Below are 121896 nucleotides of genomic sequence, written 5' to 3' on the forward strand. Positions count from 1 at the left end.
ATGTCTGCTTTGCCTGCCTACCTGCTGTCAATCTTAATCATGCAAGTGTCTATTTCTTACAGGGCTTTAGGTGGGGGTGGTGGTGTATCACTTTCTGGGACTGAACAGGCCCTCTTCATCCCAGTCCCTGAGGGTTCTTTGGGACTATTCAGAGTCTTTGTTTCCTTTGTGAAGCTCAAGGTGTAGGCTGGGTGTGGCTGTATTAGCTGCCTTGAGGCTGCTGGGTGGGGCTGGCTCTTCAGGAGAAAAATGGCTGCTTAGGTTTGGAGGGTCATGAATGTCTCAGTGCCAGATTCCTAGTCATCTCTCCCTGCCCTGTTCTCCTCCACAGCCTCTTCCCAGACTCCACAAATCTGCACCTCTACCTGCGCTGTAGCCTCGGGTTTATAAATAAAAGGTCCTATGAATTGGGTTTAGCGAATAAAAGCAAAAACAAAACAGAGGCAAAACAACCATGCAATTGCAAGTTTCTCTCCCCCTGGCACCATGTGGCTTGGGAAGCTCTTCAGGCCGCCTTTCTAGGCACAGCCTCTGGCAGCTATGGACTTAGATCTAGATTCCCCAGCTGTCAGCAGCCCTGTGGACTTCCTTTCCACAGTCAGATGTTATGCCTGTCTCCAAGGGATGCGGACTTGGTGCAGTGCAGCTTCCTTCTGACCTTCTTGGCTCAGTGGTCGTGCATCTCTCTCCAGCCCAGATCCCTGGTCCTACCATTGTCCAGGCTTCCGCTGCCCTTCCCAGCTGCAAATTGTCTCACCAGCTGTGTCTAATTTGCCAATTCCAGGTGGATGTTATTCAATTTAGTTGCTCCTTCTATCTGCTCCAGAACAAGGCGCAGGACACGTTTGCCTATTCAGCTGCCATTTCCCCCCTCCTGCTTGAACAGTTTTTGATGAAACTGTTTGATTTAGCTTTTTCATTGATTGTGAATCTCATTTAACTTAGATTTGTGTTAACTTCTGGCAATATTTAAAAGGGGAAGATAAAAATTTTCTTCTTCTAGGTTATGTTCTTGGTTAACATGTCCATAAAGATGTTCATTGATTTGTTCCTTTAGCTGAATGGAAAGATCTTTGAACCTCTAGTGTGAAACGTGTCTTGCTTTGGGCACCCAAGTCTCCTCATCGGTGCCATTTTCTTTCTTTCCCACTAGGATATAAATTCCCTAATGGCAAGGGTATTGTCTCATCACTCCATAGCTCTGCATCTAGACTAATTCCTGGCACACAGTGAGTTCTCATATTTGTTAATGGGATTCAGTGATTAGCATCATTTAACTTAAGAAAATAAACCCTGTACAGTAACTGGGGCATGAGCACCAGAAATAGCACATGGGAGATGGTGACTTATTGAAAAGGATGACGCAGTGCATAAGTCTGCTCATACTGCTATGATGACATGTCACAGGCTGGCCACTTAAACAACAGAAATTTATTTTCTCTCTGTTCTAGAGGAAAATTTATTTTCTCACTGTTCAAAGTCAAAATGCTAAAAAAAAAAAAAAATCAGTTTATGGTGGGTCCTCTCTTCCTGGCTTACAGATGGCCACCATCTCCCTACATCCCCATATGGCCTTACCCTGTATGCAGTCATTGGCAGAAACAGCTCTGGTGTCTCTCCCTTTTTAGATACCAGTCCTATCATATTAGGGCCCCATCATAGATCTCATTTAAGTTTACCTCCCTAAAGGCCCTGTCTCTATATAGTTTTTGGTATTAGAGTTTCAACATGTGAATTTGTGAGGGATACAATTCAGTACATAACACACATGTTCATTCTTTTGTGTTTTTTTTTTCCTAGTCTAAAACAATGTAGTCTATAGTGCCTTGGAAAAATTGAACTCTTTGATTGGCTGACTCCTGGACACCCCCCACCGGGGACTGAGCTTTCAACCTGGGCATGTGCCCCCGACCGGAATCAAACCTGGGACCTTTCAGTCCGCAGGCCAACACTTTCCACCGAGCCAAACAGCTAAGGCAAAATTGAATGTTTTTATATATAAAATTAATAATAGTTGTTTAGTATAATCAAATATCTAGACAATATTCAAATTTCTCTAAATATCTTATTAATTGTTTATAATTTTCACTTTTAAATTACATTTGGTTAATATTCTCTAAAGTCCATTTTAATTGACTTTTGCTTTTCTTTTTTTCCCCTTATAATTTACTAGAGGCCCGGTGCATGAATTCGTGCACAGGTGGGATCCGGCCAGCCCGCCCTGATCTGGGCCATTAGGCCTGGGGGAGGGGATGCGGGAGGTTGGCCGGCCAGCCCCTCCCCCTGGTCAAACTCCCAGTCGAGGAGACAATTTGCATATTAGCCTTTTATTATATAGGATTTGTTGAGAAAATCGAGTTGTTTGGTCAGTAGCTTCCCGCATTCTGGATTGCTTTCCCATGGTTGTTTAACATATTTCTCTGTTCTCCTTATTCCCTGTGAACTGTTACTTATGAGTAACAATAACAGGGCTTGAGAGAAATGAGACCTTTAACTTGTAAAATAATTTCCTCTAATTAAGTGTCCTCTCCATTAAGTGTTTATAGAGAAAGCGAAGGTGAAGATGTATTCTCTCAGGGGGTAGAGGGAAATGAAAGGGCTGCTGCAGCCTGTGGGGAGCACCGCTCTGTGGCCCTGTGGCCCTGTGCTGTGTGCTGTGTGCAGCTCAGCTGGGTGTGCACCTGGGGAAGAGCCACTGTGCAGGACAGTGGAGGAAATCCAACCATTTGAAAACTTTGGAAATTCTACTGTTGTCTCATTGCAGGATGCCCTAGAAGCCCAGACATCCTCTTTTCTCTTATACCACTACCCTGTGTGAAAATGCATGCTAAAATAAAGCACAAATACCACAAACTCATATGGGGCTGGATGAGAATTGAGAAAAACTTCAGAGCATCATGGCAAGACTTTCCCATATACACAGGCTGTCCTGATGCCAGTGGAGCTTCCTTACAGTCACACATTTTCTGAAGGGGTTTGAAGTCCCTGCAGAGCTCAGGGATCAGCAAGGAAAGGAAAATGGATATCTCCGGCCACAACTGGAAGTTGTCAAATTAGACATTATCCTGGCAAGAAATCTGCATGGTCAGACACTGGATAATCCAAGTCTGCTCTGGCATGAATGCTGGACCAGCGCTCAGCAACCATCTAAACCAACAGAATTTACTTTTGTATCAGAGTTCTTCTCAGCCTCACAATAACCAAACTCAAAATGGAGAGTGAACTCTACATCATGAACACTGAGCCAGTTTTTGAATCACGGGACATAGGAACCCAAGCTGATTTTTACTTGCAATCCTGGAGTTATAAGGGAAATTCTGACTTCCTAGGCCTGGAAATGTTTGATACACAGACAGGCCTCAACCTCTGATTAGACCACCAGCTCTCCCCTGCCTCTGGGTTGTTTCCTGAAACACTTCAGTTTTTCCATGAGTGCTGATTCACATGATACAGAAACAAAGACGGAATCATCACTGCCAAAGACACACCTCTCCTAGAAAGCAAGTTCAGTTGATGGAAACACAGACAGCACTGGTTTTGAAAACTTGGGGAGTTTGTTCTTCGCCATCAATGGAACACCAGCAATGAATGACTGCTTTTGTCCAACTTGATCTGGATCCCGTTCCCATGTTTGTTCTCTAGAAGCTCAGATATGTGCAACTACATGCAGACTCCAGCTCTCCAGCTTCTAAACGTCAGGTGTACCTACGCAGTGACACTTACAGTTTTCTTCTAAAATGAAAAAATAGAGAACAGGCCAACAGCATTAGCTATATTGAATATAGTTGGTTATGATTTCTTTCATTCTTTGTAGTTATTTGCCTTCTGTACTATAAACATGAAATTTGTATGTAAATGACTGTTATAAAGTATAAGATGCTGATCTATATATTTTTAAAGGTTTCCAATTAGAATAATTCTAGTATCCAATAACTTGTGCCTGAAATTTTCTATTCACTAAGACTAATGAAGCCATGACGACCTTAATGGCAGCAATAAAAAATGCACAACACACACGAAAGGCAGCCACCTAACATTCATTCATTTCGGTTTTCTGTTTAATCGATTTTGAAATGTAGAACAGAATGAAAGTCAAGGCACATCTCAGGTTTTATTCCTAATCTGCACAAATGAGAAGCAATAACATAATCTCAGGAAGCACCCCCACCCCCTGGAGGCTCTGGTTAATGTTTCTAAGAACATTAGCCAGTGTCTGAGGGTAATGCTCTAGAAACAATTACCCTCATTTCAGAAATACACTGGCTTTCTAGTCTATACCAGCTCCCACCAGTTCATTGTGTTCACAAGCAGCAGGTTATCAAAGAGGAAAAATCTTCCCTCCAGCACTCTAACATGCTTTTTCCGAGTGAGAGCCAGATTATCTGAGGTATCTGGAAAGACACTTTCCTGGTTATAGCAAAACCAGTGTGTCCAAAGGTCTTGAATTTAGAGATAAATGAGGCGCCTAACAGAGGCTCTTTGAGAAAGGTTTTCTCACTGGAAGTCCATTAAAAAATGACTTTATTAATGATTTACTCTACAGGCCACTGTTTGTTCAGAAGGTCATAGAATTTCTGTTTTTGCTTTTTTATATACATGTGAATGAAACATAAATCTAAAAGCAACAAATAATTACTAAGAAACACACCTGCATAACATCTCCCAGGTCAAGTAATAGAACATTGCCAGACCCTAGAAGTTTCCAGTGTGTCCCTTCCCTACTATTCTGATTTTTATTATAATTACTGCCTAACTTTTTGTTATACTTTCACCACCTATGTATTTAGGCATCCCTAAAATCCTAATTTAGTGTGACTTAGTTTTGGACTTTATATAAATGCAAGCACACAATATTTATTATTTTGAACATCTTTTGTACATTATACTTTTAAAATCCACATTGCTGCTCATAGTAATTATAATTTTTTTCTGTAGACATTTGGGTTGGTTCCAGCATTGGGTAATTATGAACAATGCTGCTTTGAACATTCATACATATAAATGTCTGGGGAATGAAATTTGCTAGAAGGGAGACTGCTGGGATGCACGCAAGACATATTTCACCTCAACCAGACAATCCATTTTCCAAAGGAATTTGTGCCAATTTACACTTCCCCCAGCAGTGGATAACGTCATGGCTCTACATCCTCCCAACCGTGTTATATAAGACTTTCCAACTTCAGATTTGATTTTTCCAAAGGCTGCCACCTCAACTTTTAATGAAACATAACCTAACAGAACAAACAACTGCATTAGTCCTGTTGCTTCCTTTCGTACAAGTGACAGTGGCCCAGAATTTGGTTTCATTTAATATGGTTTCAAGGCTCTCACAGTGTGGCGCCTTCTCCTGAGCATATATTTCACTCTGTTCAAATCTTTCAGAATTGAACATTGTCTACCCCTAATGATCAGGTGCATGGAGGGAATCAGGTTTAAGAAGAAAGCATTCTGAAGCATCAAAATGACATGTCAAGAGGCCGGCTATTTGCTGTGAGAGCAGAAGCAGAAGCAAGACATGGCACCACCAGTCTTTGCAAGGTGAATGCCATCTGACCACTTAACTATTGTAGGTTTTCCCTTTCCTTCAGATGGACTAGAAAGTAATAGAACTGCTGGTGAGGAAAGCTATAAACACTCAGCACATTGGCCACGTCCGTTGCCTTCACTTAGTGAGGACTTGCTGTGCCTGTCACTCGCCTCATGAAGAAGGGAAGGACCGTCCCCCTTCCCCCTGCCTCCCTTTGAGTGCTGCTCAAAGATTTCAATCAGGGTACGGTCACGGTTCGTTAGAAGATCACATCTAAAATAATGCTGGTGAGCCCTGACCGGTTTGGCTCAGTGGATAGAGCGTAGGCCTGCGGACTGAAGGGTCCCAGGTTCGATTCCGGTCAAGGGCATGTACCTTGGTTGGGGGCACATCCCCAGTAGGGTGTGTGCAGGAGGCAGCTGATTGATGTTTCTCTCTCATTAATGTGATGTTTCTAACTCTCTACCCCTCTCCCTTCCTCTCTCTGTAAAAAAAAATCAATAAAATATTAAAAAAATGTTTAAATTTAAAAAAAATAATAATGCTGGTGAGAGTCAGAAAACCACTTGAGAGTTAACAGGAAACATTCATTTGAAACTGGAAATGCAGATAGAAAAATACATGTATTTCAAGTGTCCTAGAATAAGGAAATTATGACTGTTCATTGAGCACATACAAATGACTTTGTATCAAGCAATTCATATACTAGTACATTGTCATATTGAACCTTCCCAACAATCTGAGACCTGAATACCCTTTCCCCTCCCCATTTCCCCCAAGCCTCTTCAACTTGGGTCACTCCTACTCATGGTTCAGTGCTCCTCTTAAATGTCTTTTTTCCAGGAAACCTCCCCTGACACCCCAAGCCCAGGTTGACTCTAACTCCCATGCATTCCCATTGTCCCTGTGCTTCTCCATCTTAGACGTCACATGCCATATTGAAATCTCCTTTTTTGGGGGGTCTCTGTTTCTCTATCAGATTGTAATTTCCAAGATAATGGAGACTAATTATAGTTTTAACTCAGCATTATCTCAGCCTTTGGTCTAAAGTGGGGGCCAAAAAAATATATGGTGAATAAAGGAATGATTATCCTCATTTTAGAGAGGAAGTAGAAGCTAAGGCAAGATCAGAGTCCTGGGTGGCCAGAACTCCCACTTCTGTGCTCCTAACTGGTGAGCACCTTCTGTGCTGTCAAGGGCTGGGCACTGTGCTGCATGCTTATCACACTGTGTCTCCCTTAACCTGCACACTAACTCTGAGAGGTAGGTCTCCCCCTCCACCCCTTGACAGATGAGGAAACTGAGGTGCAAGGAGTATAATACTTTTAATACCAAGGGCTCACAACCATTGAGTCTGCAGTCAACAGCTGAACTTAAACTATCCCACTCATCCCCTCCTCCACTCCCCTACCAGCATCTCCCTCTGGATGTTGGTTGCACCAAATTTGGCTTTTGCAAAGGATACTAGCGTTCATGGAGTAGAGAGAGAAAATGTGCTTTGGAATAGTGTCTTCAAATTCTTTCTTTTCATTTACTAATACCTCTTAGATTAAATACATGGACGGAGCAATCTCACATGTTACTTAATAATAAATCAGAAACTTGAATGACTCAGATTGGGGCTCTCAAGTCAGCTGGTCTGTGGTCAAACATAAACCTATTCCTCCACAGTGGTGTAACCTGGGCATGTTCCTAACCCTCCCAAGGCTGCTGTTGCTTGTTTCCAATTGAGGAGGACAATGGTGTGTCTGCCTTGGGGTTGTGTGAGGACTGGATGAAGTAATACGCATAAAGCCATAACACAATGCCCGGAGCATACATGGGCTCATTAAATGTGGGTGGAGTCGGTAGGGCGCTTTTGTTGCCAGTACAGAAAAACCTTGACTCAACTAGTTTAAACAACGGAAAGTGCTATGTCAGGTGATCTGACCAAAGCTCAGGTGGCTCCATAGTTAATTCAGGGTTAATTCCTCAAGGCCTCGGTGGCTCCTACCTCCCCAGCCTCCACCTTGACCCCTCCTACCTCATTACTTCCTCACAGAGGTTGAACCCCACTCTTCCCCATACACTGAATAGTTCCGGACCTAGGTCCAGGGTTTGACTGTAGCAGAATTCCTTGTCACTCTAAGACTCAGCACAGACAGATGGCTGAGACAGCTGTAGGTCCCTGTGGGTTCATGCTTCCAGTGACTCAGTCATCCTCACTCCCAGCCCCAAGAGCAGGCACCAGGAAACACGGTAGTGCTATTCCTGCTTCCCTTTCCCTCCTCCTCTACTTCCTTCTCAGATCCTTCTCAGGCCCCACCTGGGAAGTGCTGTCTTCCCGAGAGCAGCCCCTGAACCTGGGGGAATGTGAATTTCCTGTCAGGCCCTACTCTATGCTTTTCTAGATGGAAGTCAGCTTGAAGAAGGAATGCGAGTGTGGGGATTAGTGGCACTTCCCCATGAATTCATGCCATTTGAAATAATTTTCCCCCAAAAAAGTAATAAAGATAGAAATTCCAGACACAGAAAAATCAGTGGGGTGAACCTTTTAGCACTGGTAAATTCAGCTTTTTCTGAAGAGTTTATCTTGTTCTTTCTTGCTCTTGATTTTTAGTTCTGGTTTCCAAAGCAAAACCTCAAACCAGAAAAATGTAAAGATACAGAAAACCAGAAACAGGTAAGCATAAAAGTACCCACAATTCCACATTACTTATAAAACTGTACCATATATATATCTATATCTATATATCTATATATCTATATATCTATATATCTATATATCTATATATCTATATATCTATATATCTATATATCTATATATCTATATCTATATCTATATCTATATCTATATCTATATATATATATATCAGTGTTTTTCGCTATGCAAATACTTTATTTTAAAACAGAGAATCTTAACCTATATCTCAGTTTGGTGACTCCTTTTCTAAGTACTATAGCATGAATATATTTCTATATTAATAGATGTAGGTCCCTGTTGGAAGCTTCCCATTGTCTTCACTAGCAGAGAGGTGTGGACAAGGAACCCGGAAGGCTGGTCAACCTTGAAGCTCTGAAAGGTCAGAGCCAACCACCCACTGTTTAGTTGAGACAAAGGGAGCTAAAGCAACTTCCACCTTTTAATCTTATGTAAATTCTTGCTGATTGGCTATTACTGAATTGCCTGCCTAAAGGCTATGGGTGTATCCCATAGTCTTAATAAAAGGGATAGCAAGGCCTGAGCAGGGTGGAGTCCTTCCCCTTGAGTTGGGCTCCTGCCTGGCCCCCAATATTTCCAAATTAATATTTTCTAGTCTCTTTCATTTGTGTGCAGCCTCCTCTAGAGCCCAAACCCTGAACCTGAAACCCTGAACCACGCAGGACGTGGGGGGTACACTCGCAACTGACAGCCCAACGTGGGCCACTCGCAGGTCCCCAAAATAGATTTCAATGGCTGCTGAGTATTCCATTGTATGGGTGCACCACGATGTATTTTAGAAAGCCAAAGTGGGGCAAGGTTTTGTCATTACAGACAGCATCTTGGTACATGGTTGGGCAGTTGCATCCTTGGGTTTGTTCTCAAATCTCCGTATATAAATGGGTATTTGCACTTCCAACTAACTTTGAGTAAGGAATTTCTTTTCACTGATACCTGTTCTGCCCTGCTCCTCAAAGTTATAGGATTAATAAAGAGAAAGGAAGCTGATATTATATGGATACTCTTGATGCAGCTCTCTTAGAATAAAACGTCAGATGATGAGTCCTTGAGTACCAATCTGCTTTGTGTTAACTTTAAAATTGATTGTGGGTGGTGTCCACTTTATCTGGATAAGTGGGTTTGCTGTGTTTTAAAGGCATCTTAGTCCTGGCCAGTTTAGCTCAGTAGATAGAGCATCAGCCTGTGGACCAAAGGGTCCTGGGTTCGATTCTGATCAAGGGCACGTCCCTGGGTTGCAGGCTCCTCCCCAGCCTGGGCCCTGGTTGGGGTGTGTGTAGGAGGAAACCAATTGATGTTTCTCTCTCACATCGATATTTCTCTCTGTCTCTCCCTCTCCCTTCCACTCTCTCTAAGAATCAATGGAAAAATTTCCTCAGGTGAGGATTATTTAAAAAAATAAATAAAATAAAATAAAGGCATCTTAATCACATGGTTTCTCTCCAGTCTTTCTAGTGTTTCAGGTACAAGAAATCTCATTGTAGGGATCCAGGCTGTGTTCACAGACCAAGCTCATGGCTGAGGCTCCTTTCCTCCAGGAATCTCAGTGTGTGAGCTGACTGGGGTGCCCTGGACTAATATTTAACCTAGCAGTACAAGCCACAAGTCATTGTCAGAGGCTGGGTGGATTGATCTGGAATGTAAAGGTTTATTTATTTACTGGCTCCCTAATGTGCAGGTTATGTTACGAATGGTGTTATCTTGCCATGCAGGAAATGTGCACACGTTTTGAGGCCAAAGCTTAAGTCAGGGCCATAATATTCTGACCCAGTGAATGGTGATTTTCCACAACAGCAAAAAAGCTTTAAAGATACAGTAGTGGCAGGAATCCTGGCTTACTGAACCAGGAGCTAAGGCAGAGCAGAGCCTCAAATGGTACATTTTTTTTAAAATATATGTTTTTGTTGATTTTAGAGAAAGAGAAAGGGAGAGGGACAGAGAGATAGAAACATCGATCAGTTGCCTCCTACATGCCCCCTGCTGGAAATCAAGACTGCAACCCGGACATGTGCTCTGACTGGGAATTAAACCAGTGATCTCTTGGTTCATAGATTGACCCTCAACCACTGAGCCACACCAGTTGGGCTCAAATGGTATATTTTGTCTTCATTCCCTGAGCCTTCTTTCTACACACACACTTGCCAAATCCTTCTTTTTAAGGACCATCTTAAGTCTATCTTTGGTAAACCTTCCCTGATTTTCTCTGCCCTCTCAGATACCCCAGTTTTCTAAATTCTTGCAGCTCTTCACAGTCTATGCCATATGCACTTAATTTTGACCTGTCTATTGTGGAGAGCAGTGACAGCATTTTGACAGGTTCAAGCCTTGGACTAATGAGAGAGCACGGTCCTCTCATGGCAAAGCCACGTGCAAGTCCCACCTTGGAGGGCAAAGCCCTCCCAGCACAATTATAGCCAAAGGCTATGGTTATAAGCTTGACCTTATGGTCCCAGGTGGCTAAGTGAGGTGGGCTGAGGGAGGTGCAGCAAGTGCTGCCAAAACAAAGCTTGATAGATTTCAGGTACATGTAATTGAGTAGGTTCTAAACCAGCCGTGGGCAAACTACAGCCCGCTGTAGTTCGACTGTTCTATCCGGCCCGCGGAGCCGAAAGAGCGGAGGGTTCTCTTGCTCTCCCCTCCGCTCCTTTACTTTGAATTTATATTAGTTCACACAAACACTCCATCCATGCTTTTGTTCCGGCCCTCCGGTCCAGTTTAAGAACCCATTGTGGCCCTCGAGTCAAAAAGTTTGCCCACCCCTGTTCTAAACCCACGAGAACATTGTAAATTTCTTAACCTTACTTGGCCTCATGGGAGCTGGCTATAAAATAAAGACTCAGCTTGTGTCTGTGGCACTGTCTCTCCATCAGAAAGCAGTGTCCCACCTAGCCCCAGCTTTATTCTCTTGTCTGTCTTCTTTAATCCTTCACCATCCCCTCCCCCTCAGGTTCACCCCTGGCCATGCTGAGTGCAGCACAGTCTGTGTCACTGTTTCATGTGCACTGGGTTTGTTTCTGCAAATGAACTCACTGAGGTGAGGGCCAGATGCACTTCTACCTCCACCCTTAGCCAGAATAAAGCACAGAGGCGGTGCTCAGGCAATTGATTCAAACACGACTGGCTTTCTCTTCTTGCTTAAATTTCATTGAACCAGCATTTATGAAGGACTCCTATGCTACACACTCTTGACAAGGCACTTCATAGGCAATCACTTCTGAGTGCCTTGGAGAAAACACCATGGAATATTCACAATGCTAACTGAGCACAGTGAGCATCTGAGTAACATTAAAACAGAAACCTCTCCTGAGACCCACCCTCTCATTTTACAAAGGAAGTTCTGGTTCAGAGAAGTATAATGACCTGCTCAAGGTGATACAAGTATTTTTTTCAGGCATCAAAACTTCAGCCCTTCATGCAAAAAGCTATAAGAGTTTTTGAGTTCCTCAACAATGAGCACTACAAAAAATACATTGCTCAGAAAAATAGTTATATATCAAGATTCCATCATAACAATAGACTCCAAGCATTTAATTCCTTTGGTTTTGTAGAAAATTATAATTAACTAGAGGCCCGGTGCACGAAATTCGTGCACGGGGGTGGGGGGGTGTCCCTCAGCCCAGCCTGCACCCTCTCCAATCTGGGACCCCTCAAGGGATGTCCGACTGCCCATTTAGGACCGATCCTACCAGGATCAGGCCTAAACGGGTAGTTGGACATCCCTCTCACAATCCAGGACTGCTGGCTCCCAACTGCCCTCCCCTGCTGGCCATCTTGTGGCAGCCATCTTATGTCCACATGGGGGCAGGATCTTTGACTACATGGGGGCAGCCATCTTGTGTGTTGGAGTGATGGTCAATTTGCATATTACTTTTTTATTAGATAGGCTTAGAAGTTTGTCAAAGAAATCCTTGGGGAAAGGAACCATAAAAAAAATTCACATCACTTTCTCTGAATGGGCCCAATAGTGGTTGATATGAGAACCAAAGTAATTGCTAAGGCAACACGATACAGCTGAGAAATCTCTCTTCATTAGTGCGCTCCCTATCTGCGGCAGTTAGTGTGTGTTGGAGAACTGCGAGTGTCCTCAGCCTTGGCATGGCAGGTTTGTGTCACCTGTCTGTCTGTGAAAAACAAACTATAACTGCAACAGCGACATAGGCCCATTTCACAGCTGCACTGAGTTATGAATGATGAAATAGTTTCATTTTGCAGAAGTGTGTTTGAGTTATTCATTTAAAATTCCTTTACTGAGCACCTACTATGAGCAAAGCACAATGTTAGCAGATGTGGTGGCAGCCTGCCAGGACAGGGCTCTGTTACAGAAACAGAAGATGGGCTTACACACAGACACTTGCCTAGCTCATGTAATTCAAAGGAAGAGAGTTTCTGGCTTCCGGTGGGGCTTGATCGCAGCTGAGCCACGTCTAAAGGACCGATGTTTTCTCCTTCCTTCTCTCTGTTTTCCACAGGGTTAAGGTTATTGTCAGGCTCCAGAGTTCTCATGACAGCTTCAGATGTTTCCCTGGTGCTGGCCAGTAACTACAGGACTGTTACCTCACACCACACTGTCTAGGGAAGGGAGAGTCTGTGGTAACTTTCTTAGCAGTAACCAGAGGTCTGGCTGAGTAGTTGAGCAGCTGCCCACATTTGAAGCCATCACTAGAGCAGGGAGAACGGGGTTCTCTGCTTAGACGGGTGGAGGGGTGTGTGTGTGTGTGTGTCTGTATTATAGGCCTGTAGCAATTCAAGACTAATTGACCACTTAAGCTGAGCAGAGTACAGCTTGCTTGCAGCTAGGGTGGGGTCAACTCCACCCAAAGCACTTGTCAAAGATGGGGCTAGAGTGGTTTCACCTAGTGACGTCAGACTTCTGTTGTCTAGAGAAGGGGAATGGAAAGTAGGGAAGCAAGCAACAAACATCTCCTGCCAGGCCCACAAGTGAGCTCCGGTTGTCAGGGAGACAACAGTGTAATGACATGAGAGCTTTGAAATGGCAGCTGAATGGCTCAGCTTCTAGTCTGGCCTGTGCTACTAATTCACCAGAGACACTGTCAACACGTGGGCTCTGGAGCCAGTTGGCTCCACTGTTACTAGTTGTGCGGCTTTGGGCAAATAACTTCACCTCTCTGATCCCACATTTTCTCCTCTATAAAATAAGGCTAATAATAATCCTTACAGTTAGTGTGGAATCTCATCACATCTCAGTTTGCTCCCATGTAAACGAATGAATGTTTTACCCAGCAGTTGTCAACTGTCTGGTGGCTATAAGAGAGGTGTGTCATTTCTGTGGAGGAGAAAAACAGTGGGCAGTGAACACGGTTCACTGAACCTCACTCGGTGCAGAGGATTTGGAGATGACCCCAAACCTTCTAATCCCATGAGGAGGTGACCCCAGTCACGCAGCTGTTCCTGGGAGGATGGGACAGGATCCAGGACTGGCAGGAAAACTCAGAGGGTCTCCATATTATCATTTGAAGATTCCTGCTTCAACAATAGCCACTATTTCTACTCTAAGAGGGTAGAAGTCAGAAGCATCAGTCCCCATGTAAAGCAAAACCTTGTCTTGGGAAAGTTTTTCAGACAATTACCACAAGAAATCCTCCCAGGCTCAGTCTCTTTTCCCTGCAGGAGGTGCTGGCTCCAACTGGGAACACACCTACACCTTCAAAACCAAGTCCAGTAGTGCGGCCAGTGCTATAGAACCCTGGTTTGGGTTTTATTTCTGGTTCCACCCTCTCTATGTGAATTTGGACAAGTTATTGAAACTTCGAGCATCTGTTCATTTCCTCATCTGTAGAAGAGGGCGTGGGTACCATCCCTGGCAGGGCTGCTGTGGGGGTCAGTTTGATGAAAAGTACTTGGCTCCATTCCCGGCACAGAGGTCAGGGGTGGGGCTGTATTTCCTGAAGCTCTGGAGGTGAGGTGTCTAGGCCGAGATGTTTGGGTCATACAGAATCACTGCTGGTGTTTGGAATGTGGGCTCTGAAACCTATACTTCCTTTTAAAAAAGAGGTCAAAGTGCCAGCTGGTCAAAGTGCCAGCTGGTCAAAGTGCCCAGGTATTATTTTGAAATATGGCTCGTGGGTTGGTGATCAACAGAATATAAATTCTAATGGAAAACATGGATCAAGGAAGCCATCACAGAGGAGAGAATTCTAAGAGGAGAGAATTCCCAAGGAGACATTTAATGCCCTGTCCATATGCCCCACCTCTACCCAATGCAGCCTACATTGTCTCCATTATTTGCTTTAAAATGGTGTTGTCTGCACATGGTACAATTTGCTAGAGCAGTTCTGGTACCAACAAGATAAGTAATGAAGTGGCATATGGTTTATTTTAAAGATAAACGTAAGAGCCCTACTGCTACTTACTAGTATGAGTTTCGGCCACTTGCTGAAATTCTCTAAGCCTCAGTTCCCTTGTCTATAGAATGCAGATAATAATATTTCTTTAAAAGATTGCTGTGATCTATATATATAAAAGCCTAAGCGACCAAATGACCGAACAACTGGTCGACTGGTTGCTATGATGCACAGGGGGGCAGAGCTGACCAATGGGTGCCAGATGCAGGGCTCATGGCTGGTTGCTGCAGCTGGGATACCACAGTGGAGCGGCAGCGAGCCTACCGAGCAACAGCAGCGGTGGCAGGCACAGCGGGCCGGGATGAGCAGGAGCAGCAGGCAGGAACAGCAGGCACCATTGGAATACTGGTTTTAGCCCCATCCCTGCAGGCCACGTCGAGAGACCCTACATGCACCAGGCCTCTAGTGTTTAAATAAAATCACATTTGTCAGCAGCTTAGTCCATAGGGAGCACTTCATAAACAGCTATTATTCTTTTTATGTGTATGCTTTTTGGCTTTCTACTTTTTCTCTGGTTCTTTTCCAGTGTTGGGTGCATTTGCTCTGTCCCTATATTACCTTTTTTAGATTCACACAACATGAATGATGTGTAACTCATTTCTAGCACTGTCTTGTCCTATTGGTTAATTAATGATTTTAGTTAGTTTGGATGCCAAAGGTTTATGCTCTTCAGGAATCTGAGCCCTGTTCACCCAGATGGAGTTTGAATTCCCCATGCCATTTTACTCGGGAGTATCTAAGATGACTGAGTACTCAACGGTAAACAGTCCTGACCTTGTAATCACTAGACAGTGAGTTTCTTTGCTCTTGGTCTGTCTCCTAAGTAGAGTTCTTTACCATGGACTCTGTCACACAATGCTATTTCCACCTACATTGCTTCTTCCAACTTGGAGGACCCCCAAATCCTTTGCTGGGCTGATCCCTATCTAGGTTTAGTGCTAGCTATGGACAAAATTATATCCCCCCAAATTCAAATATTGAAGCTCTAGCCCCCCTATTGTGATGGTATTTGGAGGTAATTAGGTTTAAAGGAAGTCATGAGGGTGGAACCCTCATGATAAGATTAGTGCCCTTATAAGAAGACACCAGAGAGATTCGCCATGTGAGGAGAGTGAGGAGATAAGCTGTCTGCAAGCCAAGAGGCAGGTTCTCACCAGGGAACCCAAAGAGCTGGCACTTCATCTTGGACTTCCCAACCTCCATGACTGTGAGAAATCAATTCCTGCTGTTTAAGCCACCCAGTCTATGCTATTTCATTACAGCAGCCTGAGCAGACTAGGCCAATGTTTACTGTATTTCTTCCCAAGCTGATTAGACTATGAAAATGGGAAATTAAAACCTAAATACTTCTCTTATATTCAAAAACTTGCTATAGGAATGAAATTTCATTATATGTTGATCTTGCTTCCCTGCAAATAATAGATATTTTCTACATATAAAATATATGTAGCTATGCCTCGTAAAATAAGTGCCAATCATAATGTTAACATAAAAACATTCAAATCTGTAAAGAGTTTTTGTGAGTTTATTTGAGCCAAACTGTCAACAATCACTGGGAAGCAGAATCTCAATGGATTGGGATAATGCTCCAGAGAACGGTGATTTTTCACCTTGTTTTATACAGTACTATCAAAGGAGGAGACGTAAGTGGATTACATGAAATCCACTGGTGATAAATTAGAGAGGCGAGAGAAAGTAAAGCAGGGTGGGGGGCACCTCTGAGATTGGACAAAAAATAAAATGATAGACGCATTACTTAGGTGGGTACAGGATAGTTAACAGTCAACAATTAACATGATAACAATAACAATGAAGGAATTTGTGGTATCTATCCTGGCACCCAGAGCATTTGATTGTGCCCTGAGCGGTCCGGGGGGTGGGGGTGGGGTGGGGGTGGGGGGAAGGGAAGTTACAAGTTACCCTGACATTTCAATGATATGTCATTGTAGATACAAAAAGAGAATAAGCTTAGTTAAGGTAAAAATTGACTTTGTCAGGGAAGATACTGGCCTAGGAGGTGACTACATAACTGCTTTTAGTTAAAGTTTAGTTTCAGACCATCCTTTGTGATTACTTTAGATCTTTGAGTTTGCAAGACTGTCATGCAGGCCTTCCCTGAGTTTGTCAGGTTATCATGTGGCCCCTTTCGTCCACAATTCAAAGATCTAAAAGTTTGGTGTTGGAAACCGGTATGTATGCATGTGAATATAAACATATAGGTGAATATAACAAACATATTAACAGTAGACAATCTAAAGAAGCCACCAGTAATAACAACAATAATGGTGTTAATGATAATATTACTACCAATAATAATGGCTTCCTACCTACCGAATGTCTCTTATGGCTAGATGCTGTGTTAAGTGCTATACAAATGTTGTACTATTCAAATTAATCTGCATATAAATCTGCAGGAAGTATTATATCTCTTATTCTAAAACAAGGAAGCTGAGGGTCAGAGAGGCTGACTAATTTGCCCAAGGTCACACAGCTGGTAGTGGACAGAGATGGGGCATTACTAGGTTGTGAAAAAGGCTATGACAATGATGATAATGAGGAGTCTCCTGGGCCCATAAGCCAGGAGGACCTGGGCAGGAGGATGAGGACAAGGTCTATCAGGTAGCAGTGAATGAGTGCATAGCTAGTGCCAATGCATCCACTTCTCCCTACTCCCACCAGCCCACACTTTCTGCGGCAAGCACAGACCAAGACAGGGGGCTGGGCTGCAGAGACACAGTTGAAAATGTGGGTCCTGTGGGGCTGTAGCCACTGCTTGCTCATGTGACATCATGTGGTGATTCCACCATTGCTCTGAGTGCTTATCAAAGCCTCACTGAAGCACCCAGGGAAAGATGTTTTATTCCCTCTGGCCTCAAGGCATCCTTTTTAAAAATATTTTATTGATTTTTTTTTTACAGAGAGGAAGGGAGAGGGATAGAGAGTTAGAAACATCGATGAGAGAGTAACATCCATCAGCTGCCTTCTGCACATCTCCTTCTGGGGATGTGCCCGAAACCAAGGTACACGCCCTTGATTGAAATCGAACCTGGGATCCTTCAGTCCACAGGCCAATCCTCTATCCACCGAGCCAAACCGGTTAGGGCGCCTCGAGGCATCTTGTTCAATCAGCTGGATTCTGTAACCAAAGAGGAAATAATGACTCCCCCTTCCCTTCTCTGCCTGCCCAAGAGACTGCTCAGCCCAAACTATTGCCACTGCCCAGGAGGTTGGGGAGAGTTCTTTTGGATGCATACTTTGGGCAAAGCAGGACATTGTAGGCTATGCTTGGTCAGTGGTTCTCCACGCCATGCTATTGCCTTACCACTTCCCTTGTCAAAGAATTAAGAGCTTCCCCCCTCTCTGTAACAGAGTCTTTGAGTTCCAATATAGAAGTATGTTCAACTCACTGAAGTCTGAGTTGGTCAAAGTCATGACTCTTAATTTGGAGCATAGCAATTAGGGGACACGTTGCTGCTCCAGCCCCAAATACCCTGGCTATCGCCCTATAGAAGCTGTGACTCAGCACTGCGTTTCCCAGGCCATGACCAACTATCCTGTTCTGTCAGCATGACTCACCGAGGATGCCCACCTTTTGGGTCTCTGGAGCTGTGCCCTGGGAACTCGCCAGGCACATTTTCAGCAGGTTTCTTAGGCCTGGCTCCCTGCCCAGAGTCTCCACTGCAACATTGGCCTGCCTCCTGCAATTTGGCTGGAAGCAGTAAGGACTGAACTTGGCTGACTGGCCCACATCCCGAGTGCCCTCATTTCACAGGACATCCGGCTTTTTGTCTGCCTTCCTGACCAGCCCGTGAAGTTGCTCAAAACTCCACTGCCCACAAAACTTCTATTCCCTTCCCTCCAGTGTCTCTTCCTGTGAGGTAAGGGAGAGAGGACAGCCAGGTTTATCGCACTTTATTAGTATTTAAGGGTATTAATTTTATAGCAACTTTGTCTTCTCGAGATGCAGAGTAAACTGAAAAATCATCAGTTAAAAACCAAAAACACTAGCTGTATCACTGCTAAAGCAAGATCTGAGAAGGCAGCTTGGACCGGCAGCCTAAGTGGCTTCCTCTCCATTTAGTAAGAGATGTCCTCAGCCAGAGCAGCTAGACCAGGACAGGACACACACGTTCCTCTTCCAGGGGCAAGGTCTTCCCTGAGGGGCTTACAGATGGGCAAAGACATATGGAGACTGCAGGGAGGCAGAGAGACAGAAGGGAGGCCCCCTCAGTCCCATCCAACAGGGAGTCATGGACCAAGAGTCTAGTCATTGCTCCTGGGGCCGAGGGAAGGGAGAGGGAAGGAGAAAGAAGGCAGCAACTTTCTTGCTACATCCCAAACTTGTGGGCTGGTGGGAACCCAGGGAGGGGGAACAGCAATCGCCTCCAACCCCATTCTGAACCCCTTCCTTATACACATCCAAGAGTTGTATGCACAAGCACAAACGGGAAGACTTTTGAGGCAAGTGAGAATTAAAGGAAGAAAGAAGAGGCCAGAAAAAAAGTGTAAAGGTGGAAGGAAATATTAGAAATATGAGACATACTCAAGAATAATTCAAAGATTCAAATATCTACTATCTTCTAGACAGTTTTCAAATTACTAAACATTATACACTGTGACCTGAACACACTAAGGTGACAGAAAAAAAGGAAAGGAGAAGAATGGTTGACATTCTCAAGTAAACTATATACTCAAACTCAAAAATATACCTTTCATAAATTTTACTAAGAGTGGAATATTTTTAATGACTAATACTTTTTATTAAAGCAGTTATGAGCCTGATGGAATATAAACTAAGAGTCATATCTTCATTATTCAATTAGTCCAGGATTTAAAAATCACTAAAATAACCAGATTAACTCATTTTTCAGTATGGTACTATTTTCATCTCTTTTGAAAATGCTGGGAGTTTAGAAGTGGCATTGCCAGGTCAAAGGGAAATCTGGCACCTTGGACAAAATAGCCTGTGATCTCATAGCAGAAGCTGCCAACCACTCCCACCAATGGGAGGATTTCCTTCATGCCCAAGGAAGTCACAGGGTTTGTATACTAAGAGAACAGGAGGTGGGAATCAAGCCAGTATTTAACAGTGTGTGTTAGTAGGCCTCCCGAGAGGTGTTCTACGAAGGCCACACAAACTTGGGAGTGAACAGGAACTTGTTTGGTACAGCTGGCTAATGTCCTTGCATTCATCAAGTTGGAACCAACTCGGTAAGAATAGCAGTGCACACTTGACAGAAGTGCCCATCAATACTGTTTTTAAAAATACCTAGGGACTTAACATTTTTTATAAAAATAACTTGGTATGCTTTACATACAAACACGATCCATTAAAAGAGAAATTTATGGCAGCTCTGTTCCTCAGTGATCTCATAAATAGATGAATAGAAAGACATTTGCTTTTGAATACAGGGTAAAAGCTAGCACATCAAAGTGGGAACAGTTTTTTGCAGTTTTCCTCCCAGGATTTAGCATCGCTTCTTGAAAATGTGTTGCACGCAGAAGGACTTTCTTATGATCTTGGAGGAGACAGAGAATGATTCAAGGTTGTTGACTCTTATACAGAAACAAAAGACAAATTACATTTAAGCATATGAATAGACAGTACTTAGGATACTCTTTGTGCATTACAAATCAGATGTATTCAAATGGACCATTGGATGATTACATGTAGATGATTTCATTCCACAGGGGTCTTCCTCTCCTTGGCTGGTTTTAAGGAAGCAAAAAGTCCCATTCCATCTGTCAAGGAATGATGGGAGGTTTCAAGCAGTTGAGGGCAGCCAGCCTCCAGCCTCTAGCCAGGAAGAAAACGGGCCACATTCAAGGAACTGAATTCTGCCCACACCACATGAGCTTGGAAGTGGTTCTATCAATAGTCAAATCTCAGATGAGACCCCAGCCCTGGCTGACACCGTGACTGTAGCCTTGTCAGCCGCTGGAGCAGAGGACCCAGTCACATCATGCCTGGACTCCTAACAGACACACACTGAGAGATAATACATGTGTATTGTTTAATTTATTTTTAGAATATGTTTTTATTGATTTTTACAGAAAGAGGAGGGAGAGGGGTAGAGAGAAACATCAATGAGAGAGGAACATCATTGATTGGCTGCCTACTGCACATACCCCTACTGTGGATCCAGCCCACAACCTGGGCATGTGCCCTGACCAGGAATCGTACCAGTGACCTTTTGGTTCCTGGGTCGATGCTCAGCTGCTGAGCCACACCGGCCAGGCAATGTGTATTGTTTTAATCTGTTAAGTATCTGGAAATGTTGTTAGAGGGCAATAGAAAATGAATATAATCTGTTTCCTACAGTGGAATGACCATTAGTCATTGGTGTCAGAGGACATCTTTAAAAAAGTCCATGAAAGGGCCAAAAGAACAGGTGGTGGTATAAATACCTCGAATTACAGTTAGAATAACTGGAAGATCAGACAAGAAACCGCAATATTCTCCAAGGTTCTGAAATGACCTTGGAGGAAGTTCACTTCCCACATAGTTCCTACTAGACCAAAAAGATACTTTTAAATTTTAACCATAATGCAAATGCAGAAACAGTAGGCACATCTTTCTCATTCCTTAAAGCAAAGAACAGACTTCATATAAAACAGAGGTTCAGAGGTCATTATTTTTCTTCTTTGTTAACAATGTAACATGATGTGGGATGAAGAAACTGAATTAAGAAGATAAGACTGCTCCAAGCAAATTTTCTTCAGCCTATTTTGTCTTCTGCCTCTGGAGCAGGACTTCTTCAGGTTGGTGGTGCTGCCGTCAGAGGTCCTGTGGAGCAGTCAGTGCAGCTGCGAACAGCTCTGAACAGCCGCCCCTGACAACGGGAAAGAGAGGCAGAGGCCCAGAGGGACCCTCATCTCACACTCCCCTGTGAGAGAGCAGACAGCCGAGCTTTCTCCTAACCTGAGGGAAGATATGTTATAAACCCTGATTGCATTCAGTTTCCACAGGGGAGCCAGGACTTCTGATTTGTAAGGAGGCTTCTGCTACAGTGCTTGGAGAAAATCATACTGTATGTGACACGAGGAAGAATGAGTGACCTGACCAGGATGATTCTGAGTCAGAAGTAATGCTAGAGCTCAGGACAAGGACTCCTGGCTCTGCGAAAGTCATGTCACCATTTAGTGCAGGGGTCCTCAAACTACGGCCCGCGGGCCACATGCAGCCTGCCGAGGACATTTATCCAGCCCGCCGGGTGCCGCTGCCTGTCCTGCTTAGCAGCCGACTCATCCCGGGCCCGCAGTGCGCATAGGAATTTGTTCATAGTTTTTTTTTGTTTTTTTTTTAAACTATAGTCCGGCCCTCCAACAGTCTGAGGGACAGTGAACTGGCCCCCTGTTTAAAAAGTTTGAGGACCCCTGATTTAGAGCTTTGGGAAATGGAAGTATGAACTCCAGCCCCCGCACGGCCAATGGGGCTCAGTGTGCCATCCTAGCTTGAACTGATTGGGAAGGGCTGCCTGAGAGCAGACAGAAGGAGCCTGGAGGTGATCCCGCTGGGATGGAAGAGTGATACTTTTTGGCTTGGAAGCCAAAGGAACAGGGCGCCAAGGCGCACAGGTTTCACACACACATCTCTGAGGACACGTGAGGACAAAGCACGAAAGAGGCCCAACAGCAAAGGAACAAACCGCCTCCCAGATTGTAAGCTCCGTTGAAAAATCTTCATTTGTTCAACAAACACTGGCAAGGCTAAAAGTTGACACCTTTCCATGCTAAATAAGGCAAGGTGTTTTGTTTTTGTGTTTTTCATTTTGCTTATTTTGTTTTTACATGTTACCCAGAAGCCCCGGGACTTAGTGGCACTTTTATGAAGAATTCTCTCAGCGTTTAATCCTAAGCAGTACAATTTTCATTAACATCAGTTTAAGTAGCTGTTAAAATTAAATGTCATTTAGAAGCAAAGCCAATGTAGAAAATAGTATACTGTGCTTATCAGAAGGGCTGCACAGTCATTTAGACATATGATTGCAAGTTATTTTCCCAGCACTGGTCCTGGTCTGACCACAAACTTACTTGATTTTCCACCTGCAATATGACTCACAGGCACTTTGCCTTCTACAGTAAGCTTCCAGAACACAGCTGAGCTATCCATAAAAGCATCTCCAAGGTGATGTTAGCCTCACTCTAACAATGCTTTAGTTACCAAAATCTTAGAAGAATGACCCCCTGAGCACCATGCACACCTAACCCTGCAAACCTACCAGCTTCCAATACTGCCCATCGCTTAGTTCCCTTCAGGAGCAGCTGGGAAGGAGTGGCATGTTTTGTTGCCTGTTTTCTTGCGTTCTTTTTCAGTGAAATGTGTTTGGATCTAAAATGGAAGATTCCCATTAGCCCATTTCCCCTTCCCCGCTATTTCAATGTCTATTTCTAAAGAACTACCAACTGCTCAGGCCTGGCTCTTCTGGGAATCTGCACTACAACCCAGGCCTCCAGGGAATGTTTCCATGGTTCACTGGAGCCAGTAAAGAAAAGGAAAGAGATCAGAGATTATACCCAAATCGTGATTCACTTCCTGCAGCATAATTAGGCTTCTGAAGTGCCTAAGGGAGCGGTCTACGGAGGCAGTCCAAGGCCCGGAGAAACAACTCAATGTTCACTGCTTATCCACTCAATAGAATACTATGCAACCACTGAAATGAGGTGGAAGAAGCAGGTTCCACTTCACGGAAAGCTATTCCTGAGGCAGGGCCAATTGCAAGCCTTCCCCTGAAGGTTTGAAGAGCACAGGTAGAGATGAAACGAGAAGTGAGAGGACATGTAAACAGAAGCTGCCACGACTATTTATTTCCAGGTTGAGGTAGAAGGAGACGGTCTTTCTTTCCTTCCTTCTTTCCTCCTTGATTCTTTGTAAATTTTCTCAATAGCCTACAATAGGCATTTATTACTTTAGGCATTTTCCAAAACGTCTGCCGAGTTCTCCGGGCACCACTAAGGAGAAGGTCAGAGCTTGAAGCCCCTTCCTGCTCCTGGCGTTGCCCCCCGGCCGGCAGGGCCCCTGTGACTGGCCACGCTGGCTCAGTAGTGATAATGCAATTTGTAAAGTCAGACCTGCTGGAGTCTCAGCACTGGTACCTGCTATCCAAATGACCTTGGGGAATTTGGTTATTTCATGACCCTCAGTGACCCTTGTCTGTGAGGAACCTAATCCTACCTACGCTCAAGCACTGCGGTCAAATGGGGAATTCATATATTATCAAATGAGACCAAATAAGATATTAAATAGAAAAGTATCTGTGGACTGGAAACAACGTGCAATTGTTAACTCTTATCATCAGTCAAGAGGACCTGAGCCCAGCGTGGCTTTACAAGTGGGTTAGGGGCGGGTGGAGGTGTAATCATTCATTTTTGACAGAGATGCTGTTATCCAAACCAAATCTCCCCAGTCGTCTCAATGGCTTTCTAGTTATTTTCCCCCAACCCAGTATTTTATCAAAAAGTCTTTCAGAAACACTAGCTGTGACACATGAGGAAGTGGCATACAAGTAGAATAGTTCACAAAATGGACTGAATGGAGCCAAGTGTGGTCACTGGCTGCAGTGTCTGAGAATTACAGCACCAGGGCCACAGCACATGAAAAGCCGGATCCTCTCTGGATCCCCATGACTGGTCTTTCTCCTGGGGCAACTGGTCTTCCTCTGTGTGCGACTGGTCTTCCGCCTGGGTCGAGAGAGAAAACAAACTTGTCAGTGACAACTGCAACCCAGAATTGCCTTTGTGGCAGCGACCCCAATGAAGAATAGTTGCACAAATGAATAAACTTCCATGCAAAAGGAAAAGAAAGTAAATGCATCTTTTTTGTGTCTCGCATGTCTACTACCTGCTTTCCCATGATGCAGTGCGACATAGCTAGGTTCTTCTATAAGTAGAAGCTGTTTGGCAGGAGCCCTAAAACACGTGCAATGACAGGTAAGTAGTGTGTCATCTGCTGGAACACACACGAATGCTGACAGCCTGTGGGTTTTATTTTCCACAGGAAAGTTGCAGAAATCGTGCAATGAAAACTCGCAAGTCCACCTGGATTCACCAAATGTTAACGTTTTGCTTCATTTGCTTTATCTCTTCCTATTCATGTCTTTACTGTTGTTGAACCTTTAGCAACTTGTGAATTTTATTTTTCACGGGTCTTCATGAATCTCAGTGCCTGAAATTTATTTCCCAAAAGATAACAATCATTTGGGAGTCTTTAGCTTCATTTGGAACGCCTCCAATTAACTTTTCAAACAGCTGGTGGAAGGCCTCTTTGATACGGTGTTTTTGGGTTCCAAGACTGCCCTGCTCCTTAATACGTACCTGCCCTTTAAAAATGACGTAATCTTTCTCAAACCCACTTTCTTCATCTGTCTGCATCCTGTGTTGCAGTAAGATTAAGACAAATACCATGAAAAACGCTTTGTAAACTGTACATTTTCTGTGTATATACAAAATGTGGTTATTCACAGTCCCAATGAAGTAACACCAGCTCAGGTTCTCCTAATTATGGATTAGCCCTAAGCCCACGTTGAGCCCCTTTAGGTACTTGATGGGCCCCCAGCAGTGCAGGAGCCTCTGTGCGTGTCTAGGACCCAGAACCACCATCTCTTAAAGCGGCGCTTCTCAACGTAAGCGAGCATCAGAGAGCGGCAGGGCTGGCCCAGGATGTGATCCGAGGGTCTGGGCGAACCTGGGAACCTGCATTTCTAGCGGGAGCTGCTGGTTCCAGGACACACCGTGAGAACACACGGCTCTCCAGCCTGGTCAGGCCGGGCAGGTGCGCCCAGGGGCTAAATGTGGGAGAAAGCTAAGCGTATAAATAAGCTTTAGAGCTAACGTGGTGCTTCGCAAACTCGAGCAGGCATACATCCGAGGGACTATGGCCACGGATTTGGTGCCATTGGGTTTGAGGTGGCTCATGGTTGTGTTTCTAGAAGAGCCCAGGTGATGCTTCTGTTGCTGGTCTTCTGACCATACTTTAACAAGCCTGGGACGGTCAGCCCGTGGCCACGCATTTGATTTCTATGAAAAAAAGAGAAGAAGCAAGAAAGAAAAGGCTGTTCCCCATTTACTTCTAAAAACCCCAAGCTTCCTGCTTTCCGCTGCTTGCCTGCTCTTCAATAACTGGGAGCGCGTGTTCAACCCTTCAGGGACCGAGGTATATTGTGCCGTGTTGTCTTTATTATCTTGTTTACAAAAGTACACACCATACAAAAGGTAACTGGAAAACGCTCCGCACCCCTGGCTCTCACCTGCCACAGAGGCAAACGATTCCATGAGAGGAGACAGAGTAGTACTTTTCACGCATCAGTTAAAATGCCTCCGGAAATTAAATCCTCATTCCTCTCTCAACTTCATTATTTTAAAAATGCCATCTCAAGCATTTTTCACTTTTGATTGGTGTGGGACAGAAGCAGAACTATTTTGGAAGCAGAGTTACTAGAATTTGTCAATTAAAAAAAAAATAAGTCAAAAAAGTGGCAAATTTCAAGGATTAATGACCTTGATATGTTATTGTTTTCATTCTGAGAAAGGGGGTATTAGCAAGGGAGGGGGTTTGGGGGAAAGAGAGAGGGAGAGGGGTGGATTAATAAAACTGTGATGATACAGTTTTGGGCTTGGTAAGTTTGGAGCTCCTTGGATTTGTCTAGTAATTGTTTGGAAATGTGGGGGGGGGGAGGGGGGAGGGGGAAGGGGAGTGTCCTGGAAGCCAAGGGAGGGGAGGATTTCAGGGTGCAGGGGTCAGCACTTCCCACCGCCAGATGTGGCTGGTGTGATGGCATGTGGGGATTAAACAGTGGAATCATATTCAAGATAACTAGTAGCCTTCAAAGAGCAGTTTGATCCAACAGTGATGGTAGTGTTCAGTTAAGGAGTGAGACAGCAGTGGCAGTAAGACCCTGGAGGACTGGTTTCCTGCAAGTCACTCTCGACTCTAGAGTCTAGAGATCCTGCGGGAAATGGAAGAGTTAGTAAGGAATTTAATCTCAGACCAACGCTTACCAGCGTCATCTGAGGAGCTTGTTGTAGCACAAGTTGCTAGGCTCCAGCAGAGTGTCTGTAGGTCACACACGGAGCCCAAGAATTTGTATTTCTAATACGTTCCCAGTATTGACACTGCTGAGTTGAGTGCCACTCTTTAGAAATCATTGACTTAGAATTGTTGCCTACTGATCAGGCTTTCTCAACGTTGGCACTGTTGATATTTTGGGCCAGAGAATTTGTTGTTGCTCAGAGCTGTCCCTTGCTTTATAGTATACCAGAGGCCTGGTGCACGAAATTCGTGCACTTGTGGGCAAGTCCCCCAGACTCACCTGTGCCCTCTCAAGGTGTGGAAGCCCGGTGATCGATCACCCCAAAGAGGTAGGCCCTGCCCACCCATCCAGGGCTCCTCGATGGATTGCCCCAAAGAGGTAGGCCGGAGCCGGGGGTCCCGCCTCCGCGCCATGCAGAGTCGTGGAACCCCCGGCCTTGCCACGCAGAGCTGTGGGACCCGCCTCTGTGCCACGCACACAGCGTCAAGCCCCCGCCCACCTGTGTGCGCATGCAGCCCTGCCCACCCGTGCATGCCTGCTGAGCACGCAGCCTCCTGGTGATCGCTCATTGCGGTGTTAAGGCATCACGGCATGAGGGCATGATGACCACATAGGCTTTTATTAATAGGATATATATATATATATATATATATAGAGAGAGAGAGAGAGAGAGAGAGAGAGAGAGAGAGAGAGAGAGAGAGAATATATATATATATATATATATATATATATATATATATAGAGAGAGAGAGAGAGAGAGAGAGAGAGAGAGAGAGAGAGAGAGAGAGAGAAAGAGACTCTACCCAATAGGTGTCAGTAGCACCCTCAAGTTGTGATACCCAGGAATGTTTCTAGCAATACCAGATGTCCCCTGAAGGTCAAATTTGTCCCTATGTGGGAGTCACAGCTTTTAGATCATTCAACATAGTTCAAGAAACTGTCCGGAAGCAGATCCAGAACCCCGAGGGGGACTGGTCTGGAAAATGGAGAAGTGCATCCACCAGTGAATCAGAGCCTGCTGGGTAGCAATCCGTGCTCTTCCCAATGAAATTAGCACTTTATGAGTGCAGGCTCAATATTTAGCTTTTAATGAAGCAACCCAGAAAATCAACTTGGAACTAACCACTGTCATTCCAAGTTGCTCTCAGATCTCTGCACCCTGGATCCTTGAAAAGCATTTCTAGTAAATTACCCCTCGTTCATGAATGTCCCTTTGTCCTCTAGACTCCCTGGGCCACTGCCTCGCACTTATATTTAAGTGTCTTCAATTATGACTTCCTTATTGATGAAACCCTGCCACTTGTTAGACAAAGCAATGTTCTGTACCAGGCTAGCAAGTTTAAATATTTCATATTCAAAAGTTTTCTTTTCTTATTTGTGTCTTGTAAGCAGCATATAGTTGAGTCTTGCTTTTTTACCCTGTCTGACAATCTCTTTCTTGTAACTGGGGTGTTTAGACCATTTAAAAATACTGTTAGAGTTTGGCTTAAATCCACCAACTTGCTCTTTGCTTTCTATTTGTTTCATCTGTTTATTGTTCTCTTTCTCCTCTTTTCTGCTACATTACTTAACAATGTTATTAAGATGAAAGGCACCTGACAAATGACCAGTTTTGAAGAGAATAATTCAGTGGCATCTACTATACTTAAAACGTTGTGCAACCCCTACCTCTATGTTAAGTTCCAAAACATTTTAGTCTCCCAAATAAACCCCTAACCATAAAGCAGTCACTCTCCATTCCCACTCTGGCAACTACCAGTCCACTTTCTGTTTCCATTGATTTACCTGTTTTGGATATTTCATATAAATGGAATAACAGAATATGTGACCTTTTGTGTCTGACTCCTTTCACTTAACATAATGTTTTTGAGGTTCACCCACATAGTAGCATGGAACAGTGTTCCATTTCCTGGCTGAATAATACTCCATTTATGGATGCAGCATGATTGGCTTCTCCATCTGTTAATGAACGTTGTGATTATTTCCACCCTTTGTCCATTGTAAGTGAGGTTGCTCTGATATTTGTGTACAAGTATTTATTTAAGTAGCTGTTTTCAATACTTTGGATATATACCTAGGAGTGGGATTTCTGGGTCGAAGGGTAATTGTAAGTTTAACTTTCTGAGAACATGCCAAACTGTTTTCCACAATGGCTGCACCATTTTATATTTGCACTGGCAATATCCAAGTTTTCTACATCCTCATCTATACTTGTTGCTGTTTTCTTGATTATTACCATCTTAGTGGGTATGGAGTGATGTCACATTGTGGTTTTAATTTGCATTTTCCTAATGACTTACTATGCTAAACATTTTAATGTGTTTATTGGCCATTTGTATAGGTTTTTTGTGGTTTTTTTTTTTTTTTTTGAGAAATCTCTATTCAGATCCTTTACTCATTTTTGCTTGGGTTTGTCTTATTGAATTGTAAAAGTTTTGTACATATTCTGGATACTAAATCCTTATGAAGTATACAATTTGCATATATTTTCTCCCATTTCATGGATTGTCTTTACACTTTCTTGATTGTCCTTTGCTCAAAATGTTTTAATTTTCATAAAGTTGACTTTACCTGCCCCATTTTTTTGTTTCTTAGGTTTTTGGTATCATAGCTAATAATCCATTGCCAAATCTGAAAGCCATGAAAATTTACTTGAATATTTTTTGTCCAAGTTTTATAGTTTTAGCTCTTATATTTATGTTATTGATCAATTTTGAGTTAATTTTCATATATGGTATGAGTATCTGTCCAACTTCATTCTTTTGCATGTGGATATTGAGTTCTCCCAGCACCATTTGTTGAAGAGTCTATCCTTTATTCATTGAATGGTTTTGAAACCATTCATCATGGTCAAAAAGCAATTAACCATCTGTATGAGTTTATTTCTGGGCCCAATGTTATTCTAGTGGCCCATTTGTCTCTCCTTATGCCAGTGCCACTCTGTGTTGATTACTGTTACTTTGTAGCAAGTTTTGAAAATGGGAAGTATGAATCCCCAGTGTTGTTCTTCTAGTTCAGGATTATTTTGCCTACTTGAGGCTCCTTGAAATTTCTTATCAATTTGAGAATTGGTACTCCAATATCTTCAAAAAGGGTCATTGGAATTTTGATCAGGATTGCACTAAATAGGTAGATCACTTTTGGTAGTATTGACATCTTAACCATATATCTCTTAATCCTTAAATACAGGATGTCTTTTCATTTATTTAGGTTTTCTTAACATTCTTTCAGTAATGTTTTATAGTTTACAATATTGTAAATGAAATTGTTATCTCCGTTTTTTTTGTTGTTTTTTTTTGTTGTTTGCTTGTTTTTGTATTGTTCATTTGCTAGTGCATAGAAAAATAACTGAGTGTTTTTTTTTTAATTGAGGTATAATTGACATGACATTATATTGGTTTTGGGTGTACAACATAATTCAATATTTGGATACTAGAGGCCCGGTGCACAAAATTCATGCACAAGGGGGTGGGGGTGTCCCTCAGCCCAGCCTGCACCCTCTCCAATCTGGGACATCCCTCTCACACTCCAGGTCTGCTAGATCCCAACCACTCGCCTGCCTGCCTTCCTGATTTCCCCTAACCGCTTCTGCCTGCCAGCCTGATCACCCCCTAACCACTCCCCTGCCAACCTGGTCACCCCTAACTGCCCTCCCCTACCGGCCCGATTGCCCCTAACTGCCCTAACTGTCCTCCCCTGCTGGCCTGGTCACCCCTAACTTCCCTCCCTTGCCAGCCTGGTTGCCCCTAACTGCCCTCCCCTGCCAGCCTGGTCGCCTCTAACTGCCCTCCCCTGCTAGCCAGGTCACCCATAACTGCCCTCCCTTGCCAGCCTGGTTGCCCCCAACTGTCCTCTCCTGTAGGCCTGGTCCCCCCCAACTGCCCTCCCCTGCAGGCCTGGTCCCTCCCAACTGCCTTCAGTGGGTGTGGTAAATCCTCAGGCTGACTGGATGTGAGGCTGGCCAAAGCTGCAGCAGATGAGCTGTTGCATGGGGGTCTGACCTGTGGAGTAGGACTTGCTTTAGTGGGGCTCCGGTGCCAGCCAAAGCTACCCTGTAGGTGTGTTGTATGTGGAGCTGGTTCAGTGGGGCTCAGGTACGGTTTGAGGCTGGCCACCAAGTATATTGTGTTTGGAGCCTCTTGGAAGGGGCTCTGGTAAAGGCCAAGGTCAGTTGCCACTTGTGCTGGGCTTGGGGCTGCTTGGAAGGAGCTACAAAGTGATCTAAGGTTGTTTGCTGCTTGGGAGAGGCTACGCTCTGAAGCAAGGCCAACTGCCCCTTGCGCCAAGCTTTGGACACTTTGGTGGTACTATGATGCAAGCTGAGGATAGCTGCCGGGCTTGTGGCTGCTTAGTTGGAGCTATGTAACAGGCCAAGACTGGTCACTGCTTATGCCAGGCCTGGGTCCACCTGGTGGGATTTACAATGCAGGTTGAGTCTGGGTGTTGCTTGTGCTGGGATTGGGACCACTTGGCAATGAAATATGGGGTGCAGGGAGCAGATCTCGCCCTTGCAGTTCTTGCCTAATGAAGTTTGAAGAATAAAATTCACAGACAAAAAGGACTTGCTAGTAAGAGGGTGGAAATTTATTGGAAGCAAATACAGACTCCCAAGGGGGTAATCCACTAAGCCCCTTTTTTCCAAGGTTTATAAAGGCTGTAGTTCTTTGTCTCTTCATGCTCCCTTCTAATTGGACCCCTTCCCCATTTTATGACCCTGTGCTTTTCTAATTAGTCACTCTTTTTGTAGAATATCAGCTTCAAAGCCCCAAATCCACGTGGTGCCCCCCTCTTTCTCTCACCCTTATCTTGCAACATTCCTTTATCTCCTGCAAACATGTGTTTCCCTCCTTCCAGCATCTGTCAACATTTCTTTATCCTCTGTGAAAGTATGCTTCCTTTTCCCCCATAGTCTAGCTTTCCTTGATTCTCTGTGAATGTATGTCTTCCTCTCCCCTTATCCTATGGCACCTTTCTATTATCTGTGAATGCATGCCTTCTGGCATCTCCAAGCCCTCACCTATGCATTCCTCCCCCATGGACCCTCTTTATTCCAAAGACTCCCTAAACCTGCCTGTCTTATCCATAGAATTCCTTTCAGCAGGAACGACAATGCAGGCCAAGGCTGACCACTGCTTGTGTAGTGTTTATGGACCTTTGAGGGAGTTTTTAGTGAGATCCAAGTGTGGCCACCACTTGTATTGGATTTGCAGATTTTTGAGAAAGTCTTCAGCATGAGTCGAACCACTTTTATGAGGTTTACAGATTTGGGGAAATGTCTGCAGTAGAAGCCAAGGTAGGCCTCTTGTGTGGAGGATCTGATGGAAGAGGCTCTGGCCAGGCAAGCAAGTTGGCTGGGGCAGGTTCTCAGGGAATCACCAGGATGGGGTGAACAGTGTTAGCCAGGTTAATTGAAAGCACAGATTTGGTGCCCACCTTCTGGATGTGAGGAGAGTTCCACAAAGGAACAATGGCTCCTGCCAGTGCTTCTTTCCCAGGAGAAAGTTCCCGACCCACATCCCTCCAGCCCTCGCCCTAAAGTCAGTTTAGTTTCTCAATTTAGTTTCTCTCCATATGTTTCAGGCTGCTGCCTCTGCACTGGAGCTTAGAGCGAGTGATTTGTGAGGAAGTGAATCTTTGTGCAGGCCTTTTAAGAGTAGCACCTTTGTGTCTAACAGCACTTTGTCTTTCTCAGACACAATCTCCACTGGTTTTCATAGCCAGATGTTAGGGGGACTCCTCTTCTTCACACTGGTACCCCTGGGCTGGGGAGCTTATTGGGGGGCTATGACCTTCCACTTCACAGCGGAGACCTCTGCAGCTGAGATACCCGTTCTGTTTCTTAATTGCCACACCGTGGATGTTGGACCTGCTTGTTCAGTGTCTCCACTTCTCCTTCCAGTGTTGATGTGGTTTCTTTATATCCTTCGTTATAGAACTTCTGTTCTATTGGTTTCAGGTGGTTTTCAGTGATAGTAGTTCTATAAATTAATTGTAATTTTGATGTAATCATGACAGGTTGCAAGTTTAGAGTTTACCAACTCTTTCATCTTGAGCCTCTTGGTAGTTCTATTTTTAAATTTTTAAGGAACCCCCATACTGTTTTCCATAGTGGCTGTACCAATTTACATTCCCACCAACAGTGCACAAAAGTTCCCCTTTCTCTCTATCCTAGCCAAACGCTTGCTGCTTATGTCTCTTTTATTATAGCCATTCTAACAGGTAGGTTTCATTTGCATTTCCCTGATAAAAACAACTGACTTTTTAATGTTAATCTTGTGACCTACAACTTTGTTCAATTTATTTACTAGTTCTAATAGCTTTTCTGTGGATTCATTGGGAGATATAGGATCATGTCATTTGCAAATAGTAGTTTTACTTCTTCCTTACCAATACATTTTATTTCTTTTTCTTGCCTAATTGCTTTACCTAGAATATCCTATAAACTATTAAATGATGGATTTTCTTATTTTTAAAAAAATTTATCTTTATTGTTGAAAGACGGTGGGGGTAAGGGGGAGATCAACCAAAGGACTTATATGCATGCATATAAGCCTAATCAATGGACATAGACAACAGGGGGGTGGGGGCATGAATGGGGGGTGGGAAGTAATGGGGGAATAAGGACACATATGTAATACCTTAATCAATAAAGAAATTAAAAGAAAAAGAAAGTATTATTATTTCCAACTCTGCATTCCTGGCATAAATCTGTCATGATGTATAACTTTTAAAATTCTTTATTATATTCAATTTACTAGTATTTTGTTAAGGAACTTGCACCCATATTGATAGTGGATATTGGTCTATTCAGTGGTTGGCAAACTCATTAGTCAACAGAGCCAAATATCAACAGTACAATGATTGAAATTTCTTTTGAGAGCCAAATTTTTTTAAACTTAAACTTCTTCTAACGCCACTTCTTCAAAATAGACTCACCCAGGCCGTGGTATTTTGTGGAAGAGACACACTCGAGGGGCCGAAGAGTCGCATGTGGCTCGCGAGCCGCAGTTTGCCGACCACGGGTCTATATTGTCTTTTCTTATGTCTTTATCTAGCTTTGGTATCAGAATATTTCTGGTCACATAAAATGTATGAGGAAGTATTCCTTCAACTTTTACTTCTTCATCCTCACTTGAGGACATTTTTCCATTGATTTTTTTTTTCTTTTCTGAGAGAGTGGAAGGAGGAGAGACAGAGAGAGAAACATTGATGAAACACATAAATTAGTTGCTTCCCACATGCGGATCGAGCCTGCAACCAAGGTACATGCCCTTGACTGGAATTGGACCCGTGACCCTTTAATCCACAGGCTGATGCTCTATCCACTGAGCCAAACCAGTTAGGGCCCTCAACTTCTATTTCTTGGGAGACTTTGAGGAGGATTGATGTTAATTCTTCAAATTTTTGTAGCCTTCACCAGTGAAGACATCTGGACCTGGACTTTTGTTGGGATAGTTTGATTATTGCTGTCTCTTGTCATAGGTCTGTTGGAATTTTCTATTTCTTTTTGAGTATTTGGGTAATTTGTTTGTAGGAATTTGTCCATTTCATCTAGTTTATCTAATTTGTTGGCATATAGCTGTTCATAGTATTCTCTTGTCTTTTTTATCTCTGTAGGGTTAGTGGTAACATCCCTACTTCCACTTCTGACATTATTTATATTTTCTCTCTTTGTTAGTCTGGCCAAAGATTTTTAAATTGTTTATCCTGTAAAAAAAAAAACACAACAATTTTATTTGTTAATTATCCATTGTTTTAATTTTGCTTACTTTTATTTAACTTGCTCTTCTTTGTCTAGTTTTATATGGTTTAAAGTTTAGATTACTAATTTAAGATTTCTTTTTTAATTTGACATTTACAAATACAATTTCCTTATAAACAATGCTTTATCTGTACTCCAGAAGTTTGGGCATGTTGTTCTTATTTTTATTATTCGCAAAATATTTCTCTTTTCCTTTGATTTCTTTTTCCCATTGGTTATTTGTAAGCAAGTTGTTTAATTTCTATATATTTGTGAATTTCCCCCAATATTCCTATTATTGATTTTTAATTTTATTTCATGTAAGAACATATTTTGTATAATTTCAATTTTAAATTTACTGTGATTTGTTTTATGGCCAAATTTATAGTCTGTCAACATCTCCACATACTTGAAAAAAATATGTATCCCCGTGTTGTCGAGTGTTTTTAGATGCATGTTATGCCTGGTTGTTTTATAGAATTTTTTAAGTCTATTTCCGTGTTGATCTTTATTGTTTTATCCTTATTGAAGCTTTATCTTTCTGTTCCTCAAACTAGATAATCTCAAGTGACATATCTTTAAGTTGAGTGAGTCTCCTTACTAAATTTTTCATTTTTATGATGGTACTTATTATATCCAGACCTTCTGTTCTTTTAAAATAATATTTGTCTATTTTTATATTCTCTAGTTGTTGAGACTCTACAGTTTTTTGGGTAAAAGAAATACACCAGAACTTAGTGAATTTTTGTGGAAGCATGGTCTTGGAAGCATGGATTTTTAGGTCTCCCAACAGTGAATGTTAACAGCGATAAAGGCCCAGGGCCCTCGATGTACAATTCGGCCTTGTTACTTACTGGTTAGTTGGGGCTCAGGACCAGCAGCAGGGGCATCGCATGGAGCTGGTTAGAAATGTAGAATTTAATCCCCACCCAGATCCACCAAATCAAAAGCTGCTTTTTCACATGATCTCCAGATGATTTCTATGCACATTAAAGTTTGAAAAGCAATAGGTAAAGGGCATGGAATCCACACTTTCAGAGCCTCAAGGTACCACACACCATTATTTTCAGAATAGCCATTTGGCATTTACTTATATGACTTTGGTAAATGCCCATCTTCTTCCCTAAATTGAAACCCCACAAAAGAAAGTCTGCTTTCTGTTGTATCCCAGAGACAACTACAGTAAGTACTCTAAAATCTGTCCAAAAATAGTATTAATAAAATAAAATGAACTGGACCCTGGAATCTCATTATCTGCTGCCTTCAATCCCCAACTTCAAATAGGTTTCAAAAGAGGTTTAATTTATTTTAATTTTTTGTCAATTAGTTTATTTTCAATATTATTTTATATTGGTTTCAGGTATACAGCACAGTGGTTAGACCAGGGGTGGGCAAACTTTTTGACTCGAGGGCCACAATGGGTTCTTAAACTGGACTGGAGGGCCAGAACAAAAGCATGGATGGAGTGTTTGTGTGAACTAATATAAATTCAAAGTAAAGGAGCGGAGGGGAGAGCAAGAGAACCGGATAGAACAGCCGGATCCGGCCCGCGGGCCGTAGTTTGCCCAAGGCTGGGTTAGACAGTCATATACTTTATAAAGTGTTCTCCCCAATATTCCCAGTACCCTCCTGGCACCATACATAGCTATCATAATATTATTTTTAAATTAACATATTCAAAAAACATAAGCTTTCTCAGATCTCCTAAGAATAAGAAGGATCTCTGAGATAAGGGAACTTTAGTTTTTCTTTACCTTTTGCTTAAAGTTTGTGTTTATTCAAAACTTAAGTGTCCTAACTGCTAGTATTGGAAAGAAAGAAGCCATTTAACCATATTCTCTATAATTTTGTAGGAGAACAGACTTTTAATCTTGCATCTCATTAATTTTTTCTTTATAGTTTTCTCCATTAGAAAAGGTTGTTGGGAATATGAATGTCATAAATTAATAAAATCAACACTAGTATAAAGGCTTTTCATATAATTTACATATATTTATATATTTATTTATAGCTTATACCACTTTTCCATAAAAAAAAATTGAGGCAAATGTTTACAACTAATGAGATATAAGAAAACCAAAGTAATTTGCTAAGGTATGACATGTGTTATATGAACTGATTACTTTCTCTGTCCATGTTGCTGAATGACCTCATATTTTATAACCTAGAAAGCATAATAATGTAGGCAATAATCTTTGTCCCCAATCAGGCAAGCAGTAAATATTTTCCCAATAAAAAATAACTCAAAACAATAAGAAATAACCGGTATTATTAACAGTGTTTTTATTTACAAAGAATTATTTTTATTTGGCTGTTTGGAAAACCACTAACATTTTTCACTTTAGAAAACATTAAATAATAAACAAGATGTTATACAGTACTTTGGATAACTTCTTCCATCAGTTTAGTGCAATGCATTATTGGCACCTACAAGTGAAATTTTCAATTATTTTCCCCTTTCATCTTCAGTTGTGCAGTTATATGACCCAAAAGGAAAAGAATCATTAAGAAGAGCTCTAAAGCCATATTTGCTGGCCCCTACTCAAAGGCTCACTGATTTATCCTCCCCTGCTGCCCTGCCTCCACCAAGTTAAATGACAAAAGGTATTATAGGTATACTATAATAGGCATACTATTATACCTATTGTTCAAAAAACCCATTACCACTGTGGAACTTGGGAGATTCAATTGATAAAGAGAAAGTGAATTATACAAATTAGGTGAAGGAAAAGGCCTGGCAATTGTGTTGGGCATGTGCTCTGTATCAGTAGCCAAGTTAAGTTGTCACACACATTGCAGAGAGAGTGCACCAGTTAAAGTCTCGTAAACTGTGTTCTTTGCTATGGTCTTTAAAAATCTGAAGTATCAGCCATTGAGCAAGTGAAAGGGTTATACCTTTTTCAAGAAAAAAACAAAACACATTAGGACACAGAAATGCTAAAACATCTGCCTATTATACTCTCTTTTTGGAATAAAATATATATATATGTTTTTTTTTTCTTTTTTGTTTTAATACTGCTAGGTTTGCCATAAAGGGAAAGCTCAGAATTTGGTGGGCTTGTCCCCTTTTGATTCCTCTCCATTAGAAGCCAAAGAGGGAAATGCCTAAATTAAACCCTGGCCTAGTTCAAATTACTTAGTCTGGAGATTTTCACTACACAGTAATAGGAGCAAAACATATTTTGGGAGATTGTGTAATCTATTACTCTTTCTTAAACATCCTTAACCACCTTAAATAGACAAAGTTTTATCTAATTTTTTTAAAGCCTCTGAGATAGAGACACTCCTTTATAAGGGATTTTCGGATTCTATTTTAACAACTGTCCCTGCCAGAAAGTGCTCCCTCATACTCTGGTCTAAGCCTGCTTCCTCTTGTTCTATTCTTAGTGCATGTGGAGAACAGCTGGCCACCATCCTCTCTGCACCAACCCTTCATGCACTGGAAAACCAGCAATGGTTTGCCCCTCAGTCTTCTCTTCTCCAGGCTGAATAGTCCCAGTTCCTTTAATTTTTCATCACAGATCTTTTTTTCCAACCCTTTAATCATATTTGTGATTCCTGGCAAAAACAGCAGAAAATATTTTGATTTCTTAATCAGAAGTGAGGAAAAGTCTCAGTAGTAAGCTGCATTTTAAAAGTGATATTCTTTTTAATATAAAGTTAAAAAATGCGAGGAAATATATTAGTTGAGGGTCCTTAGATCTCAGAATTCCAATCCTGTCCCGTTGCTCTAGTGTGTGAGTGAGTCCTATTCCAGCACATTCCATACCTCAAAGCCTCCGTACCCAGGCTGACATGGTAGCACATAAGCTGTGAGCTAGACCTGCCTATTCCAGGGTAGCTGCTCCCCGTTCTCCTCAGCCTGCTTCCACAAACAGAATCCTTCCTCTGAAACAGCAGGGACTTTCTCCAAGGTCTTGCCGGTTAGCAAAGAGAACCGTGTTATTCTGGGAAGCCGTCCGCTTTTAAGTGTAGTGAGAAACAGTGCGGGTTGCACTAGTATATGCTAATGGAAGCTTCCTGTCTATCTAAATAGTTTCCTCTCCTTTGTAGGGATCAAACTCAAGGTATTTAAAACATTCATCCCTCCACTGCCACAACCTGACACCAATTCCAAATTTCTCTTGCTACCGATAAAAGGTCATAGGACTGGACAACATTTCACCGTGTAGTTTTAATTCAAGAGATCACAAGCTGCCTTTTCCCTTGCAATTGGAGTCTGTAAATATCAGGAACACGCAACTGCGTCATATCAACAGCACATTTACACAAAACACAATACCACTAACAAGGAATTACGTGCCCACTTACATAATTGTCTTTAAAAGAAAAATACAGATAACAAGAATAAATGCATCTTGCTATGTTACACACCCTTCTTTCATAAAGTGAATGGCAGTAAAAGAGTTCAGGTCAGGCCAGAGCTAACAGTGAAGAGGAGAAACAAAGTTCGCAAGCACATTGTACAGCATATCTTAGGGGAAGTCAATACTACTCGTGGCACAACACTGAACAGATAACAGGATGGCCATCTGCACACATTTCTTTTGAAAATGTCTCCCGTACTTTGCTACAAGGAACACCTTATCACTAGGATGAAGGATGGCATGGGTCACCCATGCTGAAGGCCAGTTCCTAAAAGAGCCACGGGATGTAGGTAGCACCCACAGACAGCTTGCATGTATCTAACAAATGCCCCTTCTGTTTCAAAGGGAGTGTCACTGTCCATTCGGATTGCACAAAAGCAGGCCAACAAGATGGGAGTCAACAACCAGACTTTTTCTGACCCACTAACCCAGTCTTCTCCTAGGCCTGATAGAAGGGAGGAGAAGACAGGCGGTGAAGATTAGAAAAAGAAGAGGGAGCAACATAGGAGTTCATTGCTAGTTGCGGAGTTGCTGGCGTTCTTCATAGCAGTGGCCTCTTTTCAAGCTCACATCATCCAATCCAATCTCCCCGGTGTGACCACGCCTCTTTTCACCTTTGAAGATGACCTAGGGAGAGAACGCACACACTGGTCAAGCCTCCTCTGCCCTTCCCCAGGCCTGCTCATTCAGTAAAATAAAGGCAAACTTCCTCCAGTTCTAAATAGTGAACTTACTTAACAGAAGGCAAGACTAGAGAACAGTGTCACCTGAGGCCTGCATTCTTGTAGAAACGGAAATCCCCAGGAAACTGTTCATCAGACCACGTTACTCAGAACCAGTTGCCCTTTAAAAGCCACACTACACTATAGGCTGCTTCTGTCAACGATTACCAAGGTCAGAAGTAAAAAGACTGTGATGGCATGCAGAGGTGCAGACATAGAGCCAAAGTCTAAAAGATCACAGCCATGCAGCCTCCTCTGATGCTGCCTACCTCCTCCACTGGGCTCATACGGCTTGGCTACCAAATGGAATAGAAGCCAACACCATAACCCCGTGCTCGGCAAACTGCGGCTCGTGAGCCACATGCTGCCCTTTGGCCCCTTGAGTGTGGCTCTTCCACAAAATACCACGGCCTGGGCGAGTCTATTTTGAAGAAGTGGCATTAGAAGAAGTTTAGAGAAGGTGGCTCTCAAAAGAAATTTCAATCGTTGTACTGTTGATATTTTGCTCTGTTGACTAATGAGTTTGCCGACCACTGCCATAACCCATCATTGCATTGTTCTACTTATGCCCAAACCAAGAACTTCCACTATTCTTGTGTTTTACCTTTGATAGCATCCTTGCTACTTTTCAAAACAAATGAAATCTGTCTATGCTGTGATTTGAAATGATTTATCTTTTTATTTCTCTAAAAAAAATATATTTTTTTTTTATTAAGAAAATTTTTTCAGAAAAAATCGGAGTAACATACAATTTAAGACTCTGGTAAAAGCTGTATTAATGAAGCCTACCTTTTCTTTCTAAAAAGAGTTTACAGAAACTATACCTACAAGCATAGACACAGAATCTCCTCAGAGTAACAGTTTTAGAAGCAGCAACGTAAAGAAGACACGTCCCAAATAAGTTATTTCGGTGAGGTGTTACAAATCACCTCATTGCTACATGTGACTTGGTTTCTTAGGATAAAATTTATATATTCAATCAAGCTTTCCCACATCCTGTCCTGAGCAGAACAATATCTTTCAAGTCTATTGCTCTGGGTCCCACCCAAAGCTGCTTAATTATGCTCTCTCAGGCAAAGAGGGAAAAATGGAGTTTAAAGAAACATTTTGGAAAAAAGCACTTTAGGGTAACTCATGGTGGTCAGAGTTTGAAGTGTAAAGAAGGAAAGGAAAAGCAAGAAGAGTTAAGCTCAGCACCCCTGCCTTTTGAAGTTTCTCTTAACATTTTTACTTTACTCATTTTCTTCAATAAAAGTAGGGGATCTACCCTAGGGTGGGGAGAGTGGTGGTGGTCATAGGTTATCATGAAGAATGTAATAAGAAGCAAAAAGTGATTCAAGAAAGAGACAAGGAATGGAGTTGTCATGCCCAGAAAAAAAAACACCACACACACGGAACTGTCTGAGCCTGAGTTACTAAGTAGAACAATTTGGACCCCAGGGTTCTCCTATGAAAGGAAAACCTCCAGGGTCCACGTCCTTTGCGGTTCTACTTACGCTCTTGATGTCAGCCCCTCGCAGGGTGATCTGTGTTTGCCTCCAGCCATGGCCACCATTTCTTCCCCACAGGGCTGCTCCGTGGGCCCCCTGTTTTCTCACAAACACCTGGAGTGCGCCGGAGTGCAGCCCAGTGACCCTGTGCCTGAACGACAGGCACAGGTCCCCCGAATGCATGAGGTGGCCCAGAGGTAGCACCAGGCGAGCGGCTTTCCCGCCGGGGCCCTTGGCTGCAGAGACTGCCAGGTACTGTCCACCTGCAATGGGAAAGCAGGGCCGTGTGTGTACGTATGACATCCCTTTCTATCGCAAACAGTATGGACAGTTTTAATCCACTTCAAAGTCATTTGTAAAGAAACCCAGGTTATTGCAGGAGAACACTATGCCTTATTTCTATGCCTGTCTCAGATTCCATGGTTTTGTGTTTACAGAAAACACTCGCCCATTGTGCTTACGGAGAGGACACGTTATGCCAAGGACACACAAGAATAAATAATCCTAACACTGCAACTACTTCCAGTGGAATAGGATCAGACACACACAGGCATGCACAAACACACACACTTTCACCCCCTCCTGGTCCTCCTCGGGTTATGATTATGTTGTCAAGCTGGCTGGCTGATTAGGTGGTTGACGCAAGTTGCCAGGAAGAATTTTTCTACATGGATAATTAACCTCCAGGCAGTAGAGCAGATGTGGTTTAAAGGGCATTAAATCTGTTTATTATCTCTTCTCCCTATTTTTATTTATTTATTAACTCTAGAGAGAAAACAGCCCTTTAATAATGCCAGAGCTTGCCCTGGCCGGTGTGACTCAGTGGGTTGAGCATTATCCTGTGCACCAAGAGGTCGTCGGTTTGATTCCCAGTCAGGGCACATGCCCAGGGTTGCGGGCTTGATCCCCGCGGGGGTGCTGTGTAGGAGGCAGTGGGCCAGTGTTTCTCTGTCTCACTGATGTTTCATCTCTCCTTCTCCCTTCCTCTCTAAAATCAATCCTATGTAATAAAAGGCTAATATGCAAATCGACCGAATGGCAGAACAACTGGTCACTATGACATGCACTGACCACCAGGGGGCAGATGCTCAATGCAGGAGCTGGCCCCTGGTGGTCAGTATGCTTCGAAGCCAGGCTCACAGCTGGCGAGCACAGCGGTGGTGGCACGAGCCTCTCCTGCCTCTGCAGCAGCACTAAGGATGTCTGACAGACGGCTTAGGCCCTGTGGGAAGCCGGCCTAAGCCGTCAGTCAGACATCCTCCAAGGGCTCTCAGACTGCGAGACAGCACAGGCCAGGCTGAGGGACCTCCCCATCCAGTGCATGAATTTCGTGCACCGGGCCTCTAATAAAAACATATTTAAAACAAACTAAACTAAACAAAACAACAACAAAAAGCCAGAGCTTGCTATGCTTCTCACACTGGAGTGCAGCTCACCCCAGGAAGATGCAGAGGTGTTCTGGAAACCCTCCACTTCCTGAAACATCAGCTTTACTTAAAGATAAGCAGTTTACAATGTGTTATATAATAAGTATATAGTAAATAGAATGTAATATATACATTTCTAATTACATGTACATGAACACAAAGTGTTAATAAAAACTGTCACTTTGGGCGGACACGTTGTCCTCAGATCCTTGGGGCCATAGAGCGTGCCTCTCCATTGTTAGAGGGATTGCAATCAGGGGGAAAGTTTGAGCAGCAGTGAGTGGGGGGAAAGCTGCTTCTCAAGAGAGGGAAAGTTACAAGCAGTATTTGAAGCTCCATCCAAGTACAAATGACATTCCTCTCAGGCTGTTTAATTGGAGCCAACTGAAAACACACTGTGCTTCAGCACTGATTTATCCACAGGAAACTGTGGTATGAATGCTGAACACATGTGTCTATTTTGGTAGAAACCCCACTTATTTTTCAATGAAAAGACAACCACTTATTTTTACGCTTAATCTGTATCAGAGATGCTGAAGTTTGGGGTGTCCTCCTATTTGTCAAGTGACTACTCCTCTCCCATGTGCTCTCTGAGCAGCGGCAGCACCAGCAGGTGATGTCTGGGCCCGTATTCTGTACCAGGCTGTGCTGAGTGCTACTGGGGCATCTCATGAACCCTGAAGGCTTGTTTTACAGATGCAGAGTTAGGGCTTTGAGGTGAGGTCATCCAAGGTGTCACCCAGTGAGGGGCAAAGTGAAGGTTTGAGTTCAGAACTGTCTGAACCCCGTATCCAGCACCTGCTGCCCTCAGGTTGGATCACTGGCATGCCAGCTTCTCTCCCCCAGGAGACAGCAGAACCCATCATTGCCCCAAACCACCCCAGGGCATCCCTAGCACATGGTAGGAGTGTAACGCCATCTGTTGAATAAATGATGTTCTAAGAAGACAGAAGGAAAAAACCTGTAAAGAAATGGGTCCTTGAGTCATATACTTGACTCACCACCAACAAACACAATTTCTTTTTTTTTTTTTTAAATATATTTTATTGATTTTTTACAGAGAGGAAGGAAGAGTGATAGATAGTCAGAAACATCGATGAGAGAGAAACATCGATCAGCTGCCTCCTGCACACCTCCCACTGGGATGTGCCTGCAACCAAGCCACATGCCCTTGACCGGAATCGAACCCGGGACCCTTCAGTCCGCAGGCTGACGCTCTATCCACTGAGCCAAACCGGTTTTGGCAAACACAATTTCTTAATCTCCATCCAACCCCGCCGCCCCCATTAATCCAAATGGTATTTTAGGCCAAAATATTTAGATGAATTTTAAATGTCTCCCCATAAGTCAGCTTTTGAATCGTCACAGGTATTTTGCTTAAGACTAAGATATAAGGTTATTACAGTTAAACCTGCAAGTTTTAAGAAAACAAGGATTATCTTAAGTCTCTGTGGAATGTATACTAACATGACTGCCAGACGCTGCCTGCGAATAAGACAGCCTAGCAAATTACAGCGGCCTAATAGAGTCAAATAATCTTTTTTAGAGGCACTTAAAACCCTACCGTGTTAAATATGAGCAGAGGCTGCCGTGGCTCTCCCTCCATGGAGCTGCTCTGTGAACATTTCTGCAGTGTTATAACGTATGTTTTTTTCATAAATATATCAGCCATTTTTCTATGACAAATACAGATATTTTTCATAGCTGTATGTCATTAATAATTTAGCCAGTTTTTTACTGAAGGACATTTAAGTTGTTTCCAGATTTTCACACTTAAGATAATACTATAAAATAGTAAGACAAGCAAAAAAAAAGAAAAATTTGCAACACATGAAATAGGACTAAGTTTCCTTTTCACATAAAGAGCTTAAAAACCAATAATAAAAAGAACGCAAAAGAAAAATAAAAAGCATCTCAGAAAAAAAGACTTTTAAAATGTAAAAAAATGGTCAGCTTTTCACAATAAAATAAATTAACATTAAAATGAGATGACTTTCTACCAATAAGCTTGGAAAAGGTTTTAAAAAGTAGTTTAATAAGATCTGTGTTGGGGGTGGTCCTTAAATATTGTTTGGGGGAGTTATAAATTGCTATAACCCGTATGAAGGGCATCTCAGTAAAATCTATCAAAATTCAAAATGCAACTTCCCTTTGATTTGGCATTCCACATCTAAGATAAGATGTATTCACACATGTCTGAAAGGATATGTGTATAAGGTTTTCACTGCAGTATTGTCTAAAAAACCGGAAGACTGGAAACAACGGAAATGTTCCTCAGTGGGTGGCTGGTTAAACACAAGGGAACATCTAAGGAATAATGGAGTAACCGTCATTAGTAAGAATGAGGGTGTTCTGTATGTTCTGATACAGGACAATCTTCAACAACAATGGCTAATGCTATTTTAATGGTAACTCGGGGACAGGCACTGCTTTCAATACGTTGAATAGATACTGTTGATTATCCTCGGTTAAGTAATGTGCTCAAGGTCAGAGCTAGTAAGCTGGGGTACTGGGTTTCAGCCCAGACATTCTGTCTTTCAAGTCCTTGTTCTTCATGTCAACTCTTAGCATAATATCATTAAGTGACAAAAGCAAGATACGTAAGAGGGAGCTTTGTGGTTGTGTGGACAACTGTATCTCTGGAAAGATAACCAAGAAACTGGTTGTATCTGGGAGGGTAACTGAGAGCCAGGGCTGGAAGGCAGCTTGCATCTTCACTGTGGATTTATTTTTCCGTTTACAATATTCCAAAATAATGCTTTTTAATACTGCACCAGACATGCTTGTTCATACACGCTGGCATGCTTGTTACATATTTAAGTGAATTCCTTGCAGTTAGCAGTAGCAGACAGGGCACTGAGTCAGCTGCCTTTAACCCTTGATCCCCAGTGATCAGGGTTCCAGGAAAAGGGCCTCAGGTGCAGCCTTGACATCTATGGAGAAGGGTGTGCCTTCAGGGCCACCACTACATGCCTGCTGTGAATAACCACATCTGTTGAAAACACAACTTTCCATTCCTTAGAGCAGTGGTTTCCAATATGGGGCACATGCCCCACAGGGGGCAATTTGATTTTTAAGGGGGGCAATTCAAGAATGAGTTATTAACAGTGAGTTTTTTGCATTTCTTATGGTTCTAGGGGCCTCATATACAGTATATCTATAAATATAAAAGCCTAAGCGGCCAGCTGGCTGGTAGCTATGATGCACACTGACCACCAGGGGGCAGATGCTCAACCCAGGAGCAAAAACCACAGGCATGGAAACAGACTAATGAATCTCAGAGGGGAGGGGGGAGGGGGGAGGGCAGGAAGAGATTAACCAAAGATCTTTTATGCATACTAGAGGCCCAGTGGGATCCCTCGGCCTGGTCTGTGGGGATCGGGCTGAAACTGGCTCTCCAACATCCCCCAAGGGGTCCTGGATGACGAAAGGGTTCAGGCCAGGCCGCAGACCAGGCCGAGGGACTCCACTGGTGCACGAATCCATGCACTGGGCCTCTAGTAAATATATATTATGACATATTTATGCATTTCAGTTCTCTTTATATGTTTTAAAACTTTATTTGCTATTTTTTCATATCACTTCATATTATTTTTTTTAAAAAGTTCTTAGTGATTTCTTCCTCAGTACTTCAACTATCCTTTCGTTCTTTTATTTTTCTCTTTCATGGATGCCATGTTCTTTGGAAGCTTGTTTAGAACAAGTTAAAGAACTTTTAGGCTTCTTCCATGTGAATAGGAGTTTACTTTTTGAATAATAAGAATTATATGTCACAGGGTGGGGGGAGGCGGTAATCAGGATTTTAGAGATGTTTAGGTGGGGCATGGCCAAGAAAAGGTTAGGAACCACTGCTTTAGAGGAATGTATTAATTTCGCTATCTCACAATTAAGTTTAAGATTGAATGTGATAAACACAATCCAATGAGCTCAAGGGAGGGCAGCTAGCAAATGCAATTATTTTACAGCTGTTTCTCAAAGTTGTAAATTTATTTGAGAATTTTCTTTTCTTGGAGATATTAACATAAAAGAATATTTGCATTTCTGGGTCTTGGATAAGAAATGCATATTAAAATCAGTCCTAACTGTGGAAATCCAAACATGTGTTCCTTTTTAAATGGTATAATCTAGATAGAAACAATTTAGAAACAGCTAGCTTGGTAATTAGAGAATTCACAGATAGAATTCATTAAATTGCTTATATTTATATACATACAACCTTACCTAAACATCCTAGAAGAAAAATAGCATTCTTCATTAAGAAGATTAAGTAGTATTTCTCCATCAGTATTTGGTTAGAATTCCCCACCACAGTCTAAAAAGCCCATCTGCAATGCCACCTTGATATATGCCATGCACTCCTAACCCTCTTCCAACCCTCTGCCCTCCTTCGGCCTCCTGTCCATTTTCCAAGCTGGAGCCCTGCTGCTCACTGCTCTCCTGTGGATTACCTGGGCATTCCATTCTCAGCCAGAGGCTCTCAGAGCTGGTGTAAGAGGTTTTCTAACCCAATGCTTATCCAGTGCTCAAAACATCTTGCCATACGTTACCACCAACCAAGAGCTCCTTAGACAACAGCCTGAGCTCCTTTTAAACAGCCCTGACTATGGGGAAGTTCTGTAGAGAGTGAGCCAAAGTCCCTCTCTCTGTAGTTGTCACCTACTGATCTGACTTCCATCCCTTTGTGGTCACAGAGCCATGGTGATAGACATTGTCAGTCAAGTACAAAGGCAGCCCCGTTCCACTGTTTCTTCTCCAGGCTAAACACTCTGGTCCCTTCCCCTGCTCTTGCACAGGCTTTGGGACCCCTGTCCATCCAGGTCTTTCTGAATTACCGACACTTATCTCTATTCTTCTTAGACCAGAAAGAACCCACCAAAATGGATTTTCCATTCTGAAAAACAAAACAAAACAAAACAAAACAAAAAAAAAACCACACACAAAAAAACCCCACCATATTTCTTGGGATATGACCCAACTTTTTGGCAATAAAAACACAGGGTTCAGTGCTCGCTTCAGCAGCTCATATACTAAAGTTGGAACGATATAGAGAAGATTAGCATGGCCTCTGTACAAGGATGACATGCAAATTTGTGAAGCGTTCCATATGAAACACACACACACACAGGATTCACTCATTGATTTCATCACCCACTAAAATTCTAAAGTCTTGCACACTTATTGCTAAGGCACTTCTTCCCCTCCCACGGCTGCGTCACTGGCTTCTAAACCATGAGCCCTACTTTGTATTCATCCCCATTAGATTTCACCCTCTTAAATGAGACCCGCTGGTCTAATGTTGTGGAGCTGGTGTGTCAGAACAGCTCCACACTTTCTCCTCTGGCTTCACGCCATCCAGTTTGGGAAGTATGCCTTCAATATCCAAATTCAACAGCCAGTTCATCCAAGTCATTGGTAAAACCCTGGAGCCACCCCAGGAGATCACGCACACTTCCACAGGAGCCACCCAGGCACACCGGCAGCCACCACTGCCTTTCCATTGGTTCTGTGCTATCACAGCCAAATCACCGTTTCCAACTTTTTTTTTTTTTTGCCTGCCATTTTAATTTCCAATCCTCTTCTCATTTTTCTATCAGAGGGCAAGTGGAATTTGGGTCACAACAAGCTTAAACATTTACCTATGAGATAAATAATAAAAAATGTTGGAAAGTACTAAATTGGTTCTATAATATGGTATTGAAATTCTAAAAATCAAGTATTTTACTATCTACATAGACTATCTACATAGATGTGTAATGAATTCTTTTGAGTTTATTTAGCATAAACTACTCTCTTCAGTGTACTTTACTTGAAAGGGTTATCCATTATGACCATGAACATGCATGGCTGCTAACGATCCTTCCTTTGGTAGCAAACGACTTCACGTCAGCGGTCAGTTGACTCCACAGGCCTGAGATCTGCTCATGGACCATGTGCACTACCATAGGAGACAGAGGCCAGTCTGTGGGGGAGTGAAGACCCCAGAACACTGCTGGCCGTTCCGGACACTGAACTGCCTCGGAGGCTGCGTGGGCAGCACAGAGAGGTCTGGATGTGAAGTCCGTTCTTTTGCTCCGTGGACTTAGGAAATTTATGCACACTCTGGGCCTCAGTATTTTCTTTGTGAAATAAAAACAATATTTAACCTGCTTCACAGGGTGGATAAAAGGATATTAAATAAAATTAATGAAATGATGAATGACTCAAGACTGTGGTAGGTATTAATTAAATGTTGGTTTCTTTCTAATTCACATATATATGTGACATTAATAATACTAATGTTGTCCTAATAGTCATAGGGATGTAAAGTACAGCATAGGGAATATAGTCAGTAATATAATAACTGTGTATGGTGCCAGGTGAATACTTGAATTATCAGGGTGATCACTTTGTAAATTATGTAACTGTCTACCATGGCGCTATAGCCTTAAACTAATGTAAAATAATATTTGGCAACTGTAATTAAAAAATAACATTAAAAATGTATAATAATATTGTCCTGCTCACAGTTAAACTTCAATGAATGGGAGAGCTAACGGGAGAGTGAGAGGGACTGCTTTGTGTGTATACATGCACGTCATGAAAATAATAGCTAAAAGAAATCTAAAAAACCCATTTGAATTTATATTCATATTTTTAAAAGCTTACCTCAAATTTTCGTTGTTCAATATTTGTCTAGTATTTTAATCTTAGGGGATTTAATGAAATATTTTAGACTAATATTTTAATACCTTTCTACTTACGATGTGCATCAAGGATTAGCGCCAGAGGTATCCCCAAGGAACTTGTTAGAAAGGCATCAAAATCTACATTTTCACAAGGCCCCCAGCTGATTTGTACAAATGCTGAAGTTTGAGAATAACTGGCTTAACAGAGCATATCCTCTTGAGTTAACTTTTGTGTGTTTTCTGTTCTTCTATATAATACTTGGAATGGTATTTAACAACTAGGCTTTTAATTAACAACATCCTTTTTAGTTAATGATATACTTTTTCTTCACATATTGTCCCTTTTATTTCTAAATCTAGAATCAGAAATATAAAAAGAAGTTGAACTCCTCATCCTTTCATTAAGTTGACATCATCCATAAAAGATTCAATTACTGAGGGGAGGAAAAAAACCAACAATATGTAGCTTTGCTTCCTGGAACAAGACAACAAAACATCTTGCAAGTACTAAAACTTTAGATTAGTAGGAAGTGTGCAATTTAAAAGCCTGTTAATTTTCCAAGGAACTATGTCTAAATCCATCTTACTATAAGAACATCCTTTGGCGGAATAAATAATGGTAACTATAACTCCAGCATCCAAGTTAGATTGACATTTTTTCAGAGAGGTATTCACAACTTCACAGAAATTTCAGGCTCCTTCAACTATGTCTCAAATCTTAAAAAAGTGACAAACTACATGATTGAGAAAACAACCAAGAACTACTACCATGGCTGATGTACTTCTTTTATGCTTGGGAATGGGGCACAAGTAAATTGAAAATTATAAGTTAGAATAAGCCCACGTGTTTTACTTACCAAGCCTTTTAATGAACTACTCGCCTTCCCATAATATAATTCTAGTTGACAGCTAACAAATGGACTTTGAATGCTGGACAAGATCTCTCTTTACCTCTTAGGGATGTGTTACAGTGCCCTTGACTAGCAGAACTGGGCCTTCCAAGGGGATCAACCTGAAATGGGTCCTAGACTTAAAGTGGGCTTACCTGCTGGATCCCTCACTGGTTCCCAGTGCAAGTCACTGTCTTTCTCCCTGATCCATCCACAAAGTCCATGGTCAAAACTGCAACTATGTATCAGGACACCTGCAAGGGAATGACCAGAAAGACGAGTAAACCACAATGCACAACAGAAACGCCCTTGTTAACAAGGTTATCGGTACAAGTGTTCTCTCCTATCTTCACTTCACTAACCCACCAGAACTTCTTTCCAGGAGATCAAAAGGGAATCACACGAATCCCTTCTCAGCACAATTGTGCCTGTGTGCTCAGCCGTAAAAAACACAGCACACAAATGTTGCCAATTATGACCTTTTACATCATCACTTAAAAATATTATTTCCTCCTCATAGCTTATATTAAATGCTGCTTTAATATATATATGTACACACACACACACACACACAAACACTGAATGGCCAGATTATGATCTCTGAATGCATAATAATCTGCCCACTCAGTGCATATCCTATATAATAAAAGGCTAATATGCAAATTGTCCCCTCGACCAGGAGTTCAACCAGCAGGCAGGCCGGCCAACTGCCCATGTCCCCTCCCCCTGGCCAGGCTGGCTAGACCCCACCCATGCACGAATTCATGCACCGGGCCTCTAATATATATATACTGAGTGGCCAGATTATTATGATCTCTGAACGCATAATAATCTGGCCACTCAGTGTATATACTATATAATAAAAAGCTAATATGCAAATTGTCCCCTTGACCAGGAGTTCAACCAGCAGGCAGGCTGGCCAACCACCATGTCCCAGGCTGGCCAAACCCCACCCATGCACGAATTCATGCACTGGGCCTCTAATATATATACATACACATACACACACACACACGCACACACACACACACGCACACACACAGAGTGGCCAGATTATTATGTGTTCAGAGATCATAATAATCTGGCCACTCAGTGTATGTGTGTATATATATATATTAGTATATAATTTTTTTAAAAGATAATGATGACTTGTCCTAGACAGTTTGGTTCAGTGGATAAAACATCAGCCCACAGACTGAAGGGTCCTGGGTTTGATTCCAGTTAAGAGCATGTACCTTGGTTGCAGGCTCAATCCCTGATCCTGGTCAGGGTGTGTGCAGGAGGCAACCAATCAATGTGTCTCTCTGCCTGTCTCTCCCCCTCCCTTAGACTCTCTCTAAAAAAATCAATGGCAAAATGTTCTAGGGTGAGGATTAACAAAACAAAAAATAATAATGATGACTTAATTACTTGTGCCCAACTGATATAACAGCAGAGGAAACCAAGTTGGAAAAAAAAAAGGATCTATAATTTTCCTAGGTGTAACCTAACAATCTATAATTTAAAAATTATTTTCATGAAATGGAGGAAAACAATAAAATGTCATTATAACAGTAATAAGAATATAAGTGTCTTGGGGTGGTAAATACATCATACAATATACAGATGATACATTGTAGAATTGTACACCTGAAACCTATATAATTTTATTAACCAATGTCAGCCCAATAAATTCAATTTTAAATAAAATAAGTATCTACCTGGATCATCCCTTGCTTCATCATCTGCACTGACTCCTCTTTCAATTTCAAATATTTCAAACAAATCATTTGAAGGGTGCCGTGGAACTGTAAGAGACAGAGAGAGGTTTTGATAAAAGGGCAATGACTTTAACAAGGGGCAGGAGAGAAAGACCTGGGCATCCACTCATCTGGAAGAACCCAAAACTTTTCATCACACTTCACATGAAGAGTCAGGAAGTTTGTTCTGCAGTGATGTATACTGTAACATTTATCTGTGTGCAAATAAAAACTGGTTTTCACAAGTTTTTAAATTTCAACACAAAAACACATTCAAAGGTTTTCATCTGGAAAAAACATTTTATTAGTAAAAGAGCTACTAATTTCGAGTAAAATATTCATCTCCATGAAATTCAAAATTGTGTCTCTATAAAAGATACACTGCGAACACTAGGTTGAGGATGTTTTGATGGAAATGCCTGCCAGTGGGGTGAGTGGTTTGGTTTTCTAACCACAGCACCCCCTCCCCTCCATGAGCTCTGCACACTGGTGCAGGCTCATCTGGATTTCTTACCAGGGCTGGCCTTGCTTAGGCGGGGGCCCTGGCTCCTTTAAGATAAAATCCAAAGGCCTTGGTGCAGCATTCACAGCTCCTTCTTCCCCCCACCCCACCCCACAGTGCCCCCACCCCACCCCACCCCACCCCACCGTGCCCAAACATGCCATTCATTTTCAGTCTCTGACTGTCCCGAGCTTGGGAGGCTCTTCCTGCTAATTAACCTGCCAAACTTCCCTCTTCCTTCATTGCCCAGTGTAAATACCTTCCTTCATTGCCCAGTGTAAATATCACTGTCTGGGTGAAAACTTTCATGCCCCGGGCAAATAAATCCCCCACGCCCCCCTGTAGTTCAGACTCCTCTTTCTACACCTCTATTCCATTTTTTTTCATAGACTTGCAGTTATTTACACACACATGTGTGTCTGTCCCGCTGCTAATCTCTGAGGTCCTGGAGGACATCAATCATGTTTTATTCATGCGGCATTTCCGGGGCCTGACCTGGTGACAGGCACTCAGTAAGTGTTTACTGAACAAATGTGAAGATCTTGTCAAGAAACCCATGCACTCTGACAACTCTTCCTCACTGAAACAAGTGGGACAGAGCTTAATTATCCACTTTTAAAAACATGGATTCATTTAAATAATTAGTTGCTTGTTCTTTTAACGTTTATTTGACTACCACCCATATGCCAAGCACTGTGGGAGGCCAAGCAGACGGGGAGAAAGGGGTGAGCCAGTTCAACAAGGACCTGGCCCTCATGGAGCCTGCACTCGAATGAGAGAGGCAGACAAACTCGAAGACCAATGAATACCACAATTCTCAGCGTTGAAAAGGGCCAGGAAGGAAAACACCCGATGACGTCATGGAGAGTGACAGGTGGGAATGGGGGTGTGGGAATGGGGGTGGTGGTGGAGAGGAATTCTTGGCCAAAGACCAGAGAATACTCCCTTTTCTTTGACAGAATTTAAATTAATTAGCTCTATTTTTATAAGGCAGGGAGTGAAAGATGTAGAACACCAGGGAACACACATTAGTCAAAAGGGTTCTTTTTTGACAATGTTCCTATTATTTTTAGCAACAATTTCAAAAATTAATAATCTCGTAATATTTACACTGATTTTCTAAAAGCTTATTGCTTTGATTTTTTTCTCTGTTTCAAAAGCCAGACAGTAAATCGCCCTCACCTTCTGCCTCACACACTCACATATAAGCAGCATGTGAAGAATAAAGAAGAGAAGCTAGTTCACAGACAAGCTCTAGGGACACTACCTGATCACAGGTGCTCTGGGGTGAGGCAAATGCCCTCCCTCTTGTACACCCAGATGACTGACAGCAATGACATCCAATTATAGTGTTCCTTTCCTTGTTGAGGCTCTGAGAAGGAGACTGTCCACTAGAAATACTACAAAGTTGTAGGCAATCACAATTCATTTCTCATGACAGAGAAAGTTAGAAAAAACTCTATTAGGACCACCATTTCTTTGTTTCCTTAATCTTGTTGTAACTTATACAAATTATCTCTGGATTGGAATTAGTCCAATCTTAAGGTACCATATTTTAGGGGCATTCTGATGCTTTGTCAGCTCCCTTTTTTCCAGATGAAAGCCTGTCAGATGGCAAGAAGTCTAGATGGATGGGGGAGGACCTCTCCAAGGTTTCCTGGTGCAGGAGGACTGCTTTACGAAGGGGGATCAAGTAGGTCCTCTCTGAGGAAGCACCATTTGGATGGAGGGAGGAAGAACATGGAACCTTCCAAGCAAAGTGTTGGAGTAGGAGAAGAGGGAGCATTTCAGGCCTCAAGGACAAAAAAAGCGCTCAGAATAGTTGGAGAAACGTGTTCTCAGTGGCCAGAGCAGTGGTTCTCAACCTTCCTAATGCCGCGACCCTTTAATACAGTTCCTCATGTTGTGGTGACCCCCAATCATAAAATTATTTTCATTGCTACTTCATAACTGTAATTTTGCTATTGTTAATAAATCGTAATGTAAATATCAGTGTTTTCCGATGGTCTTAGGCTCTACAGCAGCGGTTCTCAACCTGTGGGTCTCTGTAGCTGAACCATTAATTCTCAAAATTAGAATGGTATGATTTTAGAGATAGAAAAGGATCAGAGAAATCTAACAATACCATTCCTCTAGCATCTTTTTGTCCATCCTCCCCCCTCTATTCCATCCACATGCTAATGCAGTCAATCAAGGAAGTGAGCATCCCCTAGGTCCCTGGTGCTGGGCTAAGAGCTTGTTGTGAAGCAAAGAGCATGCTTTTGCCTTCAGAGGATCTACGGTCCAGATGTAAAGGCAGACACCTAACAATTTCCCCAGGTAATGAGTGCTTTAAAAGTGAGGTAGGGGAAGTTCTGTGATCATGGGGGGTGAGGTGAAAGGGGAGCTAGCAGGAGGAGGACGGATGCGTGAAAACCTCCGAGAGGTGATGCCTATACAGGGCATGAAGGATGAGTTCCTGTGAGCTGGCACCCTAAAGAGTGAAGGTGTGTGGGACTGAATGCTCATTAGAGCTGGAAAGGTCACAGGGGAAGAAGGGTGCCACATGAATGAACCTGGAGATGCAGGCAGACTGTGCAGGGCCTTTTAAAGCTTTGTAAGATTTGGGACTGTATTCTGGTAGAAACCGGGAGCCTCTGGAAGACTTTTACACAGGAGTGCCAAGGTGAGGTCCACCATTCTGGCTGCAGCATGTGGAATGAACAGGGGGAGAGGATCTCAGAGGGCAGTTAAGACCAACATTAACTAAAGAATTCATCTTGAAAACATTTCCTCAACATTTTCCTTCCATTGGTCAATGTTTCACCTACTCAAAATATCCCATGCCCATTGCTTCTTACAACCTTCTGTCTGAACTAAAAGAAAGGAGGTGTTCAGGCATGGGAGGAAGGAGCCAGGTGGATAAAGACCTGGTGGGACTGGGTTTAGGGGTCCAGGATGCTTCCCTAACGCCTGGGGAGCCCTGGGGCCTGTGAGAGGATCAGCCACCCAAATCATAAGGAAACTTCTTAAAAAGAAAGTCTGACTCACTGTTTTCTATTAAACATATTTTCCCCAGGAATATGATAATTTTAATATATAACCTGAGTTCATAAATGAGGTCTCCCAGATAGTCAACTGTATATTTTACCCAAAAAGCACTAAGAGTAAGCACAGCGGAGTAAGTGTAAATATTATCATACACACCTCCCATGGCCAGCCCTCTCCCAAAGGGTAACTACAACAAAGTGTAAACCATAGTTAGTGAAGGTAGATTTGCAAATTCTGTTTAGTGCTTGGGTGGCTCCCCTGACATGACCCAGGCCAGTTCTGGCATTTTTTGTTGAACTAAAAGGGTCAAGATAACAATGTCTGAAATTCTACCCTTGTAGGTTTAGTTCATTGAAGGAGAATGGTGCACATGGAACTTTTCTAATGTTCTGAAGGCTTGTTCTGGTGGCAAAAACGGGGGTTTTTTTAGACTACAGCATGGGGGTGAATGACAAGGATTTTATGAGGCAGCCTTTCCTCCCCTCCCCTCCACTCTCCTCTCCCACGTCATCCCACCTCTTCCCCCCCTGCCCCTCCCCACCACCCTCAATCTGCATTACAGTTTTAAATGACCTGAGAGAAGCAAACAAAAGGATTGGAAACAAGTTTCTAAAATTTCCTTAACCACTTTAGAGAAAATTCTTTGCTACCTCCTGATTACAAGGAAAAAAGGAGAGGGTTGCTGGGCTCCACAGAAATAAGTTCTTGTTTGCCAGAGCTTTCATCCCACAGGAAGGATCTAAAAAGTTCACACGACACCTCTGGGGGAAAGGTACATAGCAGAGCTGGGAAAATTAAATCTCTGGTGAAAGGTGGAACACAGACACAGCTACTCCATAATAAGCCCAGTTTTTGTGACGCACCTATTTCTCCTTTAAATCAAGTTTCAGAACAACTTCAACCCTGCCCAGGAGAACAGGAACAGGATGTCTGAAAGATGGCTCCTCTGTAGGTGTGACCACATGGATGGTAATACAACTTTTCCAGATTAAGAGTACTTCACAAGTTTTGTGCTCTTTCTCTCTTCTAAGCCAAAAGAATCCCTAAAAGTTAGGCTCTGTCAGGACTAATTCCCGCACACCTGAACCCCAAGAGGTCTGCTGGGACCTGGTGCAGCATGATCACCTAGGGGGGTCACAGAAGCCCATGGACTGTGGGAGACAGGTGTCAATGCCCTAGGCCAAAAATCACTTTAAAGGAAGAAAGGGAGCTTTTATTTCTGATATTTGTCAGACCCATCATGTAAATTTCCCTTGTAGACTTTGTCTCTGAAAAGGCTATTTGCACAGCAAAGCAATTGAGGCAAGGCTGTCTCTAACATTACAACTGTTCAACCAGGTACTTTCACACCTAAACAAAACAGGAGAGTCCAATTATTTGGTCACAGGAAAGGATATATGAAGTCGCAGCTTTCTATTTTCATTTTGTCTGTTCACCTAATAGCCTGCACTTGCAAATCAACTTGTTTCAAAGGGATCTGGTTAGCCAAAAATAATAAAATTGTAATGAACCATAACAGAAAGCATCAGAAAAATATAAACATTGAGGGCCAGAACACAAAATGGGGCTGTATTTTTCTGAGGTAAGCAGGCAATGCTATCATTACCATATAAATGAATTTTTTTTTAAAAAAAAATCTGACTTCTGCCTTTGGTCACAGTCGCCAAGGACTCAATTTATACTTTCCAGAGAGAACTATTTTTTTTTTTCTTCACCAGACGCCATACGATCCAATTAAAATGTAAATCAAACATCTTGAAAACTTTCAGAATTCACAGCACCAGATCCTGACCTGTAAACATTGACAACTCACTCCTTCAAAACACTAGCAGAAATGTCATCTTCAGGGAGATGTCAGGCATCTCCTCGGGGTCTCTGTAGGCCTTGCTGTTTACTAGAAACCAAACTAGTTTGAAGACCTCTTCACCCCTCGGCAGAAACAATATTTTTACTCATCACCACAGAGACTCAGAAGAGAGACCATATTTCCATGACTGAGAACAATGTGATCTCAGCAGCCACATACTCAGATCTGTTGACGGGAAATGAGAGAAAGAACCTGTGCACAGCTTGCAGCAAAGCAGCACTCAGGTAGAAAGGAAACAGTCTCCTTCCTCCTACAGGACACCTGGAATGTCGGCACATACTCCTGATCTAGAATAACAAAAACAGTGAGTGTGCTGTGTGCTATGTGCTGTGGCCACTCATAAGAGCACCTGGTCCATATTACATTATATCCTACTAGAGGCCTGGTGCACGTGATTTGTGCACTGGAGGGGGGCGTGGCCTGTGGGGATCGCCCACTGTGGGAGCACCGCTCAAATCGATCAGCTGAGCGGCTGTGGATGCGCCCTCTGAGTGGCTGCTCCAGTGGCTGTAGACCTGCCCTCTGAGTGGCTGCTCCAGTGGCTGTAGACCTGCCCTCTGAGTGGCTGCTCATCCAGGTCAGCTGAACGGCTGTGGATGCGCCCTCTGAGTGGCTGCTCCAGTGGCTGTAGACCTGCCCTCTGAGTGGCTGCTCATCCTGGTCAGCTGAGTGGCTGCTCCCACTGTGGGAGTGCACTGACCACCAGGGAGCAGCTCCTGTATTGAGCGTCTGCTCCCTGGTGGTCAGTGCACGTCATAGCGACTGGTCAACTGGTCATTCTGGTCGTTCTGCCGTTTGGTCACTGGGCTTTTATTATATAGGAAAATCTTCATCTGCAACACTTTTCTTCTTGACTTTCGATGAGCCAGATGCCGCATGCTACATTTCAGGCACGGTTGTTATGTTTTAAACGCCCCACATCGGGCTGATTCTGTCTCTATTGAGGACAGGGTTCTGCTGGCCTAGAGCTGCCATTATGGCTCTCAGGGCCCTGCTACCAAAGTGTGGTCGGCAGTATGACCTGTGAGCTTGCTAGACATGCAGAATCGCAGGTCCTACTACAGCCTCACCAGGTGGGTTTTCATTTTCACAGGATCCCGTGTTTCTTGGGCACACAGTGCTGACTGAGCAGAACTTCCCTAGACAGTCTGCTGTAGTAAATGTATTGGAGAGATTAGGAATCTACATTTTAGATAAGCATAAGTTACCGTGGTTCAAAGAAACTATGCCAACACTCAAAAAAATTGCTTCCTGGGCCAAGTGATATTGTATTCCTTGCAATAATCTGAGCTTTTTAGCTAAAACTGGGCATACCTGACACACTTGATGGTTAAAAAAAAAAAAAAAAAAAAGTGAAAGGTTAAAAATAGAAGTTAATAAAACCTTGCATGAATTTTTAAAAACACTGTGCTCTAAATAAATTTAGCATGATTAAGAATTAGAATCTACTGGGGTTCTTTGTAAAAACACACAGCACACTGCTGGAGAAAGCAGGATTTGAGTACCACTGGCCCCTCTGCCGAGGAATTACTGCTCTGAGGTACTGTGACTAATGACAGTGGGGACGAAGTGATTAAAAAACACAACTTGCGGATAACAAAAAGACAGTGAAATCACCCCAAATATCACAAACTGGATAGATCCATGGTTACCATTTTGGGCTCTTTTCTTCCAAACTTTTACATTCATTCAGGTAGATATAGGTATGCATTTTATACCCCAAAGGGGTCAACGGTATATACACTTCTGTGTGTTCTTTTCACTTAACATTTTTATAACATGGGTATTTTCCCAACTCATTAAATATTTTTCAAACAACATCACTACATAATATTTCATTATCTTGCTACACTAAAATGTATTTTCCCCTATCTTCCTTTATTTCAGGTTCTACATAAAGTGTTTCTTCTTGCCTGGCTGGTGTTGCTCAGTGATTGAGCTTTGACCTATGAACCAGGAGGTCACAGTTTTGATTCCCTGTCAGGGCACATGCCCAGATTTTGGGCTCAATCCCCAGTAGGGAGTGTGCAGGAGGCAGCCAATCAATGATTCTCTCTCATCATTAATGTTTCTACCTCTCTCCCCCTTCTTCTCTGAAACCAATAAAAATATATTTTAAGGTGTTTCTTCTTTTCTTTGCTCTGGGATAGATCCTACCTGCTCTGATACCAGATTTTTGTCTTTGGTTCTTGGTCTCCAACTTTTTTGCAGCCCCTTGCAGCATACCTCTGGTGTCCAGGCAGGCATACCACAGATTAAATGGGCTTTTCTTGCCCTGTGTCTGCCTAGCACCTTTCTGTCCTTCCAACTCCACCCCTCCAGAAGGCTCTTCCAGAGGCCAAGACAACCCACTGGTCTCAGAAACCGTGCAAATGAACACCTATGGGAGAGGACTCTTCAGTTTTGTGGAGAGTGGTCTCTACACTTCTTAGTTCGGCTCAGCCTGACCTGAAGTTGGTGACAATGAACTCTAATCCCAACAGTTATATAATACCCATGACATGCCACTCCGAGAGAGTCACAAGACCCTTAGCATACTGAGAAGTCCTACAGTTAACAAACCTATTGAAGTTTACTAAACCTAGGATCTCTCAAATTCAATTGACCTCAGAACTTCTTTAGCATACACCTGCATAATATCCCAGAGAACTAATATTCAATCACACACACTTGGAGAAGCACTGGTCTGTCCCATACGTGAAAGAACAAGAATCTCGTGTTATCTGGGAACTGCAGAGTTGCCCAGTCAGGTCTACAGGGTGACCTCTGCAAATGCATCTGATTATAATTCTATTTACACAATTTTAAAGACCGAGGGTCACTCGAGTTGGAATTATTTAAAAAATACATGGAGGGGGTCAATGGGGGGAAAAGGTGGGCATCTGTAATACTTTCAACAATAAATATTTTTGTAAAAAAAGAATACAAGAATATCACTTATAGGTTAGAGCAGTGGTCAGCAAACTCATTAGTCAACAGAGCCAAATATCAACAGTACAACGATTAAAATTTCTTTTGAGAGCCGAAAACCGACTTCTGCGCATGGGCCACAAAGTTTCAATCGCACTGTCCGTGCACGCCCGCACATGGTATTTTGTGGAAGAGCCACACTCAAGGGGCCAAAGAGCCGCATGTGGCTCATGAGCTGCAGTTTGCCGACCACTGGGTTAGAGGAATACAAATACCCTTCCCATTTCTTCTGTACTCTGCTTTGCTTAGTTGTAATTTCTTCTATTATCCATTCAAAAGAATAAAATTATCTTGTTTTGTGCATTTGATTGAAAATCAGAGAAGGAAAAGTGTAAAAATTATTTCCCTGCACTTCTCCAAATCAACTAAAGATGTTTTAACAAGTAAAAAAATACATGCTTCATGTTTCATATCACACATAAATGGTTATTTCCTTAATCACATATTATGTAAATGTTCCCCATCATAGTTATTCCTATAAAATACAGCAATATTTTATATTTCATAGTAATTAATAATTAACAAATACTTTTACTTGTATTAAGTTTGATCCCTGAAACCACTCAATGTGAATGTAATTCTAAGAATACTAACTCAATTATACAGATGAGAAAATTGAGATGGAAAGCTTAGTAACTTATACAAAGTCACTTAATTCATAAATAATAGGGGTGAGAATCAAAACTAGATCTTCTGATTCATTGTATTCCTTGCCTGGCACTAGTTTAAAACCCTCAGCTTCAAATGCCTCAGCCTTATTTTCATATTCCCTTTCAAAGCCTTTTCACTTTTACTCAACATCATGCTTAAAATTGTAGAGTATGTTTGAGTTAAGAGTTTTCTAGACATAGTTTCTTTTCAATGTCAATATTACTAGTAAGCTGAAATAACTCTGATGATCTGAGGAGTGACTATCAAATCAACAAGTTAAATTTAGCTAGTTCAAGCATATGAAGGATTTACTTAGATTAAAAACATAGAATCCAATATAAAATTCCATTCAACAAATATTTTTGAGCACCTACTGTGTACCAGAGGCACCATATGATTGTTTGAGGGGAAAACATCTGGGGGTTAAACCGGTTTAAAAAGGTTCCCCCTGCAATCAATATTGGGTCAAATCTGACCATTATGTATCTTCGGGCCCCAAAGAGTGTTCCTTGAATCATGGAGTGTGAGGTCAGGTGAGAGTGACCAACTGTGTACCTGACAGTACTGAAGAAAACTGAGACAGAAATTAATTTCATGACTGACAGAGGGATTGGGGGGTGAGGGGGTTGGGTGAAAAAAGAGAAGGGATTAAAAATCTGTATTGGTAGTTATACAATAGTTACAGAAATGTAAAGTACAGCATAGGGATTGTAGTCAATATTATCGTAGTAACAATATATGGGGCCAGATGGGTACTTGAAATATTGGGGGGGGGGGGGGCAACCACTCTGTAAAGTACATGACTGTCTAACCAGCATGCTGTACACCTGAAACTAATACAGAATAATGTGGAATGTAAACTGAAATTGAAAAAAAAACCAAACACCATAAAATTGAATAAATAAATGAAGGTAATAATATCTATTTTTTTAAAATCCACTGAATAGAATGACAATCTTCAAAAAGAAGAAAGGGATGGAGGGAAAAGGAGGTAGGAAGGGAGGGGGGGGAAAGGGAAAAAAATACTGGAAGCACAATAAAACATCTCTCCATAGTATAAAAATAAGTAACAATCAGAAAAGAATATATTTTTTAAATTCTTAAAATATAGATTAATGTGTTACATTAAACTAGGTTTTGTATGGAAAATTTGATTATATGATGATTATTTTAGTTTAAAAAGTTATGAGTGATCAATCTATTCATTGATCACTTTGTTCCACAAATAGTGTTGAAGTGCCAATTACTATGTAGCAGGCATTATGCTAGGTTCTGGAAATGTACCAATGAACAAAATAGAAAAAGATCCTTTCTTCAAAAGCTTATATTCTAGTAAGGAAAGACAAAATAGACATTATAAATAAGTACACAATACAGTATATTAAAAGGTGATTTAAAGTAAGTACAGTGGAGAGAGATCACTTGTGCTGGTGGTGGCTGAGGAGGTCACAATGTTGAATGGGGCGGAGGGGGGGGGGGGTCAGGGTAGCCTCACTGTTAGGTTGAGATTTGATAAAGAGGAGAGAGAGTGGGTCCAGCTGATAGCTGAGGGCATTGGGTTCCAGGAAGAGGGAAGAGCTGGAGTCAGAGTCCCAGCTGAGAGAAGTTTGAGGAATGGCAGCAGGAGGCTAGCGAGGAGTGAGGAAGGCAGAGAGTGCTAGGCGATGAGATAGATCGTTTAGGACTTTGTAAGACACTGGCAGCACTTGAGTTCTTCCTGAACTAAGTGGTGCTAATGCAGAACTGTGAACAATGACATCTTATTTAACTTTTAAAAGCTCACTCTGGCTGCTGAATTGAGAAGCGACCACAGAGGAGCAAAGATGGAAGCAGGGAAAAGCTGGAAGATGATTGCAGTGCAGGTCCGCAGTTGCTCCCCATAATTCTGAAATCCAAAAGCTGTTTCTATAGCTGATTAGGTGGCAAAACTAACCTACACTTCACCTAACCTTGAGGATTTTAGTTGCCAGTTATTGTGAGTATTCATGTGTTTCACTGTAGAAACATCAACATGCATCATTATATCATGTACAGCATATGCAGCTTATTCTCTAAAATCTGGAAAAAAGTTGTATGCCACAACTCATCTGGATGAAGGAGGTTAGACCTAGACTCTAGGGGAGGGATGGCGTGGGCCAGGGGGGTAGCATTGGAGATGGCATGCAGTGGCCACAATCTACACTAATAAAAGAGAAAGATTCAAATTGACCGTACCTGCGTGACGCCCACCAGCTAATCAGGAGTGAATATGCAAATTAACCCAACAAAGGTGGCGGGTTAATTTGCATACACAGGTGCTGAGTGGCTGGGGGTGGGACGCTGGCATCATCGCCATAGCAACGATGCAGGTGTTCGCACTGCCCCAGCCGCTCCGGACCTCTGGGCAGCATGGGAAGGCGGAAAGGTGGTTCCAGCCAGAATGAAGGCAGAAAGGTGGCTCCAGGTCGGAGTGAAGGTGGAAAGGCGGCTCTGGTTGGAGCAAAGGCGATGCCGGCAGCTAGGGGAAGGAAAGCCCATTCTTGCACGAATCTTCATGCATCGGGCGTCTAGTCCATATATATAAAACCCTAATATGCAAGTAGACCAAATGGCGCAACAACCGAGCAACCAGTCTCTATGATGTGTACTGACCACCAGGGAGCATGCATGGAACATGGCGGGCATTGGCTGCATGGTGGAGCAGGTGAGCAGGGGTGACAGACCATGGCAGGGCTCTGGTCACTGTCATTGGGGTGAGTCTCTGGTAGTTACTAAAAATTCTTTGCTCCCATGTGCCACAGTCCCACCCAGCACTCACACCTGCTGCCGGCACTGGCCCCGTTTGCACCTGCTGCTGGCGCCAGAGTCGCTGCTTGCACCCACTGCCAGTGCCCGGCCCTGATCGCTTGGCACCATCAGTGGGTGCGAGTGGCAGCTGCCAGCCCCGATCACCCCTCAGGGCTTCTCCACCTCCTCCTGCTCCTGAGGGGCAATCAGGGCCGGCAGCCACCTCTCCCACCTGCTGCTGGCAACGGCCTTGCTCACACCTGCAGGTGTGAGCAGGGCTGGCACCATCAGTACATGGGAGCAGTGTCAGTGGGAGTGGGAGTGTCAGTGTCAGTGGCAGACAGGGGGCCGGGGTGGGAGGGGCCAGGTGGGGGCGCGGAGGGTGGACCAAGACCCACCCTATGCCCACCACAGCCTCGAGGCCCACAGTTCCTTTCAAGGTGCATGAATTCGTGCACTGGGCCCCTCGTTTCACTATAATTTGAAAGTAGGACTAACAGGATTTTCTTGTAGATTGGATGTGGGTATAAAGAGATTAATTTACTATGACTCCAAGTTCTTCGGCTATAGCATCTATAAGACGAAGGGGCCATATTGTAGGGTGTGAAAGACTGTGGGTAGAGTGTGTTTGGGATGAAGTTGAAGCACAATTCAACAAGTGGTCTGAACATCTGGTTTCATCTAAACTGGAGAGGTTAAACAGGCAGGCGATATTCAAGTCTGCAATTTGGGGAGAAGTCTGGGCTAGAGATGTATTCTTGTTATAATTTTTTTTTCTTTCTTATTTCCTCTTAGAATATCTTCACACACACATTATAAAGAAAAGCATTGTTTAATAACTTCTGCCATTAAATAACATACCTTTCAATGTAAAGAAAAATATAATTGTTGAAGTTTGGGGCTATTTGGAAACTTCCAAACAGTGGCTGTAATTAATATCACCTGAAAATTCATGAAATGAGGACAGCCAGATTTTATTCTCAGACATGTGGAAAATAATGGCTTAAGAAAATTAGTATGCCAGAAATGAAGAAAATATTCAACGAAGAAATGGTGTTGAACTAAAATAGCGATAAGGTGCCTTTCTGTTTCCACAGTGAATAAACACCAGTTATTTGTCCTGAACCAAAAACTTGAACACTTCCCTCATTCAGAATATACGCTGCCATCACAAGATAGCAAATTATGTGTCCAATATACCCTCATTCACACTGACATTCACCAGCAGCTCTAGCCGGAGATGGAACGAGAGGGGACTGTCATCTTTGGCCTAGTGTCCACTGCTCTCTGTGGCATGCAGCAGCCTTGGCCCAGGATCAAGTCCATTCTCTCCCAGGGCCTATCTCTAAGATCACACTCTCTCAGAATGAGTGCTTTCAAACATCACCAGAACTCCATGCTCCCCAATTTTATCCTGCTAATTTCTACTGGCGAACTTCAATGTTATTTTAATTCCTGTGTGTGTCAGTATGGAGAGGAATAATGGGAAGAAAAAGAGAGCTTTAAAAAACAGAAAATATTAGGAGACTCAGGAAGATGTTGATAACTATGATAGAGTATCTTTTTATATGAGGTAGCCAAGTTCTTACAACCCTACCTTAAGCAGCAGAGTAATATAAATACTACAGTTACTTAAGCATCCATGAATAAACATTCCATTGTATGATTACGAAGAGATAAAGAAAAAAAAATAAAGAAAAGGAGAGACATGAGAGGGAGAAGGAGGGGGGAGAGGAGAGAGAGGAGAAGGGAAAGGAGAAGAAAAGTAAAGAAGGGGAGGGAGAAAGAAAAAGAAGTTGGGAGGATAAAAATTATCAGAAAATGTGCTTTTCAAAAAAGTAACATATTTTCATATAAAATTTTATATGAAAATATGTTACTAGATCTACCATCTAATCCAGCTGTGGGCAAACTATGGCCCGTGGGCCGGATCCGGCTGTTCTATCCGGTTCTCTTGCTCTCCCCTCCGCTCCTTTACTTTGAATTTATATTAGTTCACACAAACACTCCATCCATGCTTTTGTTCTGGCCCTCCGGTCCAGTTTAAGAACCCATTGTGGCCCTCGAGTCAAAAAGTTTGCCCACCCCATCCCTCTAAAAGTCATATTTATTGTTCAAAATGTACACAATTACAAGTATATCAGAATTAGAGAATCTCAATTTCATTTTAAAAGGACAGTGACCTAGAAGAAAACATTTGATTGTGAGTCACATAAAAGTAAAAAAAAAAAAAGCTTTTCTCTTTAAAAAAAAAAATCACAAATGTCAGTATTCTTTTCACCTGGTAAAAAAACTGCAAACGCATACAATCTGAAAGGAGCAAAGCTGAGTTCCATCAGGAGTGGAAAAAAAAGAAACTAGTAATGTCAAAAGGAGAAGAGGAGAGAGGAGTGAATGCAAAGGTAGCTAAGAATAAACAAAGTGAAGCATGACAGAAAAATACAGGGAACAAGGTTGTAAATTGCAAATTTTGGTTTGGTAATAAAGGAACCTCTTCCTCCTTCAAAACTTGCTTCATTACCAATAGCCTTTATCTCCATTGGTGGCACCACCCTTTACCCAGCCACCCATAAAAAATCTGGGAGTCTTGCCGAAACCGGTTTGGCTCAATGGATACAGCGTCGGCCTGTGGACTGAAAGGTCCCAGGTTCAATTCCGGTCAAGGGCATGTACCTTGGTTGCGGGCACATTCCCAGTCGTGGGTGTGCAGGAGGCAGCTGATGGATGTTTCTCTCTCATCGATGTTTCTGACTCTCTATCCCTCTCCCTTCCTCTCTGTAAAAAATCAATAAAATACATTTAAAAAAAAAATCTGGGAGTCTTTAATCTACCCAGTCCAGATCTAGCCACCAGCTTACAGCAAATACAAGGGATAGCTGTGCAGTTTTTCTCATCAATCCCTCCAGTTTACTGGCAGTTTATTGCATACGCTATGCTGCTTCCTACCTTTGTGCCTTTGCTGTACTGTCCCTGCTAACTATAATGCCTCCCTTTTCTCATCCCCTTACCCCATTTCACTCAGGAAGCTCCCCTTCCCCAAACACTCCCTGTCCAGAGACTGATTGGTACCACTTCTCTCTACTCCCAGAATGTGCTACACAAATCTCTTTCACTAACCAAGTACCACAGTTAGCTTTTGGGAGACTCTTTTCCACCGGTCTGTAACCTTTTCTGTTTTATCTTTGTGAGCCCAATGAATCACACAGGGCCTGGCATTCTAAAACACACTAAAAAATGTTTACTGATTAGCCCTAGCCATTTTGGCTCAATGGATAGAGTGTCAGCCTGTGGACTGAAGGGTCCTGGGTTTGACGCCGGTAAAGGGCACAGCCCAGGTTGCAGGCTCATTCCCCAGTGTAGGGCATGCAGGAGGCAGCCATCAATGATTCTTTCATCATTGATGTTGTTATCTCTCTTCCTCTCTGAAATCAATAAAAATATATTTATAAAAATTTACTGATTAAATGGACAGTTAGATTAAAAGTTAAATGGCATGTGATACAGTAAGTTCCCCATCTCTGAGAGTTTTCATGTAAATCTGAATATGTTAGGAGAATTGTCATACTGGAGAGGAGCTGTGATCTACTATATGACTGTGATATTCCTTCCATTTCTACACACTTATTTGCCCAATTCTCTGACATTTATTCAGAGTTGTAATATTTCATAGTAGGGGTATATGACACATACTTGTATGGGTTTTATACTTATTAAATGCATGGCCTATGGCTGAAATGCCTTCATAAACAGCTTATTAAAAATGGGCTAACACAAAGGACCCCGAATAGCCAAAGCAACCCTGAGAGAAGAAAGCCGTAGGCATCACAACTTCCTATTTCAAGCTAAACTGCAAAGCCACAGTAATCAAAACAGCATGACACTGACAAAACACAGGCTCACAGACCAATGGAACAGAATTGAGAGTCCAGAAATAAACCCAAGCATATACGGGCAAGTAATATTTGATGAGGGAGCCAGGAATACTCAATGGAGTAAAGTAGAAAACTGGATAATCATGCAAAAGTATGAAACTAGACCCCTATCTTACACCACGCATTACCTTGAAATGGATTAAACACTTGGACATAGGACCTGAAAACATAAAACTCCCAGAAGAAAACATAGGCAAAAAGCTCCTAGACTAATCAATAAAGAAAAAAAAAAAAAAGCTCCTAGACATGGATCTTGGTAATGACTTTTTGGAGATGACAACTAACACACAAGCAACAAAATAAGAAATAAACAAGTGGACTGTATCAAACTAAAAAGCTTCTGCACTACAACAAAAAAAACAATCAACAAAAAGACAACCATGAAATGAGAAAAAAATGTGCAAACTATATATCTAATAAGGGGTTAATATCCAAACTATACAGGGAACTCATACAACTCACTAGCAAAAAAAACCCCCAAATAATCCAATTAAAAAATGGACAAAGGACCTGAATAGACATTTGTCCAAAGAAGATATATGAATGGCCAATAGGTACATGAAAAGATGTTCGACATCACTATTTATTAGGGAAATGCAAATCAAAACCACAATGAGATATCATCTCACACCTAGCATTAAAAAGACAAGAGATAATAGATGTGGGGGGAAAAGGAACCCTCATGCACTGTTGGTAGGATTGTAAATTGGTATAGCCACTATAGAAAACAGTATGGAGTTTCCTCAAAAATTTACAATAGAACTACCATATGATCCAAGAATCCTATTTCTGGAAATATATCCAAAGGAAATGAAAACACTATGTTGTAGAGATATTATTTGCACCCCATGTTCATAGCAGCACTATTTACAATATCCAAGACATGGAAATAAGTAAGTCCATAGATGAATGAATAAAAAAATGTAACACACACATACACAGACACACACACACACACACACACACACACACACACAATGAAATAACAAGACGAAAACTGTGCCATTTGCAACACAAATGAATGTTGAGGGCATCATGTTAAGTAAAAAAAGTCAGACAAGAGAAAGACAAGAGATGATGGGTGTTAACTAGTTGCTGTGGTGGTCATTTCACAATATATGTAAGTCAAACCATTATGTTGTACACCTTAAGCTTCTACAGTGCTGTATGTCACTTATAGCTCAATAAAACTGAAAAAAAAAATCACTCAAAAAATGTGCGAGCATTTATATGACTTACTGAACACATCTCCTCTGGGCTTCTGAGGATCTGTCTGAATCCTGTTGTCAACTGTAATCTCTCTTGGAGATGTGGTAGCAGCTGGTGCTACAGTCGTCAGTCTGATGATTGGTCTTTCCGGCGTTGGTGGTGGTGGAGGCCTTCTGAGTTCTGTGGGAGGCGGTGGGGGTGGGGGTGGGGTAGGCCATGTGGTTGGCTTTGGTGTAGGTCTTGTTGTTGGCTTAGAAGTGGGCCTGTTGGTAACGACAGGAGGAATATATGGTGTCCTCAGAGGCCACCTAGTACTTCCGACATCAGGAATCCAATTACTGTGTCCTCCATCACCCTTCGAAACGGTACCATTTCCCTTTGGTGCATGAATTGGACCTGAAGGTTCAATCATGACTTTCGGAATATCTAAAAGAGCCAAAAGATTTAAATTAGTGTGTAACCCAAAAAGTAAAATATCAAAGTGTAAAAAACAAGCATATCAAAATATGTGCCAACTAGATTTACTTTTCACATTTAGAATATTCCCCAGTGTAAGTCATGCTGTTTTCCAAATAACAAATATGTGAATATATGATATATGATACACATTCATCTGGTGGATGAATGCAAAAATTATATTGGTGTTTCTATAATCTGTATTATTTGAAACACAAAAAAAAGTTGTTTGTAAAGTGGGAACAGATGGCAATCAATGAGATTTTTTAAATGCACAGATGTTCTAAATTTTTAAAATATGAGAAATGTATACATAGAGTCTATATTAAGTGTCCCTATGGTACATGTATATCATAAAATCATATTTAGAATTGTCTAAAGACTAATTTCTCTTCCACACTTTATATAAATTTGACTCACGTAAAACATTTTTATTAAATGTTCTACATATTATTTTAGTTGATTTTTCTTCCCACTTATTAATTTATATAATTGCTTTTTTAAAAGAAATTTTCAGAGGTCACCAAGATCATCTGTGGGATATTTTTCCTTTATTATCTTCATCAAAAGAAATTAATATTTAATCTGTCCAGTATGATATACTCCTGGGGGAGCATAACCCTTCAAAAATCCTTTAATCCCCATGATTTTATGCCCCAGGATTTTTAGTAAATATTTTACTCCAGAAATTTTAAAATTTATTATTACATGAAATATATGCTAAATTATGGCCTTTAGTTTGCAAAACTTTCATCTTGGAGGGTATTTTTTTCATGTTTATCTACTAATGTATTCATACTACAAACAGAGCTTATAAAAATTTATAAAGCAAAACAGTACTAAAGGTAGAGAAAACGGATAAATATGGGAATTTTTTAGAATTAGGAGACATAATAAAATGAGGAACCAAAATTGTAGAATATATTCAGATTATCCCACTATCATACTCTAATGCTAATGACAAACATTTATTTCTAATTTTAAGAAAATCAAATTCTCTGGGAGGGCTCTAAAATTTGTCAGCTAAAGGGAAGCTACAGAGAAATTTTAGTCAAGTAAATGAATGCTTTTAAGCATAGAAAGTGTAACTGAGTCTTTAATTTTTAAATATACCTGAACAAGTGATTCTATTGTTAGTAGAAAGCAGAGACGAATATGACCAGCAATGAAAATTGTACTTTTTTGATCAACTAATCGTGTTCTTCTACTTCCCCAATAATAGCCCTTATGCAATCTAATTTCCTGCTGGAACTTAGAGCTGGAAGACCAGTGTTACTCACACACACAGCTCAGTCCATCGCCGTGGTATCCATCTTTACATTTGCACTTGTAGGACCCATGTACGTTGAAACAGTGAGCAAAGCTGCTGCACTGATACTGACCCAGGGAGCACTCATCTATATCTGCATCATGAAGTAGGGAAAAGAGATGTTTATTTGGGAGGCAAATAGGATGACATGAAAATATACTGACAGTTTCAAAAAAAGTTTTCCGCAATGTGAAGTTCCGTGTCAAACTGGCAGATAAACCAAAGAAATAAAGTGCCTGTGCATCTCGAAGTACTGGGGGTTGAACTGGACTCCTGTTTGTTTAGTGCCAGTAGCCTTGCCCCGGCATCTCAGTCTTCAGCACAATTAAGAGGCCTTTCCACGCCAGAGGAAGAAACAGGGAAAAGCAAAGACTGGGGTTCCTTACCGTGACACTGGTATTTGCCGCCAATGTACATGAGGTCGAAGCCTTTATGGCACTTGCAGATATAACTCCCAAAAGTGTTGACACACTGCCTAAATCTAGGGCAGGAAACTCTTCCAGTAGCACATTCATCAACATCTGAAATATAAGCCAACTGTATTTTAGGAGCATGTTCAGATGAAGTGTATTTTAAAATAAATAACTGCCTGCAAACGGTTGCCTGGCACACAGTGACTCATCATAGACATTATCCAGCTGTTGGCCCCACAGGCACCATAAATTCCACATCTCCATCTTTCAATTCATCTTCCTCACCCAGGATGCCCTCCTACTGCAAGGCATCTTAGCACACACTGCACCTGTATCCACCTAGTTGCTTGAACTGAAACATGAGTCATTCTTGACAGCCCTATTTCCCTTAACGCTAAGTCATCAGGCCCACTTAATCCTACCTCTGAAAGACTATTTGAATTTGTCTCCCCTTCTCTTCACCCTCGGCCACTACCCTAGTCCAAGCTACCATCTTCCAGGTCTCCTAATCTGACCTTTTACGGCCAAGCTTACCTCCTCCAAACTATTCCCACTCACCTGTCAAAATAATTTTATTATAACATGTAACTGGATTAGTGCCATGCCTAAAGCTCTTCTACTGTTTCTACTTGCTTTCTGAATTAAATTCTCATTCCTCACCAGGTCTTTGAAGGCTCTGTAATAAACAGCCTACCTCACTGGCTGTAGCTCAAGTCATTGCCCCTTATGCTCCCACTCTGTACTGAAGCCACATTGGGGTCTTGTTCACTGCAGTGCCTGTATTGTTTCCACCTGCTTGGCTGATTCTTCACATGACCAATGGCCCAGGTCTTACTTCAAGGCTTTCCTTGATCATTATTTTTTAAAGTAGACCCTCTCTGTTTCTGTCTCTCTCTCAGGTCCTCATATTAACACTTAGTATTGTTTGTAATTTTATTGGATACTAGAGGCCTGGTGCACAAATTCGTGCACAAGTGGGGTCCGGCTGGCCCGCCCCGATCGGAGCTGATTGGGCCAGGCAGCTGGGGGGAGGGGCCACGGAAGGTTGGCCGGCCAGCCCCGACCCCGATTGGGCCAGTTGGTCAACCACAGTGAATGTTATAGTGACCGGTAGTTCTGGTCACTTGGCTTTCATATATATAGAGAGATTTGCTTCTTCGCTGTCTGCACCATTAGAATATCAGCTTTGTAAGGATCAAAACCTTGTCAGCTTTTTCCATTACTGTACATCCTGCACTTAGCATAGTGCCTGGAGTATAGAAAGTAATCAATAAATGTCTCTTGAATCACTGAACACTTCCCTTCGTTGAGTACTTACTATATGCTAGGTTGCTAAGCTCTTTCTATACTTGAGTTCTTTTAATCCTTACAATGGTTCTATGTGTCATTACTCCCATTTTAAAGATGACTTTGACTCAAGTTCAAAGAAAGGAAGTCTCTTGCCTAAGGTTACATATCAAGTATATGGCAGAGTTGGATTTAAAACCAAAGCCCTGGCTCTTAACTACAATCCTATACTACCTTCCTAATTTAAAGGGAGAAAATCTAAATCTTAAATGCAAAACATACAATCTAGCACTATCTACCTGTTCAGTTTCATCAGTCATTGCCCCTTACATTCCAGAAATACTGAGCTCTGTTTCCCTGAACATTATGCTCCTTGAAACTTCAATGCCTTTGCAGATGTGGTTCCTTCTGCCCGAAGCTTTCTCCTGCCCCTCATTTTTAGAAAAAAAAAATGTTTCTATGGTCTATTCACAGAGAGGGGTCCTCTTCTGGGACATGTGATATCTTCTAAAGGATAACTAAGACTTGATGTAAGTAACTGCCTTTTTTTCTTATTCACATCACCTTTCACTTTCTCCTTTCCCTAGAGAGACCACAGTCAGAAAGGCTTGGCTTTACAACTCACCCATACAGGTCCTCCCATCCGGAGCCAGCTGGAGGCCAGGAGAGGGGCACTGGCACCGTATCTGTCCTTTGATAACATCACAGCCATACTGACAGTTTGCCATGGAGCACGTCAGGCCACCTGGAATGAGTGTGACTGGCTGACTCAGAGAACAAACTCTACAACTGAAATCACTACGTCTTTAACCTGTCCTGAAATCAGCGACAATGACTCAACAATGAAGACAAAAAGGCCGCAATTATTCAACAAGGGCAGAACGACTTTCCTCCTCCACGATCAGGAGGATTAAGAAGTGACCCAGCTCTGTTGTCATCTGAAAAAGGCCTCTAATACATTTGAGGAATTCCAAGACAAATGTAAAGCTTAATCTTATATAGGTTATCTGTAAATTTTCCCAGTGGCCAAAAACAGTGGAAAATTGAGGTTATTTTCCCGGATTATTCATGCTAAGTGCTGGTCTTACGTGAAGCATCCACATATTGTGTCAAGCTCCCACTAAATTTCTCTAGGGACAGCAGATTTCCCACTGAGTTGGGCAATGTTAGAGGAGTTGAGCATCACTGTCACATGTAATTTAACATGAACCCACTTCATTCCAAAATGTCTCGTGCTAAGTAGGCCATGCTAAATAAAATTAGCTAACCTTTTTTATTTTATAAAACACAACTCAGAGAGAGATAGTGAATGACTGACTGATTGATAATTAGCTAATTTTACTGATAATTCAGTAAAAATAAAAATCAAATCAACGATTGTGGGATATCCTATACACACAACCTCAATGCAATGTTCAGCCTGCAGAGAATTTGATGGCACCATCCATCTTATAATAGATCCAAATGATAGTAGGAAATCTACTTTTATGTTACTGTAATCATTCATTTTTTTCATTTGAAGTAGATTTGAATAAAAAAGACATAACTTAGTCTTTAGACTATGACACTGAAATGTAAAAATGAAGTGATAAGGTATTTGTGAGTCGTTTATAACCGAACAACAAGCTTGATGGATTCTCTACCAGCAAATAGTTTAGAGCCCATCTTTACGGGCAGCAAAACGGTCCTGAAATAATCACTGATGTTCCCCTTCTAGCTGGAATAGCTCTAGGCCCAGAGTGACGAAAGGGAAAAACATAAGAAAATACACTTAGTTTTATTCTTCTTCTTCTAAAACCATTTCCAAATCAATTTAACGCTGGCACCCAGGATAAAAGAATTCTAGCCATCTAAAAGGGGCAACTCTTCTTTGGATTTTCAATTGCTTAGGGACACATACAAACACACACTCCCATTCTGTCTGGGAGGCCACCTTCATTCTCACACTACCAGAGCACAGCATGAAGGAAGTCAAGCCCAAAGCACTTGTAAAACAATTAAGATTCTTGACATACTTGAGCAGGACCCATCCGGCATCAGCATGTAACCGTTGAGACAGTAGCACTTGTAGCTGCCGTAAGTGTTCATACACCTGTGCTTGCAGGGCCGCGGCTTCAGGCCACACTCATTCAAATCTGAAAAGAGTAGAAGTTGAAGCAGAAAAGTCACAAAATGTCCGCACAAATGTAAACCATTGAAAATGCTTCTCTATATTGAAAAAATGAAGAAGAAAAGTAGGTCAAGCTATGGTAACCGGTCATTTACATACTAGTAAGGTGGAGCCTGTTCACACTGTCTTAATCTTAATGCTGGCTACACTAGGGGCAAACAGGAGTTTCCTACCCGGGGTGACTGAAAGCCTTATAACAATGAGGGGCCGAGTGAGTTCCTGTAGCTGACATTATATAGGACATGTGACTCCGTCCTCTGTGGAGTATACTGTGCCTACCTCATTGTCCCTAGAAAGAGCAGCATACTGACTCCTCATGGTGCTCTGTCATCTATCTGACTTCAATATCCTCAGAATGTCTAGGGTCTACTACTAGAGTCACTCCTGACAACGTGTTCTTCCTCTATCGATTTATTCCCCTCTTGGTTTAAAGAAGATATGAGAAAGTATCTGGATTCTAACAGTAGACTGCTTTGAACTTCCCAAAAGAAAGCTCAGTTTCCAGAGGATAAGAGCTACATGGATGAGAGTGATCACAATGGTGGTTTTCCTTGTTCAGTCTTATAGATTATATACTGATCTCAGATTAAAGGAGGAACTTCTGCTTCCTACTTTAGTAATGTACTCAAATCACAAAATAAACTAAAAAAACAACAACCCTCCAGTATGTTTTCATTCATTTGGTAGTTAAGAGGGGCATTTGGAAATAGTAATGAATAATACATAATTGACTATCATTATGTATTTTAGGATTTTTGGTTTAAATACCAATATGAAATGAATTAATAAATTGCACATTAGAATTTTCCAACCCAAATTGAACACTGCCTTAAGTGAACATAAAGCTCATAATGATATATAAACACTGAAATAGTAATGCCCAAAATATAGATTTCATTAAAAATGTTCATTTGGAACTGCCAGTATAATATGATTACCTATTAACATATGTCACCAAAGCAGAAATCTAGTTGCAAGTTTAACCTAATCTAATATAAATCTGACCTGCTGTTTATTAAAAATCTATATATTTCACTTAATTAAGCCAACTTACATTGCTTTTTAAAATCTGCAAATTATTGCACCTATTTTTTTTTTAATATAATTGACTGACTCCCCAAGTTGGTCTTTTTTTCTAACTTTCACACATCTGTAAGTAGGTCCCCAGCTGGGTGAAGCCTGGGAAGATTAAATAATAAGCAGTTATCACCCCCCCAGGCTTTATTCAATTTTATACTGTATTGCGCCTTGCCCAGTTAAGGATATACAAATCAGAATAGCATTTTAGGATCTTTCAAATAATTTTTTCCTCAAGGAAGATGCTTTGCATCTTATAGTATCATCAAAAATGTGACTTCTCCCTCTGTTAGAGTAAAAATTTTAAATCAAGAATGAAAGTAAAAGAAATTGATTCCACCTCTCATATTCTTTTACTTTGCATTTCAATATTTATCAAAAATTAAAGTCAGAGAATCTTTCCTCATGTTCTACGAGGAGTTGATTTTTATTCCTCATATCTCCCTGCAGATTCACACCTGGCTTTGATAAATCCCTAACTGATATTATAGAACGTAGTATTTAAATCTGAGTAGACTGTAAGACAAAGGCTTTGTTTTAATACTTTTCTGCACTAAACAAAAAGAAAATGGTACAGTACAACAAAACAATAGAGTTAGGCCAAATTCCCTATCTCGAGGGAAAGATATTTGTGGATAAGTAAAAAGTGTCAATTAAGAACCCTTAGCCGAAACCGGTTTGGCTCAGTGGATAGAGCATCGGCCTGCGGACTGAAGGGTCCCGGGTTCGATTCCGGTCAAGGGCATGTACCTTGGTTGCGGGCACATCCCCAGTGGGAGGTGTGCAGGAGGCAGCTGATCTATGTTTCTCTCTCATCGATGTTTCTAGCTCTCTATCCCTCTCCCTTCCTCTCTGTGAAATATCAATAAAATATATTTTAAAAAAAAGAACCCTTAGGTTTATTTTTAAGGAGCCACAGAAACTTCTGTGGGTTTCCTGATGGGAACCGGTCAGATGTTTATAGCTCCAGGCAGCTTATATACACGGAATATTTATGCTGATGGAAATTTCTTCAGACACTGAGGCCCCGCTGAGGCAGCCCGTCTTGCCCAATAAAGGGCTCCTTAGCATTGCTCTGTGAGACTCCACATTCAGGCTAGGGCTGCTGGTGCTCTTCAATCCCAATTGATCCTTCCCTTCCCATGAGAAAAAGTACTTTGGGGTTAAGAATCACAAAATTGAAAGAAAATGAAAAATCAGTAAGATGTCCTAATTCCAAAAGAACCTGGGAATCACTCTGAAACAATATGCAACAAGGAAACATGCCTTGTTCAATGGTATGTGTAGAGACATTTGTTGACTACTTTACAGTTATTAAATTGACATGTAAATATCCAAATATGTTGGGAGCAATCTGAGAAAGCGTGCTCTGCCAGCCGCTGCGGGAGTGGCCGGCTCTCCGTGACAGCTCCCAGGTGTTGAAGTCCACGACTGCCCTTACTCTCCCACCTGCCACAGGCACCTGTCTCCTCAAAACTTCACAAGAGCCACTGCAGAAATTATGAAATAGGGTTCCACAATAATCCGTACTTATCAATATTTACCAAATACCAGACTTTTGCTCAAGCAGGGAGCTTCTAAATATCAAAAGCATCCAATATCCTGGTGATGAACTTCTTTTTCCCTAATTTTTTGTCAAGTTTCCATCCTTGATTATTATATCTTATTTTCTTAGTGACCTAATGCCTTAGAAAACTGAGTTAATATAGGCTGCTTCCAAAAATCTCTTGTAGTACAGAACTACTAACAATTGTGTTCCTATCAAATTAAGTCAGAAATTCAAAAATGACACTTTCAATTTATAGTAAATGCTCCTTTAATAATAAGTGGAACAATATAAAAAACATAAAAGTCTGCTTGATTACACTTTATACATCTTAAAAGTTGATAAAAGAACCTAGGGAAAAATCTTTAATGTGTTTATTTTAAATTTACTTTAATACTTTTTACTTGCTCTTTCTCTAGGAGTTTATAATGTAATATAAATCAAGAGAGAAATATTTAATTAAAAAATTAATGACTTGTATCATGGACTTATCACACAAAGAACAGAACTTTACAATTAAACCACTTACATTCAAATGCTTTAATTATTAAGTGTGCAATTCTTACAGAGCATCTGTAAGTCAGGAGTATACTTAAGCAGGTTGGTGGGTTCAGGAGCTTGGAAGAGGGGGACAGGGAGAAAGGAGCTGGTCTAGAACAAAAATGCAAGCTGCATAGCATTATAATTACACTTCAGGGAAAAAAAGAATAGAAATTTTATTAGCATGCAGACGCTGAAAAGTAGCTTGAAAATCTCCAAGAGATTCATTACATAAGACAACCCAATAGAGGTTTTTTAAGGGAAAACAATTATTTGTTTAATGCGCTTGCACTTTTTTTCCCCTTTGAGACTTAAACTGGGCAATGACTCAGAAGTCTAAGCTTTTACATTTTATCTGACTAAAGTGGAGGTCAGAGGGCAACAGATGTCAATATGTCAACGGCCATCACTTTTAAACTTTGAAGACAACAGTGACACAGTGACTGAGATTAACCCCATGGCCCTGATTCTTTGTGCAGAAGATGTGCACGTCCATCGGGTGCCCTATCAGCAGACAGAGAGAGAGAAATTTCTAATCCTATAAATTTCTAATTTATAGGATTTTAATTCAGGCATTCTATGTTCCTCAATCTATCAGTGGGTGAGGGACAACGTTTTTTTAGGAGAACTGTGAAGGCATGCAGCCACCTAACCTTCCTACGAAACTTTCCAGGGTAATGAAGGCACTAATATTTGGGGTGTTTCCGTTCTCACACCAGCCCTGCAGGCAAATAGGGCAGGAATTACTCTCCCCTCATTACTAATTGTTTTGCTAACACCCAGACACATTAAATGACTTCCTCCTTACGGGCTCTGCTTTCTAATATTAGAAAATGTACACTAAACGAAGGAAGCTAATGTAGGTTTCATTTCTGGTAACCTAACACGCTACACCCTAAGTACGGTGATGAAGAGGACTTGCTCACTTCTAAAACCTACTTAGCAAAAGCCATCCAAACCCCAATCTCAGTTGCTCTGATATTCCTGACTTCATGTACATATGAAAACAAATGTGACTTTGTTATGTGATTTTTAGAAAACGTTTTGAAGCCCAGAGAAGAAGAAGAGCAACGACACTTGATGCAGTGAGAGGACAGCAGAGGCTCCAGACTGAGGAGAGCACAGAGTCTGCAGCAGGTGCCGGCCCTGCTGCTGCTTCACATGCTCAGTGCTGAGGCGGGCGCTCTGGGGCTAGTCTTCGGAACAGGTGTGAGGAGTGACACACTGCAGGAAGCCGTGCAGGTGGGAGGAGCAGACCCCTGAGACAATGCACGCTCACCCCTTGAAGGTAAACTTGTGGCTTGCTGATCCAGGGGTTGGAAAAGAGGCTGCTCACTGCCTTGGTCAAGAGGAGTTGGGTAGGAGTGTTCATCTTCACACCAGGAAGAAGGTAATAAGAGTCAACTTTGAACTGATGTCATTTTTAGCCCTAAAAATCTTTATAAGTATATATTAAACAATTACATAAAGTTGGTGGAGTTCAAAAAGAATACTTTACCAAAAGTAGTTTCTAGTTTTTCAGATTCTCTCTTTTTTTTAATTTTTACTTTCCTGAAAATTTATCACCGCCATCTTTCTTCCCAAGAACACACACACACACACAGTACAAGTTAATCCATCATTCTCATACAAACTTTAAGAGAAAAAAAAAAACAGTAAAAAAAAAGATAGTCATTTTAAAAAGCATGATTTTAATCATTAACAATGAGAAAAAATGAAAAGAACAAACAAAGATTATACAAATATTGATTATAAACAACCTGCTCTGTGTCAGGATCCTGAAGTCTTAAATGACCAACTTAAGACTTTTTATTATGTTGCACAATAGTTTAAAATACTCCAAAATTACACACAAAGTTACAATTTACATAAAGATCTTATTTAAAAAGATAGCATGATCAATGTTTTCACTCAAATATAAAAACTTACGTTACATTTAGGTCACATTTAATTAGAATATCCATAGAAATATTCTGCAAAAAAATAAAATAAAGTAACTGTTTCTATGGTTAGCTTACTAAAAATATCGAGATGGGTGAGATTCAGAAGTAGAGAGTCAAAAAGGCACTCATATCCTATTTCAAGACTATTGCATTGGTAAAAGTCAGTTAAACTTCCAAATTAAATGAACACTGGTGTCTGGGTTAAAATCACACAACCTTCAAAAAAGTAAGGCTATAAGAAACTACCTCGATATTACGGGTAATGCACGTAGGCTGTTGTGCTGAGAAAAGCAATCAGCTCTGAGAATGAACTAGTCCACCAATGTTTACTGTCTGATTATGTGCTACAAGACACTAATTCTTTTCTCGGGATAAGGAATTCAACATATGACACATGAACCATGTCAAAACATTAGTAATTGATATTTATAAATTGTTTCTTCTGTACACATTATAAAGCACACTATGAATTCAAAAGAATATCTTCCCTGAAAAAAAAAATGCAATGACATGATATATTCCATGCTAAAAATAGTTCCCTAATGGGAAAGTTATAAAAATATTATTATCTCTAATAGTATCCTTTCTTGGCTGAAGTGGAAAGGGGATTTGTATGGGTACATAGAGACTCAAGGAGGGAGGAACTATGCAAGAATAAAATTACCAGAGAAAGTAAGATGGAAAAAAACAATCTTGCCAGAGTTCTGGTTAGAATTTCACCTACTATGAAAGGTACCATGTACCTTATAGAATATGATAATGATCAGTCCACGCCTATGGTTTTATATGTGATCCAACTATAGCAATCCAGAAAATGACCGGCGCGGAAGCAAGTCACCAAGAGCAGATTACACTAATCTTGCGACAGGCTATTAAATGAAGCCAGTTCCAAAGTGGGCCTGCCCTGCTCTCCGGCTGCTCCCCAGGCCGCTCCAACAGCACTCAAGCGCTTGTCATTTATCATGCTGTCCGTGCAGCCAAGCAGCTCCCAGGGAATGCCTTCTTAAAGAACACAATTCGCAACAAACTTTTTATGCAGATCCATGCCTTATACCCAAACTGACTTTTAATCAAAAGCTAATATCTAGTTCTGTGAAATTATTTCAAGGTACCTCTTCTTGACATTTCTCTCCTCAAGAAAAAAGAAACTTATTTATGTTTTCCACTTTATTAAAATGTATGGTCCAGATCAAAAGTCTATGCTAACTTGTTATGGAGACATAGAGCAGATATAGACCATTTGCTCTACCAGTGTTTCTGGGGGTCCCTCAACAGCTCTCCGAGTTACCTGGCTCACTCAGGCAGCTTCTCACAGGGCTCATGTCCACACGGTAAGAGGCTAAGGTACCAGACACCTCCATGGGGCTGTTTCAAGTTCCTATAGCTTTCAGGACCAAGAGCTCTTGTATGAAACAGTCACTCACTTAATAAATATTTACTGTGCACTAATCATGTGCAAGTCATTTTAATAATAGTTTTCAGGAACCCAGAAATCAGAGAGACAATACAAAGGGTTCCCGTTCTCAAGGGGCATACGTGTACTTCTTTCCATCAGGAACTTGCCTAATTGCTGTTTTGGTAAGGAAGGCCACAAGAAAGGTGAATGAAACACATACATTTTCACTGTAAACTGGAGCTTTCTATTCAAGATTGGATTTGAAATGACATTTTCAATGTCAGCACTGTTTTTGCAGGTGTAAAATCCCATTTTGCTACTAATGGAATCCTTTCCCCCCTAAGGAATAGAGTTTGGGGAGGCAAGATTTCAACTCAATATATTTCAATTTTTCTTTAGAATTACTGAAAAAACAAACAACAACAACTGGTTTTTCTAAAAACAAGTGCATGGTGAACTCTTTTTTTCTGATAGTAAGTACATGGTAAACTGGTTTTCTGAAAATAAGAGATACTCAGAGGTGAATCCTTGTTTCAATAATAGCTTGAGAGTCTTTTGAAGCATATTAAAGTTGATGATGCTCTGCAAATAAATTTAAATGAATTTTCTCTGCAATCTCAACAGCAGCTATTTGGAATAATCTTCTTTGTATAAATTCCTGGCATCAGGACAAGAAGTTTTATGGTGCTGACATATTAATGAAATCTCTGGTGGTTTGTGTTCATCACTTTTAAAGAAGAAGCATGCTGGGACTCTAAGATGAACACTAATAACTCAATAATTAAAACCAAACATGCTGCTACTTGAGAAAGACAGAAGACGGAAAACCAAATGGATTTTTAAGAGTAAACTGAGATAATAAGAACCCCATTTATTTAAAAAATACTACCCACGTGTGTCAGGTAAATTCCAAGTTAAAAAACATTATTTGAAAAGAAGCATTGGAAAAACTTGGCTATCAGTCAAGTAGCAGATAATCTAGACGACTCTAGAATAACAGTTTGTCCTACCATCGGACATGTCACATTTTACTAGCATGGATTTCATCCAGCAGTGCAGAAACAATTAGATATACCTTCAAACACCAGTGTTCTGGATGTTGTGAAAACTGTCTACAAACATGAGTTTATATGGCACACCTCAAAGAGTATCAGATACTGAAGAACGGGAGTGTTTCAACAATATCATTTCTGTATCAGGTGAGGTCAAGTTCATATCTGTGAGAAAGTTAGACTCCTACATGACTGTTTCACTTGACATTTAAAATGATAGAGCGTATTGCTTTAGGTAATAAGGTAAAAACTGACTATTTTATCCTTGTATTTTTCTAGTGAAATCTAACCATACTAGTACATTTTCTTGGCTGAGGTGGAAAGGGGATTTGTATGGGTACTTCTGATTTTGTTGGTTGTGTGTGTGTGTGTGTGTGTGTGTGTGTGTGTGTTGTTTTTCTCCTAATGGTAGAAAGTTTTTGGTTAAAAAGACAAGCCTTGTCAAACTTGTTAGCATGAACCAGAGGATCACATTTCCAATGATATTTTCTTCATCCAAAACTAAATTGATAAAAAGAACATGAATTCTATAGACAATAGCTCTAAGTTGATATAGTAGGTCTTTTACTAAATCTATGAACTTGGACAAGACACTTAATATCCCTGATATCACTTCAACTAAACAATGAGGTAATACATTATTTTTAATAACTTGATTATAACACTCTACCTCCCGATGTTGTTGTAATAATGAAAATAGATAATATATGTAAAATACCTGGTGTACTCTTAGTGCTAAATAAATGTTTGCTTTTATAAGTAACTGATGCCAATTAAAAGTAACTTGCTAACAAATTCATTAAAATCTTTATTTCTCAGAGAAACACTGCAAGCTGGTCAACAGTTAAAGGGAATTTAATCACAAAATAGAAGGGCTCAGAGTTTGAAGGAGACTTGGAATTTCAAATCAAACTTCCTACCTGACTGTGAGTATGAAGGTGTTTTCACCAAATTGGGTCCAAGGAGCCTAACAATTTGCTAAGGCTCCCCCACCGGTTAGTGGCAGAACAAGGAGCAGCAGAATGTAAGGCTTCTAACATTACTGACACTGCAATTCTCTTTTTCAAAGTGCATTTTAATTATTAACAGTGAATAAGAAGATGGAATTCTTTTAATTGTCCTGCAATGAAATAAATTCTAAAAGATTTACCATTATTATATTTCTACCTTTCTATAAATGCAGCTAAATATGCAGAACAATCATCATGGAAAAGTGGCCGGGCGTGAGAACTTCACATTTTTATATCAGGCAGGAGTAGAGGGGGCTCATGATTGTTCACTGTGTCACACTCTCCCTACCTTGATTGCAGGTTTTGCCGGCATATCCGGGATGACACTTGCACTTGTTTGGTCCGATACATTCACCGTGTTTGCACTGTGGTTGGCACACAGCTGTCAAAACAGAATATCATGCATTATTTCTAGGTCAGCAGAATATCAACCATATAGTATTTACATCATGTACTAGCTTAGTAATAAAAAAAAAACACCTTAGAATGTATAAAAGAGGAGCAGAAATATACAAAATCACTGTGTTCTGGAGTGGTAAGCACTGTCTAAAGTACACATTAACACACCTATGTTATATACATGTGTGTGCATATGTGTATCACTTTGGGCTGAAAAACTGGCTGAACTTGAGGTCAATACTCTTAATAATCAGAAAAATATGTAAAACTATGCATAAACACAACTGGTGTTTGTTAATAGTTATAACTTTACAATAACCTGTACTCATAACTTCAAACTCATTCTCTCAAATACACTTCAAGTCTGTCCAGTGTGGCTCAGTGGTTGAGCGTCAACCCATGAAACAGGAGGTCTCGGTTCCATTTGATAAGGGCACAAACACAGGTTGCAGGCTAAATCCCCAGTAGGGGGCGTGCAGGAGGCAGCTGATCAATGGTTCTCTCTCATCATTAATGCTTCTATCCCTCTCCCCCTCTCCCTTCTTCTCCCTGAAATGTATTTTTTTTTTAAAAATACACTCCAAAAAGTTGTTCTTAATCCAAAGATATTGTTTAACTCCAGATAAATTGTTTGAAGTCCAGATAAATTTCCAATTAAATAACAAAATACTATTTTATTGGAAACAGTATTCCTAAGTATAAAATGTTCAAAATAAAATAAACACTGCAACTCAATCTTTTTTGGAATTTCAATTTAAGAATACCTCTGTCATCTTGCTCTTTCTTAACCTTAGGTAGATCGCTATTGCTCATCAATCTATAATGGCTTTTCTATGGCCTATCACAGCAAATAAAAATATCTATTTTTCATTTACTATCTTCTATCAACTGAGTTTGTCTTTCCTTAAGACCAAAAAAATGCTATAAAATCATCATTTAAATTTTTCACAGTCTTTGATTCCTGCCAAGATACTGCTTAGAATTTTTTCTGTTTACTCTCTATCAGTGATTCTCAGCTGCGGGGATTTCTGCTCCCATGGGACAACTGGCATAAATGGAGACATTTTGGTTGTCACACTGGGGAGAGTGTGCTCCTGGCATCTAGTTGGTACTGCTAAACATCCTACAATGCTCAGAGAGCCCCTTCCCCCTCCCCCCCCCCCCCACAAAAAAAAACAAGACACAAATTATCCAGCCAAAACTGTGATGTCACCAGACTGAGAAACCTTGCTCTGTACCAAATATGTGCATGGGCTAGGCCAGATACTAGAACAGAGGGAACACATTGTATATAGTGTGGTCACTGGTGTCAAAGAGCTTACAGTTTAAATGAAGGGACAAAACAAGCATGTTTTTAATTTAAGACAACGTTGGCTTATGAACAAAATAGGTGACACGTACAAAATGTGTAAAGAAATCATCACGCAAGCATATCCACATAGATGTGTACCGAAAGCCTTGTAGAAGAGGCTTGAGTTGGATCTTGAAGCTTGGGTAGAAAGAAAAGGGAGATGACTATCGACGATAAGGAGAATTGTGCAAAAAAATAGACCGTTTATTAGGGGACACTGAGGAGGCTTGGCAAGCCAAAAAAAGGTGTGTGGGGAGGGGGGCAGGGGTAAATGCTGGTAGAAAAGTGAGAAGTAGATAATCATAGGTGAGCAGTATCAGATGATGATGTTCCCTCAATTTCAGACGGAGGAATATACACTTTATCTATAGAAAATGGAAAGTTTAACACCATCAGTAAAATTAACAGATAAAAATCAACACTCTGGGAATATTCGCCTGGTAATAATATGTAGAAGGGACTGGAAAAAGTCCAGTTGACATGAGGAAGGAATGATTTGTTTTTGAGACAGGAAGAGACGGGCTTCAGTAACCAAAGTGAAGAGCTGACACATCGTAAAAACCAGAGGGAATGGGGTCAACAGTGACCCTGAGTTCTCGAGTCCCCGACACCTGTTCCTTCCCCTATTGGCCCAGGCTGTTCTCTGTTCTGGGATATGCTCCCAGTTTCTGGCAGTTCTCAAACATCATTTCCTATAAAGCTCTAATATTCCTGTGAAACTGATGTGAAGGTTATTTTTGGTGTTTTCTACACTTCCTGACTCACCCTCACTAACCCTCCCCTCACTGGATTCCACAGGCCTATTTGCCAATTTTACTCCCAGGTCTTTCCTGCCTACTTGTCACTTCAACTGGACCCTGTACCACTAATGATCCTTAGGCAGTGCTGCTCAGTAGGTATTTAATTTGAAAGCTTGCAGAAATAAAGGAGGAGAAAAGTGGACAGTGTAAATGGTAGAGAAATGTGCTTGTTTGAAATCTGATGTTAGACATGGCATGAATTCAAACGGGAGCCATTTTTTTCAGAACTGTAAAAAGAAATGAACTATATCCCTAACCACTTTGGCTCAGTGGATAGAGCATCGGCCTGCAGACTGAAGGGTCCCAGGTTCGATTCCGGTCAAGGGCATGTACCTTGGTTGTGGGCACATCCCCAGTAGGGTGTGTGCAGGAGGCAGCTGATTGATGTTTCTCTCTCATCAATGTTTCTAGCTCTCTATCCTTCTCCCTTCCTCTCTGTAAAAATCAATAAAATATATTTTTTTTTAAAAAGAAAAGAAATGAACTATCTCGGAGTGCCTTCCAATATAATATTTCAGTCAATTGAAACCTGATAGATGGTTTAGATGCAGTTTTTAAAACAAGTCCCACAATAAGCCATTTTTTAATGTAACTTGCTAGTCCCATCACCAAGAAATGCAAGTTGAAAAGAACTTTTGTTAAACTAAAAAAATATATTTTTTTCTATAAATCTTCACAATTATATATAAAAACAACCTGAATAAATCAGGTATCTCTGAGGCACCCAGAATGCTATATTAAAAAAAAAAAAAAAAAAAAAAAAAGACTAAAGATCTCAAAATCAGTAAATGTAAGTCAAGGTAATCACCTCTCAAAATAAAAGGAATTTGAAAACATCTCTAAAAACATGAAAAAGTAGTTTAGAAAGTACCACTTAAAAACTTGAAGAAGTGTATTTGCAAGAGGACACTTTATGAAATAATTCCATCTGAGGCCCCCAGGCCTATTGCCTTTTGACTCCCTGACCAGCTTGATGACTATCCATTTATAGTGCTTTCAGGCACTTCACAGGAACAAAAGTTTCTATTGTGCCCCTCCCTCTCGTTGTTTGTTCTCCATGGAGTGCCCTAATCTTGGGCACATCAAATGCACACATTCCAGGAGACCAAGGATGTTAATGTTTCCCACATGTGTCGGGAGTCAGTATTTTCAAACGGCTGTTTGCATGTCTACCCGATAGACTATGCACCGAAGTAACCAATGACCTATTTATTAGTCAACAACTATTAAATGGGATAGGGTAGTCAAAAGTTGATATAACCATTTTGTCCCCTTACAAAAAGAAACTGCTCTTAAAAATGTTGTGTAAAAGTCCTTTCTCCTATTACCTTGCTGGCATGAGTCTGCAATGGAATTCAATAAATATGTATTCAACACTTGTTATATCTAATGTAGTCTACTAGCCAAGTGTGGATGAAACGAGAGTCACAGAGGATATAAAAAAATAACTATGGAACCATAATACATGGGCCAAAACTTAACAAGAGCTGCGATAGAGAGGTGAGATAAAAGGGCGGGGGAGCAGATAATAACTGACTAGGTTCTGAAAAAGCCTCCTGCAGGAAATGCAATCTGAGCTGTGCCTTAGAGGTAACTAAGAGGCAGAGACACTGGGAAGGGAGATGCAGCCTTTGAGCACAGAAGTAAAGTACTGGGGATGGACAATGAAGAAGGTTCTAGAGAGCCAAGTGCTCTAGGGAAGCTGTCGCATGAAGCTCTCACATGAAGTGCTTATAACAGCAGATGGGAACAAAAGACAGGCTGGGCAGATCATAAAAGGCAGAAACTGCCCAGTGCTTACAAACATGTTTTCCCGTCTTCTTTAAAATAGACTGGCTTTTTTTTTTCTTTTTTGCATGGGGGATGAGTCCTCCATGGCATATATGAGTAGGCAAGCAACCAAATTCTGGCCAGTTACATGTGAACATAAGTTATGGGGAGGGGCATTTGCAATGCTACCCAAAAAGATCCTGACTAGTATGCCTCCTCTGTCTTCTTGCCTGGAATATAGAATTCACAGTGAACTACAGAGGCCACTTTGTGACCACAAGGTAATCTTGAGAATGAAAAAGGGGGCGGAGCAAGATGTCATAATATTAATCCTAAATTGCCATCCAAGCAATCTGGGGCACTGTGCTTTGTGTCACTGTATTTGTACTTGCAGCCAAATACAATTCCTAACTGACTATCCTTGAGCACAGGTGTGGAATCTGGACTTAATGTGTTTTGTTATCAAGTTGGCACATATTTTCTCTGGATACACACACACACACACACACACACACACACACACACTGCATAGAAATGAGCAGATCCTAGTAAAGCAATATAATTTGTCAAATTTATTTCATATATAATGCTGTAAAATTATAGAAGTATCTAAAAAACATCACTTCTATATGTAAAGAATCAGATTAGAAAATACATATCCATAATGACATTGGAGAAAAATAATTCCCAACTTCTGTGTAAAATGGTCCACCCTTTGATAACCGACTCCATTGTAATGTGAGCTCTCAGTAGCAGGCCAGCACACACCAACCTTTACAACCTGCTGTGGACAGCAGGCCAGGAGAAGAAAAAGAATGTGATCCTTTCTAGTGGTCCATTTTAGAGTGCTCTAAAAACATCAAAAATAGATAATACATTTGCTTTGGAGGAAATACCATATCTGTTGTTGCTACAAGTTAATCAGAAAATGCAGCATTACTTCTCTGACCTACACATTGACCAGGGACAAGAATTCTGGGCCATATTTGATGGTCCACTGTTCTCTGGCCTCCACATATGATTTAGCAGCTCAGTAATACAAAAATTAGGTGAAGACCACACATAGTCAATGAATGACAGATTTTTTTAACCCAAAATTGAATGCCAGAATTAAGCGGAAATGGGCAAATAATATTCAAGCTTTACTTTTTAACATTCCTGCAGTATAATCTCCAACTCATTACTTTAACTAGGGGAAAAAAAAAAACAAGTCTCAACTGGCAAAGCAAACACAGCTCTTTTACTGTCTGTCACATGTCCAAGCCACTTTGGTTTGCAACCTCATAAAATTTTACTCTTAAAAATTCATCCTAATGTATATAACTGAGGTTCTGAGAGTTGGACAATGTTTTTTGATGCTGATATAAGAGGTGAGTTATCAAATAAGTTAGGGGAAAATTAAGGTCCCGTGTCAGTTCTATAGACTATTTCTTAAATAAACTAATCACACTGGGAGTCAAGTTCCAACACTGAAAAAATAAGGACATGTTGAGATGCCCAAGCAGATGATGGCTCTGGAAAGCGACAAGGGAAAAGCCAACTCAACCTCAGGTGTGGTTAGTAACTTGAGAAGGATTTCCTTAATGTGAATAAGATTGTCTTTAGAGTCCTAAGAATCATTTGTAATTTCTGCAATCTACATCATGTTGCTATTCATACACGTCACCACTAAAAGCAGAACAAAGAACCTTGTCCTCCAAGGCATGTAATTGAGAAACAAAGGTGACACAGAAGTATGCAAGGGCAGGACAGAAGAATGAATGGTTACAAAGGTGGGAGATTTCAGAGAGCTCTTATTACATCTAACAAGTTTCAGAGAACTCAGATATGGAAAACTCATCTGAGGCAAACAGGAGCATACAATGAGAAGTATCTTTTTCAAAGAGCAATTGACCTTGTAAGAGAGAAAGTTGCTAAATGAAGCGTGAAACAACACACTGCTGTATGAATGGGACTTGGAAGAAGTGGAGGCAGAATTTATAGGGCCCCACTGGAAAGGGCCTTGAGCCATCCTATATTACAGGTACACCAAAATCCCGAGGAAAGCCTCCTACAGATTCTACGATCTTCAGAGGGAAACAACTCCCCAGCTTTCCAAATACCCTGTATGCTAGTGCTGATTATCCTGCTTTCAAATCTAAACTCCTGCTGCAGTATAAACTGAAATTGAAGTGCCTCTGATGGCTATCACTATAAAATATTATCCATTAAATACTCTCATGAATACAGAACTCAAAACCACTTCATATGACTGATTAAATCTATTCTCACAATATCCATACAGGCAGGAGAGGGACATTATCCTCATTTACCAGCAGACAAGTGAAAACACAGAAGGTTACGTGACTTGCCCGATTTCAGTAAAAATTTCTTGTCCCAGATCCATGGGTTTATCTGAACCCACTTGTTCAGATAAAGGCCCGGAAGCCCAGCAAATCTGAGTGCTTGGAAGGGAAGGTGAGGTTGTAGTAAAACACTAAGCAAGGAAGGATGAGGGGGTAGAGAATGTCAATGGCGATTAAAGGCATAAAAGTATTTAAGTTGCATTTCTAGGAAGGAAAAGTTGCAGGTAAGAGCATAATCTACAATTTACGGAAATTAAAGTAAGCCTAATATTTCAACATAATCTCTTTACTCCTTTGCTTGTTTTGTACCAAAAAAAAAAAAAAAAAAAAAATGAACTATAGAATTTCTATCTCTTCTGAAGTATCTCTACATCTGTGATTTTATTTTTGCTGTCACATTTTATCTAACATTCTTTTTATTAAAAACTGAAACAACTTTTAGACTATAGTCAAATATTAGGTCAACCAACTGATAATTTGGTACATGACATTAAAATAAATAGGGTTTCTGGTCAATATAATATTGTCTACCAAGAGCAGTCTGATAATAACTTATTTTTGTCTTTGGGAACATCCAAATCAGACACATTTCAACTCTCATTATTTTTAAGATATATTTTTATTGATTTCAGAGAGGAAGGGAGAGGGAGAGAGATTGAGAGAGAATCATTGATCAGCTGGCTCCTGCATGCCCCACACTGGGGATTAAGCCCACAACCCAGGCATGTGCCCTGACTGGGAATTGAAACGTGACCCTCTTGTTCATAGGTCTATATTCAACCACCTCTGAGCCACGCCTGTCGGGTTCAACTCTTACTATTTAATGTTTAACTCCTGAAGTAGCCCAAAGAAAATAGGTTTCTGCATCTGCATTTCTGTATCTCAAACCAACTTTTAATTATCATAATTCAGTACTATCCCTTTCCACTGAAAAATCTCCTTCTGAAGTGTTGGCCTTTTCAGTTGGCTTGGAATTTTAATTTTTCTTTCAGTTTCCACTGTGATATGAGTGGAATTCGGAATAATGCCAAATGAGACATTCAGAACACATAAGAACATGTTATTGGAAGTGTGAAGTAGGTTTTTGTTTGCTTCTTTCAAGTTAGGTAACAGTAGCAATGAGCACACTCAGCACCCAGATCTTTGTTTCTAAATCCTATTCCACAGTGAAAGGAATCAGGACTGGGGCAGGGAGCCTGAAACATTTTGCTGTGATAAAAAGCAAGGATGTAACGCAAAGAATAATGAAAAGAGGCAAAAGGTCTGGCTTGGAGGTGTTTCCACAGGCCAAATTTGGAATAATTTGAGCGCCAAGAAGCATAGTAATTCATAACAATTAAATAAAAAAAGAATCCATGGGTCCAAAGTGATTCAAAAAGGACAAAGCTCCTCTTCTGGGGAAGATGCCAGTGAACATGTAGAAGGAATGGTAACACAATTTCACAACCACCATTGAAATAATTAATTTGATCAAAAGTTATCCGTAGGTGTTAAAACTTTTACTGGTTGGAAATTTGTTGGAAAACAGAATGATCAAACAGTTTCAACGTGTCATCTGCAGATGACTTACTAGTAACAAAAAGAAGAAGGTGCCTTTCAGTGGAACCTTAATCATGTGATCAAACTTAATTAACATCCCCAATAATGGAACAGACTGACATTATGCACAACGGGAATGTCATAACGTATGATCACCTCTGTAATACTCTTGCAAAAAAGGTTTCACCTGAATCCAATGATGATGAAGCCAGACACAAAGTTAGATTGTGAAACATTCTACTTGGGACTCGTCAAAAATGTCATTGTCAAGAAGAAGAAAAAAAGTGGTCTTACCATTCTAAACTAAAGGAGAACAAAGGGAATGTCAAGGAAATGCAATGTAATATCTTTGCTTGTCTCCTGACCAAAGAGAAAAAAAAAATCATAAAACTAATTATTGGGACAATTGGGGAATCTAAAATATGGACTGTATGTTACATAATATTTGTGTGTTGATGTTACCTTTCTTAAGTGTGATAAGGATATTGTGGTTTGCATGTAAATGTCCTTGTTCTCAGGGATGCATATTGAGGTATTTAGGCATAAAGTGCCATTATCTGACAGTTACTTTCAAATGATTCAGATGGAAGGAAGGAAGAAAGGAGATGTGTAATGTTAACAACTGTAGATAAAGAGTATAGGGGGCTCTCGCCAGGTAGCTCAGTCAGAGCACTGTCTTGATACACCAAGGTTTCAGGTCCAATCCCCCGTCAGGGTACATACAAGAATTAACCAATGAATGCATAAATAAGTGGAACAACAAATCAACGTTTCTCTCTCTCTCTCTAATAAATAATTTAAAAAAAGATTATAGGAGTATTTACTGATCCTATACTTGCAAGTCTTCTGTGGATTTGGAAATTTTCAAATATAAAAATGAGAAAAATTTATAAACACAAGTATGATAAAATGCATACCTTGACAAATATTACTTGAGAGCTATTGTGCACTCATCAGTGCTCTCTAGAGAACAGGCCAAGAGCACAGATGCCCTCCGCTTAGGAAATGTGTGTCCTATGCAGATCACTTGTCTTTTCTCTAAAATAGTGAACCTGAGTTGAACCAGGGAAGGTGCCAGCACAGCTATTTTTTTCTTAAAGATTAGTGCATATTGGACTGACTTACAGGTTCGTTGACAAGATTAAATGAAAAACATCCAAATAAACTACTTATAACAGTACCTGTCTCGTACTAAGAGCTCAATAAAATGCCAGCTATAATGAGGATTAAAAGAATGACTAAAAGGAAAAGCCACAGAGGTTAACACAATATATTAAGAACTGAAGGTATACATATCAATAAGATACCTCATCCTCAACTAGGTAAGTCCAGTAAGGACAGACAAGAAGTAAGAACAGATATCTTAAGAGGTGCATATAAAGGATACATTAGAGAAAATGATCAATTACAAGATTTAAGAGAGTCAGAAAAGGTTTTGGGGAAAAAGCAATGCTAAACATTTCTTTCTCAGAAAAGCAAATTTACAAGACATCTAGTTTCATAATGTAACAATTCATTATGATATAATGAAACACATTCAAGTGTTCCTTTTAGTTAAAAATTATCATATTTGTTTTAGCTTAGGGGATGATGCTCTAATTTTGGGCAGGTTTGCTGGGCAATCATCACAAAAGGCTAGAAAAATTCTAATGTGACCATTATGACTTCTTTCAGCAACCAAAATCTCTCCATGTTTAAAAGGAGAGATCATCAGTTTGGTATACTGTGTGTGTTTGTTGTTGTTAATCCTCACCCAAGGATATTTTCCATTGATTTTTTAGAGAGAGTAGAAGGGATTGAGGGAAGGGGAGAGAAAGAGAGAGAAAGAAAGAGAGAGAAAGAGAGAGAGAGAGAGAGAGAGAGAGAGAGAGAGAGAGAGAGAGACATCAATGAGGGACACATCAATGGGTTGCCTGCAACCCAGGCACATGCCCTTGACCGGGAATCGAACCTGTGACCCTTCGGTGCATGGGCCGACACTCTAACCCAGGGGTGGGCAAACTTTTTGACTCGAGGGCCACAATGGGTTCTTAAACTGGACCGGAGGGCTGGAACAAAAGCATGGATGGAGTGTTTGTGTGAACTAATATAAATTCAAAGTAAAGGAGCGGAGGGGAGAGCAAGAGAACCGGATAGAACAGCCAGATCCGGCCCGCGGGCCGTAGTTTGCCCACGGCTGCTCTAACCACTGAACACACTGGCCAGGGCTACTGTGTTGTTTTTTTAAAGACAACATTACTTCATTAATTGCTCCAAATTTATCTCATGAAGAATGTTAAATAGAAATCTGGAAGAAACCTAAATGTCCATCAATAAGGGATTGGTTAAATATATGTTGGCACAATGGCCTTCTTGCTTCCAGTACTACGGACCTGAACAGGCCTACATTGCTGTGAGAGTGACCTGGGTAACCCATGATCTTACCATGCCATTCTCCTCCCTACCGTCCCTGACTCTTTGTCATGTGTACTTAGCTCATCTTACCAGATCAATGTCTCGATATGGCATTCAACACTACATTTCATGATCTGATTCCTGCCTTCCCCACCAGGCTCATCACCAATCACAACTACAAATACACCAACAAACTGAAGTTCTCAAGAAATAACACACCCTCTAGCACCTCCATACTTTTACATGGAATGTCACTCCTCCCTTGTCTGCCAGACTAACACCTGGACAGGCTTCAATATTCAGCTTAAACACTACCACCTCCAAGACCTGCTGCAGCCCTGCTTCCCAATTGTGGAGCCCTCTCCGTGCTTCCCCAAGCCTCTGTGCATACCTCTATCATCAGTTATTTATATGTGTTTATATTCATATACACATACACCATGCTGTGTCATCATAGTTATTTTTCTTATCTAGCTCTCCCACTAGACTTTGAGCTCTTTAAGTACACAGCCCCTGCTCTGAAATAGTGTACTGTCTCTTGATAAAGACAGATATGGCAGGTGTACAAGATGTTTAAGAGAACACAGAAGAAGGAATTTCCCCGTAGAGAGGTGGGAGTCGGGAAAATGCCAGGAAAGGCTTGCAAGAGGAAATATGAGCTGAATCTTGAAGGATGAGCAGGAATTCACCATGTGGATGGTGAAGGGCCTTTTATTCAGAATGAGCCGAGAGGTATGAGCAGCAGAGAGTCTGGAAATGCAATGGCAGTCCCCTGTGACTGGGTCCTACAGTCAACAGTAGTCCTTCAGAGACAAGGCAGCTGTCAGCATGAAGAGCCTCATACTCAGAGAATCAGGATGCTATCCATAACTGCAGACAACCAATGGATTGTAAGCAGCCGATGACCCAATCAGATTGCATTCTGTGTTTTCAAGCAGGTAAATTGATTTCTTTTTAGAAACTTAATCAAGAGTGAAGATCTATGATATGTAAAAAGCCCATAAGATAGGCAGACAAATTAAACATATTCATTTTCCCACTAAATTATCTTTTCTGAAAAGCACGGTCTGCTTATTAAGATGACATCTTCGTCTTTTATCCCTTTTATAAGGAAGCGTGTGGTCCTTCCACCTTTGAAAGCGTACCGAACTGAACCGGACTAGGCACTGCGGACGCTGTTGCATCGGAGATAAAGACGTGGGAGACACCGCGTCACGGAACTCTCAGTCTAGCAGAACAAATGACACAGATCCACAAACCACCACACTGCAGAGCGGAATGAGACAGGCTCCATGCAAGTGTTAGCACTAAATGGGAGAAAGGAGCGGAGGTTTCCTCCTGCTCACGTCAGAAGGCGGAGGGAGAAGGTGGCCTTTGAGATGGGATGTGAGTCAGGGCTGCTCTTCGGGATGTCCAGTTAAGAAAGAATACAAACTTTAAAAAAAAAAAAAAAGTGTGCTCATTCATTCCTAACAATCACTCACTTTCAGTTGAATATTTGCTTAGAAGTAGCAGTGTTGGTGATGTAAAACAGAAAAGGCCAACACAAGATAGAGAAAAGGCCTAACATTTGTAAAGGGTGACTTTTTTCAGCCCTGATATAAACAAATGTTGAATTATTCATTTCTTTTGACTGGAGGCCAAAATAGTAAACTGGAGATAATTTTTTTTCAATAACTTAAAGCTATGAGATCATATTTCAGTCAAAATGTAGTATTGCAACTTCTCTTCCAAATTCTTCCTGTCCTGTTTAAGGTCGATCCTCTGGGGAGGTCGTTGTGATGAATACTGAGGCTGAGGAAGCTGACGGAGGGGGAGGGAGGTTTGAGTAGGACGATGGTGGGCAGATCATCAAATCACAGCCTGTGTCCTGCCCAGATCCCAGCCCTGAGCTCCAGACCCCAGCACCCAACCACCTATCAACCCCTCGACTTCACAGCCTCAGAGCACTACAAGCACACCACACCAGCACTGAAGTCACCACCTGCACTTTCTCCCGTGTTCTCCGCTCCCCCAATAATACACCCGAAACCTGGACATCATCCCTGATTCCGTCTCCCCTCACTCCTCAACCATCGTCACCGCGACCAGCACCATTTTCCTGAATGTGAACTAACAGGAGCCAGTTACAGGGCAAAATGCTTTGTAAGTATTTTCTCATTTGATCTTTATAAAACCCCTATGAAATAGGCCTCTTATCTGTATTTGACCAAAAAAAAAAAAAAAAAAAAAAGAAAAGAAACTATTGCTCACAAAAGTTAGGTATGTTTCTCAAAAGCACAGTTTGTGGTAGCAGCCAGGTTTCTCTATCTACGAAGCCCACACGTCCACCACTGCCCAAGGCATCCCTCTCCATCCTTTCTCTTTAGTATCCTTTGTTCCTTTTCCTTCTCTCTGTTCCCACCGCTACTACTTGAGATAAAACCTAATTTCTCACCAGTTTTACTGGAACAACCTTTATCCCTGAGCCTCAAATAGCTCTTCTCTAAATTGCCACTCAAGAACACGTTCAGAAATGGGGCCCAGAACCTCAGATGCCTACAGGTCCCAGGCATTGGCCCTGAAGAAGCAGCAAGCTGCATGGTCAAATGAAATACATGCTCCTTCCCGATGGGGCAGCTGCTAAGCGACTGACTTTGCTGCAATGCAGCTGCTGATTTTTCAAAAAGCCTGATATCTGCCCTGGCAACTATTTTTAAAAATGTTAAAATACTCTGTAAGTGAAACCAAATCCAACTATATGTCAGATCTGACCCATCAGCACCAGCTTAAGACCTCTGAAATATAAAATTATGTGCTGTCCCTGCTTAAAATCTTTACAATGCTCCTCTACAACTCTGGCATAAAAGCCAGTCTAATAAGATGACATCAAAGGCCTTCCCTGAGTCTGCCCATCCTTACTTATTCCCCAGCATCTCTCATCAGATGCCCTTCAAACACATCCCCCAATGCTGGACTAGAGTTCTTACATTTCCTGGAACGTGCCCCTTGCCCTGCGGTTTCTGACGTTTTAATGCATTTTTTCTGTCTGGCCAGGGTGCCCTACACTTGACTCATCCTTCAGGACTTAGCTGGGCCACTAGTCCTTCACTCCTGGTCTGGGATACACCCCCCTGAGACATGCTCTTGCAGTATCCTATCTCAAAACACATCTGTATCAAAACACAACTCTCATCAACACTGTCATCACCTGTGGTCCTTCAACGCTGACCATAAATGACATGAATGCCCATAGCTTCATCTTACTGATGTGGTATCTGTAGTGGTTGGCCCAGGATCAGGCAGATACTAACTAGCACTCGATATATGTTGAATAAATAAATCAACTGAATAGCACTGAGTGTATGAAATCTTCCTTGATCCTCTCCAGTTGGAAATGATCCTTCCTCTGAACAACCTCAACTCTTCATTCCTAACTCTTTCCTACCTTAGAATACTGGAAAGAATGGGACAGCATCGTACCAAATCAGCTCCTTGCAAGCAAGTGTCCACGTTTTACCAATCTTCGTATCTCTCCCAGCAACCACCTTAACTCCTTGCCCCTAGTAAGCTCTCCAATGTTTGTCAAATCAATCACTATAACTCTAAATGCAATTTTAGTTTGAGGAATAAGTGTGCGTCAAATAAATCATAGGATCTATGGTTGTAATTCTACAGTTAAATTCTAGTTTCTTCAGTTCCTTTTCTTTGGGTTAGGTAACCAAAACTGTACTCCACTCTGAGGTTTGCATATTGTCTCCTTTTCACTTCTCTTTGAGTTACACACACACACTCACTCACAGAAGTATTCATGTGCAAAAAGCAATGTGAACTTCATTAGAGAAGTGGCTATTTTCAAAAGATGGGCAGGGTAAACAATTTGTATTTAAAAACATGCTATATTATGGATACTACAATGGGCCCTAGTAAACACAGTTCAGAGTTCATTTGTTCCGTATATCATCACACACTAATAGTAGCAAACATTTATCAAGCCAGCAACAATCTTGCAAAATAGGTTTAGAGAGTAGGAAATTGTGGCTCAGAAAAGTTAAATAAAATATCTAATATCTCATGGTCGGCAAGTGACAGGAACAGGTCCTGTACCTGGTCTGTTGGTGACAAAGCCCACCTTCTACTCTCTCTGTGGCACTGTCCACAACCCCCTCCCCCCCGGCCCCCGCCACGCAGTCACAGCTCGGCTAGTTAATTCTGTAACTGTTAGTCATTATAAGATACAGACACTTGAACGTTTTTAAGTCTCCCTGAAGAAATTCCTTAACTTTTATTTCTAGCATTACCAATTGTGCTCCCAAATGTTATCAAAATCCTCTCTTTCATCTATCAGGTTAAAGTATGTTGTCTTCTCGGCACCAATTTAATTAAATAGAATTTCACATATTTCACCGAAATTTTCCACTGAAGTGTCAGTAGCGTGATTTGTTAAGTGGCATTATTCACTTCCAAAAATGCTTTAAACAAGGAGAATGTGTACTTGTATCAAAAAAAATAGCATGAATAGTTGTAGGTGCTACTATAACATCTTATATCTTTTATACAAAAAAAATATTTCTTACCTGAATTTTTCCATGAAGAATTAATATGAATACAATTCCCTCAGGTTAATGATAGGCTGGTGTTAGTAATTTCATTTGGTGAACTTTGTGGGTGTTTTAAAATTTGCTTCTTTAAGTATTAAAAATATAAACTGTCCTTTAGGTTAGAATGGAGGTCAATTTATTAGATTGACAAAACAAGAGAAAGAAATTACAAACTAAAAGGGAAAAGTTTAATATAATAACTGAAATAGAATTAACTTAGTACGATTATGAACAGAATAAACACATCTTTAAGGAACATAGTTCTCCCCCACAAAAGCAACTCAAAAAAAACCACAACTAATGTTAAGTTTGATTAATCTTGTGACGTTATTATTTAGAAGTTATGCCTTCAAGACATATATTAGCCAAAATTATTGCAAGAAATATGTTCATCTAACCTTTGAGCTGGCACCTTATCCTGGCTATTCTCTGCCTTAAGACGTAGAAAGCTGCAAAACAAATGTCCAAAAAAAGAAATTCCAGATCTTTTCTCTGTAAGGAGGCGGAACTTGGGTATTTATCAACTTGTTACATTCCCGGAGACTTACACATATTCAACTTTCAGTGCTTTTCTGAAACAAAAAAAAATCTAGGACATGTTTAAAATAGTAATATTTTAGTCACCATTTTGTCATTAGAAAACATTTTGTAACAAAAATATTAACCAATAACTGAAGTTGTGCTATTCTTTCACAGTCCAAATTCTAAGTTAAAATATTCAGACCTTTTGTGACACTGTACCTTCCAATCCAATTTTTCACTTTCATAATATTAATTTTTGGTTCCAAGAGACAGTATCCTTTTATTTAAATGTGTGTTGGACAAAGTATCTGAAAAAAATTAAAACCTTTGATCAATTAGTAACCAGGGCTGGTAGTTTTTAAATTGGATATATCTTTACTTACCTGTTTTCTTACATACTGTATGTTCCCTTTTCTCTTCAAATTTGGGGAAGAAATATTAAGGTTTTTTTTTCTTTCCTTCCACAGCATTTTCTTCTTGCATGGCTGCTTTGGTTGTCCATAGCAACAAGATTTACCTTGAAAGCTCAGCCATTTCACTTAAAGGATACATAAATAACTCAGCTTAATGAGAGTGAATGGAAGAAACTTGAAACACGACTAATAATGGTCAGGATTCGACCAGCCTAGAGACCCTAAGGTAAGGGAAGAGATGATTTCATTACTTCTCTTTTGCATGAACATCTTCCCTCCTTAAAGCATAAAACACTCACTTTAACTTTCGATTTGTATACAGATTTGTAGAATTTAAAATTAGATGAATAGAGCCTTCTTTTGGGTACCAGCAAAAGAAAACAATTCTAAGTTCAATTTGATTCAAATGAAGTAGTAATTTTATCAATGCAGAATTATTGCTCTATATGTTTAAAGGCACATATTAGATTTACTTGTTAGAGATTTTTCTATGTGGGTTAGGTTTATAAGAAATTAGTGGGGATTTTTTACTGTTGTTAACTTCAGAAGAACTCACCATACCTTGATGTTGATACATTTCTTAAAATAGATAGTGAAATATATCAGGTACAATCTAAACAAAAAGCTGAAAATAAATCAAAGCATAAACTAAAAATTAGATTCCAGATCACATATTAAGAACAATTGTTTATAACAATGGTTCTATACGAGAAGGGAAAAATATAAAAGGATACCGTTTCTTTAATACTCTTTAATTGGCAAATTTGAATAATCTAATTTATGAAGAAAAATATATTAAATGATTTTAAACAAAGGTTAAACAACTCAGTAAAGAATAGCAAACATCATTATTTCCTAACAAGCAGCCAAACAGTTCTGTATAGTTTATTTTCATTTTATAATATCGTTAAGTTGGGCCACATTTCTCCTACTTAACAGAAGTCAGCCTTGACACTCAGAGATTTAGTGAATTTTATAATATTGGTATATATACATCCATTAATAAGACTTTTAGCATGAAATTTTAGCCAATACCCCATATTTTAACACTTGCATTTTAAAACTATACAAAACTGCACTTTAAAGAAATGTTAAACCTGGAAGAGATTATTTCCAGGAAGTTTCTGGAGTCTATTTTCTATTGACACATAAGGAAATTTTCATAGGCAACCATCACTATGATTTTTGTGAAAGTTGCCAAAAAGAAATGCCCTACATGTATTTTTTTGCATGTGGTATAAACACCACTGTGAGAAGCACTAAAATAGGATTCATTAGTAGCACCTAATATAGATGATCCTGTCCCATTTCCTCCTAATAATCTGTTTTCTTTACAGCCAGTGTAAAACAGCCACAGTAGTAAATACAGGCAATGTTACCAGCGAACCCACTCAGTTACAGCTCACAGATCTAGAGTTCTCTCCTGTCACTTGCTCGAGAACCGCTGCTTAGATGCATCTGAGGCTTCTCGGTGATGCTGTGCACTTTACTGAGGGTTCTCAGGGATGTTAGGCATAGTGAAAAATAATAAGCCCTCTGGTGATCTTATGAAATTGTGACTAATATAAACCAGAGAAACTAAATTATTCACAGATTACTCCTTGCATGCTAAACACAGGTTTATAGATTTGGAGGCAATCCTGGGCGGTGGACGATGTTAAAGAAAATGAGGGATAAGAAACCCTAAGGAACTGAGCCTACTTACAATCCAAATGTAAGTCTATTATCTGGTATATAGTTTAACTTACTGTAAAGGATTATAAAATGCCCAAATATTAGGCCAATCATAATCACTGAAAAATAAATAATAAAATGCTTCAGGCTAAGATAACTGATGCAGTTTCCATGTGACTCAGACAGGACTCACACGGCCTCTTGAGCATAGAGCACAGCATGACACATGTGCCTCCTTCCAGGTGACAAGTGCCAGGTACATGCATGGAAGGGAAAGGTCCCTCCTAACACTGTACATCTACCTCTCAACCCTAGTCTTTAGCTAGAAAAAGTAGTAACTAAAAATTCCCCATATCCCAACTTTAAAGTGTCATGCCATATTTCTCATTGTAAAAAAAAGTTAATATTAACTAGACCACCAATTTACACCATACACAAGAATAAACTTGAAATAGATAAAAACTTTAAAGTCACGAAACCATAAAAATCCTAGAAGAAAACATAGACAGTAAAATCTCAGATATCTGGTGTAGCAATACTTTTTGCCAATATATTTCCTAGGGCAAAGGAAAAAATAAACAAATGGGACTACATCAAGGTAAAAAACTTCTACATAGCAAAAGAAACCATCAATAAAATGAAAAGGGAACCTACTATGTGGGAGAACATATTTGCCAATGATACATCTGATAAAGGGTTAATCTCCAAGGTATATAAAGAACTTTTACAACTCAACACCAGGAAGACAAACAATCCAATTACAAAATGGGCAAAGGATCTAAATAAACACTTCTCTAAAGAAGATACACTAGTACATATGGCCAATAGACATATGAAAAAAATGTTCAACATCACTAATCTTCAGAGAAATGCAAATTAAAACTATAATGAAGTATCAACTAACACCTTCCAGAATGGCTATCATCAATAAATCAACAAGCAGCAAGTGTTGGAGAGAATGTGGAGAAAAGGGAACCCCAGTCCACTGTGGGTGAGAATGCTGACTGATGCAACCTTTTTGGATGAAACCAAAACAATATGGGGTTTCCTCCAAAAATTAAAAATGGAACTGCCTTCCCTGGCTAGTGTGGCTCTGTGGTTGAGCGGCGATCTGTGAACTAGGAGGTCACAGTTCGATTCCCAATCAGGGCACATGCCTGAGTTGCAGGCTCGATGCCCAGTAGGGGGCGTGCAGGAGGCAGCTGATCAATGATTCTCATTATTGATGTTCTCTCTCTCTCTCTCTCTCTCTCTCTCTCTCTCTCTCTCTCTCTCTCTCTTCCTCTCTGAAATCAATAAATATATATTTTTTAAAAGAAAACAAGTTTTTTAAAAATGGAACTGCCTTTTGACTCAGTGATCCCACTTCTAGAAATACATTCTAAGAATCCTGAAACCCTAATCAGAAGAATATATGCACCCACATGATCATAGCAGCATTATTTACAACTAGATGCCCGGTGCACAACATTTGTGCCCTGGGGAGTCCGGGGGGTCCCTTAGCTGGCCTGTGCCCTTTCACAGTCTGGGAGCCCTTGGGGGATGTCCTACTGACAGTTTAGACCCGCTTCGCACGGAGCGGGCCTAACCTGGCAGTCGGACATCCTTAGCGCTGCTGCAGAGGCAGGAGAGGCCACTGCCACTGCCACTGCACTCACCAGCCTTCAGCCTGACCTCTGGCTGTGTGGGAGCACACTGACCACCAGGGGGCAGTTCCTGCACTGAGTGTCTGCCCCCTGGTGATGAGTGCGGGTCATGATGACTGGCCGTTCTGCTGTTCAGTTGATTTACATATTACCCTTTTATTATATAGGATAGCTAAGGTATGGAAACAGCCCGCATGCCCATCAGTAGATAAGTGAATTAAAAAAGCTGTGGTACATACACCATGGTATACTACGTGGCTGTAAAAAGAAGGAACTCCTACCCTTTGTGACAGCATAGATGGATCTGGAGAGCATTATGTTAAGTGAATAAGCCAGTCAGAGAAAGACAAATACCATATAATCTCACTTATATGTGGAATCTAATGAACAAAATAAACTGATGAACAAAATAGAACCAGAGGCATGGATACATGGAAGAGACTGACAGATCTCAGAGGGGAAGGAGGTGGAGGAGACTGGAAGAGATTAGCCAAAGAACATAAATGCATAGCCCTTGGACACAGACAACAATGTGATGAAGGCTGGGAGGGCGTGTGGGGACTAGGTGAAGGGGGGCAAATGGGAGGAAAATGGTAGACATCTGTAATAGTGTCAACAATAAAAATAATGATAGTAAAAATAAAGTGAATGACAGTGGGAAAAAGTTAATATTAGTGTGGCAAATGCTATTCATAGACAACTATTCAGCTCTGTACATTTATAATACCAACATCCAGGACAACTGACTCCATGAATAACATTTTAGGTAAGAATTTGGATGATCCCAACTTTTAGTCCACTACTTCATAAGTATTAAAGCTACAGAATTCATCAGACTTTAACACAGGATTAGAGAATAGAACATTTAGCAAATATAGAAATTATTTCTTCATAAATTATGTTTAATTCCCTCAATTTAATTATTTCAAAAACAATTCTGTCTTATTTAGAAAATGAAAATGTGTTAATTCTTGGCCATCTATAGACACCAAGATATAATGAATCTTTTAATTCATCAATGATTTAAAAATTCAATTCAAGAGTCAAAGGACCTTGAACCATTACGAAGTAAAAACTATTACCACAGTAAGTGTATGTAATATAAAATCAACTCTAAACACCCACAACATACACTAAAAAATACAACTAAGCATGAACTGAAATTTGTTTTTCTATTATTTGCTATTTGTTGGAATGCATGTATATGGCAGATAATTACCAAGTACCTACAAAATCTTAACACGGAAGAAAAATAGAAGGTAGTGAACTTTAAAATAATATTTTGGGTGGCAGAAAGCTTATATTTGAAAAGTCAATCCATGAAGTAAGTTTCTGAAAATTTAGCAACACACACCTTTGACCATTTAGGGACCTTTCATAGAAACTGAGTCTGAGAACTCTGATTTATAAAAACAAGGCTAAAGATTTTGAAAAACAACATTGTTTTTGGCAAAGTAAGCCTAAATCCAGAAATTCTTAATGGTTTCTTCCTTTGTGTATATTAGCACAAATTTAAACTGTGATGACATCTTTCCTAAAAGTTCATAAGTCAGTAACTTCAAAAGGCAACCCTAACTTTGTGATGTGATTTTATAACAGGAAAACAATCTCAGTTTTGAAGAATTTATATAATTAATCTACAGCAGTGATTTTCAATCTTTTTCATCTCACAGCACACATAAACTAATTACTAAAATTCTGTGGCACTCCAAAAAAATACATTTTTTAGCAATCTGACAAAAAAAAAGTAGGTATAATTTTGATTCATTCACACTGAATGGCTATTGTTGTATTGGTTATTGTCATTGTTTTTATTTAACAATCTTAGGGAAAAGATGTCAGTGCCCCTAAATAGTCAGGTATGCATGTTTTAAAAATTCTTGAGGCACAACAGTTGAAAATTGCTGATATACAGAATGGTGAAAGAGATATTGACTAAATCAAGTGTTCAGTTTTAAAATTTAGTTGAGTCTAAGATTACCCACATGCAAATCACCTATGGCAAATCCTTAATTGCAAACTGACTCTCCACTGACATCTAGTACCCACCAAGGCTGTCTCCAGCCTTTAGTTAATGTCCGACAGGAAATGAGGACTCCTAATTATAAATAACTAGGGAAAAACTGTGTTTCCCCCCAAAATCAACTATATATTCTAAAGCTAAGAAATCACTTTGTGTACTTATATCTTTTCCTTCCAAGAGAGTTAAAAATAACAAGTTGACTTTACAGTGTTTCATCAGACTAAAAACTAAAACTCTTGAGAGAATCTAAGAAAGAATATTGAATAAATATATAGATATCTGTTACTATTTTATAACACATACTAATACATAATAATACTTTATCATATGTAGGTTTTAATGTACTCCTGTATGCTGGCTTTATTAGGAATTTTATTAGGAATTCTATTATGACCATAACGCTCTCTTTAATTATGCACTAGTAGTAATGAAGTGATGAAATCAGAAAACTCTAAAAAAAGCTTTAGTGCATTCAAGTGGACAATTTCTTTATATTTGATATTACTTAACAAAACTATGTCTTGTAACACACTGGATTTTTAGTAAATAGATAGGCGTATGCTTTGCAACTAATTTGCTCTGGTAGATTCCCAGGGATGCACTGTCCATCACATCAGGCCTGTGCTCTCAGTATTTTTCTATGGGTGTAGTCACTTTGAAATTTTTTGAAAAATTTTCAGGCCAAATTATCTGGGCTTCATCTTTGAGAACCGATCATTTATTAGTTCCTATGAAAGACCTTGGCCCTGCCAAGGAATTTCTGTATCAGTTTTGTATGAGCCATTATTTTTGTATTCATTACATATCTATATATTAGCTCATCATCATTTTGCTATATTCTGATTTCCATGTAAATTATGGCTTAGAGTAAGAGGTGGATGAGGCACAAACTGGAATAAGGGCCAGTGAACCCAGGAACAACAAAATCCTCATTTCCCCTCCAAGTTGATAAAGGGTGGAAACTCGGACAGGGTAGATTCTTGGTTGGTGCTGATCTCCTAGGGCACGTGTGCATCAGGGTCTCAGGTTCCAGTGTCCCTGAGGCTTCAGGAATGTGTGGGAATGAGCACTTCCTCACAGCACAGTTTGGGTGTAGATAGGGACTTGAAGAATACTTACCACAGGCTCTGCTTTGAGTTTATTACAGGCCTACATGGTTTATTCCGAGTAGCCCTCCCTGAGATCCAGTGACCTAGGATAACAGCTAAGGGTCATGCTGGCTCCTTTGCACGCCTGTAACAATCTGGAGCTTTGAGGAAATGAGCACTGGTCAAGATTTTGTTGTTCCTGGGTTCACTGGCCCTTATTCCAGTTTGTGCCTCATCCACCTCTTACTCTAAGCCATAATTTACATGGAAATAAGAATATAGCAAAATGATGATGAGCTAATATATAGATATGTAATGAATACAAAAATAATGGCTCATACAAAACTGATACAGAAATTCCCCCCACTGATTTCTTTGCAGAACCTCATACTGGATCCTAGGAGACCCCTATCCGCAATCCATTCACAATGTACCAACTCCATCAACTGACTGATGATGACTGATTTTTAAAAGATACGGACCAAAACAAAAGCAAAAAGATATGGAGTGGCTGAAACCGGTTTGGCTCAGTGGATAGAGCGTCGGCCTGCGGACTGAAAGGTCCCGGGTTCGATTCCGATCAAGGGCATGTACATTGGTTGCGGGCACATCCCCAGTGGGGGGTGTGCAGGAGGCAGCTGATCGATGTTTCTCTCTCATCAATGTTTCTAGCTCTCCATCCCTCTCCCTTCCTCTCTGTGAAATATCAATAAAATATGTTAAAAAAAAAAAGATATGGAGTGGCCTTTAATTAATAATTCAACAATCTTCAGGACATTGTTAGAGATCCTAACTTGGAACTGTCTTGTCTAACCTAAAATTGTCCATAAAGCCCTCAACAGTTCATCCATCACAGCTAGATATTCTGGAGCGGTGGCTCAAAAAGCTAAGTGCATAGATAATACTGCTTAAATGGCATACAGAATAGCCTTCCATGTAACTCCAGAGTAAGGGTCTCATCTAGCATTGGAGATCTTCTATGAAACAGCTTTAGCAACCAAAACTGGCTTCAAGGTTGAAATGTCACTGTCCCCTTCCACTCCCATCATCCACTCCCACTCTGCAAAGGACAACATGCAAGTCTTCCTTCAGAACTATGTGTGGGAAAAGCCATACCTTCCCCAAATAAATGGTTTGCTTTATATCTACAAACAACATGAATTATAAGAGCAATAACACTTCCCTTTTTCCTTTGGCTACCAGAAGTGAAGAGCCAAATTACAAGACATATTTAGGATCCTATGGCTTATCTATCTGCATTTTAATAATTATTTTCTCAGCATCTTACCTTTTATTCTGTCCTTTCTTTTTTTGCCCCCTAGACCTTATTAATTCTATATTCCTACTTTATTGTATGCTTTCCTGGAAGACACATCACATCCTTCCCCACACAAGGTTGAACATAAACAAATTCAAAGAAATCAATTCTACTTATCTTTTAAGATATTTCCTAAGAAATCAAAAATAGAAAATAACTGAACAGAAGGTTTCCACTTTGTAACATTACCCATGATTTAATCTCCTTTAAGTTACATATTTTATTAATAAAGTTTATACAAACAAAATGAGCTCTTTAATTACTGTACTTACATAAAAATAGGATGTCTCTAGAAATCTCCCACCTCTAAATGTATAGAACAATGACGATGAATCTGCAGAGATATTCATTGCAGCATATTTCATAAAAACAAAATACTGAAAACCACCTAAATGTGCATAAATAGGGGATTTTAATATTAATTATGGTATACTGTGCAGCCATTTCAAAGAATGAGTGAGATTTACATGCAGTGATAAGAAATGGTCTCCAAAATGTAATCCTATATAATAAAGAGCTAATATGCTAATTAGACTGGACAGCAGAACGGCCAGTGGGCATAGGGGGGCCCACGGGGCTGTGAGGCAGCGGGGGCCGCGAGGGCCTAACGCTTGCACGAATTCCGTGCATCGGGCCTCTGGTACTATACAAAAAAGAAGTTACGGAAGAGTTCTTACTCTGTGCTATTATTTTATGAACAAGGAAATTTTTGAAAATGCTTAGAAGTATCTGTAAAGATCAATAGGAAATAATTCATGAGGGTTGGATCTAGATATCAGAAATATTGGGAAGTCAGAAAGACTTTACTCTCTCTCAACCTGAGGTTTTTTTTAATTTTTTACTTATGCATGCATTTCTTATTTTGTTTTCAATGGACAATTTAAGTATATAATTGTGATAAGGATTAGAATAACTAATGAGAAAGATATGGTCCTACAGTTTTAAAGTCACTTTTTAAAAGTCTTTTAGTACAAAAATATATTCATATTTCCTGAAAATCTTTTTATCCTAACAGGTGTCCCCCAAAAAACTTTATTCGGATATCAAAATTCTACATAACCCTCCCTAACGGATCAGAGGCCTAGTAAAAAAGCAAACATTTATTTACACAGGCATACAAATTATGGCTGGCCTAGAAAGAGAATAAAAAGTCAATGAATTAAGCAACTCCTAAAAGAATTTGTGAATCTTTCTTAAAAGCAAAAAGAAACTCACATCCATAAAAAAATAGAAAATTGATAGGCAAGAAGCCAGGTGGAAATCTTGGCAAATGGACAAACCTCACCCCACCCTCCCAATACCAGTCAGTTGCCTCTGGTCCAAGAGAAAACAAATGAAAAATGGGGGTAGAGCGTCCTTCACTAATTTGTCAGAGAGGTTTGGGGGGAAAGTAGAGACTAGAGCAGCCGTGGGCAAACTACAGCCCGCGGGCCGGATCCGGCCCGTTCGGCTGTTCTATCCGGCCCGTGGAGCCGAAAGAGCGAGGGTTCTCTTGCTCTCCCCTCCGCTCCTTTACTTTGAATTTATATTAGTTCACACAAACACTCCATCCATGCTTTTGTTCCGGCCCTCTGGTCCAGTTTAAGAACCCATTGTGGACCTCGAGTCAAAAAGTTTGCCTACCCCTGGACTAGAGCATCCTAGAATCAAGCAACAAATTAAGAGTCTGGATATAGGATTGCCAGAGCCTTGTGTCAGCACTGAAATCCAGTATTTCCCCTTACCTACTTACTACCAGGTAAGAAACCATTGGCCAACTGGCTAATGTTAACAACTTATGCCATCTGACCACACAGAAAAAGAGATCCCACAGAAATACTAGAACACATGCAAAACAATATTTTTGCTATGTATGTTCAAAGTTACTTATTTTCGATTTTTTTGTATTAGTAAAAGATTAGAATCAACATAAATGTCCATTAATAAGAAACTGGTTAATAAATTAGGGTATAGACATACAATGATTCCAAAAAAAAGGCTCTTCATGTGCTGGTGATAAAGAAAGCCTTTCAAAATGTATAGTTAGAAGAAATAAGCAAGAATGGTGTATATATAGTATGGTTTCATTTGTATAGAAGAAGTGGGGGAAAAGAATTAAAGGAATTTGCCCATAAGTATGTAAAATATTTCTAAAAGGTACACAAAGAATTGATAATAGCCATTGCTTTGAGGAGGAGCATTTGAGGATATGAACACATTTTCTCTTATAAAATAAATACATATTTTAAAAGATTGATGGGAAAATTTAAAAACCTGCACAAAATTGGTGGAAAGGGGGCAAAGGTATATGTGTGTGGTGGTGTGGGAGGAGGGGGGAGTACTAAGAACTAGGCCATCAGAACCTTTCTCTCCTTCCTTTTTGTCTCCCCGACGATGTAAGCCCAGCCCTGTGATGAGTCTCTTCCACTATTCACTGTAGATGCTGCATGGAATCATTCACCATCACTGAATTATCACTTTAAAGCAGGCAGTTGATTCATCTGACCCATAATGCATATATCACTAGACAAGTGGATAAAAGAGTTGTGGTACATATAAACAATGGAATATTATTTGGCTATAAAAAAGGATGAAATGTTACCATTTGTAACAGCATGGATGGACCTATAGGATATTATGAGCAGTGAAATAAGTCAGTCAGAAAAAGACAAATACCATGTGATTTCACTTATATATGGAATCTAAGCAACAAAATAAACAAACAAAATACAAACAGACTCATAGATACAAAGAACAGACTGATGGTTGCCAGAGAGGAGGCAGTTTGGGCAACTGGGTGAAAAGGGGGAAAGAATTAAGAAATACAAATTGGAATTTATAGGGAACCCATACATCTTAACAAAAGGAAGATCATCCAATGAACAAATGGGCAAAGGACCTAAACAGACACTTTTTGAAGGTGGGCATATGGAAGGCCAAGAGACATATGAAAAAATGCTCAATGTCACTAATCATCCAAGAGATGCAAATCAAAACAACAATGAGGTACCATCTCACACCCTTCAGAATAGCTATTACCAACAAACGACAAGTGCTGGCGAGGATGTGGAGAAAAAGAACTCTCGTGCACTGCTGGTGGGAATGCAGACTGGTGCAGCCACTGTGGAGAACAGTATGGAGTTTCCTCAAAAAAACTAAAAATGGAACTCCCATTTGACCCAGTGATCCCACTTCTAGGAATATATCCCAAGAAACTAGAAACACCAATCAGAAAGGATATCTGCACCCCTATGTTCATAGCAGCACAATTTACAATAGCTAAGATTTGGAAACAGCCTAAGTGCCCATCAGCAGATGAGTGGATTAGAAAACTGTGGTACATCTACACAATGGAATACTATGCTGCACTAAAAAAGAAAGAACTCTTACCATTTGCAACAGCATGGATAGAACTGGAGAGCATTATGCTAAGGGAAATAAGCCAGTCAGAGAAGGATAAGTACCACATGATCTCACTCATTTGTTTAATATAATAAACAATATAAACTGATGAACAAAAAATAGATCCAGAGACAGAGAAGCATCAAACAGACTGTCAAACCTCAGAGGGAAGGCAGGGGATGGGGAGGCGGGGTAAGAGATCAACCAAAGGATTTGAATGCATGCATATAAGCATAACCAATGGACACAGACACTAGCAGGTGGTGAGGGCATTTGCTGAGGGGTGGAAGTGGCCAGGGAGAGGTCAATGGGGGACAAAGACGACATATATAATACTTTAAACAATAAATAATTTTTTTAAAAAGTACAAATTGGTAGTTACAAAACAGTCACAGGATGTAAAGTACAGCATAGAGAACATAGTCAATATTTTAATAAATATGTATGGTGCCAGGTGGGTACTTGAAATATCAAAGGGGTCAGTTTGTAAAGTATATGATTTTTAACCACCATACTGTACACGTGAAACTAATACAAAGTAATTAAGAATGTAAACTGTAATTGAAAAACAAAATTAAAAATTTGGAAAAATGCATATAACATGAATTCTACAGATGTCCATTACATCTGCTATAATGAAAGGGGGGGGCAGGCATACCAATATTTCTCAAAGCTTATCAAAAGTTTTCAAGTGAAAAACCCAGTATTGTTTCTGGGGCCAGAAATGCCTCCTTAGTCCCAGTGTGGACATGCGTGTGCACTTTCAAGCAGCATCGCCCTATGGTGGGTGTTTTTGTTTTTGTTTTGTTTTTTAATCCTCACTGGAGGATATTTTTTCCATTGATTGTTATTTATCCTTTCAAAGAACCAGCTCTTGGTTCTATTGATCTTTTGTACTGTGGTTTTTTTGTTTGTTTTTTGTCTCTATGTCATTTATTTCCACTCTGATCTTTATTATTTCCTTCCTTCTACCGGTACTTACTCTGGGCTTTTCTTGTTGTTCTCTTTCTAGTTCTTTCAGTTGTCAGGTTAGGTAACTTATTACTGGTTTTTCTTGTTTTCTGAGGTAGGCCTGTAGAGCTATGAACTTCCCTCTCAGGACTGCTTTCGTTGTGTCCCATAGATTTTGGATTGTTGTGTTTTCATTGTCATTTGTTTCCAGAATGTTTTTTGTTTCTTCTTTGATCTCTTTGGTAACTCATTCTTTGTTTAATAGCATGCTATTTAGCCTCCGTGTGTTTTATTGTTTTCATTGTAGTTGATTTCTAGTTTTATGCCATTTTGATCTAAGAAGATGTTTGATATGATTTCAATTTTCTTGAATTTGTAGAGACTTAGCCTGTGTCCTAATATGTGGTCTATCTTTGAAAATGTCCCATGTGCACTTGAGAAGACTGTATATTCCTTAGCTTTGGGGTAGACTGTTTCCATTGATTTTTGAAAGAGTGGAAGGGAGAGGGACAGACAGAGAGAAACACTGATGTGAGAGAGACACATCGATTAGTTGACTCCCGCATGGCCCCAACCAGGGCCAGGAGCCTGCAACCAAAGTACATCCCCTTAACTGGAATCGAACCTGGGACCCTTCAGTCCACAGGCCCACACTCTATCCACTGAGCCAAACTGGCTAGGGCCTGTGACAGGTGTTTGTGGGCAAATCCAAGCAGCTGAATTTGCAGCGACTAGAGCACTTCCCTTCACTTGGCCTGACCTCCCAGTTTGGGAAGTACTAAAATTTCTAATCCATAAAGGTTATGACCTACCCAGCTGAACTTTATGAGGCGATCTTAGGAAATTAGTACGTCTAACTAGTATTATATAAAGGTCAGTTCTAATTGGGGCAAAGAATGAAGGAACAAAGTAATTTCTGTGAACCTTAACTTTCAAGACTACACATGTTCAAAAACTACCTGTTTGCAAAGGTCAAACTTCTTCAGCACTGCTTTAGTTTGGAATTTGCATTCCAAGACCACTTGAAGCTACCCGAAGTACATGGTGTTCTTAAATATCCTTCTCGCAGAAAATAGTGTTTAAAAATTCTTAATCAAAAATTTCACTTTGTTACCAGAGGGGTCAGGTGTGGGGAGGAGCAATTGGAAGAAGGCAGTCAAAAGGTACAGTTATAAGGTAAATAAGTACTAGGGATGGAATTACAACACGACTATATTTAACACTGCTATATGCTAGACGTGAAAGTTGTTAAGAGAGTATATCCTAAGAGTTCTTATCATAAGAAAAATATATTTTTTCTTTCGTATCTACTATATGAGATGATGGATGTTAACTTATTGTGGTAGTCATTTCACAATATACATAATTCAAATCAACATGTTGTATACCTTAAAATTCTACAGTGCTGTATGTCAATTATATTTCAATAAAACTGGAGGGGAAAATATTACTGAATTGAACTGAAAAAAAAAAAAACCCACCAAAATTTCACTTCTTAAGGATTTGGAGATTCAGGTTTAGTGCTGAAAATCCTATATAATAAAAGCCTAATATGCTAAGTGTCCGGTCATCCGTTCAACCAATCAAAGTGTAATATGCTAATGATATGCTAAGGCCACTCAACCTCTAGCTAGGACGTGCACTGACCACCAGGGAGCAGACAGTCCACAGGTTGACCAGTCGCTATGATATGTACTGACCACCAGAGGGCAGACACTCTGACCAGTAGGTTAGCTTGCTGCTGGGGTCCGGCCAATCGGGACTGAGCGAGACGGACTGGACATGCCCTGTAGCTCTCCCATGTCCCTCCTTGGCCCCTATTGTGCACTGGTGAGGTCCCTCGGCCTGGCCTGCGTCCTCTCACAATCTGGGCTGAGGGACACCCCCCTCCCCCCGAGTGCTTGAATTTTGAATTTCGTGCACCAGGCTTCTAGTAGTAATATGATTGTCCACCGCTTTACTTTTATTCCTACCTAGAAAGGGGGAAGGGCAGGTTCTACATTCTTACCCCAAAACTAGAGGAGGAAGCTGATTAATATTAAGGCAGCAAAGCCTGCCTGGCTGCATTAAGGTGGCCTCTCGCTCTCTTCAACACACCTTGAGACTCGCAGTTACTCCTGGAGTCCATATGATTGTACAGGCATAAAAAAGTTTCATCTATTGCAGGAGGTAGCCAATCAATGATTCTCTCCTATCATTGATGTTTCTATCTCTTTCTCCCCTCCTCTCTGAAATCAATACAAATATTTTTTAAAAGCTTCACCTATAAAATGCTAATTCATGTTCAATGGAGGTTGCCATAGTTCACAGTTGTCGACTACAAATGGAAAACAATTCACTAGAAATAACCTCTTTGATGGGGAACACTATGTATGGCCTTCAAAGCAGATTCCAACATTTCTTATTTACTCTTGATTATGTTAAATAAAATGTTCAAAATGTAAATAATCAAAGGCATAATCTACATAGTTTTGTGACTAGGGGTAGGAAATCAATTGCTGGTATAGGAAGCAAAAATTAATAAATTATGTTCCACTGACAAGGCCAAGTTACTAAGCCCAGATACAAGTAAGGAATTAAACATGAAATTTAAACATTTCATTTTCTTAATCAAAATTCTTTGCTTTAAACTCATAACTTTTTCATTTAAAATACAGAAAGAATTCAACAATCTGCTCATCATTCTTTCCAGTAATCCACAATCATTAGCCAGTAATGGATCATCCAACTGAAATTATATGACAACCCCAAAATAGCTTCAGAATGAATTACTGTCTCTCAGTCCCTACTCTGAACTAACCTGTAAGTTTATCTAATATTGATAAGAATCCAAAAATTGTACAGTTGTAGCCTTATTAACTTCAGTGAGAGGAAGGAGAAAATGAGGTTATTTAAAGCAAATAAAGCAGAGTCAAACTCTAGGTGTAGGTATTATATCTTTAAAAAAAAAAAGAAAAAATATATATGTGTTTTCATTATTTTAGAGAGAAAGAAACATCAATGGGAGAACCACTGATTGGCTGCCTCCTGCACACCCCACACCAGGAATTGAGCCCAAAACCCAAGCATGTGCCTTGATCAGGAATCCAACCTGCAACCTCTCGGTGTATGGGACAACTCTCAACCACTGAGCCACACCGGCAGGGCTAGGTTTTATATCTTTCCAAAATCTCCAGAGAAACATAAAACATCTGTGTTTTGTCTGGTATTAAGTAATAATGATGTAAAACCACCCCAATTCACATAATTTCCTTCAGAAACCACAAATTGCTCACTGACAGCCAAAGAACTCAGAAACTGAATAGCTTTATTGAAGCGTGGAACTAGTTGTATTTTGAGTTTTTCCTCACTCCTCTGTAAAGCACTTTCAACAGAACTGCTATTGTCAAAGCCACATATACAGCCAAATCTACAAGTAAACAGACAACCATATAGATTAGAAACAGAGCCTATATACTCTTTTCTACATTATGGAATCATAGAAATCTGCTCGAAGAGTAAGAAAACTGCCGCTGAGAAATGTAAACAGGTAATCTATAATAATAAAAGCGTAATATGCTGATTAGAATGGACAGCTGAAGGAACTTCCGGACGACCTTCCAGATGAAGCCGGGGCTGCGAGGGCCGATCCCCTTGCACGAATTTCGTGCATCAGGCCTCTAGTCAGGTATAAAAGCCAGGACTGGACTCAGTTGTCCCCATTTGTCTAGTGCTTTTACTTAAGAATTGCTTCCAAGGCATACACAGCTTTGTAAAATAAAATATAGTTAGAAAAGGTCAATGGCGGGGAGGCAAGGGGGCATATGTAATACTTTCAACAATAAAGATTTTTTTTAAAAAAACAAAACATACAAACCCTGAGAAATCTTCGTTACAGAGATCTCCACTTGGTAGGAGTAAAGAAATTGTTAAAATAATTCAAATGAATTGTGCCATTAGTATGATGGAAAAGTTAAGGAACAGAATAATTATAGAGCAAGAAACAAATGTTTTGTGAGTGATTAGGGGCCGTGTGCTGTAAATATGTGACCATCAGTGTGTTAGTGTTATGAACATATTCAGAAAATTTCACTGTACAATAAACAGCCACATCAATAGTCAATAAAGCCCAAGGCAAATGGAAAAAAACAAATTTTGAATTCTCACTACATAGAGATTTGCTTATGAGTGAAGAATACAAAACAAAGAACCAAAGGGCAGAAAGAAGGCAAGAGTATGGCCTCTACCAGAGGAACTACGAGCACAGACGTGCCTGTGTCTGGAACAGGTCCTGCCTTCCCAGCTGGCAGGAATGTTGGGATGGAGCGCTGGTGGCATGGGCAGAAGCAGGAGGACAGCTCCTATGTCTGTCTGGGAAGCATCTCTGATCCTGCCTTCCTCAGTCCCAGAGGGAAGGATGGTATCTGGCTACATGTGGCTTTGTGGCTAGACACAGTGAGCCAGGAGCGGAGGCGGAGCCAGGCTAGTGCCTGCAGTGCTCTGGGCCTCTCCGTACGAATCCATGACAAGGGGGTAGTCAGCGGAAATGAAATGCATGTTTTGTGGAAATACACATATTTGGCCCCAGGAATACTGAGTTAAAACATCTCACATTGCTCAACCAAGAGAAGTAAACAAGGACCACAGGGTCCCTTGCACTAGGGCACGAGATCTGATAAATATTCAGTATGAGGGAACAGCCTCCCCAGCTTTACAGACACAGCTTCTAAAGGATAAATTGGGAGGTTCTGGGTGTAGGTGGGAATAGCTTCCCTTTGTTTTGCTGTGCTGATCTGAAGGCAAATCCCAAGCGAATTATTCAGAAAAAAAGAGAACCAGGGCACCTTTGATAAGGAAGGGCTCCTATGAGAAAGAACGCTGAGATTATCTAAGGGTCAGAAAGGCAAAAACATGTTTCATGTTAATTTCCCAGAAGCTTTTTGGAATTTTTATAGGTAATCCATTATCAGATGTAACTGTTAAAGAATAGCAAGGAATTTTCCTTGAATAAATATAGTGACAAAGGTTTAAATTTCACAAAAACTTGCTGTAAAAACTAATCAGAGTTTTCCATGTGTCCCTAACAAGCCTCTTTGGGGGCAGTTCTTCCCACTTTGAGTTGACCTCTCACCCCTGCATTCTTCTACCTGTTTATAGCAAAACAAAGACAGCGGGTTCTCTGAACTGACAAGAGTCATTTGGACCATCTGAGATTCTGGAAAAATAAAACACACACACAAGGGAACATCCATCTTTGAACTCATTTTTACCACATTGCCATCTCCAATATTAATGGTAAAGATCCATCTGGCCCTTTGTAATTTAAAGGCATTTTATTTTATTGCAACAGAGAACCTTGGAACCATTTTTTATTTTGGCAGTAAAAATGCAACATACGTACATCACGCCTCGAGAACAAAGAATCAGCTAGCATGGGAACATCCCATCCCACAACACTGTTTCAATGGCAACATTCCTTTACATTTCTTTAAGTTCACCAAACACATCCATAGTATTTACTCTGTGCTAGCAGCAGTTGTAAGTGCTTTACAAATAGTAACTTTTTTACGCTCTCTATTCTGGTCATATCTAAGAGGTATACCTATGAGGTACTATTTCCGTCCATTTTAGAGATGGGGAGAATAAAGCACAGAGAGACTGAATGACTTGCTCAAGGTCACACAGCTCATAAGAGGCAGAAGTAATTGGAACCCAGGCAGTCATGCTCCAGAGTCCATGTTCCCCTTCATTATTCTGCTTCTTGAACTTTCACCAAATCTAAATTAAGAGGAACTGTGGTTTGTGCAGGATCACCTTACAGATTTTATAACATTATCATTTCAATATTTAAACTCATGCCATGTTGCAGCTTTCTCAGATTCTTGAGGAATAGCAAGAAGGAAAAGGTAAATACTATCAAATGCTATATTTGACCACTTTCAATCTTTTGGAAACAAAATGAAGGCATAGAAAATAATAAAATAGCACCCTGTATTTGCTGGGAAAGCTACTGTGCAAAAAGCAACTCTTAGCAGGTTTAAATTTTGTAATGCCACTGAAATTTTGAAAGGCCTTTAACTTCAGAATCACCAAGCTGGCGCAGACTAGGGAAAATTTAACTACATGGCAAAGAGACATAGCACAGCTCCTCAGGGTTCTTTCTGGGGAATACCTCTAAGAGATAGAAGAGTTTTCTCCTCGGAATTCTTTTATCACATCTGGCAGAGTGCTTTGCCCTCCTCCGCCTCTGCCCACTGCTTGGCACTCTGCCTTCAGGGAAGGTCACTCCACTGTGCTCAGGGCCTCCTGCCAGCGCAGCCTTGTCCTAGGCGGGGCTGGGGGGCGGGCTGTGCACTCCCCAAACCACTTCAGCATTTCCTTCGGGAGCGTCCTGCAAAGTAAGGCAGCAAAGGAGGAGGAAACTATCTCCATTCCTGCAAAGAAACGACTCATTTTTCATTTGGGAAAGGTGCTTGTGAAAAAGGTACTCTCTTCCCCTTTCGACTTTCAAAGCCTGATTGCTCTTGGAGTTCCACACCTGTGCCTTCCAGCTGTGCAAATACTTCTAAAGGAGGTAAAACTGGCAGAAGACTATATTCCACCAGCTACCATTCTTCTTTATGACCACTTCCCTAAAAAACAATGTTGAGTAGAATAAGCAGTGCGGGGGGAAGGGTGGCCGAGGGGAGGACGCACGACAGCTTTGCCTAGCTCTTTTATTTACTGGAAACTGGAGTTACCAGCATCTCCCTTTATAATAGAATGTAATGGCCCAGCTGTGCAAAAAGTCTGGCCCAGTGGCTTGCAGATAGCAGGTAGACAAACATTAGTCCCGTTTACCTTTCCATCCCTAAACAGAGATGTCAGCCTGTGCATGCAATTAGAGAGTCATCCTGTGACTGTCCCTCTCCCTCCTTCAGAGAGTTCAGGATAGACATCACATGCAGTTCTCAAAGACTGAAACTGCCAAGGGAACACCTACCTTTAATTTACTTAAAGTAAATTTAATTTGCTTAAAGTGAACTTAAATTTACTCCTCACATTACCAACACGTTCCTAAGGCAGGCTCCTCCCCTTCCAGCTCCAGCTTTTGTTAACTCCCCTTCTCTATTCCTCTAAGGCCCTTTCTTATGAGCAGTAAAACACTGGGATATATAGAACCCACTTTTGTCCCCATCATCTCAACAGACCTGCCCACCTCGTACTCTAAAGATGTCTCTGAAATTTACTTAATTATTTGTGGGGTTTTTTGTGTGTGTGGTTATTGGTTTTTTTTTTTGGTTTGGGGGGGGGCGGTTTCTTGTTGTTTTTATCTGAGGGGTGTGAGATACAATTTTGAAATCCAGATAAAATACTGGGAACAAATTTCTCCAACTTTTGTGATGTAGTTTGATTTTTACCATAAAAATATCCATTTGTGACCTAGCCAGTTTGGCTCAGTGGATAGAGTGTCGGCCTGTGGACTGAAGGGTCCCGGGTTTGATTCAGTCAAGAGCACATGCCTGGGTTGTGGGCTCAGTCCCCAGTAGGGGGTGTGCAAGAGGCAGCTGATCAATGATGTTCCTATCTCTCTCTCCCTTTCCTTTCCTCTCTGAAATCAATAAAAATATTTTTTTAATATTTTTTTAAAAAATATTCATTTGTGATCAAGGAAAAGGTAAAAATTAGTTTTTGACTTGACACTTACTACATGATTACTTAAAGAACTTAAAAATGATGCCTTTTTCAGAGGTTTTATTTGATTATACTGGGTGGTCCATTTAGAACACAGTCAACAGTCAATACAACCTCACTTCAAAAAAAAGAGGCCTCTTTACACAACAGCTATGGTAAGGATTTTATACCTTAAGTTTATTTAGTGTAAATACAGTCTAGACTCATTATCTTACCCCCATCTCAGAGCCTGCAGCAAAGAAAAGAGTGAGCCTGGTCAGCAAACTGAAGCAGGAGAGACTGGGGACCAATGCTGAAATGAGCGTCCTGTGAGTAACCAAACTGGCTCCTTACAGCAGATGGCTCAGGTTGGAAAGCGGCAGAGCCTGGGACAGTAACTGAACACTCCCATGTCAGAACCCTACCAGCAAGTGCTGCTTGTAATGAGCCCTCTGGTGTGCAGAGTGAAGCCTGGAATGAGGGTGGAGAGCCCCCTCCTAGGGAGCTGAAGTCCCCAGGTGATGATACTCACGCTGACAGTGTCCCCAGGACTGGCGGGCCCAGCCCCAGCAGCAGTCAATCCTCCCACCATAACGACACAGGCCAATTGACGACACTATTTGCCTGGGCCACCTATCGAACAAAAAGATTTAAAATAAATAAAGACACTTTTGAAATTAAAAACAATTTCCTCTTTGTCATTATTTTAGAAAATAATTAAATCACACACACACACACACACACACACACACACACACACGAACTCCTTCATTCTTGCAGAATTTAAGGATTAAAACACCTTCAGGGGAATAGTTCTGCAATGAAGTAATTTCGAATTTCAGACAGTTAAACACACACACAACACACAAGAGTAGGGGGGAAAGGGAGGGGAAGATCCTTTCTTAAATGGAAATAGCACCAGCTAAAACCAAGGTTTCTCAAGGCTGCCTGCCACTCTCAGGGTGGTTTCTGAAGCTTGAAATAAAACAGATCCCTCACAGACCCACACCTGTGGGGGGAGGGGGGCACTGTTTTGACTGATTCATCATAAACTGAAAAGTATTAAGACATGTCAAAGTGGAAAGAAAACAATTTCTGCCTTATATAAAAGGGATATGTGGGAAGGGGCCGAGAGAGGGGAGGAAGCTTCCACAAAATCAAACAGAACTCTTTGCAAGATAGGACTCTTGGGCAGAAAAAGTTCCCAGGGAAAAAAATGTAGTAGAAAAAGAAGTCTAAATAAAACCAAGGGAGCTGTTCTTGTGGTGTGAAACTTTCCTGCATCAACAACTCATGTTTTATCCTCCTCTCTAAGGTAAGGACTAAAGAAAGTATTCAATTTCAGGATACTGATTTATCCACCAGATTCCACTTTGGCACCTTCTTTGGTGAATTGTTTCCTTGTTTGGAAACAATGACTCCCCGCCCCCCCCCCCCCCCCAAGGAGGATCAATATTTTCACTGGCTGTTTTAGACATCTTTATAAACTACATTATCATCTTAAACTGACTCATGTGATGCACTTCTTGTTACAAATGTGTCTGCAAGAAAAGCACAACATACCCGAATGTGGGCAAAGAACTGATTTTAAAACAATAAAATACTCTGGCCCCTACCCGCGTTTTTTTTATTAGCCTTTTCTTTTCCTTTATCTACTCCCCCACCACCACCACCACCCACCCCATAGCACATAATACAAAATAACCCCGAACTTTCTCTTTCCACCGACCAGGTGGTAAACAAGCGGTTGCGCTCCGCTGGTTCCCTTCCGTTCCCCTCCAGGTACAAGAAAGCCAATCAATCGTGGAATTGATTGGTTCCAAGATTGCAAGTGAAACAGGTGCGGCAGTCTTCAAGGCAGCCCAGGGAGGTGATTGGCGGGTGGGGGTCGCCGAAAGAGAGCCGCTGGAAAGCAATGTGGCCCAGGTGAAGCTCTCTGTCTGCGGGAGCAGCAGCGATCTGCGCTTGGGCGAGTCTGGTGTGTAATTGCACGGAGATGGGGTAACCGTGCACGCCCTCCCGACACACACACACACACACACTCACACACACTTCACGGAGGTGGGGTAACCGTGCACGCCCTCCCGACACACACGCGCGCGCGCGCAGCGCACCCCGCGGCGGCAGGGGAGAGGGTGCCACACTCCCAACGGGAGGAAGGGCTGAGTGACAGCGGAGACGGAGTCTGGTTGTTGGGACCTGTCAGAGCACGCCGGAGTCAGGCTCGCCCCAGGTCTCGGCGGCTGTGTGTGCGCGCGGAGCGTCCCCCCACCTCGGTCCTTATTTTGAGTCCTAGAAACCCAAGTGGGAAGGCAAACAGGTCCCCCCTGGAAACCCAGTGGCTCCCTTGCCGCCACCCTTGATGTGAGCGGCCCTGACAGCTGCAAGCCCGGATTTGGCCCCGGCCACTGGGAAGTTTCCCCACTGAAGAGCCTTCTAAAGCAAGAGCCAGCGACTCCCGACCAAGGGATGTCCCGCGCGTCACCTCCTCTAAGCGGCAGACGGGCACCCTCAGAAGCGGGATGTTGGGCTCGAGCCTCCCTTCATCCCCAGCTCGGACCCCCGAGCCTGTAGCCGCGGCTGGATCCCTCCAGGTGGAGAGTGCGGCTCGACGGTTCTCTTCCTGCCGAGGGGATGCGGTGGCCCAGCTTGGACAGACAGACGCCTCTGTGACCGCGCCACAGCGACGGGAGAGGGGACCGCAGGGCCGGAGGGGATTAGCGTGGGAAAGGAGGCGGAGGGGAGGTCGCCCCGGGGCCAACTCACCTCCCGTCGAATTCGGCGGCCGCCGGCAGGTAGAGAGCGGACCCGAGCACCAGCGCCAGGAAGAGATCCATGTCGGCGGCAGGCCCGGCGCGGCGCGCGGGAACCAGGTTGGGGTACTCGGTGCCTAGGAAAAGCGCGCTCGCCTCCTTGCCGCCCCCGAGGCGCTGCGGCCGCCGCGGAGCTGCTGCCACCCTCGGAGGAGAGCGGCGCGGCAAGCTGCCGGAGTAGGTCTGCCGCGCGGCGCCCGGAGCCCCTCCGCCTCCCTCCCCGCGAGGGAGGCGCTGCTTGGGGAGCCGCGCCGCCTGCGGGGAGGGGCGGGGGGCGCGCGTGCGCTCCACTCGCCGCCCTTACGGCCCCCGGCGAGGGGTGAGGGCTCCTGGCCCCGCCGCGGGAAGCTGGCGGGCGGGGGAGCTCGGGAAGGCAGCGTCTCTTGGGGGCCAGCCAAGCGGGGCGAACGCCAGACTGGGAGGAACGCTGCGCGCCAGGCCTGGACCAGGAGAGCAGGGCGCTCAGGAGGAAAG

The 121896-nt window shown here is 41.1% G+C and overlaps 1 protein-coding gene across 4 annotated transcripts; it reads right to left on the reverse strand.

The window, feature by feature from the left end:
• Positions 1–36623: 36623 nt before the first annotated feature.
• NPNT (nephronectin) lies at positions 36624–121628 on the reverse strand. Of its 4 annotated transcripts, XM_080662754.1 has the most exons (14): positions 121376–121628; positions 119142–119242; positions 98360–98410; positions 83073–83165; positions 74065–74184; positions 72675–72794; positions 70736–70870; positions 70321–70443; positions 68615–69010; positions 51619–51705; positions 50074–50172; positions 40943–41199; positions 39261–39351; positions 36624–37915 (listed from the first exon to the last, which is right to left on the reverse strand). In XM_080662754.1, exons 1-14 carry the CDS (start codon positions 121444–121446, stop codon positions 37671–37673), a joined length of 1989 nt encoding a protein of 662 aa, XP_080518880.1. In that variant the 5' UTR covers positions 121447–121628; the 3' UTR covers positions 36624–37670. The 4 variants fall into 4 exon arrangements, with proteins under 4 accessions (XP_080518880.1, XP_080518877.1, XP_080518878.1 ...); XM_080662751.1 differs by having other exon boundaries at positions 36624–39351; XM_080662752.1 differs by lacking the exon at positions 98360–98410 and having other exon boundaries at positions 36624–39351.
• Between the last annotated feature and the right edge of the window lie 268 nt (positions 121629–121896).

This window comes from Plecotus auritus (genome assembly GCF_963455305.1).
Source record: "Plecotus auritus genome assembly, chromosome: 1".
NCBI lineage: Eukaryota > Metazoa > Chordata > Mammalia > Chiroptera > Vespertilionidae > Plecotus > Plecotus auritus.

Excerpts from the sequence above, each read along its gene's own strand:
- NPNT (XM_080662754.1), bottom strand. The coding sequence starts at position 121,446 with ATGGATCTCTTCCTGGCGCTGGTGCTCGGGTCCGCTCTCTACCTGCCG. Across the intron at positions 98,411-119,141 it reads GTCCTGGGGACACTGTCAGC|CTTTCTACGTCTTAAGGCAG; the intron begins GTGAGTATCATC and ends TTTGTTTTGCAG. Across the intron at positions 50,173-51,618 it reads TGAAGCAAGGGATGATCCAG|GTGTCCTGATACATAGTTGC; the intron begins GTAGATACTTAT and ends ATTCCCTTGCAG.